The sequence below is a fragment of the Drosophila rhopaloa genome, unplaced genomic scaffold (assembly GCF_018152115.1).
Source record: "Drosophila rhopaloa isolate 14029-0021.01 unplaced genomic scaffold, ASM1815211v1 contig_3, whole genome shotgun sequence".
NCBI lineage: Eukaryota > Metazoa > Arthropoda > Insecta > Diptera > Drosophilidae > Drosophila > Drosophila rhopaloa.
Genome location: NW_025335123.1, coordinates 4,713,031 through 4,829,647, shown reverse-complemented (window position 1 = coordinate 4,829,647; position 116,617 = coordinate 4,713,031). Strand labels below are relative to the sequence as shown.

Below are 116,617 nucleotides of genomic sequence, written 5' to 3'. Positions count from 1 at the left end.
TCATCAGTGATGTTGTCGAATCGGAGCTTTTTTTGAGGTCATAGGCAGAAGGATCTAACTGGGGGAAATGTACAAATTTGCAATAGCAAACTTTATCTAAGACATTCTAAATTGGCTTACACACAAATTTTATTCAACACTTTTAAAAAAGTTTTTGAAAAAGTGCAGATAGTCGGCCCGTGAAATCCATGAAACCCATCAACCCATGTAAGCCCTAAGGAACATTATAGAATTATTTAAAATTCAAGAGCGTTTCCTTGTTGAGAGTGCAAAGTGAGTGGCTGGCAGGAGGTCGACAGATGAGGAATTGGCAGGATGTATGGAGATAAAATTCGCACCAGCACCCAAAGATCTTTCGGCAGAACTTGAACTATTGGATGAATCTCGAGTGGGTGAGTGGGAGTTAGGGCCTAAGTGGTCGACAGCTTGGGCGACGAAAACTATGCAAAAATTATGTGAGCGAAAAACTCGAAAAAGGGTGAAACTCTTTAATACAGTCGTAAATTTGGCGCCTGCCAAAAGTGGCTAACTGGTGGGCTTGCGGGGGTCTGCGGGGGGGGTGGTGCTGGACCTGAAGCTGAGTTGCCGAAACTTCTGGCTGCAACTATTTAAAAGCCATAAAAGCCGAGAGCTGTTGCCAAACGGATGTGCCAGCCGGATGCAGATGATAGGCATGAGTTACACACACCAAAAGCCAGCGTCAGGACACTACAGGATATACCGGGCAGGATCACACCACCGCACACACATGCAAAAGCTCGTGCCACCAAACAATACACTGAAAAATTAACATTCGGGAAATGCCAATTATTAATTTACATAAGCGTGTATTTAAAATGCTTAAGCAATTAATTAAAAAAATTCCTAAATTATTATATACTTTAAGTCCTGACATTGAGTTAATTTTCTGTTTCGCATTTATTTTCTTTATATTATGTTAGAGTTTATCTGGCTGAAAGTGTGTTTCCGCACTACTTCAAACTAGAACATTAACATGATATTGAGAAATCGTCCTTAATTCATATGGTAAAACGGAATTCTATGGAAGTGTTTGTTATACATATTCAGGACTAGCATTATCAGCCTTATCAATTTTCTTTATCCAGATCTCAGGAACTTTAATAGATACAGCAAATGCTATTTGGTTTTGAGCTTAAAAATATGCATTACTTGTGATCACAGTTAAAGGATGAAATGTAATAGTTTTCTTCTCGCATTTTCTCCCTGTGTACTCCCAGGGGCCAGGCACTTTCCGACACATTTGGGCAGTATAAAAGGCACGCCGCAAACAATGGTGCATTGGGGGCGAAGAAGGGGCCAAGGGTTTCGATTGGGTTAAGGGCGATCGGAGGGGAGATCGCTGCAGCAGCAGCAGCAGCAGGTCCGCCCAAAAAGTGTTTCCAAAGCTACAAGGGATTTGGCTGCGGAGCGCACTAATTGCAACTCTTGTAAATCGACAAGGACAACCCACTCACACACAGGCACTCGCTCATTGGGGACACGCACACAAAGTCGTAATGACACAACGGCAAGGACAAGCTGCAAACGATGCCGACAAACGACAAACGACCAAACGACAACTAAAAACAGGAATTAGTTGAGAACGCTTTCCCAGACGGCTATTAAATGCCCTTCCATATGATTAAATATGCTAAAGTGCTCTTTTTACAATGTTGAATTCAAAATATATTTATCTGACATAAATTTCATTTTTACTTAACTTCTTGTTTCCACTTTCCAAATCTGAAGAATTGAAAAATCATTAGCCACGTCAAAAACCTTAAATATTTAAATTGGTTTTATATCTTTATTTGTAAATAAAACAGTTTTATTGGTTTGACCAACTATAACCCATATATGTATATACAAATAATACCAATTAAAATCCATATATGTATATACAAATAATAAGAAAGATATAGTAGTTTATCAATTTAGTAACTGTCAAAAAAATCTTCTATCGAAAAAAGTCACTTTGAATATTTCTAGTATCGTATAAAAAAGATTTCCTCACCATTTGTATTGGGTTTAATTAACACTTTGCATTTTCTTATCTCCCACTAATTTATAAATAATTATTAATAAATTACCTTTACCTGTTACTCAAGCAATATATTTTTGAAAAGTATATATTGTTATTGATAATTAACCGCTGTTGTAAATCGGTTTAAATAGTTGTAATACCCTTTTTCCGCCACCTCCTAAGCACGCTTCCCCCCACCAACCCCTCCCCCATTTGCACCGCCCCTTTTGTTGGTGGAAGTCACTGTGGCAGGATGCTAGGACAACGAGGGCGAATACATGCATATATCCTGTGTAAAACTTCAAGTAGTGCTTAATAGTTAGTTAAGTCGAGTTGAATGCGTTTTTCGACAAGGGGAGGGGCAGCTTGGGGGCGGTGACATAGATGGCAATGCATTCTCCGCCTGCTTTTGAATATTGAGTGAAATATTGCCAAGCAGCCAGGGGATGCGAGGGGATAGGAGGGGAGGGGGTGGAGCTGAAAGTACTTTGCTGGCGCTGCAAGTGTCGCCTGTAATTTATTTACATTGCAATTAGTTCTCAGCTCCGTAAAAGATTATAAACTTACGCCATCTCTTTTTCTCCCCCCCGCCCCCATCTAGCTGTCTCTTTCGGTGTGGAAAATGGAAAAGCTCGAGAGAAACAAAGGACATGAAACTGAAACTTATGAGCTTAACAAATTGACAAATGCATAAAGTCCTCAGTTGAAAGTTTTTCCCATCTTAAGTGCATCAGGAAGATGGCAAAGGGCTGGGAAATCGGGGAAAAGACAGGTCAGGAAATTACCAATTGATGTCATTTACAGATAGACGGCCCAATGGCAACTACTGATAAGCGTCGGCATGATTGATCGATTGCAGCCCACAAAAACTGATTTTCCATTACGAATTGCACAAGTATTTTGATGCTTGAGGCTGGAAAAGCTAAGATTTATTGACTTTCATTTGAGCCTTTGGACTCAGTGCGGATTATGAAGGATACCACAAGTTTTTCAGTGGAAAATAACCTATAAAATCATTTCCTGAAATTATCGACCCAAAAAATACATACCTAAAATACAAAAAATACATACATAATTACAAATATTTTAACGCAGGTTTTTCAGAAATCCGAATGCAAATTAATAGCATTCGGATTTCTGCAAAAAACATTTTAGCCTTAGAAAGTTCAGTTTCACCGATACTTAGAGAATTAACCCACAATCATTTTGAAGTATCCCACTCTAAAACCCGATGTATGAAATCGGATGTCTGTAAGAAATGTTATGGGCTAAGAAGTCCAGTTTTTTGGCACTTTTTGCAAGCCCAATTTTTCCAAAATTTGGAAATCATTAAAATGACGAAAAATCGACCAAAAAATAAAAACTAAAGTAAAAACACAGATTTTTACAGAATTTAACCACAATCATTTTAAAGTATGTCACTTTGAAATCGGATGTCTGTAAGAAAAGTTATGGGCTTAGAAGTCCAGTTTTTTGGCACTTTTCTGCAATCTCATTTTTCGAAAATTTTAAGAAAGGTTGCATCATAAAATGTTTGATCGTTCCTAAAGCAGCTATATTAATGCTTAAAAGTAAGTAAAACTTAATTGTTTTAAAGCTGTCCGTCTTCCTTTTGATGGTTCTCGATTTCTTTGGCTCTTAGTGGCCGCGATGAATTTGATAATCTCTTGCAAGTTGCTGGCTAAGTCTCGAAATCGGTTTTCACCATCCGCCATCGAATGCCACGCCCAATCGAATAACGAACGGTTTTGCTGTGAGAAAAAGTGAGATTTTTTCTGTTTTTTTTTTGCAGGCACTTGCAACTTGCACAATGGGAATGGAATATAAATAAATAAATAGAAACCACTTTTCGCGCCCAGCTCGGAAATGGCAAACAAAAGGGGCCAGGGGTGAAATGGTGGTGGTGGGGGAGGGGGTATGGGTTTGTGAAAGACACTGGAGAAAGCGAAATCAAAGAGGAGAAACACTTAAAAAAAAGCATACCAAAAAAGGGAGAAAAAGGGTAATGGCGCTGTTGTCAGTTTGGTGCAATGTTCATTTTTCTTTTCCACACCCCCCCTCATGCACTACTTTTACCGCCCTTTATTTCCGCTTCTTCTTCTCCTTCTTTCACCTCCTCTTCTCCAGCTTCTTCATCTTCTTCTTTGTGCAGCGGACTTGAAGCGGAAACGGAAGTGCCACGTCTTGAAATGGCGTTTTCTTCTGGTCCGCAACTCACTGGCTGAACTGCCTGAATGACTGACTGAATGACTGACTGACTGAATGACTGACTGACTGACTGGCCGCCTGGCTGATTGAGTGATTGACTGGTCTACCCTGCAGTTGCCAACTGGCTGACGAAGTTCATCTTCGCTTTTCTGAAAACTTAAATTCCACCTTCGCAGTATCCAACATCCCCCCACTTTCCGTTTTTTGGCGCCGCGAATTGGCCATCACTTAATGAAGTCGTTAAGCGGTTTGGCTTTGGCCCGAAGGAGGCGTGGCCGGGAGGCGCCTTTTGGGCTTTTAATAGCTTTTGGCTCAACTTTTTATACCTCGTCGCTTTCTTCTTCCCCCACTCTCTTTTTTTATCGGACTTTCTGTCCAAACCGAAGACTTATTACTTAATGATGATGCGGCTGCCATCGAAGTTAAAACCAGCTGCACTTGGGAAAACTTTAAAAAAGTACTTACTAATTAAATTATTTAATATAATTTACTTTTTAATTTGAACCTTTGGTTTAATGTGTCTATGGCAACATGAAAACTCTGGTGTATTTCGATTATTGAATATTATAGGAAAAATATATACATTAAAATAACGCAAGATATTGATCATTTTTATTAATAATTGTAATACAACGAAAATTAAAGCAAGTCAAAAAATTGTTATTCCGTTATTTGTTAATAATAAAAGCAAATAAAACATGTAAGCAATTAACAATTCGTTGTGTTTCGTTTATTTTTAATAATAAATGGAATATAAATGCACTGAAGCATAATGTTTTCTTAATTTCTGTAATATACAATATCATCCAATTTGTTACCATATTTTTTCCGTGTGCACACCATTTGTTGCCGCTTCATTAGACGCGCCCCTTCGAAGACAAAAGAGTGATTCGTGAGGGGGCGTCAAGGCTCATTGTAAATGACTTTTAATTATGGGGCGATAAAATGTTTTATTTTTCAGTATATAGTATAATCTCGGATGAAAATTTCTCGCCAGCCAAGCGAAGCCAGACGGATCGAAATTACCGAAGATTATTGAAAATTTTTAAACCGTAACGCATCAGAAATAAGCCACTTTGTAAGCATCCGCTCATAAGTAAATGCTTTAATGAAATCATTCAGATTCGCAGAGCAAACGTTAAATGATTTGTGAAAATTAAAATTTACTTATCATTAAAAAAAATAAGATAACTTTGAAATTCGAAAATTAAGTTATACCAATACACACAGATTGTCCCTTTAAATGCTAAATTGTAAAGGCCACGTTTGGAGAAAGCCACTCATGCCGCCTTAAAATTGGGATCTCAATAGCAAATTTATGTTCTCTGAAAACTTCAAATAAACTCAAATATATTTCCAACGTAGGTACATATATAGTTTTTTATGGCACGTATGTACATAATACGTATGTGGGGCTAAAACATATAGGTATTACTCGAAAAGACTCAATATTGCCTCCGGTTAATGGCACATTTGTGTTGTTTCAAATTCCTAAAAGTCGTTTGGGTTATCAATTACGATTTTGTTTTTTTTGTCGATGCCATCCAAGGCGCCAGGGCAAACAGAGTAACTGCAGAGGATGACGGCATAAGGTTTGCATAATCTCCATCAACGTCAATTACCCAAACCATCGCCAAGGAGGAAACCTGGAAATCGGGAAATCGGGCAAGAGAAGAGTTACCCAACACGCAGAATTGTCATTTACAGGCTTATGCTCCGCCCACTCGGGGGGCGTGGCATGGGCAGGGGGAAGGGAGAAGGGAGAGGGGTAAGCGGCTTAGTTTTGCCACAGCGCAAAAATCAAAATGTAAATGAAAATATAGGCAAAAAAATGGTGAAAAGCCATCAACAGCAATTGAATCATGGGGCTACAAGGCAAGGATACACAACATTGAAACTCTTTGTAAAAACCGATCCGTAAATAAAAAAAAGACTTTTTATTTTGTTTCTTGCTTTTTAATATTTTAAACATCGGCATTGTTTGCAGAAAGTCTTTTTTTTTTAATATATACACAATAAACATGTCTTTTTCTGATGGTATTACTTCATTAATTTAATACTCAACTGTTATTAATCAACAGGTTTAATAGCGCTTTAAATTTGTATTTAAATTTATTTTCTTTTTTTCATGAATTGTATTTTATAAATACATGTTTTTCTTCCTATTAATTGTAAATTAATCATTTTACATTTATAAAAACATTGCTTTTCTTTCCTATTATTAATTGTAAATGAATCATTATTTGCCTGTTTTCATTCAGTTGTACTTAAAGCGCCCACTAAGGGTTAAAAGAGGTGTGTGTGGATGGGTGTGTAAGTCCCTAACGAATTGAGCAATCGGCGCCTAGACAGTTTAGAGACAAAGGCCAGCTGCCGGACGTCATCCACATCCACATCCACCTCCACCTCCACATCCACGTCCACGTCCACATCCTACATCATCTGTTTCATCGTCATCATAATCATCTTCATCGTGGGGCAGCTGGACTGCCATCGCAACAATTTAAATTGTGAAACACGTCTAATCCTTTGAGAGCTGTCACAGTAAACGTGAATGCTCCCCTTTTCCCCTTTCCCCTTTCCCATGGCCCTTTTCCCTTTTCTATTTTCCATTTCCATGGCCAGTGGTCAGACATTTATGAAAAATGATTATAAATGCACAAAGCATGCGGACCAGACAAGAAATGGCAGAGGTAGACTCACCAGGAAAGCCCACTGGAAGTCCTGTCCGGCAATTTCAATGGAGGTTGCAAAAAAGTATACCTCAAAACTCAAAACGGCAAATAATTAAAAATTCAATGTCAGCGGACAGGATTTGAAAGGTAAAACTTAATGAAGTGCAATCAAAATCAGGGTAATAAATAAAAACAGTTTTCGTAATCAAAAAAAAAGAACGTTAAAATGGTACAATAAAAATACAATAAAATCTTAATAATTACATTATTTAGACTATTATTGCCGTTTTAGAACATTTAACCTTACTTTTCGAAAGGCAAAGAATTCCAAATTTATTTTAAATCTGGTTACTAGCATACAAAATATTCAGTGTATGTTCACCGCTTTGAAGAAAATCGTTTATGAATTTTCCATTGGAAGTCTCTTAAAAGTGCTGCGCTTTTTTCAGCCACGAAAATCCGACTGGACCAAGTAACCGGATTCACCAAGGACATGGCTCCCAAAAGGTGACCAGGCGTGAGGTGGGAAATCCTTTCAAAGGGAAAGCAAATGGAATGGCGAGTGGCAAGAGCTGAGTGGCAAAGTTCCGACATCGGCCGCAGACCGCAAGCTGCAAGCGCTGCTAATGACTGGACGGCAGAGCTGGGATGCAGGTGGACCATCGCAGGTTGACCCCTGCCGCCCCCCCTTCCCCCCTCCCCCTTTCCCGGTGACCTTGCAACACTAATTGAAACAATGCCGGACACCTTAGCCACACAGCCAAAAGCCAACAAAAGCAGACGCAAAGTGGCCATCGGTAGTCGGGAGTCGTCATTTGATGAGCTCCCGACGTGGCCAACACCCCGCTCCCCGGGCCCCTTCCCCTCCACTCCCCTCCTCCCATCCAGTTGCCATTCAAATGAAGGCGGCAGCTGGTGGCAAGTGTTTGCCAAAGCAGTGAAATGGCCAACAGACAGCAGAAGATGGCAGCTCACAAAGAGAACAAGATAAAGGGCACACTCAAAAGAAATCCATCGTAAATGCAATCTCTATCATTAACACCTCAGAAGTTTATAACACGTTGAAGAGAAATTCCAGAAATTTATTTTTAATAAAAAGACTTTTCTTAACAGATAATTTTTACAATTTGGTAACATGATTTTTAAAAGGCTTTCCAAATTATATAGCGATATGTTCATCAGAATTATATAAAGAAGAATATTACACTCTTCTAACTTATTATTATTTTGAAAAGAATACACTGTAGTTATATATATAGCAGAAAAAAAATAACTAAACCATTTATTTATTTAATAGCTGCTGATTTTGGCAAAATATTTTAATTTTTATCAAATTATATAAGCTATATATGTTTAATCAGTTAAGAAACTATTAAGATACAACTTTATTAGTCTTTTTTTTGTAAATATTCATTTTTAAAGAAGTTCCCAAGATAATTGTTTTTATTACAATGATAATTTCTAACTCTTGAACACACTTTCTACACCCAGAAATGTTTGTTAAAACAAATTACTTGTGAACTTTCGTGGCACTTTTATTTCCAGTGCATGTGCAGGGCAAGGCAAATGACTTTAAGTGCATCAGCAGAAGGAGCTGCTGATTAAGCTCAAGGATTATGTCTTTGCTCCGTGGCGGTAGTAAATGGACATGCAATTGGAGGAAGGGAGGAGGGGAGGAGGGGAGGATGGGGGGATGGAAGGCACGCCGAAGGACGCCGAATAACAGGTGCCACTGAGCGAGGAGGAAATCTTAAATCAATTAGCTGATGGTTTGTCCTTAGATGGAGCTTAATTTTCTGGGGGTTGCATAACCCTATAATGCGATGAAAGCGGATCTTCTGACTTGAAACTAGAATCAAAATTAAATAGTTGAATTTGGAGGGGATATAACGTATCTGTTCGTTCAAGTTAGGTGTACATTTGATCCCACTCAATGTTCCTTTATTTTATTCCGCAATTGCAAACGAAATTCGAATGTCACCTTTCCGATTTCCATTTTCATTCGATGCGATTCCATCGAAGCCCCTTCCCCCGCATTTTCCGCACCGGTTTAGCTTGTATAATCTGTTTATCCAAGCAACGACTCGAATTCACTGTGATTCCCCATTGATTCCCTTTGATTCCATTACCCAGCTGAAGTTTGCTCCCCCAGTGCATTCCTGTGGATTTACAGAGAACGCAAAAGAAAAGCCGGAAAAGCGGAGTCTGGGAAAAAGTTTGAAATGAAGAACTCATATTGAATGGCAGCGGAATGATTTGTGAATGAATGATTCGTGCTGGCTGAGCGGTTCGGGGGATTAGCCTGTTGACAAGTTATTTCGAGCTGCCTTTCGGCCTTTGCGAGTTGGCCAAATTCAGATTTTAATTTGCGCTTAGCCAGATTACGTGGTCGGTGCGGTTGGCGCTTGTTTCCGCCGCTTTTCGCCTTAACATAAATAATTTATCATGCACAAATTAGCGTTGAGGATTTCGGCTTTATGTCCCTGCCACAAACACGCTCGTCCCCACACGATGAGTGATGGCTGACACATTAGTTCGGTCCGTCCTTGCCCCATCACCCCATCACCCCCCCCTCCTGCTTGGCCCACGACGTTGACAAAGTTTCCTGTTTACTTTCCTTGCCGCCTCTATGCTTTTTTTTTTGCGACAAAAAAAAATAATTTTGGTCAACCGCAACAATTTTTCGGCAGGAACGTGACAGCAAAAAAGGACCAACACGGCCAACAGCAATGGCAAAACAGCAAAAAGGGATAAATTATGAACCGGTAGCCGGAGTCGCAGAGGAGTCGCAAACACGACTTGGCTCAATACTTATCCACGGAAAGAAAATTCGTGCACCACCAGTTCGAAACAAGACCAGAATGTACGTGTATTTAGCAATAAGAATATATACAAGGAGTTCTGTTTTACATATAACCCCGTTTTTAAAAATAATTATAAGCTTTTTTGAATATTTTAACAAGCTGTAGTAAACATATTGATACATTATGGGTGTATTTAAATAGATGCCACAATTGCAAGATGTTGCATTTCAACTGAAATTAATATTAAGTAATATAAGTGTTTTTGAGAAATATTCATAAAATTACTTTGAAAGTTTTATTAACGAACAAGTTAAGTCCCAAAAATACTCCAAGTAATTGTAAAATATCTAATGAGCATGAAAGTATAACTTTTTGTGCTTTGACTTAAGATGCAATTTATAAATAAGTAAGTACAATTTTTAGTTCTTTGTTTTAGCTGCATCCCCTTAAAAAAATTGCATTTTTGACTACTTAGAAATGGAATGATGAAATTAGTAAAGTGTTCTGCAGGTAATTAACTAATTTATTGGCTCTTTGATTTTAGCTTAATTTTGCCTCTTAATTTGTGATAAGAAGAATCAGAGTTTTTTTTCTCAGTGGAGCCGCAACTGTCCAGGGCATGGCAACAACAGCAGCCACGACAGCGATGTCGTGGTGAAACGCTTGAAATGTCCTGGCCAGAGCTCTGCGTCCTCCTTATCCTGCAGCTCCTGGTCCTCGTCCTCGTCCTCGTCCTCATCCTCATCCTGCTCGTCCTGCTCGTGCTGGTGCTCCTGTTTGTCCTGCACTTCTAATGTAATCAACATCTTGTAGTTTTAATTGCATTTAGCGTTGCGAGCGGCGCCTAATTCGATTGTAACGGTCAGCTAACAGCCCGTTCCGTCCCGTTTTAGCCCTTTCGCCAGTCCTGCCATCCTGCCGCCCTGCCATCCTGCTATCCTGCCATACTTTGGACCAGCCAGGACCTTTCCATGAATCCAGCCAACACCACCCATCCCCATCGCTTGTAGTACTTAATGAGTCTTGAAGGTAATTGGCTGGTTTTAATGGCCACGAGTTGACTTCGACATTCAATTCTTTGCCAGCTTCCGATGCTTCCTTCCTTCCGGCTGGCCACGCCCATCGGTTGGCCCACCACTTCCACTTCCCGCCGCCCACTTTTGGCCAAAGCTAATTATAAAGTCAATGTAAGTAGGTAGGTGCATGTAGGCAGATATCGAAAACAGCCGTCTATTTCCCAGGAGAGTCGACAGGAAATATACCATACCGCTTTTACCCCAAAAGTTTAACTTAAATCGGAGATAATTATTTAGCTATGGTCATGTAGAAAGTAATTTCACTAGCAAATATGTACATTCTACGTACGTATCTAACACATCTGAAATATTTTGTTTGAAGATATTAATCATATTATTATTCACATTTTAATAAGTTTAAGACACAAAAGTTTATGGGGCGAAGCATTTTAAAAATAATTTGTTTTTTGTATTATATTTAAATGTTTTGTTAGAATAGTTTAATATTCTTGTTTAGCTAATATAATATATACATATTATATTTAAAATAATTTGTTATTTCATAGTAGATTTCTTCATTAAATAAACTCAGGTAACAATATTAATGTTTGTCTTTTAAGTTTGTCACTAATCAGGTAGTAATTTTAATAAAGACGAGGACGGAAGCTAACTTCGGCAAGCCGAAGTTTTAATACCCTTGCAGACTTTGCCGAAATTGCTAAAACTGAAAAAGTAGCGAAAGGAATAAGGTATACATAAATAAACTAGATTTGCGTCGTTTGATGTCAATTGCTTTTATACTGCAAAAATGTCATATAAAAATGGAAAAAAGGGATACTTTCGCAGCCTTTAACTATTTTTCCTACGGAAGCTATAAGAAATAGACGTCCGATCGGCAAGCGCTTTTACCCTAATCAAGATATGCGTAAATAAATAAGACTTGGAAAAATGTATGTCAGTAGCTTACACACTACGCGAAAAATTCAGAAAACCAACAAATTTGGACCGATTTCACCCTGTTGTTCCTATGGGAGCTGTAGGATATAGACGTCCGATCGTCACGTGCTTTTACCCTAATCAAGGTATGCATAAAAAAATACGATTTGGAAAGATTCATGTCAATTGCTTATATACTGTGCGAAATATCCTAAAAATCATTAAATTTTAACCGATTTCACCGTATTGTTCCTATGGGAGCTATAGGATATAGACGTCCGATCGCCAAGCGCTTTAACCCTGATCAAGTTATGCATAAAAAAATAAGATTTGGAAAGATTTATGTTAATAGCTTTTACACTGCGCGAAATATCTTCCATTCTTGAAAGTTATATCCGATTGTTCCTATGGGAGCTATAGGATATAGACGTCCGATCAGCTCGCGCTTTTACCTTGATGAAGGAATGCATAAAAAAATACGATTTGAAAAAATTTATAGCAATAGCTTTTACACAGCGCGAAATATTCTGAAAAACATAAAATTTGGACCGATTTTACCCTATTGTTCCAATGGGAGCTATAGGATATAGACGTCCGATCGCCACGCGCTTTTACCCTGATCAAGGTATGCATAAAAAAATACGATTTGGAAAGATTCATGTCAATAGCTTTTACACTGCGCGAAATATTATCAATTCTTGCAAGATAAATCCGATTGTTCCTATGGGAGCCATAGGATATAGACGTCCGATCGGGGCGATTTTCAAACTTGATCTGCGTACACATGTTTTAGGACGAGTGTGAAAGTTTCAGATCGCTAGCTTTTAAACTGAGCTCGCAAACGGTATTGAAACAGACGGACAGACGGACAGACGGACATGGCTATATCGACTCCCCTATTGATCCTGATCAAGAATATATATACTTTATAGGGTCGGAAACGTCTCCTTCACTGCGTTACAAACTTCTGACCAAAATTATAATACCCTCTGCAAGGGTATAAAAAGTCTCCCCAAAATTAACAGTCTAAATTCTTATTGAATATTTTGCATTATTACCAATCAATTAACCGTAATTGAAGTTTTATTGACCAGTGTACTTTAATTAGCGACTGTTGTCATTGGGTAATGATTTAAAGGTAACTTTGGACGCCTATTTAGGTTAAATTATCACCAATTATCGGCCGGTTGAGTTTTTCAATCCATCTTTTGGTTGTAGTGGGAGTTTGCGGAAAAGTGAGTGGGAAAATAGGAGGGGGAGGGGTTCGTAGCCAAGACACGACGCATATTGCAATAGACAAAAGACAAAGCGCGCAAACAAGCAGACAGCCAACAGACAGGCCACCCACACTGAAAAACACAAGAAAAAATGCCAGACCAAGGGTCTGCGGAGAAGGGGGATTTTCCAGGAGGGCAGACGAGAAGACACAGCTATAGATACTCGAAAAAAAACTTTTTCAATATGAGCCAAGCGAAAGGACAGCGGCTAAAGAAGAGTTTTCCCTTTTTGGGCGGATTCAGGGGATACAGTGGGATGGCCACACAATCAATCGAAGATCGATGGTTGAGAGGTGCGAAAAAACAAAATTCGATCATCTCCAGATGGTAAAATTAGAATAAACATTGATTGTAGGTAAAAATTTAAATGTACAATATTAACACACTTATTTTAAGAAAACTTTAAGATAAACGAGGAAAAAAGTAGAGTTTCCTTGGAATAATTGTCCTTTGACATAATATATTATCCATTCTTGATACAATTTAAGGTTTTCAATTTTGTCTTACTTTTTAAAACGCCAAATGAGGGCTTAAAACGAGAAACTGAAATTATAAAGTAAACTCTTAATTCTAAAAGATACAAATATTTAAGTTTTTGATAAGCTATTCTTGTTTGCCTTGATCGGAAAAAGCAATGTATAATTGGTATTCATTTGAATATTTAATAATTTTTAATTTTTTTATACTTATGTTTTTTTGTCATTATCAATTTTTTTATTTTTTAATATAATTTGTATTTGGCCACGACTAGATTCTGTCTTTTCGAGCAAAAGTAATACTACAGCAAATAAATTGGCAAATGCTGAAAATGAAGAGCTTAATTTTTATCCAGAAATCGCTCAGTGTGGGCCCACTGTCATCCCATCCTGCATTTTAAGCCCCCTGTTTTCTTGGCCCTGGGTTGTCTGTGACAACAAGGAGACACATATTTATTTTCTTGTCCCATTTAAAAACTTTATTTATTGACGCTGATAGGAATCTAGTCAGCTATCTGTGCGTTTTAGCTGCACCCCCTCCCTCCCGTTTCCCCATGACCACGCCCCCTCCGCCCCCAATTGGGGGCAGGCCTTATACCTGATTCTAAATTTTGTACTTATATTTTTTTTGTTTTGCTTTGTTTTGTTGCTCGTTTCTTTTGCATGTTTGCAGCTCGAGCAATAAAATCAAAGACCAACTACAGAGCCAAACACTTTGTAAAAGACAATCAAAAGCCCAAAGATAAACACTGGCCGAAAAAGTGACCACAAAGCCCGAGATCGGAGGATGAACTGGATGGAGGAAAATGGGATGCAGGCGTGTGAATCTACAAATCCTCGATGAGTGAGTGGCATCGGCAAAGGAGCTCACATTCATTGATGTCACCAATAAAGTGAAAGAGTGTCCGAACACAAATAAATACGAGTACAGCAAACAAAGGACACTGCAAGAAAAACTTTGCGAATGAAAGCTAACAAAGGTAGCTGAAATTGTGGCTACAGAATTTGGAACTGACTAGAATGGAGACTTACTATATTAATCTAAGTTAATTATCAATAGTACTAAAATACATTTTATCCATTATCTGATAAATCTACACATTCAATTCCAAATCTTGGTTGCATATACATTTTTAAATCTTATAATGTTATAATGGTTTTGTTCACAAAAAATTGTTTTTAATCAAAATCGAATGTTTCGAAACTGTTTTTGCCTAAATTCTAATGTCTACTTATTATTAATGTTTTTATTAAAATTTACGTTTTTTAAATGGGGGATACATATATGTATTACAATCTATTTTACCTGCCATTTTAAAGAACTCCATCAATTCTAAATTGACTTACCTGTTTCGCATGGTGCATGACCTGGGGAATAGTAGATCTGGATATTGCCCAGCTGGTGGGGATTGTAGAGCCGTCATAATCTAAAAATCTTGCCGCCGGCCGGCCTGGCAAACAAACAAACAAACCCGCAAACGGACCAACGAAAAGCCGTTTGGACTTTGCGCCCCATTCGAGAGCACAAATGACAAAAGGCCGGACGGTCCTGGACCGCAGCTCCACCCCCTCACCCCCTCCCCGTCGACCGCCCACCCTCTGAAAACTCGGGGAAAATGACAATGCAATTTTCATTACGCACTTGCCAATATTAAGCCAAAGTTTAGCACTGTCTGGCCGCCCACCCATACAAACAAACCGAGCGGGACAAAAACACAAAGGAACACTAAAAAAAGAATTGATTGCTATTTTTTATATGTTAGAAAATAACCTTTTTTGAAAAAAATAATAGACAACGTTTATAAAGGTTTAAGACACAACAAAAATAAATTAAAAACAATGGTTTTATTTTAGTATTTAGTACAGCAATTCTAGAAATAACCTAAAACAAAATGTCAACATGACTTAAAACTTAGAAAATATGAGCTACAAATTAAGCCAAACCCATAAATTTCAAATATAACATAAGAATTGAGTCTAGCTAACTTTATAACTTTATAATTTATAGGTTTTTTTCATTTTTATTTTGAGGGTAGTGGGAATTTTTCCAAATTCCAAATTCGCGCAGTGTATCCACACACACATCAACGTCATGTTGTGGTCGTGGGCTTTGTGGTTGTTGCTGCCACGCCTACTGCCAAGGTAATAAAGCAAAAGTTCTGATCCAGCTCCAGTCCCCCATTTTCCCCTTTGGCTCCTCCGATTCGGATTCTCACCAAGGAGCCGATAAGCCGCCGTCCAGAAGCAGTTTTGGGTGGATGTGGATGTGGATGTGAAGGAAGATGTGGATGTGGATGTGGATGCAGACGTGGAAATGGAAGTGGATCCGCATCAACAAAGGAAGCGGAAATGAGCCGGCCAGATGTCTTTACTTGCACGTGTGAGGGCGTAGGCGTTCCGTTTGTATAGTCACTCTGGGGACTCAAAAGTAAGCACACTTCTAATCACTGGTTGTTACTTAATAGATTGGCATAAAATAAACTCTATGTTAAGATAGATTTTAAGTAAAATGGACTGTGGATCTTGCTTAATGTAGGTACTTCAGTCATCTAGTACCCTTTTATCCTTAACAGGCTTAGATTTTATAGTTAGTTATAAGAACCTTTTTGTAAGATATAGTTAAAAGTATTTAGTTTCAGGATAAATTGGATTTTTAAATAAAAAACTTTCGATCCTACAATATTATTAATTTGTTCAGATTTATGATGGTTTCAATATTAATTTGTAAGTAATTTCAAAGAATACTTCCAACGTAAGTTAGTGTTATCTTTTGAAGATCGGTATTAGTTTTTGAAAAATAGTTTGTTTTTTGTTTTTGTACAATCCTAAAACAACTAATTACTTTTTTTAACCCCCAAAAAACTTAAAACAAATGCAATGAATTTTGATAAAAGTCTTAAAGCGATTAAAAATGTATGTGCTTTACTTTATTCCAAACCGATTAAGCCAAAGCCCATAATGCAGCGCACTCGTGGGAAATCGGATAATTAAGGCATATTCCGATACGGTTTCGACCGCTGCCACGCCCATACGCCCACCCGACCACACATGCCCCATCCAAGCTAATTATACGCGCCTCCAAATAAAAACAAACAAAAGCGCGTGGTCGCTTATAATGATTATTAAGCCAAGGGAGCTGGAAGTGAAATGCTTATCAGAAAGGTGCAGGCAAAATGCAGAAAATATTGGAGTAGGCGCCGATTTGAGGGGGGATATAGAGGGGATATCGGGGATATCGGTGAATATATAGGGGGCGGAGGAGCCATAATGAAGCCATCGTCATCGGCATGACCAGCCGCTCGTAATTACGCGGCCCTCTTCGAAAACTGATGATTTTCATTAACGACAAGTTAATAACTTAGCCAACGCGAGAACGAGAGTTGGAGCTTGAGATTCGAGGCGTCTTTATTATCGATAGCCATCGAAAGGTAAACACAAGGCGAAAACACTTGGCAGCGGAAGATGGGGCAGAAAGAAATATATGTCTCCTCTTTGGCCTTAGCCGAAGTTCATCTCAAGCTCAAATATATTATTTCGCATCTGTGTTACTCGATACCTATATATTTTTAAGCAGAGTTTTTCTTTTTAATTTTGCTATGATTTTTGTAACTATTTTTATCAATCAACTCCGAAAGAAACTTTATTAATCAACTCCAAAAGAAACTATATCAACTTACAAAACAAGTTTTTCTGTAATGATTGTCCAAGACTACTAAATTTTTTAAAATCATTTAACCATTGAACTATTAAAATAAAAAACGAAGAACATACATAATACAAGTTTAATTCTATAAATTCATGGGCAAGATTTTACAAAATGAAAAAAAGTAAGAAGCAAATCAGATAGATTGTTTGTGGTTTTAGAAATTTTATATTTATAGAGTAATGCTTTTGAGATAGAAGGAAAAATTACTTATAATTATTTTGTTGGACATTTGAGAAAAGATTGTTTATTGATTTTATTAAATTTAATTTTTAAATTTGTATGGTTTTAAGGCAGCAAGTAACATTATTTAATTAAGGCATAAAATGTGAAAAGAGAAGAGCGTTTTTCATATTGAAAAATTAAGTTTTTGTGACATAATGTTTTTGGATTAAGTTTTTCAAGTTTAATGTTTTTGGATGGAATTTAAAATAATCTTACTGTTGCCTTAAAAGAACTGATCTGTGCGGAAAGAGGACAAAATGTTTTGATTTGCAGTGTGGCCCCGTTTGTGCGGCCAAAGTCAACAAGTCGACAACAAACAACAACAAACGGCAGCAAACAGTGGCTATTTAGCAACAAAATGTTTCGCCGAGTGGCAATAAAAATACAAAAAAAAAAGTGCAGCGCCAGCAAAGCAACAAATGTTGCAGCAACTGCGCAACTCGCAAAAGGGAGAGAGAGAGAGGAGTTTTAACAGCGACTGATTTTAACAGAAAGAGAGAGACATTCTAAGTAACATATTAACATTGCCCGCTCTTCCAACAGCATCCGGCGGCATTTGTGGCCCAGCAACACAACACAATAGCAACACAGCAACATGTTGCGCGGGCGGCGATCGAAGCCGACCAGTGCAGCCCCTTTAGCAATTTACCTGCCAGATCTGGCAGAATTATCGTGATGCCGGGCTGCAAGATGAGGACTTCAAGCAATAGATTCATAAGGATGGTACGTTCTGCAAATCCGCTATAGACATACAGCTTTTTGGCATACACATACTACACATACATAAAAAAAAGTTTCCATAACTATGCTCTACCTTATGAGTTCATGAATTACTGGCAATAACGAATAATAAAGCGTTATAAGTAATCGTTAATTAATAAAATTGTTAAAGGTATTACATAATGTATATGTATATTTAATGTATTTTCAATTTAATAACAAATTGTAATAACAAATACTTGTTCAAGCTAGATAATTCATGTTCCTTTTAAAATTTAACATTTTTCTTAAAAATACAAACATTTGGTTAATTGTTTAAGCTACATAATTTACGTTCCTTTTTTATGTAAGTATTTTATATTCTTTCTATTCAAATATTATTTTAAATTAAAACTTTAAGGGCTTTATTTATTATTTTTGGGCAGTTTAAAACGTTTCCAACGTTTTTTCTTTATTTAGCAATTCTTGGTCCGGAGATGCTGGCAGCACTGCAGCGCACAAACAAAAACAAGCGCACACACACAGCACACACGCACGTGCGGAAAAACGAGCGGCGAACGAAGACGAATCGCAGCGACCGAAAACAGTCGACTGTGGACAAGCAGCCCGACTTGACGTAACGCAAACGAACCGAACGCCGCCGAGCGACGCGATTTCCACGCAGCGATTTGGGACGCGCTTCAAAACGCCTGCGCAAACGGCTGCAAAAGCGGCGAATTTCGAATTTTTTAAAAGTGTTTTGAGTAATTTCTAAAACTATTTTTTTGAGTGACTCTTGAAAATTGATTTATTTTTGAAACTATTAAAAAACCCTGGAGTTTTTCAATAATTTGTGTTAAAAAGTGAAGTTTTGAAAACTATTGAACGTCCTTTAAATTGCGAACTTTCGTGTAAAAGTCTCTTTTGATTTCTGAAACTACAAAACAGTTTTGAATTTGCATTTTGGATTTCTAAGACTACAAAACACTTTTCAACATTGATTTCTGCAAATCGATTTTTTTTGAGTGAATAAAAAGTTACAAATAATTTTTGAAGCTCCTATTGAACTTGGAACTTTAACAAGTGGATTTATTGGATTTTTGAAACACCTCTGAAATAAGTGATTTCCAAAAACGAAGGATTTCGAATTTGTGTGAGTTTGGACCTGCTTCTGCAATCTCTTTCGATTGGTGAAACCCCAGAGCCAAAGCGGTGAAGATGCCTCCCCTGGCCACGATCCTCGGAGGCCTGTTGCTCCTGGGCCTCCTCGGAATCCCGCGAATGGAGGCGATCCCCAACGACGTGTACTTCAAGATGTTCCCGCAGCAGGCGCCACCGGAGGATCCGTGCTACAACAAGGCGCACGAGCCGCGCATGTGCATCCCGGACTTTGTGAACGCCGCCTACGATGCGCCGGTGGTGGCCAGCTCCACGTGCGGCACGGCGGGCGCCCAGCGCTACTGCGAGTTCCAGGAGCGGGAGCGGGACATGGCATGCCACACCTGCGACATGTCCGATCCGCTGCGCAGTTTCCCGTCCCGTTCGCTGACCGACCTGAACAACTCCAACAACGTGACCTGCTGGCGGAGTGAGCCGGTGACGGGGAGCGGGGACAACGTGACCCTGACTTTGTCGCTGGGCAAGCGGTTCGAGCTGACCTACGTCATCCTGCAGCTCTGCCCCCACGCCCCGCGCCCCGACTCCGTGGTGATCTACAAGAGCTCCGACCACGGGCTCAGCTGGCAGCCCTTCCAGTTCTTCAGCTCCCAGTGCCGGCGGCTCTATGGACGTCCCGCCCGCCAGTCGACGGGGCGCCACAACGAACACGAGGCCCGCTGCAGTGACGTCACCCGACCGCTGGCCTCCAGGATCGCCTTCAGCACGCTGGAGGGACGGCCATCGGCCCGCGACCTCGACTCCTCGCCGGTGCTGCAGGATTGGGTCACGGCCACGGACATCCGGGTGGTGTTCCACCGCCTGCAGCGACCCGATCCCCAGGCCCTGCTCTCGCTGGAGGCGGGCGCGGCAGCGGACTTGGCTGGCGGCAAGTACAGTGTACCGCTCGCCAACAGTCCCGCTGGCAATAACATCGAGGCGAATACCGGGGCGGAGACGAGCGCTGCCGGCGGACTACACTACGCCATCTCCGACTTCTCGGTGGGCGGGCGGTGCAAGTGCAACGGCCACGCCTCCAAGTGCTCCACGGACGCCAGTGGGCAGCTGAACTGCGAGTGCCGCCACAATACCGCCGGGCGGGACTGCGAGCGCTGCAAGCCCTTCCACTTCGACCGCCCCTGGGCCAGAGCCTCAGCCCGGGAGACCAACGAGTGCAAAGGTGAGTCACACAACTTTATTTACTTAATATTACTAATATTATTATTATTCATAACCTATATTAATTATATGCCCCTTGGGGATACGGAATAGGATGGGAAGTACGGGCAAATAGAGGGTTATCAAATTCAAGAATGTACCTTTTTACAAATTCGATGGAGTATTCAGGTTTAAATACCTATTTAGTTGGACGTTCATATCATTTTAGCACAAATATATTTTTGAATAAAAATCCCTTGAAAGTAGGGATAAATAATATAAACTTGTTCAGGTTATGCGACATATGTATATTCCAGAACTTTGAAAGTTAATTAAGAATTTTAAAGAGTTTAATTCATGTAATTCTGATTTTGATGAGAGGTGTAAATGTTTAAATTTACTAAGTTATAGTAAAACGAAACAAAGCGACACGCGATTTTTTTATTTCAACCAACAAAGTGTATATAAACACTGTTTAAAGTTAAAAAGAACTCTGCCAATTATCAAGGGCACATTAGTAGCTGAAAATAAATAATTCAGCTCTAGGAAAAGACTATAAATAGAAAATGATTCCATTTCAATCATTTTGCTCTGTTTATTTATTGGTAATGGAGGCAAAGGCACTAAATAAACATTATTCTGGTACAGCTTGTATTTCTTTAAATTTAATCAGCTCCGAAAGATGTTTATAATAATAGGTCATTATTTTGTTTTCTGTTTTTTACGGTGCATAGCAAAATATTAGTCCTATTTGAAAATCCTAAGGTGGGATTGTATTGCTTACGATATAGGAAATTGCACAGTTGAGAAATTCTTGTCGAAACCTAGCCCATTTTCTATTTCACATCTTGAATCCAGCAATTATATTCCCAACACACCTTGGGTAAAATAGAGGATTACCTTCTGTTTTATTGGCCAATATTATTGGGAGGGCTTATGAAAACACTCGAGGGATCTCTTACCTGAGCCACGGCGACTGTTTTACCTAAACTTCTGTTGTGCGGAATATCCCGGTCGGGAGATTTTCCCCGCACACTTCCTACCTAGACCGGAGTCAACATAACTCCCCCAAAAAACATTCCCGAAAAAAGGGAAATTTCGATGCGAAATATTGGCTTCGGGGCGAGTAACCCCCAAGGACTCTTGCGTGGCCATCCAGCTCAATCTGTTGGGCAAACATATCGGAGCACAGAGTTAAGGTACTGGAAACCGGTGGAGAGCAGGGTTGCAAGTGGCAATCCGGAGATATGGAACGGGGGCAGGCGACAACTCCATTAGAATTCAATTTTCGAGCCAGTCGCGTGTGTTTAGTTTTCATCTTAACTTGGGATCGGATCGGGTGGGGGTTGCTCTTTTCCTTGCAGGATAAGAATTCTGGAATAGGAATCCGAAGGAAGACCTGAAGGCATCACTGTTTGTGCTGTGGATTTGGCTTAGCCATAATTGAACAACTCGATGGACACGTGTGGAGGTTTAGGGAGGGGGGTTGCAAGTGTGCGTAGGTGAGTGAGACCAACTCTTGGGCCAACCCTCGTGAAATCGAGACTTTACCTTTGGCCAGGCTAAACAAGCAAACAACAACAACGGCCCAAACATTCACATTCAATCAACACACAATAGATCCCGTGGGCCAGACGGAGAGGGCGATATCCCGAGTCCGGAGTCCGGAATCTGGAATCCGGGATAAACCCTCGCAATTAACCCTCTAAAAACTCGCTGAGCTCGAACAATAAGCGCGAATTTAAGCGAAATTAATTTGATAAGCATTTTCAACAAGAGCGAGCACACAATTCGACAATCGAACATGAAAATGAGAACAGGGAAGTTTTTAGGTTTCCAATTTTGCCGATTCTGATGTTGGTATTTTTACATTAATCGTTAGAACTGACAAAATTATAAGGGTTCTCTATGTCACGATAAAAATGTATGGCAAGAGTGGGAGATTTCCTTTGTTGTTTTCTTTGAAAGGGTATCGAAATTTTTACTCGCATTTTTTTAATAAAAATATGATGTGGTTCACATTATCCAATATGGTATAATGGTTCAATATTTTCGAATTAGTTTTTTTTTCCATTAAATGCTGAACTTGTTCTGTTACCAAGTGAATTGCTTATTTATATATTATTATAAGCGTTTGATATTTAAATGCAGATATCATGACTTGTTATGGTAACTATATAAAATCGATATAAAAGTGCGGGGCTTATATAAAAAATGAACCGAACAAAGCTTTTATTATAGTGACAAATCATTCGCATCATTATTGAATCCAAACTGTTACCTATTTTTCATTAGAGCACTCCACACCATTTCCCGCAAAACACTTGTTCCTCAAAGTTCAGGCATCATTCACAACTTGCAATGTGTGTTCCAGGCACTTGATGAAAGTGTCCTTCGTGGTCATCACGTGCCATAACATTGCAATTTTTTGTGATCCATTTTCGAGGGGGAAAAGAAGAGGGAGGGGGGGTCTGATGGGGAGATGGACATGCAGCCGGGACCTTTTGCTATTGTTTAGTGCATAAATCACAGTCACACCAGGGCGGAATATGTATGGCGGGCAGGCAGACGGTCTTATCAGAGGACGGCACGTGTGCCAGACTCTCCGCCCCGACCCCGACACGCCCTCCCCGCCCTCCACGCCCACCGCCGCCTTTCGGTTTATTAGGGTTGCAAAATGCAACCCCTCACCCCCTTGGAATCCAGCTCAAAGGACCCGCGCATCCACACATACATATGTTGCATGTTTATGGACAAACGAAATTAACGTTGCCATCGCCGCTTTTGACGTTCAATGTGACCTCAAACAACGGCTACAAAAACAACCAACAGGCAGCAATTACAGACCAACAACAACAACAACAATGGAAGGGAAACGGAAAATGTCCAGGCCGGAAAATATTTCCGTTGGGCGGTGTGAAAAGAAAAAACCACAGAAAATTGGGAAAAATGAACATATGCGAGCAGATTGCATTCGAATCGAATCAAACGAAATGGGTATGGAAATCGAATCGAATCGAATGGAATGGAATGGAATGGAAGGGCACTAGATTATATCTCCTAACTAACTGCGAAACGATTTAGCAGGGGTTTTAATGAGGAGGCGGTAACAGCGGGCAATTTGCATGGAATCACCAAATTAGGAGTTTCCCAAGTTCATACAACACATGGAATGATTTACAAAAGGAGACACATGGAATCGGATATTCCCATAAAAATATTAGCATTACAAAACGGCAAAGAAGTCAAATGCCTATATGTATCCATATAAATATATGTACACACGGCTATTCATTTCCTCTTCCTTAAAAATTTCCTATGAATATCAAACAAATCATTTACAATCCATACACAATTATTACACACTTTCGATTATTTGATTATCATTTAATTACATTCTTATTTAATAAGTATAGAACTCATTGGGAAAATTCTCTCTTTTGAAATGCATCATCATTTTGAGCAATAAACAATTTGAAATACATATGTTTCTGATCAAGCATTATGAGATGGTAAACTTTAGAGCGGAAATTGATGTTCTATCTAGCTTTTTTTTGTGGAAATTTTTTATTACACCCCCGGGGTATATTCCCATTCTGCTGACCAAATTTATGGAAATTAAATGGATCAACAAATAATAAAGAAATCTTTCGGCTAAAGAATATCCCATAAATGTGCTGATATTTTAGAGAGCGCATTACGAAAGAATCTTCAGAAATTCGTGATTAATGCACAGATGCAATCCCATTATTTCCCTTCTGCGCCGGAAACCATCCATTCTCAACATTCTTTTACCATAAATTGCCAAACTCCCAACTCGGAGCATAAATTGCGTTAGATTTATAGGTGTCGGGAACAAAGGCGAGCTGCGCACATACATATATTTTTAATGAGTTGAGACGGCAGCCAACTTTGACCCGCACTTAACCCCTCAATCATAAGGCGAATGCAGTTTATCACACCTCCGTCGACACCTCCGACGGACCCAAGATCCGGATTCTGGATTCCGGATTCCGTATTCCGTATTCCGGATTACGGATCGAAATAGTTGGCTTCGGCTGCAATATACGAGCTTGTGCATATATGCACAAGCACATGGGAGTAATAAAGAACAGAAAATAAAGACTCCGACGACGTGAATTTGAACAAAAACAAACAGATCCAAAATGTGGCTAAAATTAACGTCGGCGTTGTTGAGATGGCGTGCAATAAATAAATTTAAATCCGTTAAAACGTTTGGCAAATCAAGACATTACTCATACGCCGTGTTGTTGCCGCACCAGAAATAGTTTCCCCATCCCCCCAATTTTACCCACCATCGCTCTGATGGACGTGTCTAAAATGCTTCGTCGGAGTGGTGATAAATGTGCCGGGGCTTAGGAAAATGCCGCGAAAATTAGCCAAACAATTTGTCCAACCAAAATCGAATGGAATGACTATAGTGGCCAGGGGTGCCCAATGATGATTATGTGTCATCTAGAATTAGTCAAGTGTATCGCAAGGTCACCAGAACGAACTAACTAAATGGCTGCCTATACGAAACCTTCAATTGCTCTGGTTTAAGACTAGGTATTTAAAAGCCAGTTTAGAGGTCAATTTATCGATGTCACGTTTGTGGTTCTAGTTTTTAATCTGCGAAAGAAAGTTAACATGAAGTCAAATGGTTCGGGAACACTAATTCGCTTTCCCAATGTGATGTTTGTTTTTTACAACATATCTTTAATCTTTAAACTCTAACAAGATATAACAGCAAATAACAGCAACTTACGCAATGTCAAATCTTAACACGGCATTGAGAAATCGGCCTTTAAATAGTTAAATTGCTGGTTGAAAGTTAATTATTTGAATATTCTGGTAAATCTCGGTTGGCAGTATTTTTTAAAAATATTAATGAAAAGTTTAATATAATAAAATCAGTCGAACTTTAATGTCCCTAAATACAATTACGTATAAAATTCAAATTTAACTGATTTCAGCAGTTTATTTATTTTCAAAAAAGTATATTTCTTATATTTAAAAGACCACCCATAAAGCTATTTATTAAAGGGAGTTAATAATCTAAATTGGGTTCCCTTTGCTGCTCACCAAATGAAAAAGGCTGTTTGCAGATCTGTCTTGAATGTATTTCATCTCTTTGGCCTCGTCACCTTGCCTTGTGGGTGCATTTTCCCATCAGTCAGATTTATTTGGTTTTACCAGATTTTTTCTTGTCGTTTCCCGAGCTTGTCTCTTTTTTTGGCTCTCCTGGACATTGATTCGAAATTGCATTGGCATGTCCTCAAGTTATTTGAGGGGGAGAGCGGAGAGGGGAGAGGAGAGGGGCTGGGTATTGTTTGGCTGGGATTCCGCTGCTTTGTGTGTGAATGTCCTGTGGCTATAATTTCGCACAGCAATCCCTGCCCGTCGCCTTATGTCAGTTTTCATCAGTTACAATTCATGAATTTTTTGCTATTGCATTTTTTCCTTCACTGTGAAAAGCCGTGGATGCTGAAGGATGGTTTTGGGGAGGGGTTTGGGGCCAATGAGTAGAAAGCGAAACGTGCAAAAATCCTTTCGCCTTGCCATCTCCTTCGCTGTCATTTTAATTGTTGTTTACCGGGCTTGTCAAATGCGCACTTCAGTGTCAAAAAAAATGAAAAAGAAAACAAGAAAATTGCTTTAGAATCACGGTTACCGACTATGCGATACCCAGTAATTTGTTGAAGCCTTATATTTGGTATACAGGTAAAAAAAATAATATAGAATTGCAATTTCGTCATTATCATTTGATTATGGGAGGTATGCTTAATCTTACATATTTTTAAAAACTTAGGGATTTTTTTTTGGAAAATATAGCTTAAATCAAGTAATGTTATCCACGATCAATGCAAAGTTCTTTAATATCAGCTGCTGATGATATGATTTTCCCTGAACTACAACTTAATTTCCAGAATATAGAACGTGAACCTAAAATGCAAATTACCAGGTATAAAAAAAGGACGACATCGGCGCAAAGTGGAAGCCCCCAGGTGGTGAGCGAGTCCTTTGGGTCGGTGGGTCTGGGATTCGGAGGTCGAATGGGGCCGGGGACACCTAGACCATTCGTTATGATGGCCGGCTGTCTATGACGAGGCTGTCATCGCCATACGCTCTGATTTACTGGCCGGCACACACTCGCACTGACACATCCTCGCCCATATATCCTGGCCCCTCCTTCGGTTCTTCGGGCCACCTGCTTTAATTTTTTCGGCTTTAACATTTGTGATTTTCCAAACACGGCTTTTCATCGCCTCGGATACGCTTCAACGAATTCATTTGGCAATACTTTTTAAAAAGCCCCCGAAAAGTGAAAATCACTTGGGCACTGCCTGATTCTGTTGCCTAATTTATGTTTTATTTTCTGTGTGCCGTGCGGAGTACGCAAAACGCTCGCAGCCAAAAAGGACCCTCGTTCTCGTCCTGCTGCCTGTTCCGGCTTTGGCTTTGGCTTTCGGTTTGAGTTTGTTTTGGTCCTGGCATGGCTTTCAAGTGATTATGATTATTTTTTATGCACATAACGCCGCACACATGTATGCAACCCCACAGCGAAAGACCGTCGCAGGCTCATCAGCAAACGAGCGTCAAAAGCAAAGGGCAGGACATCAGCAGCCAGGACGCAGGGAGCTCAAAAGCCAAACAAAACAAGACAAAACGAAACGTTAAGTCAGCAGCTTTGAGGCGGATCAGCAGGTCCATGACCAACGACCTGCAGATACCCTTTAATGGATGTCTTGCTGAAAAAGTGTGTACAGTACTTACAATAAATATTAGAAATAACGCGTCAGTCAATGAACATGTTATACAAATTACACAAAGTTATACCGACGATAAAAAAAGAATTATAATAATAATAATTTCTCTATCGGAAAGGATATAGGAAAATATATGGTAACAAAATAAAAATAAAAAAGTTTTTGCAATCGCATTAACGATCCCATATAAAGCAATATTTTAGTTTCTTTGGTCTTTTTGCTTATACTGACCAAAATAATAGAAAAACAAGAGAGAACGCTATAGTCGGGTGCCCCGACTATCAGATACCCGTTACTCAGGTGAAGGGAGTGCGAGGGAGATGGAGATAGAAACTTTGATCACGCATAACTTTTTAACGAATGGTCCGATTTGAAAAATTTCTTCTACATTTCGATAGGTATTGATAAACACAATAAAACTGCATTTTTACTTTTCCGAAATATTTAAATTTTTAAAATCGTATATAAGCGATTGTGGGCGTTAAAGGGGGCGTGGCACCTTTTTGAAACAAACTTGCGCTGCGTAGGAACTCCTAAAATCTACATGTAAAATGCCAATCTTCTAGCTTTTATAGTTTCCGAGATCTCAGCGTTCATACGGACAGACAGACGGACAGACGGACAGACGGACAGACGGACAGACAGACGGACAGACGGACATGGCTAGATCGACTCGGCTAGTGATCCTGATCAAGAATATATATACTTTATAGGGTCGGAAACGCTTCCTTCTAGCTGTTACATACTTTTGCACGAATACAATATACCCTTTTACTCTACGAGTAACGGGTATAACAATTATGTGGAAATAAAAATGAAAAAGTTATTTTATCATTTCAAATTAGTATACCATTTTCATTGTTTTCAAGGCCCCAATAGAATGTTATGCTATTAAAAAGGTATCCTTTAAAAATGCTGACAATATTGCCCAGTAAATAATGTAATAGAAAATTGTTTCCTATATATACATACAAGTACACATTCAAGAGTTTAATATTCAATGTCATCGGTTGGAAAGCCAAACCACTCCACAAAGTGCAAGGACTGCTCCCGGCTTTTCCTCTGCCACAGCTTCAAAAGGTAGAAAAAGGATCTAAGCCTTTTGCCACCCCTTCCCCCCTCCTTTTGGCCATCCCCCCCTCTGTGTGTGTCTGCAAGGATATGGCCAAAGGCCAGCAAGGATGTCAGTACGAATGCCGTGCGTTGATTTTAACTGTTATTACTTGTTGGCCACGCAGGGTGGCTGGGGGGATGGGGGGTGGGATCAGGTGAGAGGGGATTCACATTTATACATATGTCTCTGGACATTGGGTAAGGACTCGACCGTCTCTATTTGTCTGGCCATTTGAGTTTTGTGTAAGCAGTTAATTGGATCAGGGCCCGGTCCTTCCGCCGAGTCCTTCAGATATTCCCGTCTCCACATCGTCGTCCTCAGTCCCCAGGATTCCAGTTCGTGGGGCAAGGAAACGGCATAAGAGATTGTTGCATACTTCATGGAGCTGTCAGATACATTTTTAATAGGCTGTGAATGCCAGGCCAGTTGGCAAATGTCAACACAAACGGCAACGGCAACAGCAACTCGAGGAATGCCACCGGCTTAAGTCAGTGGAATGAGGTGGGGTGGGGGGTGTCGAGGGTTTGGGGCACTGTCTGTTCGTGGAATCTATTAAATCATTTTTGTTGCTAATATATTTGTACATAAATAGCAGCAACAAGCATATGTGCCACTCCCCTTTGCTGTCGCCATGTAGCTGGTCTTTGGTGTTGCTCTTGGGAATTCCTTTGAATTTGAATTTGAATTGCGAATATTCCCTTCGAGTCGGGCTGCCAATATGCGAAATGCGACTTGGGGCAGCTGCCCATGCGCAACAACAACATCAATATAAACTGTCTGCAACAATAGACAAGGAAGACAGCAAAAAGGAAGCTGTCGGGGTGGCTGAAGAAGTTTTGTGGGGAACACTTCTTTTCTAACATTTAAAAATCACTATTTGACTATCTGAAATAAGTATTTCTGCATACGGAAAAAAGTTAAGTAGTTTAATTTAACTCGAATATTTTAATACGAATTTTTTAGGACTGTTGTTCAATTAGGTGTCTTAAAAATTGTTTTATTTTATTTTATTCTTATTCTTACAAAGTAAAATAACATTAAAAACAATAGGATAAAAGGAAATGAATGTGGGAAATATGAAATTCCAGACTTTCTGATATTAAATACCTATCATTCGAACAATGTAAATATCTGAGAGTAATCTTTTTTAATATAATGGCAAAAAAAATACCCATCACAAACCTAAGACCCAAATCTTTTCGATCAACCCACTGGGCGCAGCCTAATGATATGTATGGCATATCGGACACGAAAAAAAAAGAAAGAAGCCAACTGCAAAAGGCAACAGTTTCAGCAGCCGACATAAATCAAAATGTGCGCTGCAGTGGCAACTCCGACTTCTTGCCACCTTCAGTTTTCGGGGGAAACGAAGCCGCCAAGTGCCACTAAACGTAATGTAAATAAGCATTTAACAGCAACATCGAGCATCTAGCATCCAGTATCCAGTATCCAGCATAGAGCATATAGCATACAGCATACAGCAATAAATGGCATTACAAACAACGGGCAAATAAATCGCAGTGAAGCGCAAATGCTCAGATGAAAAACGTCGACGCCGCCAAAGTTGCTGCCGCGCTTAACATTTACAACATGCAACAGCAGAATTATGCAGGCAGCAGGCAGCAGCAACATTGCAGATTGCACATTGCACATGGCACATGGTGTTGCCGCCGACATGTTGACTTATGCCGCAGCAACACTGCCGGCAACAACTTCTCAGCTTCCCGAAACTTGCACGCTTCAAAACACTTGGACATGCGATTCGAGATTTGAGCAGCAGAAACACTGGCCACAACTGGCAGCAACTTGCAACGGCGGCATCATCCCGCTTTTTATTGTTGCCGCTGCACCTTGCCTTCTTCCCATGGCCAAATGAAATACTGAAAAAACTGAAAACTAAAAACTGAAATCTGAAAAAGCAAAAAGCAAAAGGCAGCGGAGGAGCCAGAAGTTGCTGTTGTGGGCGCCATAAAATGACCAGAAATGAAACATAGCCAAACGGGAAGGGAACTTGTTGGTTATGGGAAGATTTACGGATGGCTAAATTTGTACTCAAAAACGGCACTTTTGTGTTGAAAGAAAGGAATATACACTGGCATTGGGATATTCTATATATTTTTATTGAAAAGGTCCTTTGGAATATTAAGATAAAATCCTAGAGAAAAGGTTATGTAACACAATATGTAAAGAATAATTTAATAATCCAAGGTAGTTTTCTAGTAATGCTGAAAAAGTGTAGTAAAAGAAACAATAGACATTATTTAAGAAGAAACTTATGTATTTCCATTTAAATACAACATAGTACTAATTATTAAAACAACAGTTTTAATATGACCAACTCTTTATAAAATGTTCAGCTCATCTATTATTCTAAATATACTTGAATGACAAGACAAACCATAAGTATTTCAAATCACATTCCATCTACAGTCCAACTTAATGAATTTTCGATTTATTAAAGTGATTTATTTATTTCTGCATAAGTCTTTTTAGCTTGTTCCATAAATCACGCCTTACTGAAAAAAAATCTATTTAATTTTCTCGGAAAAATTACGACTATTTTTATTATTATTTCGGTTATATGTATTTTATGCATCTAGCTAACTCATTTTGATGCTGTATTTAGTCAGCCCATTTGATTGATATGTTCTTGGATTTGTTTTATAGATAAACAAACACCAGTTCGCATTTAGGTTTCTCACTTTTTATACGCCATGAGCTTTTTTTGGGATTTAGCTCTCATCTCCTGCGAGCATGCCATAAAATCTGCTCCAAATACACCTAATTATCGAGTAGAGTACAGAACATTTTCACCGCCAACCGCCCCTTCACAGTTTTCCGCCTGTCAGCGGGAAAATTTATCCAAAAAGGAAAGAAAAAAAACTGGTAAAATACCGAAATGAGGCGAAGAAGTTGCGCAAAGTGGCCAAAAAACGAAAACGATGTGGATGACGCCTCTCGGTCGGCATCAGGTGCATAGGTGTTAAGTGCAATCAAAATGTACACTCGGAAAACTTAAATACCTTTGAAACTATAAAAATGCCCATTGACTTCGGCGTAACCTGTTAGACAGTTCTTTATTTTCATTTATTTTTGATTAGAGAATTCCTTAACAATGGCCCAAACTTTTTAACGTAAAGGTTACATTAACTCAAAGGCAGTTTTCCAAAAAATTTTAAAAAATTAATTTTCTGTGTGTAGCTAGATAGTAAAAATGCAAAAGTTTATAAATTAACAACTGACATTTTTTTGGCAATTTTAACTAAATTACATGGGGAAGGCTCATCTTTTATACCATTCTAAGTTTTAGTTCATTTAAGCATACAATTTGTGGAACTCCACCGATCTGTCAGAAGTTATACCTGTATATATTCTGTTCTTTTAATAGTAAAAAAAAGTGTTAATTTCCCATCACAGTCAAATCCTCTGCTTCAACTGCCCCTTCAGCACTTTACATATTCTCCGCCTGAGTTTTTTTAGACAAACAAAAAGCTCATTAGGCGAGTTGACCAAATTGCAACATGTTTCTTAATTTCGTTGTTTTGTTTTTTGGAAGGGGCGACTGCCACGCCTGCGGAAAAAAGCCAATTCAAATATTAACCCTCCAGTCCCCCCCTGCCCCCCCGTTCCCTCGACAAACAAAAGATAAACAAACAAGCAACGAGAAAAATAAAATGAGATAAAATAAATGAAAAGCAAATTTCAAGTTGGAAAAGCAAAGCTCCAAAATCAAGCGGGAGACGTTAAAATCCATTAAAATTGAAACTGTCGAATGATGCCCATCATGATGAGTTTGGGGGCGGGGTGATGGGGGCGTGGCCGTAGGGCGGTGGATGGGGGGAGGGTGTTCAAAAGCAGGTGTGTGCGACTCGCCCAGGGTCAGGCAAATAATTAACTCTGAGCCGATTTAAGCTGCGAAAGTTACTCTGGCCTATCGGGCAGATCCATCAGTTTGGACTGGAGCATGTGTTCGTGGGCCTAAAATTAATTTCCACACAGACACGGGGATTTTTCGGGAGAGAGCTTTCTTCTGGGAAACGATTACCAACTTGATGATCCGAGTCAAGTTGATTTTTCGGGTTTCTAGTGGGAACCACCTTTGGGGTGGCACTTTAAGCTTTGTTATAAATTATTGAAGAGAAATCTACCTTAAGTTTCCCGAAAAGAAAATGATTTTGTAAATTCTATTAACTGTCTTGTGTGAACTCATGCAAATTAGGTTAGTTTGAGCTATCAATTAAAAATTAGGTTTTTAAATTTCTACGCATCAACCACAAGTGAGCAAAATCATTTAAATAAAGTACTTTCACGTGAGACATTTTAATTGATTTAAGCTTTTCCAGCTTTTCAGGATTTGTTTTTACGTCATTAGTTGATTTTGTGTGTTTTCCGGGTGTTAAACCAAAAATAAAACAACTTAAAAATAGCACGACTTTGAATTAAATTCAAAGTCATTTTCAAGAACATAGAAAAAAGGCTTTTAAATACCCAAAATCAATCTCAATATTCCTTGAATTTCTCTCCGTTTGGCTTACAATTATATAAATTCATTTTGTTACTTTCTATTAGGAAAAATGTGCAGGATATGAACAAAATGCCCGCAGCTCCCTTGGTAAACCTCACTTTTTTGGCCCACCAACGTAGTTTCCATTTAGTTTGTTATTGCTTTGCGCATTCATCCAAGCATCAAGGCATCCATCGATGTTATTTTGGGTATTTTTCCTTTAATTAAATTTTACACAAATATTTTGTGCGAAAGTATTTCCCAAATTGAAGTTCTATGCCGACGTAGCCACCCCGAATCGCCTCAATGGGGATGTTCATCGCGGATGAGCATGGGTGCGGGAATGGGAATGGGAATGGGATTGGAGATGGAGATGGGAATAGGATTGGGAATGGGAATAGGACTGGGAATGGGGATGAAGAAGGGATCGGGGTCTGACAAATGGTCACCTGTTCGAAAGGTAAGCCCGAAAAGGGTTTCCGGGCATGGGATGGGACTATCTTGTCGAGATTTCTCGACTCTCCTCGGAACCTGACAGGCGCCAAAAGACGATGAGATTAAGTCATCGAAGCGGCAAGTCGGCAACTCGGAAAAAGGGAAAGCCAACAACAATAATAATCTAGCTTTCATTGGCGGTGGTGGTGGTGGGTGGGTGTTTTGGGTACTCATCGTTTTCCCTTTTTGAAAAATATTTTCATTTGACAAATTTTAGATTTCCTTTTCATTTTTTGTGCTTGGTGGTTGGTTCGCGTCGCTGTCTTCTTTCTCTTTTTTGGTTTTGGAGTGGCATTTACTTGCCGAAGGCACAAACCCAGGCTCACTTTAATTTGGTTTTTATTTTTTTTTTGTTTGCTGCTCAAGCACGTAATTATCCTTTTTTGAACGCTTACCCCTCAACTCCCCAACTTCTGCCATCTTTTTCTGGCCTTTTGCATTCGGCAAGTTGTTTATTTATTTACTTTCGGCTTTCATTCTGCCAGCCGTGTCGTTCCGTTCCATTTTATGACATCTTGTTATTTTTATTGTTATTGAGTTGGCCTTTTGTCGTGTTGGGTCCCTACACAAGTCGTAGATTTTCCCATTGTTAATGCCATATTATTAATTTTTGAGGTCTGTAAACGATCCTATTAGGCCGTCCCCAAAGAACATTGACAACTCCATCAGAGCGGGGGAAATATCTCGGCAGAAACAACACAACTTTTGGGATTGAAGGGGGCGAGAAAAGCGGATCAAGTATCGTAAGACCCGTGTCAAAAGAAACTGTGACGCGACTCCTCCTAATCTTCGTTCTACAAGATCCAACAACTCTGATTAGAAATCAAAGCCTTTTGCCGGAACCACAATTTTCGCAGCCAACAACAGTCCGTAATCAAATGCAAATTATCGACACACACTCACAACAACAACGAAAGAAAGGAAAAAAAAAATGTTCGGGGCGTGTTCCCAAAACAAAAACACCAACAACCACATCTATTTCTACAAAAGAAAAAGTTTCGATTTGGTTTTTATTTTATTTTTTCATTTTATTTTCCCTCCCGAATTTTTTTGTTTTCTCTATCCCTCTTGACCACAAAATTTATGTAGATTTACTGTGGGCAGTTGTATCTGTTGGACTTCGTTTTTCTGCCTTTTTTTTTGGTTTTTTGTTTTTGATTGAGACATTTCCAAGTGCGACTTCTTGGCCATGGTCAATTAAAATGTAGCGGAGGCCGAAAATAGAGAAGATGATATTTGTGGTGAAGAGGATAGTCGGGATGGGGAATACCCTTAACTAAGAATAAGAACCTTAATGGATAAATTAACGCGGTTTGAAACCGATGTTCTGGTTTCATGGCAGTTTCATTATAATTAACTTAAGTCCCAGCCTTTGAACTATACAAAATTTAAAACACAAAAATATGTCTAACATTGATCTTGGGTCTTTAATGCATTTTAAGTTTTAAAGTAATATCCAAACAGTCTGAAATATAGATGGTCTTTAGCTCTGATGTAAATAAAATATTTATAAGTACTGTATTCTTCGAAATGAGATAGTACAATACTCATGATACCTTTATGCTTACTATGAAACTTAATCAGAGCTTCATCTTAAGTATGAGATACTCTTCTTAGATAGGGTATCTAATGCAAAGCCGCTGGCCAAGATCCACCGGGCAACGCCTATCAATTTCGATAGGTCTGCCGGCTGATTTTGGTTAAATCCAGCAACCCAACACGCCAAAGCGCAATCAAAAGCGTTTTTAATAATGCGCTAAGTGATTGTTAAGCGCTGTTGGAGAGCTGAGCTCGACGGCTTGGCTTTCCCAATCCCACAGATTCCGAAGTCGGGCTCAAGTCGTTAATGAGTCTGGCGGTTCGACAACGGCGACAGCCAACGCGACCTTCGGTGACACCCGCATCATGCACTCGAAAAAAATGTGCTTTCATCATTAAGATACTGCTCGAGAAAACCTCATTTATATTACAATTATTTCTAGTTGATTACTACCAATCCAAAAGGATCTTATTTTTATTGAAAATAAGACTATGTTTTAACTTAACTAAGGCTTCGGTAGGATTTTCTATTATTCCAATTATCCATTAGTTTGCTGACTTTAAGATAGGTATCAGTTGGTGTTACAAAGTAGGGCTTAAAATTCTCCATGATTTCAAAGTTGTTAATATAACTTCCAAAAGTAAATCTTGTGGCACTTTTACTGGTAATTTCTGTGCTACACTTTTAATTGCATTTAATGGCAACTTTTTCCCAGTGTGGGAGTTGCCCTTAGAGGCGAGGAATGAAGGGCTGGGCCTCTCCGCCAGCTTATTAAAGCTCAATTACATTTAATTAATCAACCAGACGAAGATAGGAGCTCCGACACCTCGCCGCAATGACGTTGCACAATCGAAAGGCGCCGTTGCACGAACCTGAAGGGGAAACCCGGGAAAATGGGTCTCAATCTCAATCTCAATCTGACTTTGACTGTAAATCTGAAGAACTGGCGAATCGACATTGGCTTCATTAGCGATGAGACCAAACACCAAATTATCGGCTCAAACAAATTGAAGTTGCTCATCTGCATGCGTAAACAAATCGGTCAAGTTCCCCTGATTGGAGGCGACAAATATTTCGAAACCGATTCCAGTCTGTGGAATGCCGCAGTCCATCGAGGAAGTGAAAGGTGGAAAAGTGTGGAGATGACGATGCCGATGACGATGACGGCGATGGGAAAACGATGAGTCTCCTCCACTGGCCAACTGATGAATGGTCGAGGCCTGCATGAATGAATGTGAATGGATCGGTGGCCATTGAAGGGGTTTTTGCCAGATGTCAGGGGAGAGTTGGAGGAGCTCAAGTGAAGACATCAGCGCCGTGATTTCTTATTTTTCAAGAGTCCATTGAAGGGGGTGAAGGTTACCCATATAACAGGATGGGATTGACTCTGGCCTGTAAAAGCTTAAGCATCAATTTCAAAGACTTCATGGTGATTTAATTAGTACAAAACATACTCATACAAGCAGAACTTCTAGTTATATCACATTATTGCAGTATTTAATCACTTTAATGTAAACCCTTATTGGACTTCACATTCCTAACATTTATCCTCAAATCATTCAAATTTTGATATGGCAAACCCAAAGTGACTACGATTACAGACTCCACTACCCATTTTATTTGTATATAAATAAGTCAAGTCACCTTCCCAAGACACATTTATGAACAAAATATTGTTCTCTTTGTTTTCCCAGCTTAGCCACTAACTGCAAGCAATTACCCATGTTTTTTCCCTTACGGGAACTTTGTCCCCATTTCAAAGTTTTCTTATCACACTCAACTATTTAAGAAGCTGAGGAAACAAAACGCTCCCAAAAAATAAATATAACCAAAAGCTGTAAGAAAGAAACAATACAAAATGCAAACAAACAAGAGGGAATGCTTTCGTCGAGTGTCTCGACAATGCAATACCCAGTACTCCATTTGAGTGCATTTCTAGATCTTTATTCTATAAGAAGCCATTATGGGCACTAAAGAAACACGTTAAGAACTATTTGTTCCAACTGTTACTAGCCTTGCAACAAATCGAGTATACTTCACTACCTTTCGAGTACCCTGGCACAAAAAACTGAGAGAAGCCGAGATTAAAAATGACAAACAATGCAGCGAAAGTCGCCAAACGACGCCTGCCCCTTAATAATATTTGTACACCTCCCCCAAGTAGGTCTTCCCCTGCCCCCCTCACCGCTCCCATTTGGGGCAACATTGGGGAACCGGAGGAAAAATTACTTCATTAAAAGTTCGAAATGAAGAAGAAGTGTCCGAAAAAAGGCTGTTGGATGGGAAGTCAGGGGGGGCTGAGGTGTCCAGCTGCTGTCCCGATAAGAAACTCATAATTGGTGTCATTAAAAAAGCCATTTCGGAAGTTGTTAATCTTCCGCCGCGTCGCATCGCGTGGGGCCAACAATTATGCCAACTAGCGGGGGACTCCGTGGAAAAAGTCAAGTGAAGATACATAAATATGTAATTTATTAAAAGACGAACCGACCGGCAGCAGATGAACCCAGAATCCAGAACCCAGAACCCAGAACAAGAGGCAGGCAGCTGAGAAACCGTTTACAACAATGCCTTGACTTTTGTTTATTGTTATCATTATTTAGCCAACTGATAAGGCAGAGCGTCCAGGGACTTGGGAATAGCTACAGAACGGGGTATTACCGGCTCAAGCCCCCCTCCCCATCCCTATCCCCCTCACCAAAATCCCCTTTTCAGCCATGGTAAGAAAAAAAGCTGCTCGTTTTTCATATATTTCTGCGCTGAGCTGTGGTCTCTTCTCTGTGTTCATCTTTTAATTATAAAGTGCGATAAATGTGACACAAAAAAGTTGAGGGAGATAGCCAAGAACAAAAAATAGCAAGGGACAGTAAAAAAATGATAAAAGGGAAATACTACCAGGTCGAAAAACAGAATACTCTTCAAAACGTTACTTCACTTTCATATCAGTTTTATTTACCTTTATCTTTGGGTTACTGGTTGGATAATGTTATTGAACTATAAATAACTAATATCTTTTTCATTTGTTTGTAAGACTTCATTTGAGTTTATTAAAACTATACATTTTGAAACTCAAAACTATATTGCAAAAATGTTAGATGAACTTAAAACAATATCTTGCATTCCTTTTCACCAGAATTAGTTGTAGTTGAACGACATATTTTTTATCAAATTCAGAGAAACCATTACCCTGCCAAACATCTAGTGCAATAAAGCGATCACATCGAATGTTCTCCGATGAGTTCACTTCAAAAGGTAGGGTATTAACAAAAGAACGGCAATCAAAGTCGAGATTTTGCTTGTGGCCGTTGTTTGTTTGTTTTTTAGGCCGCCTGCTGCCTGCTTCTGTGAATAGCATTTAATAAACACACACCCAGGACACCCAGGATGTCGTAGGAGCAAGGACAACATCCTAAGCCATCCCATTCCACTCCACTCCATTCCATTCCATCCCATGCCATCTAGGCTTGCTTTATGAAATAGCAAAATGTCCCATAAAGTAAAATGGCATAAGATAGTGCGAAGGATGCAGGTTGGGGCAGAGCGAGTGACCACAAAACGAGCTGTAAAGGGAGGAAGATGCTCCTACATGGCCATCTTGTGTTGCGGCTTTGTCTTGCCCATAAATATTATCTGCACTTGTTGGCCTATAACTTTGCACTGGCTTCTGTTTCGTTCTCTTCCTTTTTTTTACGACTTCCACCCGATATTTACCCGGATATTGGGGACTGAAGTTGTGGCTAAAGTTGGCTTCGTCGCCCTTAGTCAAGTGTTAATTTCTTCCCCCAGCAATTAACTTTTGCCTCGCTCCTCGAAACGAAGCGAACCCCATCATCGGAATAGATAGGCAGTAAATGCAGAAGATACATTTGGAGCTCTGGAGATGTATAGTAGATACCATTGTCTTAATATGCAAATTGCATTGTCTTCGGCTGCAGTCGTTGTCCTAAGGTTCAATTGGAGCGCGGATCAGCTTCCGTTTATCTCTTTGACCTCGAGCGTTTCTGGAAAACAGAAAAGCAGATAAATATATGTACAAATATTAATAAAAATTCGGCTGGTCTGGTTGGCTGGAATCATGACCACACAGGGAAAAAAGGTATTCATTTATCCGTGATGATTTCTCAATGTCAAGTTAAGTTTTACATTTTTTACCGACTCATGTGATCACAGACCATGTAATGATTTAGTGGTCGAGTATTTTAGTTAAGATTGACAATTTAATTTCATGTTAACTTTCCCTGACAAATTACAAGCTAGAACCTCAACAAGACATTGAGAAATTGCCCATAAAAGGTTTAATATAAGATCGTTATCCACGAGATTCGGGTTTCGTACTCACACAAGGCAGAAAAGAAAAGTTCCTTAATAAAAAATCTGAAATAAAATATTGTTAAATATTTATACTGATATCGCTCTGCATTATTTTCAGTGCAGATCGCAACTGTCGCGGGAAAAGTCTTGCACATTTTACTTATTATCATTGTTTTGGCCCATTGTGATTTGCTTTTGGCTGGCCCCGTTCATGTTACTTTCACGACTTGTCCTCTCCCTGTATCTGCATTTGTATCTCCATCTCCAACCGTTTCGGTATCTGTATCTGTATCTGTATCTGAGGCTCTGGCCCGTCCATTGACAATATACTTTATGCCGTACTCAGGTGAATGGCACTGCCAAATGGTAGCTATCGGGTAACCGTTTTGTCAAAGTACGGGTACATAGCTCGACTTGACTTGGCCCGACTTGGCCTGGAAGTAGGGGCATCCAGATAGTGATCTCAGCCAGATTTCAATGGGAAGCGGCACAGGATCGGGATCAACTATCGTGTGAGAAACTAATAATCCATTAGCCGGCATTTCTCATCCGATTCAGTCTAAATTGCAGTCCAAAAGACTCAATTCGCCAGGGAATACACACGAATATTCCCCAGTCAAGCCAATCACTGCCTCAGTTTAATGGCCTATATGCTGTTGTTGGGTCTGATTTAGCCTGCCCGACAACACTATTTTTATTATGGCCTGGACTTGAGATGGGACTAAAGATATCCCTTCCGAGATGCGATGTGGGAGCTGTGACAACAGGTTCATTAGAATCGGGAAGGTATTAGTGAAAGAAATGTTATGTTGATGAGACAGCTGCAGGAAATTAATGTGAGCCATAACTAAAGATGGTCTTCATTAATTTATGTAGAATAAACATCGTTTTCTCAGTGTTAGTTAGTTCTATGATCGACTTTATTGCAGTTTTAGGTATCCTAACAATTAGATGGTAATATGATCTTAGGATTGCTATAATAAATTTATTTGTATGAAATCTATTACTGGTAGGTAATTTAATAAATGCAAGCGGTTTTTTTAATGTCTGTTTTTATTTAGATCCTAAAATTTTCAAATTAAGAATATCGTAATTGTAAGTTTGGGGATTTTTATTTTCCCTTGATCAACCAAAGTTTCTGTGTTTTTGGTGGTCAACTTATTCTTGGTTTCTCGACAAATCCTTCAGCATCTGGCGCATTTCCAGGTGCATCCAGGCCAGCACTTCCTGTTCCTGATGTCGCTTTCCACTTTTATGGCTTAATAGCTCTCAATGGAAATCGATTTATGTTGTCACTAATTGATTAGCAGCAGCTTTATCGCTGCCCAGTCGGCATTGCCGTCGTCGTGTCCCCTACCCCGAGTTAATAATAAAACATTTCCATTTCGGCCACCGTTTGCACACCTGTTAGGTCGGTCCCTTTTGGTCGGCGATTTCCGAAAACCCAGAAGAAAAGGCTTGCCAACCCCCCTCCCCTCGATACCCGGTGAATGAATGAATGTCAATGCGAATGTGAATGCGAATTTGAATGCATCGCAACCGTCTGCCTCTCTGTCTGTCCAACCCAATGTCCATGTGCACGGAACCAATGTAAATAAATGCAAAGGCTGCACGAGGGACGTGGCTCTTCATACATAGTTTTGCATGCATTTTCCTTCCACCACACTCAGAAAAAATATACAGGAAGTAGCCGACAGTAAATCAAAACAAAAGTTGGCTTTGGGTATTTGAACTGGTTGAAACAACATTTCTAACATTTTCTTATAATCTTGAACACTCAACTTTTTCCATTATACATCAACTAAAATATTTATAGCTTTACTTTTAGCCCAATTTTATACTACCAACTAGTGGCACCACTCACAAAATAAAATAAAAGGCTTGTAAAGACAAGAAAACGATCCCAAATATTTCTCTCATTACATTTTGTTTAATTTAAACTCCACAAAAAACCAAATTCAGAGAGCAAAATCATGTCTATAGACATTTAGACTATATAGACAAATTTCTAAAAACAAGTACCATTTTTACTAAAATATAGAAATTCTTTCTTGGATTTAGGGCGAGTTTAGTATATCGCAACAGTTTCTACATTTGAGAAACACTTTCTTGATTCAAGAAAAGTTTTATCGTTTTGAGAAACAAATTCCTTGAAAATAGAAATCTTTTCTTGGATTTAGAAATAATAAAGTTTTATTGCGAATTTCTAAATGATGTTCACATTATCTAATAATTATTATAATACGTGTCGATTGGATTCCCCTTTAAAACTCCATTGCCATATTTACTGACAGAAATTTAAACTTTCAGGTATCCATTTGCTATGTCACTTTTTCTGAAAAATTAAGAGTATTGCCAATTTTTATTTCGAGTGCAGAAGTAGGGCCTAGGAGACGGACCAAAAATGTGCAACATGGCAAGAGCAGAGCAGAGCAGAGCAGCTGCTGCTCGGAAAACTCATTGAACAATTGACCAGATCGAAGCCTCAAACTCGGCACAGACAATAAATGCACAATACACATGGTAAACGGCACTCCCCTCCATGGATCCTGGTGCTGAAATTTAGCAAAAACCTAGGGGAAAAAGATTAAAAGAGCCATGAAAACGAAACTGAGGCGGCCGACACGCCCCTTTTGGCAGTTTATCTCATGATGGCCAGCCGCACATGTACATGTACATATACCGCTTCCCATTCCCGGCTCATTGTCATATCCAAAATCCAGTGGCATTGTGCGACTCGGGCCTCTGGTGGCATCTCTTATTAATTTGCTTAAGTGCCATAAATGGCAAACAGAACGAACATCCCAGCAGCCCATGGACACAAAAGGATTTAAGTTTCTGAGCCCGGGCCGCCCAGCTGGAGATTTTACACGTACTCTCCGATATCCCAGGTCCTGACCATGACGAATTGCCAAAAACTACAATAAAAAGGAGAAACTACTTAAAAAGTGAATTGCGGGTTTCTGGGGAAACCCGAATGCCCTTACAACAGTTGCAGAATAACTTGCAATCGGAGAGCCCCAGGAAATTATCGGTGACCTTTTCACTTGAACAATAAGTAAATCTATGGATTCAGAAGTGCGAAGTCATGAAATTGTGAGATTGCTTGGATTTTGCCGTTTAAAAATGTGAGGAGTATGAGAACATTACTTATAAAATGAAATTTACCAGGTGTATTTTCGACCTTTTTCATTTTTATTGAGCCTCTTTTTTTAATTGTCGTACACATAAGCAATATATTTCTTTCCATGATCTTATAAGATTTGCAATTTATTACCTTTAAATATGAAGTAAAATATTATTAATTAAAAAAAATATATTTATAAAAGTCAGTACAATTGAAAACACAATATTCATTACTAATTAAATCCCCTAGTCGAATGAACCCCAAACAGATAGGCAAGCAAAGCTCCCTTGAACACTTCTCAAATGGCAACAAGTGGCAAGAAGGGGGCAATCGGAGAATAAAAGAAAATGACTGAGAAATCTGCAAATAATTGCATGTGACATTGAAAATTCCGCCAGAGTTCGACCCGAACTCGTGCCCCCCTCCTCCGCAATGCGCTTTGGATGGATGGGGAAGTTGATTTATGTTTCGTCGGTGGCAGCAGCATCTTTGACCTTTCGGACGCATCGCATTTCATGGAAGGTTTCTCGGGAATTTGTTCGGCCATCGGAGATAGACCATCTTCGAGATACGAGATACGAGATACGAGATACACTGGCCGGGCGGCAATGTCAGAATGGGAGATACGATTTTTAATTGACATTCACACAACGAAAAGGGTGGCCCGAATGGGAGTGATAAAGTGACGGAGTGACGGAGTTTTCTGCTTAATTAAATGCAATCTACAACTCTATTGAGAATCAGTAGCCGGCCGTTTTTGCGCATTTAAAAATCATTTATACGAATTAGCCCCCGGCCAATGGTAATTAAGGCGTGGCCCATGGGCACAGAGTCCACGATTTCCCACACACACCGACCCTCCACACACACGTGCAGCTCCAAAAGATAAACAAACAAAATGCAAATGAAACAAATGCAACTGCAAGGCCCCCGAAAAAAGGCGAGAAAAATGTTAAACAAAACATATTGCCGCAATTGGAGGCCATGTGCGGCAAGTGCTGGCTGACATTTCAACACCACGAAAACGAGCACCACCAGTTCCCAACTCTAAACCCAACCAGCACCACTTTGATCCACAGAACAGACACTGCACGTGGAAAAAACCACTGGCTAACGTTTAAAACAAATTGGAAACTTTGGAAACGATATCAGAAACGATATACCCAAAGGTATTTTTAACACAAAACAAAAGGTTAGTTTTCTTCCTAAATGATAGCTGCATAAATATCATAAAAGGCTATTTTGTTTTACTGTTTAGGTCATCGTTTCAAATAATATTTGATTGTTAATTCCATAAAGGTCATTATCAAATTGTATCCTACTTGTGAAATTATGAAATGCTATCAATTTTTAATGTTCCAACTAAAATAAAATCATTTTAACTCAGGATGAAATATAGGATATTGATCCAAAAAGAAGAGTTGACGTTCATTTAAAAGAAAATTGTGAAAGTTTGCTAATGTACGTTTAAGAGTAACTAGTGGTGTTAAATCATCCTTAATATTTTTTGAGAGAACTCTTAGTTAACGTTATTTTATAAGTAAATATCATATATTAAAACATAATAGATTCTTTCTCTCTGTGTAAAAATCCCAATCGCCCGATCCGCACACGAGTCTGAATCCGAAATCCCAATTCCAATCAAAACAAAGATCAAAACCCAGCAGCAACAACAATGCCGCACTTGAGCGGTACGGGCGGGATGAGCGGGATGAGCGGTACGACTACGAGCGGTACGGGCGATCAGCGGGCGGGCAACGGCAGCGCAGACCTTTCACCTCCTCACCTGCAAGTGCTGTTGATCTAGCTGCTGTTTTGTTTATCTGGCAGATACACACGCACACCCACACACACACACCCTATACTTGGTGTTGTTTTCAACACCAACAACAACACCGAGCGGTAGCACTCAATTGAGTTTGCTTTGTCTACGATCTCAAGTTGTCCAAACTAATTAATGAGGATTGCAGAGTGGAGAAATATCTCCAAGGATTTCTGTTTCTCTAATATGTGATTTCATTTTTATGTTTTTGTAAATATCAATAATGCTGAATAATATTTGTTTGTTATTTCGAGTGACCATTGACTGTAGTTTGCGTTTTTACACAATAAACCTAAACATCTCAAAGCATAATTAACTGCAAGTGAAATTATTTAAGACCTTAAAATAGTTTTAGGCGCAAAAGCTGGTAATTTAAGACGCTTCATACAAATTTTGTTTAATCTTTACTTTCTAAGGTTGCTTAATTTTTAAGGAGTATTTTCTTATAATATTTTGGTATGTTAAATAGTACTTATACGTTCAGATATATGCGTTCAATTTATTGACAGACAGACTACATTTAAAATGAATCAAGTGAAAAGTTTATAAAGGCATTGGCAATATTATACATCACAATACATTGTGGATAGTGCCGTGGTGGCTTTTATTTAGAACCTCCGTTCACTTAACTTATTTTGTTTTTATTTCGGGCCCACTTTCCAACCAAATGAGTGTGCGTGTTTTGGCTGGGCGACTTAATTAGGAAACTGGTGCGTTTTATTTATGTGTCTTAACGAGTCGTTTATTTAACCCACCCTATTGCCAGCTCCTTTTCTCCCTCGAATCGAAGCTGAGCACACAAGCATTTTGAAAATTTGTTTATTGTTTTTCCTCGGCGTCCTCCGCACTAATTTGGGAAACGTTGAAAATGCACCACAAGAACTGAAAATTGAAAACTGAAAACCGAAATCAGAATTGGAGTTGGAATTCGAATATTTAAAAGGAAGAGGGCACAGAGAATTGAAATAATTTGGGGCCTTGATTTAAATAAAAAAAACAAACAGAGAAACATTTTCCGAACTGAGCGTTCGACGAAAAACCAAACATAAATTCCTATCAAATCCCCTCCTCCCCTCCATCCCCTTTCCCACCGCCTGTGTGGGCCGAAGTGAAGCCATGAACATTGTTTTTTATTAGCGGCAGGATACCGTCGATGCTCGAAACCCCCCTCTTCCCCCCACCCCTGCCCTAACATATATTTATATGTTAATTCGCCGGCGTTAATTAGAGAACAAAACTGTGGATGCGACTGAAAACAAGTTGGTTTCTCCGGCGTTCCTATACTCGAGTGCTGAACTAAAAATGTATTTATAAGCATGCATTTTTTGCCGCTTTTTTATTGTATTTATTTATTTGGCCGCAGGCAGCAAACAATTTGTAATCGTTGTTGTTGTTGTTCTTGTTGTTGCTGCCACTGTCGTTGACAAGGAAAATGTTGCAGCTGCGGCACGCAGAACGACACCGAAAACAAAAGCTGCAGTCGCCTTAATTGCAGTTTTTCAGTTTATTTTTTTTTTTGTAATTTTTTGCCTTCCCCAAGGAAGCGCCAAAAGAAAAATGTTTTTAAGTTTTCCGAAAAGACCCGCGGGGGCAGAAGGAATGGAGTGGATTAGATGGAAACGGGCGTGGGCCGCCGAACATGGCCAACTTTAATCCATTACTCTTGTTCTATTGTCTGAATCTGAATGAAAACGGACGTGGGTTGGTTAAACAGTTGTAAACTATTTATGGATAATTTGTCATCATAATAGAGTCATTCTAACTGAACAGAGTGGCAATAGTTAGTTTTATATTAAATGTGGCTTACTTTCAACATTAAAATAAAAGTGTCTTGTAACAAAATTGGGATATCTCAACTATTCAATACTACAGAATACAATTTTTTCTGTTTGAATTTAAGGCTACATATCTCACAAAACACGTCTGCACTAACTCTTTATTGTTTTGGAAATCCTTATAATTTTTTGTTAAACGACAATGATTTTGCGACTACCAAAGCACCAAAAAACAAAAGAGTAGAGATTTGCTGAAATTTTTACTTTTACTACCGTTTCACTTGAGTTTTCAAAAGACAAATGGTGGTCACCATTTTTAAATGATCTTCAGTGGAAACACAATTATTCACCGCTTAGAAGTATCTTAATTTCAAAAGGAAAAGATTCTTTTGAAGACCGCAGTGACTTTCTGGTCGTTAGCGAAATGAAGTTCTACATTCGAGTGGGCGACAGACGAAATATGTATGTTCGCGGGCAGGTGCTGAAAAAGCTCTACAAGTTAATTACTCGCGCCGATAAGGCCCATTATAATGCAGTTAGTAGGGGAACGGAGAGGGGAGGGGGTGGCACTTGGCCCGGGGTCCATCATTGTTTGGATGTTTTGGGCCATGTGGATGAGGATGGACGATTTTCTTGGTATCGCAAACGCTTCCAGGGAAGTCAGTGCGAACAATTTATGAAAGTGGCTCTGGCTGTTTACGACTGTTTTGGGGCGTTTACGATGAAAATGTTTATAAATACTCGCCCTGTACTACGAGTAGTTCAAAGAACTACTGGGAACTGGGTTAACCAGAATACTCGGACAGACGGCTAAGGCGAAAGATGAGATGACATAATTGCCAGTTTCTTCTGAATCCACCGAACAATCATTTCACTTTGTTCGGATCGCAAAAATTCGAAATTATTAATTACCAAAGTATGCGCGTAAACAAGACGCTTTTTTTGTTTAATCGTTCACTTTTGATAAATCACAGAGACACACACACACACACACACACACACACACAGAACAACACGGCCACAGACACCAAAACAATTTTGCGATGAAATTGTCAAATTGCAGTGCAAAAACGCAAGAGCAGCAACCGCAACCGCAATCGCACCAAAAGCAGCAACAACAGCAATTGAATGCCCCTCATCCGGGGCATCTCCACTTTCCCCCTCCCCCTCCCCCTGCACCATCACCCCTCCCACCACGAATTCAATTCACAATTTTCGGTTACCGAAAATCACTGCGAGGCGAACGCAATCAATCATAAAACGATGAAATGTCGACAACGACCAGCTCACGAGGGGTCGGCAGAGGCAAATTGAAAACTCTCAGCCAGGACATGGACAAGGAAAAGCCCCGGCCCAAACAACCCCAAGCCCCAAAAGTGGGGGCATAAGCCCCATCAACAGTTACTGCGTTTATGCCACATCCCTTCTGCAAAATCATTTCGTGATTGAAAGTTATAGGTTCGAGTTTCAACATCACGAAAATAATGCCAATTCCGTTTAAAAGCTAAACTTGCATGTAAAATAACCATGAATACTGAATAATTTATAATTTATATAAAATATAAAATTATGTTGTTTTAGGTAAATTAACCAAATATTGCCTTTAAACAAAGTAATGCAAAATTTTGGAAAATAAGTTTTTCGAACAATAAATCAAACATGCTGACAATTATTAATAATTTCTTTTGTGAGCTTCTTGAATTAAATTAAAATCATTTTCGAATTAAAGAAAAGCGCTGCAAAGCGTTCTTTTTAAATTAAAACTTAAATTAAAGTATGACTGACACAAAGGTTAGATCAAAATTACAAATATTATTAACGGTTTTTAGTTCGAAAAATTGCTGATGTCATAATTTGCACCGCATAAACTTGGTACTCTAGAGCAAGTCAAAAGCGTAACGTTGGATTGGCTTTTGGTTGGTTTGCGTTTGCGTTTGCGTTGGTCTGCTCGGTTCGGAATGTTTTGGTTTGTTTGGTCACTGGCCAAAAGCGAACGCTTTCCGACAATTTATCAACGGCTTTCGATGCAGCAGCTTTGGCCAATTCGGAGCTCCTAAGCTGGACCAAATCTGCTCTTGGCCAGAACCCAAGCCCCGGCCAGAAGTCCCCGAAGCAGCGAACAAAAAAATATTCGACTCCGTCTCTGCGGCAGTTAATTAGAGATGCCCAACCGTCGAATCCGACTGTGGATTGTGAACTGTGGACTGGGGAGATATCAAAGGGCTTCCATTCATAACTCGCAAGCATTGCACTGTGTCAACATGGGCCGAGTACCGGAAACAGTTGCCATTCAAAGTGCGATTGCTGGGATTGACCAACAAAAAAATTAAACCAAACTCCGTCGACTAGGAAAGCTCAGGTCTTTTTCAAAAACATGGATTGTACGGGAATAGAGTCGTTCTTTAACTCTGATTTTCTGTTCGCGAAAAAAGGGGTTTTGAAATCACTTTTAAAGGTGTCTAAAAGTATGCAACGATATATTTTGATTTCAGAAGTCCGAGGGATTAATTATCAAAGACTATGTCTAAGTATGTTAGCTTAAGTTTTATAAACTATTCTATTATTTTTAATAAATCCATTGGCTTTTGAATAGCTATAAAGTATCAATATACTTTGTATTACCATTACCAATAATAAATTGTATTTAATTTATTTGTATATCCTTGTTTTGCCATCGAGAGGTGCATTTCTTTATCGACCTACCAGCTTTCCCTGTCAAAAGCAATGTTTTTTCTTAGCCGTGTGACTAATTCGAGTCGAAAGTTAAGCGGCCTAAAAATGTTTTTATTGGAAACTCTCCCAGGCTGTTAATTTCGAGGCTGCGACAAAGATGCAGATACAGATACCGATACCGATACGGATACTGACGATTTCATTGTCTCCCCGGCCATCCATATCCATCCATCCGTTTCGGGGAGTGTGAGAGTGTTTGAGGGCCACTTATCAAATTTGAACTTAATTACTGGACTCACCTTTCTCGGATAACACCGCAGCTTGGGGTCCGGCTAATGAGCGGTTTTATGCATCGCTTTAAGTCGCATTTGATTGAGCTGGATGGGCATTTTGTAATCGTCGAACTCAAATTTACATGGCCCCCCAAAAAAAAAAAAAAAAAAACAGTCGATCCAAAAAAAAAAAAAACGAAAATCTCTTGCCCGGCCCATAAATCAAGTGGCATTCGCCGGCAGTCGCAAGTCGCAGGTCGTAAGTGTGTCATTAAAATTAATTATCTAGCATTTTTAACACCGAGCCGAACCCTTTTCGGGGCGGAAATGGGGAGTTTGGCCCATGGAAGCCTAGTAGATTGGTAGCTTGGCAGCTTGGTAGCTTGGCAGCTTGGTAGCTTGTCAATTAGCCACACGCCGTGCTTTGAGCTCTGCGTTTTCTAAATATTTGCTTAGCTTTTGTTGACGATTCTACAACGGTCTCCGAATGCTCCTCCGCGTACACTGCAGAAAATATTCATTTAATTATCAAAAAGTAACTTATTTTATTTAAATTCTAATACAGTATGGGCCTCCCTTAAAGCTACACATTTTTTTTAAATATATTGTACTCACTTCAATCAAAAACCTTACGAAATAAAAATTCTTATACAAAAAACTAGGTTATGAAATTTATTATATTGAAATTTAAGTATTGCAATTATTATTTATTATAAATTTCATATAAATTGAAAACTTTGTTCTGAGAACAATTCAATAACCAATTATGGTGTATTGTTTTAACCGCCAGAAGAATTTAACATTGAAAAATGTTTATTGAATTATCTCTTGTAACATCATAATATTGTTTCTTGTTTTTTATGTTTGTTTTTATTTTTATAATACAAATGATGCCAATAACTGTATAATTTATGGTTTATAAAACTTCAACCAATATTGTTTAATTTTATTAACTTATAATTCAAAACATAAGTATATTTTCTCGGATCACTCTATTTATTTAAATGTATTATTGCATATTCGTTATTTATTCCGAGTGTATGAATGCGAAAGTCCCTGACTGCGTTCAAATATTTGCGCTGACATAAGTTTGTCTGCGGCTGGCATGAGGACGGAATGAAGATTGGGGAGTGGAGAACGGAGATTGTGGCATGAGGCATGGGGCATGGGGCACAGGGCAGGGAGACCCAGTGGCACCAGTGAGAGTGGAGTGAAAGTGGAGTCGAATTTCGTCGTGTCTGCCTGCGGACGATAATTATAACATGTGTGCCCAGAACAGAACCGAACTGAGCTGCGGATTCGGAATGAAGCCGGGCTGACACAACTGTCGATTGCACGGCATCGCAGACAGTGGGCCCTCGACCATGGACAATGGTGCGGTGCTTCAAGTTTTTGTCTAGCCGCAAGCTGCAACAGCAGAAAGATTCGTGGCCTTTGCCACTGACAGGTCAGCTGTCCATTTCCGACTGCGCTTCCTTTGGCGTCCAAACCTCGGGGCAAGAAGATGCCAACTCAGCACCAGCAACTGCACACAGCTCAAATTCGCAGGTGGTTTTTATGGCCATGTACAAAGTTAGATATAAAGAGCAAAATAATATAACATAATTATTAATATTTTTTCTAAATTTTTGTATATAGCTTTAAAATAATATTCAAAGGGTTTAGCTGAAATTAATTTGTTAATTTAATAAGCTTTGCTCAAACAAGTGATATGAACACTACACAAAATCATTGCTCACCAATAGTTTTTACTATTTGAGAAAAAGGCCCTATTTCTCTCAGTGTACCAATGGCAGGCAGCAAGAACCGCAGCAGTCGCCATCGAATGTCAATAGCAAAACTGTTTGCCAAAAGCATAACAAGCAGCAGGCGACAGGGAATAAGCAAAGGAACCTCCGGTCTTCAATGATCGAATAGGACGGCCAGTTACCTTCCCTTTAAAACATTAAAGAGATTTGCTGATGGTAATTCCACTTTTATGGAGTTCCTTGGATTTATTTTTAACTCCTCAAGAAATCATCTTGAAATTTTATTAAATATCTTTTGCTTACAATATTAATATTATATAATATATATACGCAAACGTATTTTTAAAATTTACAAAACCCAAAAAAATGCTTAGTTACTAATACAGTTTTTATTAAAAATTAAGGACAATAATATCTGTTATTAAAATACAGAAATTTATTTTTTGTCTTAAACATCCCGTTTACTGCTCATACGCCCCGTTGTCGATTGGTAAGGTCTTGAGTAAGTAATTCAAAACAAATCGCCGCATAAATTATCCAACCTAAGCCAATGTCCCGCTAGACAAATAGCGCTCCCATCCACCAGATCCACTGGCAATCGCAGACCCATTTCCCCCTCCCACCTCATTCCATTCTGGCCAATCTCGAGCCATTCCCTGGACAAACCATTTTGCGTGCCATTTTTCCCATTTATCGCATTGGGCAATCGCCAAATCGAGGGCGATAATAAAGCTGTTAAAAAGCGGACAGTTAGAACTTAACAAATGCCAGATGTATCTTTTCTCATCCGAACTTTTCCTCTCCTTTCGTCTTTCAGAGTGCAACTGCAACAAGCACGCCCGCCAGTGCCGCTTCAACATGGAGATCTTCCGGCTTTCGCAAGGCGTCTCCGGCGGAGTCTGCCAGAACTGCCGCCACTCGACCACGGGCCGCAACTGCCACCAGTGCAAGGAGGGATTCTACCGCGACCCCACCAAGCCCCTCACCCACCGCAAGGTGTGCAAAGGTACGTACAACATCATTATTAAACAATTTCCGATAAACTAACCAGCATTTTTCGGTTTTTTTTTATCAAATCCCTGGGAAATAATACTCGCAAGTTGGAATGCTATACCTCGTTGAATTCGTTATAAAATTTTCAATCAAGTGGCATTCGCAGCTAAAAAATTTTATTTTTGGAAAAAAATCATGAGGCTACCCCTTATAAAAATTATTTTGGCCAAAATCCGTAAGAAATCATTGGTTTTTCGGTTTTTTGATCAAAACCCGTGAAAATAATAGTCGCAAGTTGGAATGATATACCTCGTTGAATTTGTTATAATATTTCCAATCAATTGGCATTTACAGCAAAAATTTTTTTATTTTTTTTTAATTATAAGGGCCCCCTTATGAAAATTATTTTGGCCGAAATCCGGAAAACAAGATCGATTTTTCGATTTTTTTTTTATAAATATCCTGGGAATTAAGGGTCGCATGTTGGATTGTAATACCTCGTTGAATTCGTTAAAAAATGTCTAATAAAGTTGCATTCACAGCAAAATTTTTTTTTATAAAAATCATGAGTTATAAGTTGCATTTATAGCCTAAAAATTTCATTAATGACCAATTTTTGCAATTAATAATGATGTACCCCTTTGTGAAAAATATTTTAGGTCACCTTTCTGCAACCCAATTTAAGCTGTTTATTTTGTTAAATCATGCAAAAGCCATTTAAATATTAAATAAAATACATATATTTGAAAAATAATTTAAGTTACACTTATATATGGCAACCCTTAAATAATTTATGCAATCAAAGCCATTAATACGTTTACTTATATTTAATGGCAAGAAAAAACCACGGGAAACCAATCATTCGAATTAAACGAAGAGATCTTAAACGTATTGTGAAATCGGAAATTCTTCCCCCTGAGATTAGTGCACAATTTACAATAATTAGCTCCCTGTGAATTTCAACTGGGCCAACCTCCCCCCTGCCTCCCCCCTCCCCTTTCGGCACCCAACCCCCTGTGGCAACCCTTTGGCCATCCCCAGGCGACCTTCGAGTGTGTTGTTTGTAATGTTATTTATGACCGCCATAAATTCACGCGCTCCAATCGAAACAATAAAAATAAAACGAAGCCAGCGGATAAGAAAAAGACTCCAGAAGAAAACAAGAAAGGAAAGCTAACTTCGGACGGAGCCGAAGTTGATATACCCTTGCAGAATATTCTGTAAATTATATTCTTCAAAATTATTCATATATTCATATATTCTTAATATTCATAAAAAGTCCTAACTTCCTAACTTTAAAAACACCAAAGTTATGGCATTTCCAATCGTTCAGTTATATGGCAGCTATAGGATATAGTCGGCCGATCCTTATGAAATTTGGTAGGTCGGATTGATTGGCCAAAAATAAAACCCATAGAAAATCCCAACTTGATAACTTTACAAACACCAAAGTTATGGCATTTCCGATCAATCAATTATATGGCGGCTATAGGATATAGTCGTCCGATCCTTTTGAAATTCGGTAGGTCGGATTAATTGGCCAAAAATAAAACTCATAGAAAATCCCAACTTCCTAACTTTAAAAACACCAAAGTTATGGCATTTCCGATCGTTCAGTTATATGGCAGCTATATGATATAGTGGCCCGATCCGGCTCGTTCCGACTTATATACTACCTGCAATAGAAAGACAACTTTTGGGAAAGTTTCAAGCAGATAGCTTTAAAACTGAGGGACTAGTTTGCGTAGAAACGGACGGACGGACAGACGGACAGACGGACGGACAGACGGACAGACGGAAAGACGGACGGACAGACGGACATGGCTAGATCGACTCTCCTGGTGATGCTGATCAAGAATATATATACTTTATAGGGTCGGAAATGTCTCCTTCACTGCGTTGCAAACTTTTGACTGAAATTATAATACCCTCTGCAAGGGTATAAAAATAGCACAGGACAGAAGATCTCGATCATTAGATACCCTGGCTACCGCAAAAAATATGCTGAGTATTAAGCAAATACTTTTAAATGTAAAAAATCGAAACTTTCAATATTTAAATAACACAACAAATAAGAAAATTAAATCGGATCATAGGCCTAGAAATTAAACTGCTAAGTAAAAGCTTTATATTGTTTAGTCTTGAATTCATATTCCTTTGTTCTTAGAATAACGCTTTTGAATTCATTATTTGTTTGGTGATTTTGTATTGAGTACTGCAGGTACCAAAATGGGTTCAAGCTTTGGATAATTTTACTCATTCCACTATTACATTTTATAATATTAAGTATTCAAAATCAGGTATTTAGTTTAGAGAAGATCGCGGATGTGCTGTATGACGTCGAATAGGTGAAAGAGGAAACGCGCACATACGGGAACCCAAATTTATGGCCTGCAATCATTTTCATTGGCAAACAATCAAATCAGGTGGACCACATGGCTAAAATCTGAGCCGCTCGCCTATTTATAGTTGCGCCGCCCACATATATATATAAATATATATATGGCATATACATGATATGCATCCCGCTGAGAATTCACATTCAAAAAATTTATACCTAATTGCGAATCGAGTATCGTAAACAAAAACAAAAGGCCCCGTTGGGGACGGTGGGTGGTGTTAGGGGGTGCCGCCTGTCGTTTGTCATTGGGATGTCAGAAATTTTGTCGAAACCGCTTTGGCTTTCAGCTTTCGGCTTTCGGTTTTCGGCTTTCTGTTTTCGGTTTTCGGCTGACTAAGCATCATAATTCTCGCACCCGCTCAGCCAGAGCCGTTAAATCCAAATCAAATTCTTATCGATTTTTAATTAATTATCCGGCTAAGTCGGAGCAGAGAACAGAGCGGAGCCGCATCGTAAATAAGCACCGCCGAATGTTGGATTCCCCGCAAAATCCAGACACCACCACCCACTTGCGATTTCGAGCGGAGACAAAAGGCGGCGCCGCGGCGACAATTTTGAAATTATATCGCCTTCGTCAGCGGCGACTTTGTGCGTCCATAAAAAATTTATTCGTTTTAATTTTGACACGCGTGCAATTTGTTAAGAAACATTTTTACATTCCCGCCACCTTACAGTGGCTGCCATTGTTTCTCTGGTATTGTATTTCTGGCTTGTTGGCAAAATGTTTTACGTCATGTTTGCCATTTGCCAAATGTTGCGGCTTCTACCCTGACCCCCTTCTCCTGACCCCCCCCCAAACTTTCAATTAGTCAACCGAAATTGTTGGGAAAATCTTTGTGGCCCAGGAATGGGGAATGCTTTCCAGCTGATGCAGACTGTCGGAGGACATCCAGTGATTTATTCGTTTCATCTCGAGCTGGCTCGTTATTCATACCCCCGAAACGTTCGAAATAAATTTTAAATAATTTCACATTACTAATGGCATTTGCTCAAGAGACAAGCAGCAGCCACAAAGGATGTACACCCACATGCTTTCAATTTTAATATTCAAGATCAGCAAGTGAAATTGAATTCAAGGGGAAATTAGACTTTGGCACGGACCAAGGTTCTTAATTGGAAACACACGTCTTTTATATAAATCAAACAAACAATTGAAGTAAAATATTACCCAATTTTACACAGCCTTTTTCAATTGATAATATTCTATATATTTTTATTTTCAATGCGTTATAAGCCAACTTATAATCACTTTCTGGAAAGCCTAAATAATTAACCTTCTGGCTTTTAATTGAAAATATACATAAGTGTAAGCTTAAGATGCACTCATACAACAACCGCAATTAAACGATTAATACAATGAAAGGCAAACAAAATCATTGTTATTATGGAATAGCAGTATTAAGTTCCTATTAAATCAATCATTTGGTTAAAGTTGTGAATTTCAAGCACACTTCCCCCTCCCCCGCACTTCGAATCAAGGCCCATAACTTTTGCCAATTTAAATTATATTGCACACACACGCAATCCCCCCCACCTTCCATTAACCCATTATAATTAACGCCTTCAAGTCATTTCGATTGCCGGCTAAAATGAAAAAGATAAGGCCGAAGAAGAAGCAACCCAACATCCGCAAACTATATTTGCCTGAGCACACACACTCGTGCAACGGCAGTTGAATTTGAAGTTGATTTAATTTAAATATTCAAATGATTTACTTGAGGATGGCAAAGTCAAGTGTAATGGAGCAAATGCCATCCAAAGCCATAATTCATCGTCCAGACAGAGAGTTTAGTTGGGATATAAAACCGGGATAGGAATTGGAGGTTTGAAATTGGAATCGGTTTGCAATTAGAATTACACACAGATGCAGATACAGATTCACATTCAGATTCAGATTCAGATTTAGATAGAAATTCAGATGCGGACACGTGTCATTTGGGCAAACGGCTCAGTCAATTTCCTTATTTGTGCAAATGTTTCAATGACCGGAAAATTACATATTATTATTTGTCCAACGAGAGGATCCCGGCATCCTGGCCGTAAACGAATCGTTATTCATACACTTGTCTGCATGTGTTGCTCTGGCTGCTGCTCTTTTGATAATTAAAATCCGAATCCCTCCCTCTTCCCCCGAAAAGTATACTCTACTTTTTGCCTTGTTGCCTTCGTTGACATCATTAAATTTGCATGCCACACATAGGGGCAATAAAAACAAGACGAGCGAATCGCAAATCGAATTCTGTGTGCCCTGTAAATATTGTATGCGAATGGGGTATGCTATTAATTGCTTGCTTATTTATTTTCTTGTTAATTAGAAAATGTTTTTGCTTTACATATAAAATATTAAAAGTCATTATTTAGATAGAAAGTTCACTTTCACATTTCGACATGCTGTTATAAAACATGCACTTATAAATAATTAGATTTATATTTGTCGATTGTCATACACATAATATGTTTAAGATATAACCAAATGTTTTTGGCTTTCCTTGCAACATCCTTTTTTTAAGGTCAAGATAAAGAAACTTTTAGGTCAAACTAACCAATTACTCTGATAACATTGCAAGTGATATTTCAAAGTGAATTCTTAATGAAAATACATACCATTAGAGTGTTGAACTCACGATTCCTGCAGCTGATCCCAGTCGAATGAGGCCTTCCTTTGTGTTGACAAGGACATCCCATCCTTCCACTATCCATTATCATATCTGCCATCGCCGTTTATCGTCGCCCAGTAATTAGGGTGTACAATTGAATGCCTGCCAATTGTTTTCCACTGCCCGACTGAACAGTGAACCGAACTTCTAGGCGTATCAACTGTGACAAAGGACTCCTGAAATCGCATGTGTCAATGGGGGCATGCCACATTTATGGGGCGTGTCAGGGGCGGTGGGCGTGGCGTGGAATACAATTAACATTATCCGTAGCTAAATACGTGAAATTAAAAGCCATAAAATCAGTAAGTCACGTGCGAAATGTTACAGCAATAACATGGATGGAAAGCAGGAGGAATTACATGGGGTCACAGCAGGAGCGGCAATTAAAATAATGCCACACACACGTAGTCGGGAAAAGTTTCTTTATTGCCCGGAAAGTTCATGAAATGCATTGGTGGTGGGAAGGGGGGGAAGGACATCTGTGGGGGAGGAATCAGTCAAACATCATTAGAATTTCATAAAACGCGTCTTTGCAACTGTGCCGAATCGCATAAAGGTTAAAGGTTAAAGGTTAAACCACCCCAGCGAGGGTCGCTCGGCGACTTAATTGAAATTTGGGAATGCCAACGCGAAATGCATTTATCATACTGCCGTATGCTAAGGCGGTTTCAAAAACTAAGCCGGAAAAATCTATTACAGTCGCCCCAGAAAGAATGTGCGTGGGTGGTGGGTGGTGTTTCCAACCAAAACTAAGCCCTGTGACAAATTTTGTGCTGGCAAAGCCATAAAAGTTCATGCCAAGAGCACAATTTTCCAACATTTTTGACAAAGCTAAACAACCCAAAATAAGTAAGAAAAAATTGATAGAAAAAGATGAGTTGTGTGAGGGGAAAAGAACACACCATAACGAATCTGATATGCCCTCGCAATTTTCAGAAACGTATGTGAATAAGATTCGATTTTATGGATTTACTTAACTTTCCCTAACTTTGACTTTGGATTTTAGAGTATTTAAAGTTTTATTTACAATAAAAAGTTGGGTATAACAATACACTTAAATGTTTATTATTCCTATCCAAAATCGGATTTTTATAATCAATCCAAACAAATTAATTTCTTCAACACTAGCTTTTTTAAAATATGTGTAAGATTACACAATATAAAAAAGCAATCACAACAATCCTTATACAAAAAACAAAACAATTTTATATAAAATATAGAAATATCAGAAGGTATTTTTGTAAATATTATTTTAATTACCACAATAGTGTAATCTTAGTAAGTAAACGATGAAGCACCTTAAAGATTTCTATTTAATGATCGATAACGATCAATAAATAAAATAAATTCCGTCAAAGCATTCATTTTAATTTTTGATATTTAATGATCATTATAAAGTATTTTTTAAAGAGCTTAGTTTTCAAGTGGGACTGTTGGGGCCTTCGATTTTGTTCAGTGTATACATGTGCTCACTGCACCGCTTAACCCACAACGACACAGGCATTTTGGACAGTGGTTTGCCTTAGGGCGACCGTCCAATTTGAATTATGACATTTTGCATGCGAGGTGACATTTAAAGCTGTGCAAATTGTTCGAGCGTCAAATTGGCGCTGCCACTTCTCCCCCACCCACCCACTTTACCCCCTCCCACTCCCACTCCCATTTCCAGTTGGAAAATCATTTTCCGAAACGGTGCACTTCAGCCAGAAGTAGCTGGAGTTTGGCAACAATTCGGCATTGCCTACTTTACTGCGCGTCGTTTGATTTTCAATAGGCCCATTCAGATCTGTTTACCCCGCCTTCCATTTTCCATTTTCCATTTCCCGAGGCGCCTCAATCTTTAACGCACAATTTGAAAAGCGCGAAAAGTTTTTTTCCATCCGTCTGTTGGTCTGAGATGGTTTTCCCAGACCCGCCCCCTCTCTCCACTCACCCCCCTCACCTGGTTGGAAAAACTTTGTACATGCAACAGAAAATTGTAGCAAGTCGGAGAAGAGGCCTCCACCATTTTGCTCATTTCGCGCCGGGCGAAAGTTGAGCGAACTTTGCGCCAGTTGCAACCGCGATAAACTTTTTCCCGCTCCCCGGGAAACGAAGGAAAAGTCTGGAAGGAAAAGGGATTGGGGGGGGGAGAAGGGGGGAGTACTTTTCCTAGAGTGTCGCGCAAAGCCTCTGATTTATTAATAAGACCCAAGGAAAGTTCCGCCCGGCGGCTCAAGTGTGAAGTGCGAGCAAAGGTGAATCGCCTTTTGGACCGGTTCGAGGCTTTCGGGCCAAATCGAATGGCTCATTTGAATTCATGAGCAATTGGTAGATCATTCGAGTGAATCATTTTCGCCAGACGCGAGATGTGCGCATTTAATTGAATGTGTAATCAAAGTCTCAAAGGAGCATCGCCTACGTAACCGCCTTGAGTTCCGGTTTAAGGATTCGCAAGGATATGCAGGATGTTGGGTTACACGATAATGAGTTTCAATAATCCAGGTACACTATTGGGGTATTTGGCTTGCAAACTATTACACCATTTTTGAAATATTTATAAGGGAAGAAATTATTGCAAATTATATTTAAAACATAATCGAGCTAATCAACTTTAGGTGTCCCTTTATTCTATTCCATTTATCTTATTAACAAACCCTTAAAAAATACAAATAATTATATTATTTGTTATTTTTAACTATTTACATAAGCCACATAAAACTGATTATTTATTAATTACTCTACAATATCGTTCTTTCTGGACTTTGTTTTTTATAATACAAAAAGGCAATAAAATAAAAAAAATAGTGCATTTAAAATTATAACAATCATGTTATTTCTAAAGTACCGATAGGCAAACGAAATGCATAAGTTATTTGTTGGAAAAAACATCCACATTAAGGATGGTAAAACTATACAAATACCTTCATAAAACCTATATACAAGTAATATTATATAGTAAATTGAACTAACAGATTAAGGATGACAGAACTATACAAATACCTTAATAAAACCTATATACAAGTAATATTTTATAGTAAATTGAACTAACAGATTAAGGATGACAGAACTATACAAATACCTTAATGAACCCTATATACAAATAATATTATATAGTAAATTGAATTAACACATTTTCCGAATTAAATCTCTGGCAGTTCGATTCGAGAGGGTCACAATGTTTGTTTGTTCAGGTACCTACTTGCACAAATGGATTTCCTTTGAATGCCCAACTACTCGCCATTATCCATATATATTCCCGATCTGGTCTGGTTAGTGTTCCTGGCTGGATCCGAAGATCCCCACCCGCCACTTGGTCAGGTGTAATCTCTCACTGCAAATCATCCGATGGCGCTGCAGACTTCGTCTGGGAAATCTTCTTCATAATTCTTCTTCTTGGGCTGCGGATGCGAAGGAGTCTGTTTGGTTTTCTTTGGAAAATTGCACGATTCTTTGGGCTTTTGTTTTTGCTAATAATAACAAATAGCAGCATCAACAAGAGCCCCCTGACTAGTGGCAGCTGTGCTCTTTTCATTTTCATTTTCATCCTCGTTTTATTTTTCTCTTTTTTGGTTTCGTCGCTGTTGGACTAGAAAATTTCGGGTAATATTTTATGGCAATTGATGGTCGAGGAAGAGACTTTTCGGTGAATTTATGTAACGCACTTTCCTCCAGTGGTCAGTGCTGTTGTTTTTTTTTCTTAATAGAGGTTGTGGGGGGGGGGGGGGTTCACTTGCGCAAAGTTGAAATAAACAATAACAAATTGCGCTTGATTTGCTTTATGATGTTTACATGAGGCCCAGTGGCTTGTTGTGTGCCAGTACTTTGGTTTGAGTGAATGCGAGTGGGTGGTGCTTAATTAATTTCTAGTTTGCCGAGCAAAGGAGCGTTTTAAGACTACCTGGAATTGCACACAAAGAAAAATCCATTTGAAACTGTTAATGGTTAAATAAAACTTAAATAATAATAGATTCTTGGCAGCGTTTGCAGGTAAACTAGCAATAGGAAGTGCAGACATTATTAATAATAATATTAGGAATATTTGCAACAGGAAGTGCAAAGTTTCTTTCGATCCAATCGATCAACACTCCAACTTTTTATTTCTTTCTGTGTGGTAATGAAAAATGGCAGGTAAAACCAAATCGAAAGCCAGAAAAAATGTGCGAATTAAATGCAAAAGGGTCGGAGGTTGGAGGTTGGAGGTCAATGGGGGTGATGCTGAGGAGAACAAACACACACTCCACGCATTTCGTCTACAAATAAAAGCCAAACCATACTGCGAATGATTGATTTAAAAATACCCGTGCCTGGCAGATGCCATAAAACATACCTGCAAATGTGAATAAACATGGATATATATTCAGCACATACGCACACGAGAACATATACATTTATTTATGTGTACTCAACTGTTTAATAGGTCGTTCAATGAGGTAACTTCGAATCCGTGTGCAGCCCGCAATTCGTGTTAAATCAATGATCTAATGATTGGATAATAACCTTAAATCACCAGTTTCACTGTAGAGTAAATATCGCAGGAAAATATGAACCAATAATTATTGGAATAATAATTGATGTTAACGATGCCAGGAGGCAATGAATTTACTCCTGCTGCATAATAAAAATAAACGTTTCCTCTGTAAATCTCAATTCCATGGGAAGCTATTAAAAGAATCAAGTTAAAATACGAGAATATCCACAATAAAAGGCTTCATAACAATATGCTAACTAAATGTAATTTCATTTCGGCAGCCAGATTTCAATAATTAATCCAAAATAATTGGTTTGCATGTAAACTTGACTCACTTTCACTGGAATCGCAGTCCCCTGCTGGCACACTATATACATCAGGTAGCCAGTCGTTCGTCGAGTGATTCATTTGCGGACCACTCTCATTAGGAGCCCATTTATTTCGGGAAACCCTGACCTGAATCGCTCTGGATAAGCCAGTAGTAGTGACGCTCTGCATGAGCTCTTTGTTCACCCTGGCCAACTGATTCGGGTCACCACTTGAAGATGGTTAAATCAAAAGGAGATAGGGTGAATCATCGGGCCACTGTGCTCTCAATAATTAAATGGAAATGGAAATGCAAATGGCTCTGGGGAAATCCTTACCCGACCATTCGAAAATGAAGCCACTCGAATTTATCCCTCTGCCGCCGCGTCATAATGAAAATTCATAATCTTTAGCTCGGCCAGTGGACCGCAGGAACGGGATGAAAAACCAGAGGAAAACGAATTCGCACAAATGGAAAATGAGAAGAAAATCCGGCCGGAGCATATGGAATGCACTGGGGGATGCGGATGGGATCCGGATACGGGGATATGGGGATACACGCCAATGCCAATGCCAATGCCGTGCACTGATATGGGATGTGTAATGAACTCGCCGCCTCGCATTCCACCTCGCGCCACCCCGCTTTTTTCTGACTTGCTCATTTTAACAATATCCAAAAGCCGAAAGTCCCAAGTCCCACATCCCATATCCCACATCCCATATCCTATATCCCATATGCCCCAGGTCCATGGACCATCCAACTGGCCCACACTCTGTTGTTCGCTGATAGCGCGGCACAACTCGCATATTGTTGTCATATTGTTGGCCTCAAACCCACCGAATGTCGCACTGTGAAACCAAGTTTATTAAAAAATCTTTTCAGTTAGTTATTGAGGGAAGCACAATTACAGAAATCAATTATCGATTTTATATACAACTGCCATGATCCCCTCATTTTTATAAACATATTTTATTCAATATATTAGCTGAGGTTGTAAAAATGTATATTTTCATGTTATTTAAATATCACTTCCGAAAAACAAAACATATTTTTTTCTTGGAATATTTTTGGCATATTGTAGTGAGTGCTGGGGAGTATATAGATTTTTAAATACAATTAAGCAGTACTTCTTACCTTACCTAGATACAGAAATAAAAATTCATCCTCTTACCCTTGTAGGTACTGATTTTTGTTAAATATAAATAAATATTGTAGAAAGTGCAATTGATATGATATGATTCTATATGAATTGATGTTCTATATTCTGACATTTTCGAATATTTCGTTCCCATATTTATTTTATTAAAATAAGAAAAATGCCAAGACATTAGTTCAAAGATACTTTTGGGTATCAATAATATGGTTTGATTCAAAAAAACATTTTTTATAAAATATCTATTAAAATGTATCTTTCGGTGGATTATAGCCATCTTTTGTTTCTGTTGCAGAAAAATAGAGAAAACTTCCATTTCTGAATTTTAAAAAAATAATATAAATGGAATTGTGAAAGGTACAATCTGCCTTTAGACTTTAGATTTTTCCATGTTTTCGACCCACTGTGCCATTCGCCGACTATGAAACGCCCGGCGGGCAACAATGGACACACGGAATGGTTCCTCTTGTTGCTGTTGTTGCAAGTTATTATTGTCTGTTGTCGTTATTGTTGTTGCTATCATCCGGATGTGTCACTGTGTGCATATAAATCGCATTTAATTTATTGTAAATCGGATTAAATTACCAAATGTTGCACGAACGCACGAAACGAACACGGGATATGGGGCATGGAAGTGGGAGCGAGAGGTTCGGAGAGTGGGAGCAGGACAGGAGGATAAACTGCAGGCCTAGTTTAACCCATTAAGTTTCAGGGGTAGAAATTGGACAGGTTACTTCGGAACTTTTGAATTCATCTAAAAATAAAAATAAGCTTTGTGATTTTGGGTATCGATCGTTTTATTTTTTAATTCCTTACATAAATATAAAGTAATAATATAATTTTTGAAAAAATTAAAGTATATTGTGTTCACAGTCATGGCAAAATAATCTCTCTCTTTGCATTTGTGAACTTCACTAATGGGTTAAACATTATGTGTGTGTATTCAGAACTTGACATGCACCTTCGTCTACTCTTTCAGCCCCTTCCCCTTTACACTCTCCTTCCAATTCCATACACAAGTTAAATCTTTAAATATGCAACAGCTTTTGGCCAAGACCCATTAAATGCGGCCAAAAGCGGCTTATTAACTAAACAACCCACAGGGAGAAGGCCCAGCTGAAGGAACAGAAACGAACCTTAGAGTCCTTCATAATAGTCTCAAACCGACACATATGACACAAATAATCCCCCGAAATAAGGACAAGAATCGTGAAATAAAGGATAAAGAGCTCGCTTTCTCTGTTTCTGTTCTTCTTTTTGACAGAAGTGGCCGGTCCTTTACCGCCAAAAATATATAAAATGTTTACTTTATATAAGTTCTGAATTAAGGTGCAGAGAGAACAAAAGAGAGAGAGTCCCAAAAATAATCAGGATTTAAAATCTGTCTATAAATGTAAAAATGGGTGGAAAAAATAAACGTATGATTCGTGATTATATTTTTTGTTTTGGATTTTGCAGTATCTATATATTGTTATGATCGTATAGTGAAAGTCTACCATTAATATTGTAAAATCTTATTAAAATAAGATTTAATTTTAATAATCAGGCGATAGAGAGCGATAGTGCTTCAGAATATACAAATGATCCACGCCAGATTGCCAAAAGTGTATGAGTAATTTCAGTTCCACCTCGAATGAATTACATTTTTTTGCAATGCGGAGTAATCGGACCACTTGCATTGTTCCATTGCCCAGTGATTCAGTGAGGCAAAGGGAAGGATGGCCTTCAACCATAATGCCGGGCGGGCCCATTTGCACTCTCATTTGCAATTAACCGTGTGCGGACGGACAAGAAACGGACAGCGAACGGACAGCCGTTAACTGGTGCACTCCATTCGCCGGGAAATGCGGATATACTCGTACGTGCACGAATACTCGCACCGTAATCGTATCTGTTAATGTACATTTCCACGGCTCATAAACGAATCTTTTGCTGCTGCAAGGACGGTAGCTTGGGGGCGAAAATCACCGGTAGTGGTAGTGGGCAATGGTGCAGAAATCAGAACTTGAAAGACTTTAAGTAAAACTCAAGTGGACCAGATTGGCGATTCCAGCGGCGATTGCCGATTGGCGATTGCCATTTGGCTTTGAAGTGCCGTACCGCGTCCATTAAGCTCTCAGCACGCTCCGAAATAATTTCATCAGCATCTGCATCTTGTTTCCTCCGTCCGATATTTGTGATACAGCCAAGCTAATTGCCCGTTTGCAAATCTCTTTCCGTTGCAGCCTGCGACTGCCATCCGATCGGGTCATCTGGCAAGGTCTGCAACAGCACCAGCGGTCAATGTCCCTGCAAGGACGGGGTCACCGGACTGACCTGCGACCGCTGCGCCCGCGGCTACCAACAGAGCCGCTCCCACATCGCCCCCTGCATAAGTGAGTATATCTATCTATATCTTTATTCTATCTACATCTTAAGGACTGCGACTTCAACTACTCATATAACTATAAAGGTGCCTAAAAATATGCAAATATATATAACTCGGGATTCCAATAGATACTTGGCGAAATGTAACGTTATTTTTTACTGCATACTTTTAGGCACCTTTTTAAGTGATTTGAAACCCCAAGCGATTTCTGTGACACCCCGAATAATTATTTCCATGCCTTTGATTTTTAAAAGTCTTAAGTAAAATCTACAAATTTTTAAGAACTTATTATAGATTATTTTAAATAATTTTATAGGATATGTTCATTTAAGGCTACTATGTATCCATAAAACTCTTTCTCGTTAATTACGCTAGGTTAAGTTCAGAAGGCACTAAGCAGATTCCAGTGAATAAAAAAAAAAAAATGATATGTTCAACCTGTTCCATTTTTAATATTTTTACTATTACTTATTATTGAACATAGTGCTGCAAGATAATAATACAAAATATGTTTAAAGATATTGAACCATGTATACATGGTACTATAGTACTAACTTTTTTTTAATCTCCAAGATTTGGTTCTAAATTTGTAATAGTAAGTAATTTTTTTAGTTAAAGAAGTTCTTTTAGAATGCATTTAAACATCATGTGACAAACACTTTCCCTCCCCGCAGAGCAACCCCCTCGAATGATCAACATGCTGGACACCCAGAACACCGCTCCCGAGCCGGATGAGCCCCAATCCTCGCCAGGATCCGGCGGCGATCGCGGTGGCGCCTCCGGAACGGCCGCCCAAACCCAGTATTATCGCACCGAGGGCGGCAGGGGTAAGTAAGTGCCTCCTCTCATATCCATATCTTTCTGTTGTGTTTTGTGTGCTAACCGACTAGCCGGATCCCAACTTATCCCAACACTTCCCCCTTCCCCACTTCCACCATCCCCACCTTGACACCCTGTTGCGAGTGCTTATACTAACTGGTGGTATTGTTTATCTGCGGTTACAGTGCAGTCTCGGTAAGGAGGACCCCGAAATTGGGTAGTAAGAAATCAAGAAATCAGTCTTACGTTTTAGCATAACGAGGATTAGCTTCAAGTTTCATATTATGTATTTATGTATTTATATTTATAGTCTCTTCTGAAAACAAATTCCATAAGAATTTTTTTCGATTTCCGGTTGGCATATATTTCTTTAGCGTCTTAAATGACCAAATGGACTTGTTTTAAACAAATCTGTATTGCAAACTTAGATAACGTAATAGTTACTTTCTCAAGTTTGAATAACTGTGATTCTAAGGAATAAAGATAATATATTATAAAGAATTTTCTTATAAACCTATGTAAATTGGCATAGGTTTCTAAAAAAAATTCCCTATAATATATTATCTTTATTCCTTAGAAATCGACTACTGATGCTAAATAGATGCCTCTACTTTTAGAGATCAATAAAACAAAAACTACTAGTGTCGGTTTCCAACAGTTTCCAGCACAGCTCTAAGCTAATTAAATGGAAACGCAATTAATGCTCAGATAACGCCATTATCGGGGGCCCACTGTCCAAGGCCCGCGGCAAAGGAGGCGCTTAGTTTGCCGTGGCGCTTGGCCCGCCTTTGTAATCCTTTCAAATGGGTGAGAAAACACAAGTCCGCTAAAGTGCAGTCGGTTGTCGGTCAGGAAAAGTGGAAGCGGAAAAACAAGGAGCGGCATAAGGAGCAGGCGAGGGGGAAAGAGACGGGGCGAGGGTAAGGGAAAGAGATGGAGACAGCGGCACTTAACAGACAACGCAAATGTTTGCACGCAACTTTTAGTTACAGTGGCGAAGAAAGTACAGTGTGGCCCCAGAGAGAAGAAGAAGATGGGAGGGGAGGGGAAGAGGGGAGGGAAGTGCAACAAGCATACAAAATGCGCCACGCAGCATAAATCATACTAAGCCCAGTTCTACCCCTCTCCATCCCCCCCGCCCTCTTGAAGCAAAACAAACTTCACAATAAAATTCCAAGAAAAAAAAAAAGACAGTTTCGATTTACGGGTGCCGACTTTAAGTTATCCCAAGCTAGGATTTTATATTGATTTGGAATTTCTTTAAAGTAAACAAAGAAGAAAGCGATTTTAATATAATATATAATATACTCTAATATAATTACATAATGTAATTACATAATGTAATGTTGTAATGTAATGTGTTCAAAACAAGTCTTTAAAAAGTGGAGAAGTATCAAAAACAAACCTGATTTTATATATATTTTATATTTATATTTAAGATGGTTGGTAAGATATAATTTCAAAAAATATTTAAACATTATCTGGGTTCCCAAATCTTATATTTCCAAATATTAATGTTACAATGGAGATATTTGAATAGGCTATAAAGTCACAACCGGATGCAGTATTACATTAAATTTGAAAGTCAATGTAGCTATCATTAAGAATTGCTTATTCTTATCCCGAATTAGGCATACCCTTTATAAATACGAGTACAGGGTATTAAAACAGCGGCATCAACAGTGGCAACAATAACAAAGAAGAACCCTAAGAAACATCACAAAAAGATACAGAACCAGAAAAAAAGGATGGGCGATGTGGAAAATGTAGAATGACAGAGAGCAGGCGAAACTTGGCAGAGCAAATGTATTAAAAAAGTTTTTTATTTAATTTCCCATGAATAAGCTGCAGCAGCAGCAAGAGCAGTCGCCCACTTTTCGGTCCCACTGTGTCCAGTTTCAGTTTCAGTTTCAGTTCCAGTACCATTTCTTCTGCCTCCGCCGCTAATTGCTCCCAACTATTTGCTGAAGGCATTAGGCAAAGTCAGCGCAGGATAACCGAAGGGGGGTGGGGGGATGGGTGTTTTGCAAGGACGACAGGATGAGCCGTTTATGCAGCTGCAAGTGGAAACAATGACAAATTGACTGAGCAACTTAAGCAGCCACGGGAAATATAAGCGCCGACTTAATCATAATAGCGTCACATTGTCATTGTCAAATGACCAAATGAAAACGCACCAAGAAAGTGAGGAATTAACATACTACGAGCTTCACTTTTATGAAAACTCCTAGAAATTTCAAATTATTTTTATTAGCTTTAGACAAATCTGTTTTGAAGAAATTTTACCCAAATTTCCTAAAAAGAAGTCAAAGTCTGCAATGAATGAAACATTTTCTTAAAATGAGTCAAGCCTTTTTTTTAATTTTTGATTTAAAAGACCATCATGAAAGCTATGAAAGTGTTTTCTTAAATTCCTGAAAAAGTTTCTCTAGGAAATATTTATTGAGGGACATCAAAAACGTTTTTGAAAACTCAGCTTACATGTTCTTGACGAGTTGTATATTTAATTTATAAACATTTTTTAAAATGTAAATTATAAATGGACATTTTCAAAAAAATGTTATAGGACTAGAGTCTTAGAGTCCGATTGCGTTAGCTTCTGTGATTTTCTGTGTTATAGGAATATTCAGCAATGAGGGGTATACAAATAAACTTAATATGATATGTGTTTGCCATTATTTTCTAAACCAACTGAAGCACCCACGAAAATTCCCTATCGCACTGTTTTAATTTGGCAACCATAAATCAGTGGCAACTTGGTTCGCACATTTCATTGAATATCCAAAAAGTTCCATTAGGAGCATTTTATTACTGGCGAACAAGTGGCTGGAGAAATAAGTTTACAAAATCCACAAAATCCATTAAAATTGCAACAAGATATGAATGGCTGCCAGACGCTGTGCCCCCAAACCCAAGTCCAAAATTCAGACCTAAACCCAAGCCGACTAGGATCAATTCCTGGCTGCAATTGTTGCATATCAAGTTGCCTCCGGCTGAAGGAGCAGCCACTCCACTTCGCTCCACTTTCCTCCACTCCATCTCCATACGAATCACTATCCATCTTGCCAAAAATGCAAATCTAGGTACAGACGAACTGAGAACTGAGAACTGGGGACTGCGTTTAAAGAGGCTGCCCCGCTTAAATTTATTTGTCAACGGCAAAGAAAAGCGCAAGTTGGAAAAGTTGTCGGTGGAAAGTTATCCGTTCCTTGTAACCAAGAACTGAGTTAGGCAAATGGACTCACAGACACGGGCTCGACGAAAAAGTTCGTCCTTTGCTATTCATTGGCACAACATGAGGGGGCGTGGCTGCCGCCCATATACCCCCCATCCCCCACCCCCCACCACTCAACACGAACATGAATGTTAATTATGAATTCATAATTTGATAATCTTATTAAATTAATTTAAAATTCTGTCCAAGTTTGAGTTAATTTAAAGTTAGTTGCCCCGCAGTGCGCTACTGGGGGTCGTGGGTCAATATTAATGGCATGTTAATTTGATGACTGGCGCATTTTCGGAAGATTTATGTTTGCTCAAAATTTGCACAAATGGATGCTAAAGTGCGGCGGTCGATTCCGATTTCCGTTTTTTAAAGCGCTACAATAAATTTAATAGCTTTTAAATTTAATCAAATAATCCAGCAGTATTTCGCTTTAAAATATACTGGTACGTTCGTTATCCGCATTTTTTAGTTGCTGGCAAAAGCAAATCTATTTTTTATGCTTTGTTAGCATATAAAAAAAATACAGCAAAATGTTTTCCTGGCTTTTTGAACTAAGTTACAATATAAATGCACGTACTTTTGCATAAAACATTGCTCTAATTTTAATGAAACAATAAGAGAATTTTCACATATTTTCCTAATCTTTACATATTCATAACATAATTAAGCAACACTGCGAGTTTCCTACATATTTTCTCACAATGCCTGAGAAATGCTGACCCACTTAAACACCTATAAAGTACGTATAGCATGGCCACCATTGCCAAAAGAGGGATTCCCGAGTGATGACTCAGAAATCTCTGATCTCCCAGCTTTATTTTCGGATACTTTAGTTCGCATTCGGGGCGTGGCAAATGATCTTTAAATGACGGCGATAAATATCGTTTGTTTGCTATGTGCATCGGAAAAATGCACTTTAATCGGTTGAGAGTGATGCTCCATAAATAGCCAAGGGAAAGTGCCATTTTCACTTTCGATTTCGATTTCGGATTCGTTTTAATTTCGACCTCGGCGATCGATTTATAAGTCGTCCGACTCATTTATTATAAATGTTTATGCCACAAACCGATCGAGAGTTGCCGCAATTGTGTCACGTTTGCTTTGACATTGCGATCGAGAAAGAAAGAGCAGCCATGCAAATTGCAATTCCCAGCCGAAGGAAAAACAAAGCAAAAACTTATTGGCTAATTTTAGTCGGCACAAAAGACGGCCCAAGGCACGAAGTCAAAACACACATAGAGAAATAGGATTCATTTGTATTAGATCTAAGTCCATAAGGAAATTGTTATAATTACTCTGATTTCAATATTAAAATATTGATGAAATATTGGGCATTATTAAGCTGATGTTGGTACAATATTTCGAGGAAAGAGTTTAGATTTTAATTGCAAATAAGATTGATCTCATTTAGATTTTGATTTAAGGAAAAGATCGTTTAGATCTAGTAAAATGAAGGATCACGTTGAATTATGTTACTTTCCTATTTTAATATGAGATAGTACGAAATGAAACCGCGAATTCTTGAGCTTATGCTAGTGCAATATTTCAAGTGGAATATTTCGAAATCGATGGATGGAGAAAAGCACCATTATTTGTTTCAGTGCAGGGAAATGGGCTGGCTGGCGGGGTAGTCTTAATGCAAAATTGATCGAGCATTACTGCTGTTGTTTCTGCCACTGTTTCTGCTAATTGGCATTGGCCATAAAGACATAAATTTTGCAATTAAATTGTAAACACCAAAGTGGAATGCCCCGTTCGAAGGACGCCTGCGAAAAGGGACGGCAATTGGTCATGTTTGAGGAATAGTAGGGATAGCACGCCCCATCAAATCCCACCCCTAATTAACTCCTAACACAATATCACTGCCATCCATTTGCCCGTTTGTTCAGCTTCATGTCATCTGTGAAATGTCGAAGAGATTGCTCGTCTTGTGTGGCACATTCCTCATCCCAGAGGACCTCGCATCGCGAACAACATTTGATTTGACTAGCTAATTGTAAACCCCACGTTTTCGTCCTTTCAGAATGCGGCAAATGCAGAGTCAGCACCAAAAGGTTAAACCTAAACAAGTTCTGCAAAAGAGACTACGGTGAGTTTCAATAAGTGGAAAACCTCTATAATTTATCTCACAAAATAAATCTGTTTCTATATATTCTTTGTGAATCTACCATAAGTTATATGTAATTAGGTGTGAATTTTGTATTATTTATGTTTAAATGCTAAAGTGGATAGTGTCTTAAACTTCACATGCTAATGAAAAATATATATTTAAATTAAACACATTTTTTTTATTAATTTATTACGGTATTAGAATTGTTTATGTTAATAGGAACATATAGCATTTGCTGCCAAAGCATATAGATTATGCTAAATTTACTTACATAAATCTTGGTTTAATCTTAGTAGTAAACAAACTGTTTTTTGAATTGGTTTTTATTAAGAATTTTCTTTTTATTGAATTGTTTCTTTTGTATTTCTTTTTAATTTCTTGTTAATTGTCAACTTAATCTTTTGCCTTAAAATCTTGTAAAATTTATAGTTGGTCCGGTTTACTTATTCTTTTGTTAAAAATGGTTTGTTTTGATTTTTTTTGTTTGGAAAAGTGATACTATATAATGTTATATTACAGTATATATGGATATTATAATAAAAATCGTATGTAACCCTGACTGACTTGCGAACTTCTGTCAGGTGCTAGTTGAAATGTGTAGTAATTCTCCAACTCCCCTTTATTTTCACCCCCACAGCAATAATGGCCAAGGTAATTGGTCGCGACACGAGCAGCGAGGCGGCCAGCAGGGAGTCTCCTCGGCGCGCAATGGATCCCGACGCGGCGGACTACGACATGGAGGTGGACCATCGGAGTACGCCGGAGTACGAGTCGCAGGCGGGGGCGGGGGCGGGGCCGGAGGCGGAGGCGGAGGACTATCCCAGCGCCAGCGAGGCGGTGCACTTCGATCTGCAGATCCAGGCCGTGTTCAAGCGCAGCAGGGGAGGCGGAAGCAGCGGCGCGGGGAACGTGTACGGAATGCCGAGTACAACGCTGAAACGCGGTCCTATGACCTGGATCATACCGACTAAGGACCTCGAGTGCCGCTGCCCCAAGATCAGAGTAAACAGGTGTGTATACCTTGAAAATTGACATCCGATAAGGTATATTTTACCTCAGAAAAAGATGGACAGACTAACATATAACATATAACATATAACAGTCTTCCTTTGAGATATAGTCGTAATTATATCATAAAACTGAAGATATCCCACTTTTATCTTAAAAAACATTTTAGTAAAACCTTATATGTTCGGTAATTTAATGAAAAAGAAGAAACTATGCCTCTTTGACAAAAATGTAGTATTCTATAAAACAAATAGTTAAACACTGGATTGTCGATTTTTCGATACAAATATTCTTTCGTTCCCACACACAAAAGTTAACTGCAACTTTAATATTGCTTATATAAGGTTCAGTTTTTATAAATATATGGACAATATATGAACAATATGTGGACAATATATGAACAATATATGGACAAAATATGGACAATATATGAACAATATATGGACAATATATGGACAATATATGAACAATATATGAAAAATATATGGACAATATAGGGACAATATAGGGACCATATGTCATTTTGATAATTTTTCAGGTCATTTTGTTTTATGAGTGAGAGTGTACATGGTTCTGATTTAGAAAGGTGAAATAAAACCGCAAAATTAGGTAGGGTTCGAAATACACCCTTCTCCACAAAAGTGATATGATAGCAGCATTTGTTTTTGCCAACACTTATCATTCATGTTCCATTCTTTCCAGATCCTATTTGATCTTGGGTCGGGATTCGGAGGCACCTCCCGGATACCTGGGCATCGGGCCGCACTCGATCGTCATCGAATGGAAGGAGGACTGGTACCGCCGCATGAAGCGCTTCCAACGGAGGGCACGATCCTGCGCGTAATCCCCCCCGCCGGGAAACCCCCCCCGCTCCCCATGTGTGTAGTCTCAAGATTCTAGACCTAAGAAACGATTAGAAACACGGAGAAATCAATGAAATCAATCAAATCGTGTCGCAATGGCGGTGTCTCTTAAACATTTTTTTGTTTTTTTTTTGTCGTCAAATTAACCGATTTTGTAGCAGTTAAAAATCAAACTAGCGGTATTTAATTTATTTAATTAACTTCAATTGTTACAATACCAATCGAACACACGAAAGTATCTATACATGTAATCTATGTAATCTATATATACGACTTGTATTATTCGCTAAGTTAAGATTCCTGTCAGCCCAGTTTAAGCATTTGTGAACAATTTACGTACTAGGGCAGTCTCAGCAGCAAATGGAGCGCCAGTAAGCAATAATTTATCTGTAAGGAACACTTTGATGCATGCATAACTCGCAGAAAATCGTAATTAATAAATATTGTACAGAGCAAAATGATGAAATGTTCTTTTTGGTTTTCGTTGGAATTTCAAACTTTTGGCGGGCAATTGGAAGCGTTGCCACTCTCGGTGGTAGTTGTCCTTGCCACCTGCAGCCTGTCGTTGCCACCTGCAACATGTCGTTGCCACCTGTAAGCCATCGTCGTTTCTTTCCGGATAACTAATTGGCGGTTTCCCATCCTGAGCTTTAAGAAAATTTCATCTGAAATGAATTTACTTGGTTTATTCATAAGCTGTTTACTTTTTCCATTGCGCACTGAAGTGAACATTTTTATAACTCGTAGAAAATCGTAATTAATAAATATTGTACAGAGCAAAATGATGAAATGTTCTTTTCGGTTTTCATTAGAATTTCAAACTTTTGGCGAGCAACTGGAAGCGTTGCCACTCTTGCTTGTAATTGGCCTTGCCACCTGCAACCTGTCGCTGCCACCTGCAACATGTCGTTGCCACCTGTAAGCCATCGTCGTTTCTTTCTGGATAACTAATTGGCGGTTTCCCATCCTGATCTTTTCGAAATTTTCATCTGAAATGAATTCACTTGGTTGATTCATAAGCTGTTTACAATTTCCAACGCGCGCTAAAGTGAGCATATTTGAATCAAATTTTAAATCTTTGACGCTTGGCGGGCAATTGCCGAGGTGGCAGCTCCTGACCGCGGAACTTATAGCGTTGCCAGCCGCTTAACTATCGCTTGTGCTTATCGATTGCTGACCAGATGTTCTGGGTTTTGTTTACATTTTTTATATTGTTTTACTTTCTTAACATGAAAGAAACTTTCGAATAATAGGACGATTGGAAAACATAGCACATTGCGCAGGATTGTCGCTGCTACAGGATAAAAAGGGTACAAAGTTCATGATGGCGCCATTTCTGCTGGATTTATTTTCGGAATGCCCCTCGGATTTATGTGGATTCAAAGATGGGGGATTCTTTGGGAAAGTGTCCTATAAGGTATTTACCCCTCACCCGATTTAAGAAAAGTATTTTTTTTTAATTTTAAACCAAAAATAGAAATATTTCTACAAGATTGTTTTAAGTAAATAAATTTTGTAAATATTATTTGTATTCCATACATTTTTATTTCATTTGCAATGTCTTTTTCATCAGAAAGTGCCTCTGTAATGTTGTATATTGGAATTATAAATATAATTAAAATACAATTAAATGCCTATTGAGTAATTAAGTTTAAAATTAAGTCCTAGTATTTAAGCTAACAAAAACTTTCCTAAGCCAAAAATCTGAATGCAAACATTTTTGCTTGCCCATTGAAATTTTTAGTCAAATTTTGATTAGCTGAAACCCAGAAATGTTTATATAGCCTTTGAATAAATATTTTAAATTATAATGATATACGAAAAGGTCACTTTGAACTAAATAGGGCACTATCAATTGTAACGTGATTAAGTAAACTGTACAAATATTATACAAATTTATTAAGATTTGAAAAAATTATATATTATTAAATAGTAATTTTAAATAAATTGTTTTAGATATGAGCGGTTTGGAAAAAGTGCAATATTTTTCAATTGCAAACATATCGTTCCTGATTTTAAAATCGAATAATCAGAAGTGAGGAAACCATTTATGATAAGGTATGTACTGATTGTTCATAATTCTGTATATTAAAACTAACGTCTTTCTTTTTGCAGGTAAAAGCCTATTTCCCGATTAACTGATTGAAAAGTATTACATACAAATCTACTAGATTTATATTAACTAAAACAAAAAAGTAAAGCTTAAACAAAAGTTACGAAAGAAAACAATATATGAACCAAAAAAGTCTAAACGAAATGATGAGGAATGTAATATATTCAGCATTCAGTTGGAATTTGTGCTTTGATTTGTTCGGTTTTCACAGTGTAACATAAAATAGACACATATTTTTTTTTTTTTTTTTTTTCGCGCGGAGTCCCACGGCCCACTTACCCGCCCAACCGACCGAGGGGCGCAGCCGTGTATCGTACGGCACGATTCGCGATAGGATAGACGCGAGATAGGAAAATAAAGGTAAAGGTCCGGGGAAAAAAAGTAATAGTTAGATCAATCTTGTGCCAATGAAGCAAGTATTAATCGTTTTAGGAGCGGCAGAGAGTCAAGATTTGATATTACAGGAAAAAGTCTATTATAGTCAGAACATAATACTCTGAAAGGCTCATGCAAGGCATAGTTAGATCTACAATGATTTAAAATTAGGGGTATATAATTTCTAGTTAATCTACTTGGCACAGAAAAGTTTAGCCGACTTAACAAGTCGGGGCAGTCAATATCACCATGTATAAGGTTATAAATGAAGATAGTACCAAGCATCGTTCTACGGTTGGCTAGGGATGGTAAATTAATCAAAAGAAGTCTACTAGAATAAGAAGGTAAGATAAGATTTGCATCCCAGTTTAGGCGCCGTAAAGCAAAAAGAAGGAAGTTTTTTTGTACAGATTCAATACGACCAATATGTATTCCGTATTGTGGACTCCAGACGGGAGACCCATACTCCAGAATCGGACGGACTAGCGAAATAAATAAAGTTTTAGTCAAATAAGGATCATCGAATTCTTTTGACCACCTTTTAATAAATCCAAGCACTCCTCTGGCTTTATTAACCATGGACGAAATGTGATTAGAAAATTTTAGTTTAGGGTCCAAGAGAACGCCAAGATCGTTTGCAAGAGTTATTCTATCCAAAGAGCTGCCACTTAACGTGTAAGTCGCGTATATCGGATTGGCCCGATAAAAAGTCATCAGCTTGCACTTGGAGCCGTTTAAATTTAGTAAATTATCTCGGCACCAGTTTTGAAAATTATCTAGATCGGATTGCAAGTCTAAATGGCAGGAAATGTCTTTATACTGCAGGCACAACTTAACATCATCTGCGTACATAAGTACGCGAGAATGACTTATAATTGAGGGAAGATCGTTAATAAATAATGTAAAAAGTAACGGACCCAGATGGCTCCCTTGTGGGACACCGGAGGTAACACGGAGAATTTCAGAAATTGAATTTTTAAAAAGGACCCTTTGTGACCTGCCATTTAGATAACTTGAAATCCATTTAAGCAGATCAACTGGAAAACCTAAAAGGTCAAGTTTATGAATAAGAAGTAAGTGATTTACAGAGTCAAATGCTTTACTAAAGTCAGTGTAAATGACATCTGTTTGAAAACTACTATTAAAGCCTTTTATCACAAATGTAGTGAGCTCTAGAAGGTTTGTAATTGTGGATCTACGTTTAATAAATCCGTGTTGACACGGAGAAATAATTGATCTGCAAAAGTGCTGCAAATGAGGAGTAATAATTTTTTCAAAAAGCTTAGGAATAGCTGACAACTTAGAAATACCTCTGTAGTTACTGGCTTCTAACTTGTTACCTTTTTTGAAAAGAGGAATAACAAATGATTCCTTCCAAATATTTGGGAATTGGGAGGTTTTCTAGAGATAAGGTAAACAACTTGTGAAGAGGTTTGCACAGGGCCTTAGCGCAATACCTAAGCACGCACCCAGGAATACCATCGGGCCCTGGCGAATAAACAGGCTTAATACGAAGAAGATCCAAAAGAAGAGAGCTTTCTGTTAAAGTGGGACAGAATATGAGGTTTGACTTGGGCATGGTGTAAGAATAAGGCTGAGATGAATATTCTAAAGTAGAGTAAGTCGTTTGAAAAAATTGGGCAAATATATCGGCTATTGCCTGATCTGTGGTTCCCGTCATGTTTTCGAACGACAGCGAGGAAGGAGAAGAATTAGATTTACGCTTGGTGTTAACAAAATTATAAAACTGTTTCGGGTCCTGAGAGAACTGGACCTTACAACGGTTTAAGTAACTATTATAACACTGAGCATTAAGCACGGTAAATCTTGACCGAGCACTTAGATATCTAGTAAAAACAGATTGAGAACCGGTATTTTTATATTTCCTAAAAAGTCTGGACTTTACATTTCTTAAGTGTATCCTTGAACATAATTTAAATCAGCCAATACACTCAAAGCCGTTCCATTTCAATTTTTAAGTGGTCTATCAAAACTATTTTTTCATAACTTAAATCTAAACAAATGGATCTGGAAACAAATTTAACGCTAAATATTTCATATATTTCTGGAAACAAAATGAAAGCCAGCGTTGATTTTAACTAAAATTTAAAATATTATTAAATAACTTCTGGCATAAGTTGGAATACACTCTATCCAGTAATATATTTTGCTCACGTTTTACGTTACATTTAGAACAAAAGCACAACTTCCCTTCTGTCAACCATAAATAGTTGGCTTTATTTAACAAGCTATAAAATAAAACTGACAATTTAATTTGACATTCTTAAGGCAAAAACATTCCCGGAATATTCCCGATCTCATTTAAGCTAACAAGAAAATTATTCATAAGTAAATTTAACATTTTGCTTCGTTTTTGTTTAAATATATTGTTATGCAAATGCCATCTTGAATGCCTTAGAATAAAATTAACTTGACTCGCGCTTTTAAATGTAGAATCTATATTTTCCTCTATTAAAAGAATTCGGAATATTATTTCTTAATTTAAAAAAACCACAAAAAAACTCTTTAACTGATCCCTTCTTTATTTTTCTTAAACTTTAATAAAGTCTTCATGACTTTATGTTTAGCTTAAGTTGACATATAACAAGTGAAACAAGTGGCCATCATTTTATGTATATTCTAATCAATCAATGATCTGAAGAGAAGATTTCGAGTGCTACGTTTTTTTAAGTGCAAGGATGCAAAAGCAGAAAATCTGAGACGGCTCGAATTCGTCGAAATCGGAGTTAGCATTGGCGTCGGGGTTTCGAATGGAGGAAAATATTGCTCACATACATTTTGCGACTCGTTGTCGCCAAAAGTCATTTGCAAATGTAGATGAGTCCAAAGGAACCGCAAATATATACATATATGCAATGCAGACGATTAAAAAACTTCCTTCAATATAATTGTACTAGGTATATAATTAATATAATTATTTAACAGATTTCTTGACTACCATATTATATTGGTTACTTAAAATCGAAAAAATCAGAAAACCTTAATTCGTTGTTGATTCTGGTATGCCTTTAATGTGCTAGCATAAGCTTTTAACATGAACCAAACTAAGATGTATGTACATTAGGGTGGCCCAAAAAACAGAACCTTACTTCAATGTAGAAATGTAGGAAAATCATTTTGTGCAATAACGTAACGTCAGTTAGAATACATATTTTTAATAGGACAACTGTGCGTATGTGTGATAAAGTTAAATCCAATGTGGAGTCCCTAAAACGTGTTTTTTCGTAAAATTATTAGGACCTTACAACACACAAATTTATACCGCCTTTATGAATATATATATAAGTTTATATTTAAAGTAAGTAAATATAAACATTTATTACTCATGCGCACTGTTGCCGTTGATCAAATGTTTTCTTTTCATTGAGGTGACGTAGCCATAAAGAAACATTTCTTTCGAGTGTATTCTATACACACTAAAATCCGCCGTATTTAAGAGAGTAACCTATTAAACAACTATATGATGTTAGATATTATTATAGATTATTTTGTGATCTTAAGATCTTACACCAAAATAGTGATATATTGATTTTTCTGTGGTGGATTTAGACAATTAATATTGATGAAATATTTAAAAAACAAGGAAGTTAGTTTTTCCTATTGTTTAGTGTTCTATTTACTTATGGCAGCTTTATAAATTAGATACTTATAATTTTATTATTTAATTTAATTAAATTAATTTATTTATTTTTTTTAATTTTATATCGTTGCAAACTTTTGACTCCCTTCAGCAAACCAAAAACAATATTTGGGGTTGTTTTTAAAATTTCGAGCAGAAAGTTCTATCGTTTTGCCCGCCACTGTGGGCACTTTTAATACGAACAGGTGATTCTCAGCTGAATCTATTAGAGCAATGCATATTTTAATTGAAGTAAGGAAAATCATTGGCTTGCTCGGTGTTATCAGCAGTGGATATCGACACAAAAGAAAATGTGTTCCTTAGGCCTCGCAAAACAGAGCCACGAAACCCGCGGTCATTTACAAAACAAATGGTTTAGTGGGTCGCCAGTTCCTAGACTCTTAACAAGTGCATTCCGGGCCGTCGACCAAATTCAGTTCCGCCCATCGCCCATCGCCCGCCGCTTGACTACGTCATCGAATCGCCCCTCTCCGTCTTTCTCCCTCTCTCTTTTTCCTTCTCCGTCTCTTTTTCCGGGCTCCTGCAAGCCGCACACCCACGCAAGCTCTCTCTCTCTCTCTCTCTCTCTACACACCAAAAAATTATAATAAAGATATATTTTCATTATACCATTGAATATATTAAAACAAATGTTTTTGAAGACGAAACTTTCATTTTAAGTTTTAGACGTTGCACAATTGTCTCAAAATTTCCATACAAACTTAGCATCTGGAGCTGGAATTATAAAACAGCACGTATGAGTGATAAACTTTAAAGCCGATTGGGTATTCGTAAAATGAAAACTATCAATAAAACGGTTAAGGAGTACCACCTTAACTCTATGCTACCAATTCGGTATTATAACCAATTCGGTATTATTAAGCTTCTCATTTGTTAATATGTTCAATTCCATTAAAAATATTTTTTGAAGAACATTAGGGTCATAAATTAGAAGCATTCCATTTAAATTAAAGTTAATTAGTTTCAAATTGTTATTTAACATTCATAATAATATCCCAATATTTAAGTGGTGCGTCTCAGTGAGACTTTGCCTAATACCGATTCGGTTATTAATTCATACCCATTGAAAAAACATGGGGTAACTAACTTTTTGTTTTAGTTAAATGAAGCCTTGATTGACCACCACTTATAGAGTCATTATTTTCTTCTGTGTAGCCGGCTGTGCGGCTGAAAGCTCTACTTTCCGCTCGAAAAGGAGCAGCGCCGCAGAGAAATACTGGGAAATCGCCGGCTGCGGCTGCGGCGTCGACGTCGGCAGAGAGCGGAGAGAAGCCCAGAGATTCCGATACCGATTCCGATTCCCAGTCCGATGCCGATTCGATTCCCGGCGCCTTATAAATACGCAGAGCCGCAGGGCGACGCTTTCATTCTCTCGCAGTGTTTAAAGTGACATGAAAGTGACGACATTGGCGCACTGTAGCAAGTCATGTATCAGCATGTCCAACCAAACAACACAAATCATATTCACGCCAATGGTGAGTTATCGTTATCGTTCGCCCATAGTTAACCATTTTTTTTTTGTCCGTTTTTGCAAATTAGTGGTGATTATCCGCATATTATTTCCATTCCATCGTGGGTTTCTGCGGTGCTAAGTGAGCGGGCAAACAATAATTGCTCGAGTTGCAGCATGTGATGCCAGGTGTGCGTGCTTTTTTCGCGATTCTGCTCCGCTTTTTAACAGCTTTTTTTTCGTGTGAATTTTTGTGTGTGACGTGCATGCGCATGAGCAAACCAAAAAAACGGTAAATTAGGGGCCGGCTAACGGTTTCCCGTGTGTGTGTGTGCGGAGGTGTAAGTGAGTGGGTGCTAGTGTGCGTGTGTGTGTGTGTGTGCATGGGACTGCATCAGAACAGCTGTTCTAATCAGCCAAAACCGAAAGCCAAGTTCATAAAAGTTGCAAAATAAACACCGAAACAATGTGACACACCTACATACATATGTATGTACATACACCGAAAGTATTTCCCATGGTAGAATCCCAAAATCCCCAATAATTCGCCATAATTACGATCGAAGAACTTATCAAAGTGGACACCACTATATAAAGACTTTAAGCTCCAAAACGGACAGTTCTTTTGATAAAAAATAAACAGAAACTTAAAACAGCGGCTCTTGTTGACAAATAATTTGAGTGGCATTAGTTATTATTGAATAAACTACTTTTTTTTTTACCAAAATCCCCTTAAAGTCAACAATTATGAAATAATGTGAGATCTAAACAGACGATTGACAAGTGAATTCATTGATTTATTAAGTGCACCATAAGCGGGTTTCGATAAGATAGTCAGTTTTGGCAGACGTGAAATAGACACTATAAAAATTTATATTTCTGGATGTGATAAGCTCTGCAATTTTCGGTATTAAATATTTACTAGTCTTTTATCAAAAAAAAAAAAACAGCAAGACATGGTTTTGAAATTATTAAATTCCTGAGCTAATATAAACATAGTTTCTTAAGAAAAATATGATCTTGTAATGCCTCCAGCCTTTAGAGCCTACATATAGTATTTTCAAATTAGTAAGGATACATGTTTAAATACACAAATTCGTTCCAAACTATCTCTTCCAAAATCTTTTGCTGTTTACATTGACTCACATTTAGGTGAGGAAACTTTATGGATATTGGCAATTACCGATTATACGGCTCTGCTTGCTGTTGGCCCCCTCGTTCAAATTCACTTTCATTTGAGCTTGTTTACGTTTTTGTCCCTAAAAGCAATTTTTACGACGGCCGAGTTGGCCACCATTGCCCCATGCCCTTCGCCTTGTCAGTTACGTAATCGTTAAAAGCTGCCGGGGGTTGCTTATCAGCGGGTGCCTACTGTACCAGATATATCTAATTTCCCAGATACATAGATTCCCATTTGAATGCTCGCATTCGCATTCGGAGGTCTTCCCGATTAGATGGAATATCGTGGTGTGAGGAAAGTGGTGCCTATTTTTAGGCGCTGCCATAGAATTACTGGCTGGAAAAGGATTAATTATAGCCCTGAGCCGGCTTTTCCGGATTGGGGGCCAATTCGCAGCCAGCCGAGATTCTTTGGCAGCCGGAAGCCGTCAAAGCCAAAAGTTGCACTCAAGCGAGTCAAGGACAAAGTCAAGGCAACGCAAAAAGGGGTGGAATTCTTTTGTGCGTGGGTGGGCTGCCATGGGTGGGGAGTTTTTGGGTGGTGGGTAGCTCGACGGCTTGACTGCAATTTGCACTTGACATAATTTGGCCACAAAATGCTGTGCACTGGAAAAATAATCAGGTTTTTTTAGTTTAAATAAATGTCAGAGGGAAATGATCCATGGTTTTATTTTTCGACGCAAAATGCTAATAATTCTTTGCACAAATTTGAGAAAGTTTTTCATACATTTTTAGCTTCTAATATACATTTAAACTTGAACTTTACAAATGATTCAATGAAAATGAAGCATTTTTATACTAATTATTATTATTATTATGCTATTTTTTAAAAGACTCATTACAATAGCTGAAATTAGAAAGTTATACTTGTTTTTTATTGGCAAGGGTAAACAGTTGAACAGTTTTTGCCAGCAATCTTGAGTTTTGTATAAAATTTGTTCAACGAAAATACTATTTTCTTATTGTTTTTGCGTGTTAGTGAAAATAAAATGCTACCGATCTTGTAACAGTGCAGTGAGTAGAGAAGATCTTAAAGTCAAATCACTCGATTATTGTTTTAAGTACCAATTTGGGCTTAAGTATTTAGCTTTCAAATGAACAGAATACTCTATTTAATCAATAGCAATAGTATATAATAAATAATAATTTTGTTATATACATTTTTTAGCTGACAATGCCATGTGGAATCTTGACCACATGCTTGTCGCATTTATTATTCCGCCCGCAAGGCAATTGCGGCACTTGCCAGTTCATTGTGCACAGGCAAAAATAGTTTGCGCCTGGTGATCTGATGCATTTAGCTAATAATTTAGAACTGGCGTCATTAATCACACTTAGAGAGAGAGATGTCGCCCAGTGGTTTCCCCCCAGCGGTTGCCTGAGATCTGGCAATTGCAGTTTTGCTGTTTGCTCTGCTTGTGCAACCCACTGAGTGTGGGGGCATTCCCGGCCACACCCAGCCCCGCCCACTCCGCCCAGCCTCCTTTAATAAGCAGATAAATTCAGCCCTTTATATAGCCTCGTGTTTTGTAGGACGTAGAATGCATATTAACACATAAAAATAATCTCAAAATCACAAAAGTCAGTTCTGTGACAATAACAATTTCAGCTAGAAAGAACTCTGATGTCGCGTTCCCCGTTCGTTCGTACATAAATTTCAAATTTTGATTGTTTTTGAGCAGTATCTATCTCACTGTTTCCTGCAGATTTAACATTTGTCTAAATTTATTCCATTTTAACAATAAAATTGTCTTTAAAACACAAGTGTGCCTTGCTGAAGGTAATTTTAAGTTGAGAATTTATGAAATATATAATTTATATTGTGAATTAGAAACGCTGAAAAAAAATTGTTCTAGGTACGAAACTATTGTTACATGAACTACAGAGTTCGTGTCAATAAAAATAAAAAAGCAATTTAATAAGATGTGTATAAACTTTCAAAAGAATAAAAATAAAACCTTCAATATTAAAAAAAAGGAAAAGCTTTTGGCTTAAAACATTAAACTACGAAGGAAAGGCTTTATATTATTTAGTATTATTTTAAAACGGCTCTTTTTTAATATATATATTTATGGTGAGCTTTTTCATTTAATTTTAAATTCTGTTTAAAGTTCCAATTAAAAATGTAATGTTTAAGACATATTTGCTAATTGCCACTTCCTAGCGTTTTTTCTTAAAGCCAATTTTTATACTCATAATCGAATATTCATTTGTCTTAAATTATCATGCACTTTTTCCCTCAGTGATCTAATGTAGTCACGAGTTAAGCAACGTCGCAGTTAGCTGATTTCATTAAGTCTTGGGAAAAAGGCATCATTCTCATTGTGGAATTTGGGGGCCAGGGCTAAGAAGTTCGCCATTGTGCTCACGCAGTGTCCTTGGCTTTGTCATTCGCCAGGCGAGTGGGCGGTGGGTGGTGGGTGGTTGGTTGGTGGTTAGGTCCTTTGAACGGGACCCTTTAACAGCCCCGCAAAGTGCGCTACGTGTTTTGGGGGCGCAATTCCCTAGCTGCCACGAAACTTTCACATCACTGAAGCGGCGCTCAGCAATCGCAGTTAGTTGCCGGGGGTGGCAGTGAAAGTTCGCGGCGATAACGCAGCCTGCGAGTCCTTATCAGCGGCGGCGAGATGTCCTGGCAAGGACATGGCCCACAGCGCACGCGCCGACCGCCAGAGCTTTCCCGCAGAATACCGGTTTCCGTTTCCCTACTTTATCTATTTTTGGCCCAGAGTCAAGTTGGTCACATACATACATACTACATACCCGTCAAATCGGCACATACACACGAGTATACATGGATGAGCAGCTGGCAACGTCACCAGGAGCCGGCTTCCATTGCGTAAGTGCTTGGGGGCGGGGGTGAGGGGGGATGGAGGGCTGTGCCATAAAAACAGGTGGCCCCTCGTACCGGCCCCCCTTGCACCAGGGCAAAGGGGCGTGCCCCACAGATACACACCCACACAAGAGCGACACGTGGGCCGCCTTCGTTGTCAGCGGCAGCCGTCGACATCGGCCGCCTATAAAAATTTCATATATTTGATGAGAAACCCAGCAGAAGTTTGCACAAAATGACAAAATCATAAATTCCCTGAAACGGGGAGGATAACCACTTTTAAATTAAATTTTTATTTATATCGCAAAAGATATTTTCTGCAAGTAAAAAGGGTTATACTCTATGCTTTGTGGGTAAAAAAGAATTTCACTGCAATTTATAAGCAATCTAATATAAAATATTTAAAAGTATACCCTAAAACAAAGAATTCTTGGAAATAGAATATATTTATTATCATCTTTTGGGTTATATCTTAATAGCTGGCCACAAATCTTACAAATTGCCCGCTAATAATAGTTATGCTCTGGCTATATGGCCTTGTTATGATATATAAGGGTTTATTTATAGTATTTTCTAGCCAGGGCAAAAATGAAACATCAGTCAAAGGACCCTATGAAATTTTAGGGAATTCCATTGAAGAAGGGAACAGGGAAAAAAGCAAGGAAAAACGACGAGCCTCTAAAATTCACAGACCGCCCACAAACAAAAAGTTCCGTGATGTGTGTTTGTGTTTGTGTGCGAGGGCATACTTATTTATGTGTGCGTGTCCTTGCTAAGCTTACAAATAATTGAATGGCGCCCGAGCAGGAGAAATGAGTTCAATGCCTCGAAGTGCTCCTTTTTCGTCCCTCCCACTTTCGCCCGCTTTCGCCCCACTTTCTCCGCCTTTCTCCATCTGTCTGCTGTTGTGTTTCCCCCCCCTCCCCTCCTCAGCCCCCTCCGCCTGGCAACAGCTTGAGAAGCCAATTTCTGTATTTCACCAGAAGCATTAAGCTTGCATGAAGGGGGAAAACTTTTTCGGCTTTTCTTCAGCTGCCGCAGCTATTTCAGTTTTTCAATTCTCATGGACATGTGCCCAGGTTTCCACCATGCATAAGAGATAACGAGATCGGGAATCGAGAATCGAGAATGAAAAGAAACGGAACGGAAGCAGGACCGTGTTTTCAACTGCAGCTGTTTGATGTTATTTTAAGAAGCGTTTTCCAATCAATTTGCATATGTTCATTGCCTACACTGAACGCATACATTTATAAGGCTTCAAAAAGATTAATATCTGGATTCCTATACAGATCAAGAATATGCATATGAGTTTAGGTATATAGTTTGTCAGCAAGTTCCGGGTATAAAAACAAAACCTCTGCCTCTTTTCTCGGTGTAATTTCGTTTTGCAATCGCCTTGCACAAACGAAATTTCTTTAATATTCTCAGCTGCCCTGTCGTCCAAATGAATTTATGGCTCTGTAATTATTACGGCCGATCATTAGCGTCATCGGCGAAGATGACCGAGACTGAGCACTCACCACAACGCTCGGAGTCAATTAAAAATCAATTGGGTTGAATTGATATGCCGGCAGAAAAAACTACGTTGGCACTGTAACCGATGGGCGTAACAAATGGAAGCGAAAGGCAAAAGTCCGCAAAACCGATTAACACAAGATCATCCGTCGACTTAAGAGGGATTTAAGTAATAGATCGAAAGGAGACACCGAAATTAGACAGCGATCTTCGATTTGAACGACAATTTGATCGAGAAATGCGTTGCAATAACAATCCATGCCTTGCCACAAAAGTAATTTCCTGCTCGAACAACATCTAATTAACTGAGTTTTTATTTCTTTTTAAAAACTTTATGCCTTTCAAGAGAAGTAATTTTCTGCTCTAACGACATTTAATTAATTTAGTTTATATTCAATTTTAAAAGCATTAAGTGATTGAAATTAATTTGGAAACACGAAATTTCCTAACTTACAGAATAGTTTTTTGAATATATATTTGTATATCGATCTTATTTTCGCAACTTAAGATCTTATTCAGCAAAAACTTATTCGGTTCGTGTCCATACTATGAAGATAAAAAGCTCCTCCGAAAACTCTTATCAAGAAGGAAGTTTCGATTTTAAAGTTAAGCTACATCAATTTGAACTATAAACATAACTTCAATAAGAATTTATTTAGCCCGTTTTGTCTATAGAACCAATTATGATAAATTTCTGCAATTTTATTGCAGTTATCGAGATTTTCTTTGATTAAGGAATGGTTTAAGTCCCGACGATGTGACTGATAATTTGTTGTATCTATAAAACTCCACATATCAAAGTTAATTATGTTTTGCTTTTAATAATTGCACTAGGCTTTTTTCTGGTGACAATTTTAAAAATTTCAAAAATTAACACCCCAATGATTTTCTGTATACATGTATCACAATTATTGTGGCTAACGATGGCAGCGAACATTAATTAAAATGATAAGTTGGCTTTAAAAAGCTGTACACTGAGCAACTACTAATTTTTCTTTTTGCCACCATCTCACCAAATTTCATATCGATTGGCAAAGTATTTAGGGCTATTTTTAGATGGCTTCTTAAATATTGGCAACAGTTGGTCGCCAGAAAGTATGCAATTAATGGGATGAGAATTTTCAAAATATGTTTTTACATTTCATATATATTTTCTTCTGTGTATTATTTTAGTGTTGTAGTATGTTGGGTTATGCTGAGTTCTACATTTGGTACTCATGCCACCCACCCACTTGCTTTAAGTGCACGGCTCGCCTTGACATTGACTTTGTCATTCTTCCGCCCAGACGACCCCCCTCCCCCCACACACCCCCCTAGAGTCTCTGAATCTCAATTAACAAAAATCGAAAGCAGGCGAGTAGAAGCAACCAACGTTAAACGACAAACGATACATTTCAATTAAGACTAGGGCGAGCAATATTTCGACAGCATCCAATAAAACAAAAGGGGAAAAGGGGGAGAGGGGAGAAAATGGTGGGGGGATGGGGGCACAACAGGAGGTGGCAGAGGTGGGCATGCCTGACGCAAATGGAGCACAACACATATTGAAATAATAGCATTTCATAAACGAATTCGTATGTTCATGCGGAGATAAATATCGAGAACAGCGACCTAGTAAGTTTTCAAAAAAAAAATTTGTAAAAAACTTAAATTAAAAAAAATTAATAAATCAACTACATATTTTTTTATAATATGAAATATTTTGTTCTGAAAATTGTTATATTTTTCTTTTAATCCATTTTTAACAAAACATGAATAGCCATAATAACGCCAAAGCTTAAAAATGTATATATTACCTTAAATAATGGGCACTAAACATTTCCAAACTGAGAAAAATATACTCGTGGGCGGCTTATAACCGGTTTGAAAATGACAGAGACAATAAAATTGAACACGGCGCAGATTAAGTTTCAATTAGATTGCAACTGGTTCACACCTGATTTATCAGCAAAACTTTCACGGTGTGAGATAAAAAACTGAAGGTGTTAAGAATGAAACAAAAAGTGAACAAAACGAAAGTGAATGATAACATGGCTATCAAGTTTCCGCTTACAGTTCCTGTTCGTGGGTTGTGGTCCCGTGTAAACAGCCCTAAGCGGGTTATCTGGTTATGAAAAGTGTCCAACAGAGTTGAAAATTTGGACATGGACTTGGGACTGGGAGAGGGCCATTGACACTTCTGCCCAGACTTGGGACTCGGAACCCGGGACGTCCATCGATACAGAACAAATCAATTAAGCGAACGCAGAGTGGTTTATTTCGGGCGCATTTGTGGCTCGCGTGTCAGTCGAGGGTTAAGCAAACACTTGTAACCGAGTTCTTTGATTGATTCGGTGGGGGGAGGGAGCCGGGGGGTAGACCTGGTTGGTCGACAACGAGTGTCAAAGGTGCGGACAATCGATCCATCACTTGATCAATCAATCCCTCAGTGGGCCATCCATCCAAACATTTTTGTCTAATCGGCACAAACGAATTTGCGACACAAGCAGATGGAACCTTTCATGCTTCGTTCAATTAACAGATCTAACGCTTATTTAGTAAACAAATAATTTGAATTGAATTTCAACAACCGTGGCATACGAATAAATTTTCATTGAAATTGAAATGGCGGCTCCGGAAAAACGACGTCGCCAATAAAAGATGATCGGAAAAAGAGAAATAAAGAAAACAGAAAGCTGTTGCATGATCTATTATTACACTACAAAAATGGATATTGCATGACGAGTCACTTGAATTGATTCATCATGGCAGCTCTGCATAAACAGGTGTAAATTTTAAGTACAGGTATTCAAGAATACACGAAATCGGTGGCATAAACTTAGTATGTGTGTCAGTGTACTCTCTCATTCTGCGTCATTGCGCCTATTTCAATATCGATATCAGTCGTGAGTCGTAAAATACTCTTCCGCTCCTTAAAAATTTCTTGTCTTGAATAATCGGAAAATCCATTCCTAATGGCTAATAATAAAAGATTCTTAATGATGAAGATTTAAATATTAATAAATATAAAATATGTTTTTTTGTTAAAATACTGGCTTGATTATGAAAAGACCAGCTTTACAAAGCATTCCTAAATACTATTCCGTTGTGATACAGGCAAAATTTTAGGTTTTGATTAGGCCTTGTTCCTCCCTGTCCGATAATTTCGATTCAAGAATTTCTGACGCGACGCCCGCAACAAAATTAACTGAAAATATTTACCAACAGCGGCGGCAGCAGAGGAAAATCGTTTTTATTTGGCCGCCAGCCAATTAAGATGCATGACCCCTCCCCCACCGAACTTTGCATATTTGAAATTTTCATTTCAACGTAGCAGCTTTTCTTCGGCCCAAAATTTTAGCTGAGTAGCGCGTGATTATTACTCATTTAGTGGCGCTGACGCCGACATTTCGACTTCCTTTTTTCACATTAAAAAAAGTTTTAATAATAATAATAAAGTTTTATTAGAGTAAAAATACCATTCGTTAATTCTAATTAAAGAAACTTAAATACAGATTAAAGGCCAGTTTATCATATAATTGTTATGTTATTATTATAGACGATCGAGAGGGTAAACACTTCTTATTTGAACAATCGGTGAAGGAAACACGAATATGTTTACTTTAACTACGGGATAGATTAAACAATTTTCAGGCTTATTCGTTTGCCTTTAACTCAAAAATTCCTTATTTGGTGACTATGATTTTTTGTATGAATTCATAAGTCAATGGGTTTTTTTTATGGCACTTTTAAACTCTGATAAAACTGATTGTATAATCTGTTTGTTCTTTATTGATTTGAGCGAATGCTTTTCAGTGCATTTCCAGAAGTGATTAATTATACGTAGTGACGTTGAGAAAATTAAATTGATTGTTTGCCAATCACACAGTAAAAATGCCGGGCGATAATGACATTTGTTGTGTGCCCCCGCACAACTCGACAATTTGTGAAATCCCCTAGCACGTCGGCCGCTGCTGTTATCTAGCCGAATATCTAGCAGTATGTTTTTTTGCGTTTTTTTTGCGTTTTTTTGCGAGTGTCTAAATAATTAGCAAACGAAAGTCAGCCGACAAACCCAAACAATTTGCGATCCGCAGAGTCTACGTGCATCGCTTCGCGTAGGTTCTATTCGCTCTAAACTCAGGCACCGAAGTGCTTATCGAATTTAAATTTGACCCGAACAATATCGGGTGTATTGACAATGGTAGTACTAACAAACTTTAACCATGTTTATGTTGTACTCCGTTCTCCTCAAATAATAATATAAATAATCTGTATGCAATTCAGCTTTATCGAAACAATGCTCCGATTTCAAATCAAAATAGTTTAAAATAAAGTTAATTAAATTTAAATGTCTAACAAGGCGTTTAATAAAACTACTTTTTTGAAACCGGTTGGATGTTTTCTTTGGTCTTTAATATTGTTTATTTGTATCTACTTTATTTTGAATTGGTTTATCTAAAAGTTCAAAATCGGTTGAAAAATTGGTTTTTTTTTTGGGAACTCTGGCAGTATTTGTAAATTCTTCAATTGAAACGAGCTTTAGTTTCAAGTCAATTTACAGAAATAACATGCAGAACTTCAGCTGGTTTCATTATGCGAGCGATCACTGTAAAAATCCAATTGCAGGCATAAAATTGATGTGGCGCTTGATGTCTGGGGCGTCAAATGGCTGACAAGACGAATCGAAATGACATTTAATAAAACTGCGCAAGAAACCGACCGTTTAACGTATTTGGGGACTTCAATTAGAGGGGTGGTGGAGGATTTCGAGTCTGGCTCGTGTTCCATTTCAATTAACCAATATTTTGTGACGTCACCTGCTGGTTGTCAAGTGGCTGAATTCACAAATGAGGTTCATGAAAATTAAAACGTATGGTAAAGACCATTTAAAAGATAGAGAACCCATAAAATTTTAACTCATGACTGCACTTAATTTTATGAATAGGAATTTAAAGTTTGCTTTAAAGCCAAGTTCATTTAGTAATCGTTATTCAACAAAACTCAACAAATAATACCCATTAACTTATTCAAGTCATTATTTTCTTTTAAGAAATTTATTGGCAATAATTATCATTGTTAACTTGAGATATAAAGATTATTTTGAGAACTAAATACTGCGGGCCATTAAACAAATATTTATATTATAAAGTAACTGAGAGTACGACGTGCTCAGATGCATGAATAAACTTAAGTGATTGATTTACTGAACGATTCAATCATTTGTTTACTGTTCCCCGCCCCTCACAAATGTGCAATGGGCATTCGATCACTTGTTGACTTGGAAAGATCTTCAAGTAATGTATCCTACCCGCCCATTCTCCGCCTGCCACGCCCCCTTCGCCGAGCGATCAACAACACAGAATAAAAACGGAATGCTCGCAGGCCGCGTGACTTTTATGACAGAAAATACATTGAGAAAAAAAAACTGTGCTAGAAGAAGCTAACGAAGCTGCAGAACGACAGAGAGCTTAGCGTAGGAATCGTTTATTTATGTTTTAGCGCCTACATATATGCAGAGTTTGTGTATAGACGTATGTTGTTTATTTTTATACAAACACTTGCAGTCAAAAGAATAGTTCTTAAATATAGGTGTTAATTAAAATCGTTTTAAATAAATATTGATTTTGTAAGAATTTGTATCTCAAATGGGTTTCAATCAATTTCAATTCTAAAAGTTACGTATACTTAACGTATATTACGTATACGCCCTGTTACAAACCTTTTTATCTTTGAAGATTTTGGCAATGTTTTTGTTTTCTCTAAAAAGTTGTTATTCAAGATAAATCGGTGCTAAATGATTGACTCGGCTGGTGCGACTGCCTGCATACGTAGGCGCGGTGGCGTGTGTATCCAAATCTTTGAATACATATCATTTTTATGCTCGTGCAGATATCTATTTGTTCCACACTATCCTGATACATATACGATTTTTGGGGGCAAATCCAGTCGCAAAATCGAGCTAGAGAACTAGTGGCAGAACTTTGGAACGATGAATGTACATAGAGTGTTATGTACATGCGGTCAGTCGATGGGCTGATGAAATTTGGATGCCTCGTGGGCGAAAAAACACCAGCGATCCAGTGACGTAGCCAGACGACTTTCGATGGGAGTGTGGCGAAGGGAGTAGCGGCACATGACCAGGGGCAGGGGCAGGGGCAGGGGCAGGGGCTCGATTAATAAGCGGCCAATTGAGGCAAATGAAATGCGCAACCAACAATTAATTGAGAGGAGCCGATGAATGGAGGCGACGCGAGCGGAATCGAGTCATCATAGATGCCACTACTACTGCAGATTTGGCTGAGCGGCGAGAACCTTCTGACGTCGCCAGGGAATTAGCCGACTAATTCAATTTCAAATTTTTATTCAAAGTTAAAAATAGCCAAGAAGATCGAGAGAGAGAGTGAGAAAAGAGGATGCCTTCACCTTGACAATTCTATAATCAAAATATAGAACCATACGAAAGTCTACGCGAATTGCATAAATCAGTCAGAAGGAGGAGGACTTCTATACACACGCAGTGTGTCACGTAGACAACGGGGAAAGTTCCGAGCAACGCCGAGGAAATATAGATCGGGGTATATAACTAGGTGGTTTCTCTACCTTTCTTTTTCCTAGGCACAAAAAATTGATATTGGCATTTCCTTTGAATTTAGACCGATGCCTTTTATTGATACAATTGATTTTACTACCGTTTATAAAACTTAACGCTTAATCCATATAGACTAATCTTTTTTTTGGCGGAAAGAGAATGCAATTGAGATTAAAAACCACTTCTAAATGTACGCAGCTTAAGTGGGAGTTCAAAGAAAAAATAGAAAGCAAAGACAATTCAATGCACAGTTAAAAACCGCAAGAGATTAACATTGCACATTATTTATGTCAGTTGATAAGTTTGTATAACAAATATTTTGCTGGGTAATACATTTTACTCCGGTGAGCCCTACTGATTTCTGTTTTAGTTTCACACATCATACATTTCATATCCAATCTTAAAACTCAGTTAATAAATAGCTTGTTATTTTCCTTAAAAAATTCTTACCAATATTGATAAATCTTTTAATCCATATTCATTTTTATTTAAAAATTGTAATACTTAAAAAGAATTTATGTTTTTCAATCCTTGAAAACCATTTATGAAAGATGGCTGTACTTTTAACATTAGATATTATTATTATTTTTCACGTGCAATCTTGTATTAATGAGAGCTTTTTTAAACCAGTTACTGAAACTTTATTTTAATATTATGTTCGATAAATGTTATATTAATTGTAATTTTTGAAACCCGTTACTGAAAAGTGACTGTACCCTTGAGCTTATAGATTCTCATTTCTCTCGAATAATGTTCTATTAATGATAATTTTTGTATCGTATCTTTGTAATCAGTAAATAGTGGCTAAACTCTTAGCCTGGGATATCTTTATTTTCCTCGATAAACATTTCATTTAGTGGGCATTTTTCCATCATATTTTGGCAACCAGTTACTGAAAGATAACTGTTCCCTTGACCCAACATCTCGATTGGAGAAAGTGGCTATTCTCACATCGCTTTGGCGGCTGTCGGTTTTCTGGCGGTCGCTCGTCGGCAGTCGGCGGTCGGCGGTCGGCGGTCGGCGGTCGGCGGTCGGCTGATTTTCCGGCGCTCGGCTGCCGCTCGGACCGCTCGGAAAGTGGAGAGCTTTCGCCGGGCGGACTATTTGACGCCGCCGCCTTTTGGGATGCGAACAGTTGCCTGCGAATCGCCGCCCACTGCGCTACACTTTTTTTGGCCCGCTCTTGGTTGAAGCACATATATACATATACATATATTTGTATTCGTATTCGCTGGGAGCTGAAATTCGCGGCGAAATAATTTTAGCAACTTGTTATCCGTCCATGCCATGCGCGATAAAATATCACAACTATTTTGCTTGCAAAAGAACGCATGCAAAAATAATTCAACAGATAATAACAGAGGTGTGTGTGTGTGTGTGTGTGTGGTGTGTGCGTGGTGTGTGTGTCCATTCATAAACTCTGTCTACACAGAAAAGAAAATCGTCGAATGAAAGTCATCCGTTTCGGTGGTTTCAGTTAATGTGAACTGGCGAAGCGATCGAAATTGTTTTCTGTGTACACCTTGGTTATGTTCTTTTTTTTCTGGTGCCTATGCTAATCCATGTGTTCTGCTCTCTCTTTTCCCGATCCGTCTGATCCTTCGCGCATCCTCCCAGGACATAATGTGCCAACAAAAGCAACGACCAACGGGACCATGTGCGCCAATGGGTCTCTTGGGACAGAAGGGCCCGAAGCGCCAGAGACCGACTCATCAGGGACCGGGCGGATGCGGAAGCCGCTGGAGAGGAATGGCTCAACGCAGAACCACGCTGTTCACCTCGAGAGAAGGTAACGATCGCCTCTAACCATCGGTTTTACTTTAGTATGCTTTGAAAGTGCATTAAACTTTATAACGGGGTGAAGACCAGAAGCATCTTTCAACCAAAGTCAGTTGCAATTTGTATCTCTGTACAGATTCCAACCGAGTTCGGTTAAAAGAAATGTCATACTCCGGATAGAGAATACAGATCTTTAATCAGATGTATATAACGTAGAAAAGAAGACAACTAAATCAATATATATATTCCTTTAACAGAGATTCAGGAAGATTTCTTAAGCTTCCTCAAAAGTCAATGCATATTGACTTCGAAATTTTTTTTAAGGACAGTTTATTTCCACGATAAAAAAAAATATATTTTATTTATTCACATTCACATATAGATTGTTACTTTTAAAATGTTTGTTATATTAATAATAATTTATACATGTTCCATTTGAAATCAATTTTAAAAAGGTTTCCTTTAAATAAATTCAAGTAGCTTAGATTAAAAGACTACAAAACCTATCTCGAATTTTTTTTTTTTGACTTTTTATTCCCTTTCTACGCAAAATACATAATTTTAAACTTATTTAATAATTTGGCAGTCTGTTTGATAACAAAATATGTTTTATATTTAAAATGACTATAATTAAATTACCCTTGCAGTTATAAAAAAATATATAAATGTTTCCGGTGTAGACGTAAATATTTTCTATTTACTTTGTTAAAAACGCGCTATTCACTTGATTTAATTTTAACACCTTGCTGTCAGTTAAACGATCAACTCAACTCACTCAAAATTAACAAGTTTACGGATCTATTTTTGACATCTATCTACCAATATTTACCGACTTTTGAATCTACTAAAAAATAAACAATTGCATGATGAAATCATGTGTTTGCTTTAAGTAAGTCTTCTTTTTAAATATTGTGATCTCAATGGGATTATTATTTATTTAACAAGCTAAAGGAAATACTTGAGTCGTTTAATTTAAAAAATATTTTTCTGACATTTTTCAAAATTTGGAGATTTAAACTTTTTGATCTAAACCTTGACATAAATATTTTATTTATTTTTCAGGCTGGGCCTCTTCAGTGGGGTGGCTTTAATTGTTGGAACTATGATAGGTAAGTGTAAAGGCCATTCGGAGATGCTTTCCCCCAATCAGAATTGTGAAAACAAATGCATAAAACATTAGCCAGGAATGTGGGCACCTACAAGAAACACGAACACGCAATTTTCCTTGAATTGTGTCAACGGATTTCACTGCTGTTGACTTGGCTGTTCGTCGTTCCTGCTTTTTAATACATCTTTCTCTCAGGGAGTCAGTCGGTGAAAAATATTGAGGCACATTTTTTCATTCGGTTTATTTTTTGGTTAAGATTGGAGGCGCGCATGGCCAAAAATACGTACGCATAAATTTAGCTATATGTACGGCAGAGTACATATACACAGCTTTGGCTTCAGCAATATGTACTGTCTGTCTGTGGGTGTCGAACTGTATGTATATATATATATATATATATATAGATACGCAATCGGCGTGAGAATGAAAGTGGCAACGTGGATTGAGGGCATTTTCCAGGCATTTTTGGGGGGAGAAAAAGGCCAGCTTAATAAATATGGGGGCAAGGTGTGGTTACGGTAATACAGTTGTGGTCAAATGAAGAGCTCATTCGGTAAATCAAAATAATGTCACTAAATTTATTTGAATTTTATGTTTAAGTTTATTAAATTAATGGATTTTAAACGGCGACAAGAAATGACTCAATTTTATGTTACTTTATTCATTAAATCCATTATTAGTGCCTCCTTTATATCTTAGATAAATAAATATAGTTGTTTTTAAAGGTGTTTTTTTTTTATTAATATTTAGTCCATTTAATTGCAATTCGATCTTAAGGAATGTTGTGAAATGTAGAGAACTATTATTTATATTTTGGCTTAGAAGAAGTACTTAATTTGTACTATTTAATAACAATACTCACCGACTTGACCGCAGCTGTATATTATCCAAATGGAGGTTAGGAACGTAGAATTATATATTTATGACACGAATAGCTGCTGCACTTTGACCTTAAGCAATGGCACGCAATTGTGCTACGTTACCAAATTGTTGCACGCCTCCGGCTCGGATGTCCGCCCACCCGATATCCCGTTATCCCGTTCCCGGAGAGTTCTCTGCAAAAAACAAACCGCTATTTACCAGTATTGCGCATTCGCCGCGTGGTCGGAGCTTTCGCCGAAGCTCCCGCCCACTGATGACGTCTGCACCGCCCTCAATCGGCTGGCTATATACCAGCATACCTCATTAGCATAAGCGAATCAATGGGGAAAGTAGGGAAAACAATGTGCTCCCTGATCAGCTGTTTTCCGAACTGCAGCTGGTTAACTTATATCCACATATATCTTTATCCTCTCTGACTCTCTCTCTCTTTTTTTCGTTCGCAGGGTCTGGAATTTTTGTGTCACCCTCCGGTTTACTGGTTCGCACTGGTTCCGTTGGAGTTAGCTTTATAATCTGGCTTGCCTGTGGTGTGCTCTCTCTGCTGGGTAAGTAAACACCCCCCGAATGTAGAAGTCCCCCCAAGAAGGGGAATCACCCCGCAGTGTGCACCACGTGCAACTGACCCACTTACCGCCGCCAAGTGGCCACATCCCAAATCCGAAATCCCAAATCCGACCCTGCACTCATCACAACTTGTTGCACGGCTGGCAGGAGGCCAAACTTTCGCGGAATCTCACACCTCCGCAATGTTGTGCACTATGCATGAACTCAGGGAACTAGTTCGCAAGACAGTGAATAGGATAATATGACTACTGGCATTTTTTTTAATGATATAATTATTAATATAATATTTTCTTGTTAAGAATAAAACGAATATGCAGGCTTATAGAATATCATTATTGTGGCCTAAAATATATATATCATTTATCTTAAAATTAAATTTAAAAAAAATTAAAATTAACATCACATTGAGAAAGCCAGTCCAGGTACCTGTAGTAGTTGATTGCTCTATTTTTATTATATTATATTTATCCTTCGCGTCTAATATCATACCCTAGATTGACTACTTTTGGGCTGTATTTAGTTGGGAGTACAACTTTAACTTTATATTAGCTTTCTCTGACAAATTGCACATTAGAACCATAATATGACATTGAGCAATATGATGTTTAGTTCATTCTAAACAATATGAAAAGTTCCCAATAAATTGATCATCTACATTTTAATAAATAAAAAATGGAATAGCAAGGAAAAGTAATTAACCCTTTCTGTTTTAAAAGTGTGAGCATAAAATCATAGATCCCAAATCAAAATATAATTGGGCTGAATTCCATCCTCGAAGACCATGATTAGTAAACCACAATTAACACCACCACTTATCCTACTAATTTCCCTTGCCGACTTTCAGGCGCTCTGGCATACGCTGAACTTGGCACGATGAACACGTCGTCGGGGGCGGAGTGGGCCTACTTTATGGATGCCTATGGACCGGCGCCGGCGTTTCTGTTCTCATGGGTATCGACTTTGGTGTTGAAGCCATCTCAAATGGCTATAATATGCTTATCATTTGCACAGTACGCCGTTGAGGCCTTTGTGACGGAATGCGATCCGCCCAGGGGCGTGGTCAAGATGGTCGCCCTGGTGGCAATTGGTGAGCATGACTCCACATTTCGTTATCGGGATTAATACCGAAGATGCTGAATAATATTTGGTACAATTCAGTTCCGTTTCTGTCAGAAATTTGTATTTTATAAAAGTTAGATAATCAAATTTACACATCTTAAATATCTTAAACAGTAACTTTATTTAGTTATTCAAGGCAATTGTTGATAAGAAACCAAAATCTATTTTTGTAAGCACCAAAAAATTATATTCAGTCTTGTATGTATGAGATTTTCACTTCAGTATTGAATTTTAATAATATTGATAATGGTCTTGACTTAATATTTTAAAAACTAATCAGAATTATTGGAAAATTAAACCTCACTCATAAGCATATATTTTCTATTGCCAATACTGAATTGGGAAATAAAATATAAGCTTAAGATTTAATTGAACATTAAACAATATTTTAAATAGATAATTGAATACAATCCAAAGATTATATAATGCGACGGAACGGATCTGTATATTCGATATTTCCTTCGGTATTGATCCCTGCGAATACATTTCGAAACGATGATAACTAATGAGTTCGTCTCTTCCGTACAGTGATGATTCTGTTCGTGAACTGCTACAGCGTGAACCTGGGCATGGCCGTGCAGAACGTGTTCACCGCCGCCAAACTGGTGGCCGTGGTGGTCGTGATCTGCGGCGGAGCCTACAAACTGATGCAGGGCAACACGCAGCACCTGTCCAATGCATTTAGCGGCCCCATGCCGAACGTGGGCTCCATCGCGACGGCCTTCTACACGGGATTGTGGGCCTACGACGGCTGGAACAACCTGAACTACGTTACCGAGGAGATCAAGAATCCCAGCAAGAATCTGCCGCGCTCGATCATCATCGGCATTCCGCTGGTGACGCTCTGCTACGCCCTGATCAACATCTCCTACCTGGCGGCCATGTCGCCCGAGGAGATGATCGTCTCGGAGGCGGTGGCCGTCACCTTCGGCAATCGCGTCCTGGGAGCCCTCGCCTGGCTGATGCCCCTCAGCGTCACCATCAGCACCTTCGGCAGCGCCAACGGCACGCTCTTCGCAGCTGGCCGGTAATTATCCCTCTGAATGTGTTGATTAATATGAGAGTGTAAAATTGTAGATCTTAAAAATCATCCCGAGCTTTAGAAACATTCGATAATTGTAGACCTTAAATTAGAAAAACTTGAGAACAAAACTAGAACTACAGAACAGTAAAACGAGCAATATACTCAAAGTTAGGTAGTAGGTCTTTCGTGTGATTATACCTTTTATTGCCATTAAAAGTTGAAGTTCAAGTTATGAGATTTTGACTGTATCATCAATTAATTTTATGTTCATGAAAATGTTTACAAGCTAAAACACAGGAGATTTCCGGAGTACATTCGATTGAAAAGACAAACATTTAAGAGAACTTTTACATAGGCATAAAATAAGATTTTTAAGAAATAGACCTCTATTTTTTAAAAACTTGTTTTATATCTTAAAAATAATACCAAAAACCATTTTAATGGTGGCTATAGCTCCTTACATCTGGATTTTCCATAATCAATACAGAGTAATATAATAAAAAATATAATAATAAAAAAGTCTATAAACATTATTATAATCCATATATGAGTAGATATTAGGGATGTTGCAGAGATTTTTGGAAAGGCACTTTCTTTGATTGGTTTTAAAAGACTATAGTTAGATTTATACTTAGAAGTTATTGTTTTTTTTGTGCCCGGGACAACAGATCACTAATGGTTTTTGCTATTCCCATTGCAGTCTCTGCTTTGCGGCCAGTCGAGAGGGTCACCTGCTGGACATCCTCTCCTACGTCCATGTGCGCCGTCTGACTCCCGCTCCGGGGCTGATATTCCACGTAAGTGTATACGAATACCCCTAGGAATTATCCTCTGTGTAGATAGTTGCATTCCCCATTGCTTCACACACCACATTAACAGACCCGAATCTGCCTAGCCTATTTATAACTAACTGAAAACCTGGTAGTACTCCGTTTTTTGTTCCTCCCTCTAATGCATTTGTATATCATTGTGTGAATGCCCACGTTGGATCCGATCCTCGTTCTAAACTCCCCTTTCTCTCTCTGTATCTTTCTCTGTGCGTACTTTTCCCCGTCTCCAGTCGCTGATTGCCTCGGCAATGGTGCTGCACGGCACGATTGAATCGCTGATTGATTTCTTTAGCTTCACCGCCTGGATATTCTACGGCGGCGCGATGCTGGCCCTGATCGTGATGCGCTACACCAAGCCCAACTATCCGCGGCCCTACAAAGTGCCGATCATCATTCCCGTTGTGGTCTTGGTCATCTCCGTGTATCTCGTGGCGGCGCCCATCTTCGAGACCCCGCGCGTCGAGTATCTCTACGCCCTGCTCTTCATCTTCGCGGGCCTGATCTTCTACGTGCCGTTCGTCAAGCTCGGGATGACGCCGAGGTTCATGAGTAAGTGGCTGTGACATTCCGTGGGGGAAACCGCACTTGAAGAATAATGATATATATATATATAATATATATGATATATAGCAGATTCATCAAGGCAAAACTTAAAGCCAAGAACACATAATTTAATGTTTTAATGTTGTCAAGTAAATACATAAAGCATGACTATAGAAATTCTTAGACATGAGAGACATAACATCATTTATAAAGGTATCTTAAGCAATATCATGATATATTTTAAAAAAATTATATATGTATAGCGACAGATAAAGTTTCATATTTCTCATAACATTTTGGTTTACCTTTTTAAGAGGTTTTAAATCTAGACAGATATCTGAGGAAATAAAGATTTGAATATACATTTACTGGATGTGCCACCATGGTTTTGAAATCACTTTATAAGTGTCTCGAGTGTCTTTGTCTATTTTAAGCCCAAACTCCTTTTTTCTTCCTTTGTTTTACTGCATATTTTTAGACACTTTACAAGTGAATTGAAAACCCTAGTTATTTCAGTGTTCGAAAAACGAAACTTAGACCAAAGTTCGTATCCACATGTGGTTTCCCTTGCTATCCCAATCGAGTACCTATAGACTCTAATTCTCATTCCTATCCTTGCAGACAAGGTGACGCTGTTCTTCCAGCTGCTGTTGGAAGTGGTGCCCACCTCATCGATGGCCATGTTCGAGTGAAGCTGCCCCAAGAAGTGCTCAAGATTGGTTGACTGGGGTCACCAGGCTCGGAACGAGAGAAGCAAATACATTCACTTAATTACTATACAAACGAGGATATATTAGGAGTGAAGCATAGACAGGATACAAGGGGTTGATTTGGAATGGCGATGGAGGAGTGTTAAGAGCAACCTATATTGATATACTGACGTTGTCGTTGACAAAGTAGTGCTAGAGAAACAGAAACTATTTGAAATAGTCTTTTTATGCTATGAGCTGGTTATATTCAAAGGTTATATATGAATATACAGATATTTAGTGTGTATCTTTATCGATTGTGTGTAGCGCGCATAGGCCAAGTTGCATAGTTGATACGTACGTACGTTTATACAAACAAACAAATCTATATATACATATATTTTTGTGTTCTATTAATTAAAGATCAAGACAAATGACAGAAACAACTGAAAACAACACACACTGAAACAGTCGAAACAATCTTTGCCAAGCGGTTGGAAGTGCAGGCCCCAAAAAGAAAGACCTTCTGAAATTGCAATGGGCTGAGGTTTGAGTACAGTGAAGCCAGGAAACAAAGACACCACCAATCCGTACAGTACCCACCTAAATCAACACTCGCCGCAGAGCTTTCGGGTTTATCCTTGTTTGATTTCACTTGACTTTTCCGTTGGCGCTATATACCCACATTATATACGAGTTTAGCGATCTAGGGATCGGCTGGAATAGCAATATTTATATATATGTATATGTGTGTGATGGATCGATAATGATGATAATAATACAGAAAAAAGAAGAAGGAAAAAACCCCAACAAGGAAACACAAAAAGGACAAAGGCAAATTACAAAATACAAAGAACCCAACTGAATGTTTCTAACTTTGTGCGACAATGACGCGTGTGAAATTCGTAGGACTGCAAATAGGCATTAATGATTTGTAATTGATACCAAAGTAAGGTAAAGAAAACAAACACTGAGAAAAAAATTCAAACAAAAAAATAGAAAAAGCCAATTGAAAAAGAAAAGCAAACATAAATACTACTATGGATACTTGTTAAATACATTTTTTTGCGACTTCTGTCTGCTTTGACAAATCGTTGCAACCAAAGCTAGAACTAGATTTAGAAAACGGTTATACTTCTATGGTTATAATTATTATACAATTTTTTTTTTGTTTTCGGTTTTTCGCTTTTCGCGGAGGACTCGTCGTACACGAGTTAGAAAAAGACAGCAGATGTGGATGCCATCTCGCTCGCAAACAATACAAGAATTTACATTTTTTTTCAAACTACATTTTTTTTTTAATGTTTCGCTATGCTTATCAATTGTCTGAACCGATATACAAAACATTTATATCTTTACCTATATATAGGGATACTACAGAACTTACACACACATAAATATATATTTATATAATTTGTTAAGTTTAAAAATTTTATAATTTTATTACCAACTATTTACAATGAGCTAAACGGTAACCAGAACAAATCGAAAATCTCTATCTATACATGTACCTACCACCTAATAAGAAAAGAATTGTATTATGTAAACCAGAAATTGACGAAATAAAGTTTTTGAAACACATCCTTCTTAGAAATTTAAATGAAGCAACAACAGTTCGCCAAAATGGCTGATGAATTAATAAAGTTTGTTACATCAAGAATAACAAATATCAAAAGCAGTACTCAATGCCCTATTTTAGATGTCATAATTACTTTTGAAGCGAACATTAAAGTGACTTTAAAAGTAGATTTTTATTCCTTTTTATTTTAACAGTAAACATGTAGTATTAATCTAACAGCTTTGGGGAACTTTGCTTATAATTATTCAACAATAAATATTTATTTGCCAACTGCAAAAATTCTTTAGATCTAAAATGCTTTTAAAGAATAAAGTTAAGCCATAAAACAAAAATGAACAAGTAGACTCTTGAGGAATTTCTTTTATAAAACTTATGGGCATTTTTGAAAAGTACTCTGAATCATTCAAATTAAATTGCGGCCATGAACGATATGCTTATAATAGAAATGCAGTTGAGTTTTTGACTAGTCTAAAGATCGTATTATCCCCGGCTACGTCTCTTTTTTCTCCTGGCGGTTGGCCACAGTGGCGTCGAACTCTGGAAACAGGATGCCAATCTCGCGGAGGGCAGATGCTTCGCTATCCGATCCGTGGCAGGCATTACGGGTATCGGATAGCCCGTACAACGCTCGGATGCAGTTGGGATCGCTGTATACGGCACGGAACACCTTGGTGGGACCTAGCAGACCACGCCACTTTTGGATGCAGGCCTCCGACTGCAGGATCAGCGCATAACAGGGTCCGCTGGGGAGACATATAGTTATTTTTATTGGTTTCAGTAAATTTATATTTAGTAATAGTAATCGGTTAAGACAATATTTTTAGATCGCGTTAATGACATGTTCGTCCATGTTTGAGGATTATTTAAAAGTCCTTTTTAATATTTTAATGACCATGGATCAGTCAGAAATAATGTCTTTATATTTTTAAGTAAAATAGTATCGGCAACAAAAAGAGAATTTTATGTGATCTTATTTTTAATTTTAAACTAGGTCAGAAGACACATTTTGGATTATAGATTACCAGCAGATGAATTGTATCCACTCCATCTGCTGGAAAATTAGAATATCAAACATGAAGAAAGGGTATGCAATCTATAGAAAATTCAAAGCAATATTTCCGAACAGACGTTCGTGCTCTTTATTCACTGTTCCCTTTTATGATTAAAAGGCTAAAAAATCGAACGACTCTAAGGGATATTTATTTTAAAATTGATTTGCAGAATAACGGCTGTTAGACAGTCAAGGAAACCGACTATAGCGTATCCTCTTGAGTTTTATGTGGTTCACCTATTGTTCTGGAACACCTTCCGATTATGGGAGTTATGCCTACCTGTTCATGAAGCTAGTGAGTCGGTTGTAGAAGAATTTGCCCTGGTGCTCCGCGTAGAATCGCTCCGACAGTTCTTTCGTAATGCAAACCTCCTTTTGGTCCAAAACGGTGAAATTCTGGGAGATCAGGGCCCGGAGCTGCTGCATCGCATAGGTGTTGCGCAGCACATGGGGCTTTATCAGAGCCAGGGTTATTTCCATTTATTTATTTTCCCAAATTCCTCTAAAAAAAAGTAAACAAATTAGCTAACCAAAAGTCGCCGGTTGCAGTTTTGATACATCGATAGGCGACGTATCGATATACGAAACTTAAACTTAACAGCTTGGCTCCACTGTAATATAAATTGTATTTACCAAGAAGAATTAAAATGTACAGCTATAGAGTATTCTTTGCCATGGACATTTTTGGGCGTTGTTGTTAAAATGGCTAAACACTTATTTAGAACATTTATGTATTCCACAAGCTTAAAAATTGCATTTGCTAGGACTTCAAAAGTAGTGTGATCTTGCGATAGTACATTTCCACCACATACCAATAGCTGTGTGCTGCGTGGGGTCACACTGGCCGCGACAATCAGCTGTTCGCATTACACAAGCAACCGCTTTTATAAGATTTACCTTCGTTTCACCGGATTTATTTGAATTAAAACAACATCATGCCTTTCATGAAGGGCCGCGAGCCCATCCGGCGCACCCTGAACTATCTGAATGCGGGAAAGCTGGTGCTCAAGGACAAGGTGCGCATCTTCAGCGTCAACTACAACACATACGGCGATCATCACGCGGGAGCAAGGTAAGTTTTGATCTGGCGAATACATGGAATCTACGATGATAACTCCGCTCCCCACAGGGACTTCGTGTTCTGGAACATCCCGCAGATCCAGTTCAAGAACCCCGAGGTGCAGGTGCTCACCCTGAAGAACATGACGCCCTCGCCCTTCGTAAGGTGCTATTTCGACGACGGACGGGACATGCTCATCGACGTGGACGGCCGGAATCGGGACGATATCATCGAGCACCTGGTTCAGGTGGTGGGCAAGACCCGGTAAGCACTTAAGATCCCGTCCTTATTTTCTTGAGAAAGTATACAACACTCTGCTAGTTTATCAAAAACTTATATTGGCCGGGATAAAATCTAGAGATATTTTCAAATTACCAAAATAAACTAAGGTTTTTATTGTCTAAAGAATAGGTAAGACGGAATCTTTCACTAGAATTAGCTAGAAACTATCATTTCTTCCCTAAAAAAGCGAAGAGTTGATAGATTTTGCGAACACATGGGTTTTAGTCCCATACTTTCGAATTGTGTTATTTTCTTAAATAGCTTCGAGTAGCATAGAAAGTTTTCCCAGTTTTTAAATAACTTTTATTAGACAGGATAAAATGTAAAGGTAATTTGAATGTGTAAGACAAATGTTTTACTAATATTTGCTTTTTTTTGTGGGTTTCAGTCTTAAAAATTCGATTTAAGTTATTTCTTAAACTAATTTCTGAATCCTCTTTTAAGAACTTTTGCAATATTAACCAGCACATGGACTAACACTTCAAAGGCTTAATATATTTTTAATTTTTATTTTTATTCTCATAAAAAACGATGTGTTTCGACAAATTATGTCATTTGAATCTGAGTATTTTATGGTTTGGGCGTGAATAATTAGCTGAGGTTACTATGGCAGTTTAAAGATTTATTAAATGTGTTTCAATTTTTTTACACGGAAATCTATTGTATGTAATTGAATAATGTCCTATTATTGTCTATTGAATTTTCTCTGATTCAAGCAAGACTATAGCTCTATTGATTAGTTTGCTTAGTTATAAGAGGCTCCTTTTGTCCTTCATTCCTTTTGTCCATAAATGTATGTGTATTACAATAATTTTGCATTCCTATCTTCTAGGGAGCAACTGGATGCGGAGGCGCGTCTAAGGGAGAGCAAGGACAACCCGGCCAACTTCGGCTACGGATGCGGCAGGCACTGCATCTGCGAGATCCCCGGCCAGGTTCCGTGTCCCGGAACGGTTAAGCTGCCCGATCACATGCGCGGCAAGGTCATATTCGCACCCAAGTAGAATTTCCGCCTTATATGTTTCTTTTTTAATAAATTAATTGTAAATTACACCTGCAAGGCTCGTCTGCTGAGGTAGCTGCCTAAGTACTAAAGTTTTTACAGACTACGGGGTGAGACGGTGGCTCAGTCAGAGACCTTAGCGCCGCTTGGGACGCTGCTGTCGATGATATGGTGCCGAGGACTTGCCGTAGCGCTGCGATCCGTCCCGGTCCTTGTTGAACTGATAGCGCTGTATGAAAGGCACGTTGGCCTCCCCTCTGCCCGCTGTGTTTAGCTCGAGATTGTCGTCCGTCTGCCGCTCCAAGACTTTCAGCTTGGCCTCGATGGCGCGAATGGCCTCAGTTTTGCTGATCTTCTCCTCGCGCTTGCCGGTTCCCAAGGCGGGTATCTCCAGCCGCGGCTTCGGTTTCTGCAGGTCGTCCTGCAAGTGGAGATGGAATTAGCATAATCAGTATTTAAAGAAGAGTTAATTTAAGCCTAATTTATTCATTTGACTAATTTGTAAGTGAATTGTGTCGGTAAGTGGTTTATGCGAAACATACGGACGGATGAATTAGTAGAAAGGCGTTTTCTATACATTAATTGTATCCTTATAATTTTTTACATAATTTCTTCAGATGGTTTAATTCTGAAGTAACGAGCAGTTCTTTGGGCTTTTAATAGTTAAATTCTCAGTCTATGATGGAGTCCATTAAATTTTGCAAAGTTTTCTAGTGACATTTTTAATACAAAGAAAATTATCAATCAAATATGTTAGAAAGTTTTTCTATTGGCTATTGAAAATAAACAAACGAATAAAAATCCTTTGAGTTGCTTACATATTTGATGTTTTTGGCCAGACGCACAGCTATTGAGCGATTTCCCACGCTGGTTCCGTCCAGTTTTAGCAGCGCATTGGTGGCTCCTTCGTTCTAAAAAGGATTGCATTTGGTTAACATATTAAACTTCGGACTTAAGATGGTTGAAAACGGCTAAGCTCCTGACATATTAATGAACTCTTGAAAACGTACAGCTAAATTTGCAAAAAACCATCCATCAAGCAAATTAGTCTCAAACGTTTTTCATCAGGTAATTTACAAATGTTTGGAGAATTTGGTCTTTGAGCAATTGTTCTTCTATTTTGTGTATAACAGCGAGTTGCTAAGCTAAAGCTGGTCTAAATATGTTGTAGAATATGTTACTTATTATACTTAGTTACTTGCGAAGTAATACAAAAATAGTATTTTAGGTAAATGCCCCTTTCACGAACTAAGTACTCTTGAGTTTAAGATAGGAATAAATCTAGCTACAAATATGTGTAAGAAATTATTTTCTATCGAGTAGAGAAAACAGATGATAACTAGCACTAGTAACCATAAGTAACCCAAAATTTGAATCTAGAAATATACAGAAATTAGTCTTCATAAACTAATCCTTGAAGAAAGAGAGTACCAATAAGTACAGAAAACTGAGATGAGAATTAGTGCTAAGAGGTCTTGTTTAGGAAAATTTGGTATTAAGGTTGGTACATCAAAGAAAATAACTGGGTATCATTATACAATCTAGGACTATGCAAAACCAGTTCTCAATTAATACTCTTTTAAGGAATAGAGTAGAAATGAGTACAGAAAACTGAAATGGAAACTCGTGTCGAAAAGCCTTATATACCCAAAAATGTTACTTGGGGAGGTACTTAAGCTAAATTGTTGGGAACACGTGGAAATGATTCCGCACTGCTCTTGATCCTGCAGCCGCCGCATGGTTTTCAACCAGCCAAAGTGCACCGTACTCACCTGCGCGAAGGTGACGAAGGCATAGCCCCGGGATTGGCCAACCATGGGGCCGCCCTTGTGGAAGAGCATGTCGAACTTCTCGATGGCACCGCATTTTTGCATCAGTTTGAGGAGTTGAAACCGATTGGGGAAATGCAAGGGGAACTATTAGCACGACCGATTTGCACGGCATTTTTCTATCCACAACTTACTCGGTGATGCGCGAGTCCAGGTTGCCCACCCAAATGCGCCGCGTCTCCTCGGAGTTCCCGCTGCCGCCGCCTGAACCACTGGATCCGGCCTGCAAGGACATTACACACTATAGAGGATCTGGAGCAAGGTATTACGCGGATTTACGCACAGCATTTGCCATTTTGTTTGCCAAAATAAACACAAAACCACAGTGTGTTGGATTCGGGTCAGCCGAGGTGAACTGCGGCCAGCTGTTCGGCAACCCACCACGAACAGTGCTGACACTGCAGCTCAGAGAGTGGTGAGAATATCGGCAAAATATTTAAAAATTATCAAATATTTAATGAAGGGATATAGTTAAATACAAAATTAAGACAAACCAAGTAGTTTTGATAAAAAAGCATTTGAGCTGATTTTTCCGGATTTTTGCCAAAATAATTTTCATACGGCATATCATCATAATTTTTTTCAAAAAATAAAATTTTTTAGCTGTGAATGCCACATTATTGGAAATTTTATAACAAATTTAATGAGGTATGACTTTCCATTATGCGACCATTCTTTTCCGTGGTTTTTATCAAAAAACCGAAAAATCGATCTGATTTTTCCGGATTTTGGGCAAAATAAATTTCATAAGGACTATCATAATGATTTTTCAAAAAAAAACAAAAATATTTTAGTTGTGAATGCCACTTTATTGGAAATTTTATTCAACGAGGTATGCCTTTCCATTATGAGACCAATATTTTTCGTGGTTTTTATCAAAAAAACGAGAAATTTCTTAAGGATTTTGGCCAAAAAAATTTTCATAAGGTTTAACCGCATGTTTCTTTTTTTTGAAATCAAATTTTTTAGCTGTGAATTTTGTAACGAATTCATCTAGGTATGACATTCCAACATAAGACCATTATTCCCAGGATTTTGATAAAAAAAAAAACCGAAAAAAATCAAGCTAATTTGTTAACAATTTTCATGTTTTAATTTTCAAGCTGTCAATGCCACTATATATTTATGTTGCTTTTGTCGATTTAGGGCTTGTTATCCCTATAAATTTTTAAATCCAATGCTCACTTCTTAAAGGATGCCATTCACAGAGGACAAGCATGGCAAAAGGTTTCCAAGCGTCCTAAACCGGAATGACAAGTCCACAAAACCCCTTGAAATATTCACCAGCCGGGTCAGGATGCAAATAACTTGATGGGGACCCATGTAGACACTGCTAATGCGCATTGTATGCGATAAGTTCCAGAGCTGCCCCTCCTCCCCAAGTCCTTTTAGCCGTCTTCTTCCACTGCCCCAAGGACAACTTCCGAGGACTTCATTTCTGGACACTGCCTCGTTGCGACTGCACAAACGCAAGCTATTTTTATGCTAAGTTTGGTATGAAATGTGCAAGAATCTGGTCCACATATGGCTTGAGTAGTCATGCATTTAAAAATCTTTAAAACGAAAATATGTTTTTAAAAACATGTAATAAAACAAACAAAAGTAACTACAAAGAATAATTGCTTATTTGTAGTTACAATTAAAAAAAAGTTTTAAGCTAGTCTACTAAACAAAAAGTATTTTAAAGGGTCCTGTTCAATCCATACCATGTTTCGAAAATATATGTTTTTAAAACCATTTATTTGGTATCTTTATAACACGTTTTAAATATTTTAAAGGGTCTTCACCATAATTAGGTGAAAGGTGGCGGTCAAGTATACATTGTACATATATTATTATATTACTGCTAAAATGTTTTTGAAGACTTTAAGTCTATCTTTAAAAGTATTCTTAACCATGGTTTCATACATGTTAGTTTTTGGACGGGTCCCATCACTGTGTTGCTGTTTTCCCTTCAGCACAAAGTGCCATCCTCCAGCTGAAGCCAATAAACAAGGATCCCGAGATGGGAGAGAAGAAGGGGTCCTGGCGACGAGGTCCTGGAAATACAGATGCAAAGTTCTTCCAGTGTCCTTTTGAGTTAGGTAGCCATGATGAAAAACTGGCGCTTGATCTTTGTCCTGCATCGCTGCTGCTTCTCCGCCATTTGTTTAAATAATTCACCGAGACGCCGGGCTCCACCATGCATATCGAGTTTGTCCAGCTCGGACGCACTCGCATGCATATGAAAGGAGTTTGGAGCTGTAGGCAGACACTGACCAAAAAACTATACAGTCCCGTAACTTGCATTGCTCTATAAATCTTTGAACTCCCAAAAGTAAAAAAAAAATCAAAAAAAAACAATTTTGGATCCTTTTAAGACTGCACATAAAAATTATTAAAATGTAGGAAATATATAGGTAATTCATTGGTCTTCTTTAATATTCGTGAAACGAGAATACGTTGTCTGAAATGGCAATAAAAAAATTATTATTATAAAAACTAACTAAAGGTCAAACAATTGAAACGAAAGTTTTAGGCTAATTTTCTGTGACTGCTAGCATCTTTTCTTGTTTAAACTACTTCCAAACATTTTGTGCAGATTTTTCACGAATTATTTTCAGAGTAAAAATGCAATTCCCAGCTTGGTAGGGATTAATCGAGCTTGAAGACCACAGTGTATCTCAGAAATGCATTTTAGTATGCATGCTGCAATTTCCATAAGGCATCCTGCTCCTGCCACAATTTCTGCGCTTATTCGTATGCCAATTTTTTATGGCGGAGAACTCGGAGCAACATGTTGGTCATTTTCTGCATACGTAATTCATCCAGCAAATCGCTTGATGGCGCCAAAATGGCAATTTAGTGGGTGCAGGTCATACGAATTACCCTGGCGAATTTGAAGCTTTAAGTCGCCAACTTAAGCCACAAATCTGAAAGTTTTAGAATGCAGTCAAATTGCAAGCAAAAACTTTGGTTCGAGACTTTAAGTTAAAATAATGAGCGTTTATATCCAGTCACAGAATACTACTATATTTATTTGCCCGAGAATACTACAATATTTATTTTTCTAACATTTTTGTTTATTTTTCTTGATGATATATAGTGGTAAAAATATGTCTATAGATGCCAATATGTTTGAAGTTAGCTTGAATGATACATAAAAGAGTTTCTATGAATTAGTGGGATCGCTGCTCAAATGACTATCATACTTTTTATTCATCTTCCAAAAATTTCAAATTCATTTGCTTGTACATTTTTTTTGTATGTGTTTGTTTTATTTTATTTATTTCATAAGCCTTTTTCAGCCACGAAGTGAAAGTGGTAGGGCAAAAAAAAAAGTGGTTCCAATTATGGATTTCATAATTTCCTTCCAGGGAAATTCTCTACGAAATGAATTTCCGTTGAGGGCAGACTTTGCCGGCTCCTGCTGCTTTATTTTGTTTTCGTTGCTACTCCATACATATGTCCCCACTTATCCACTGCCACGCCCTCCCCCGTTTCAGCCCCTTTCCGCCCCTTTTCAAGCCACTCCCCCACTGTCCTTTAACCATTTTGCCTTGCGTTCACCGCGCCGGCGGCAAATTGCAAAATGGACACCATTTTTTGGTTCTCCTTTTTTTAACATAGTTTTCTCTTTTTAGTTCATAAATATAACTACTTTTATAAATGCATTCACACAAGAATACACTGAACAAATTCAAATAAAATAATGATTAACAAATTTTATATATTGTTTTTAATTGTTCATATTACATTTATAGATTAAAAAGTTTACTGTAACTAAAACTATAAAATGCGCGACTTTATTTTATTATCTTTAGTATTTCATGTAAAATTGAAAGAGTTCATATAAGAAACCAATACAAAACATAGTGAATAAGAAGTTAACAGACCAAAAACTATATATTTAATAGTATTTCTTTCCGTGTTTATAGTTTAGATATGCTGATATGGAGGGGCCGCCAAAGAGGGGGCGTGGCAGGGGGCGTTGAGTGGGGGTGACACGCATGCAAAACTTTGTATAGGAAGCAAACCAGTTCAAGTGCTTGGAAAAGTAAAGTCGTCTGGTGACTTAAGTTGTTATAAAAATGCAAATTTTTTACAGCTTTTGCCATTTCCTAGAGCAACGTCACGAAGAAAAGGTGCGGGGAGGAGTGGGCGGGGAAGGTCGGGCAGGATATGTGTATGCCAGCATGAATATGGGACGATAACTACACGAAATGGTTGTAATGATTTTGTCATGAGTTCTGTTGTATGGCATAAACTAGGCTGGACATCCCGAGCAGGAAGGGGGCGGGGGAGGTGGAGGAGGAGGAGGAAGCGGAGGAGGAGCCCAGGAATGTCCAGCTTATTCCTGGTGCCAGTGGCCAGGAGCAGGACTGCGGCTGACATTCGAATCCTGAAGGCTGTGCTGGCAAAGGTACTATTTCACTGGGGTTAATCAAGGGTACAAGCCACAGACAAAAGGTGCTCAGATCCCAGAACACAGAAGAAAATGCCATGCTGATTATTCCTGCAACATATAAAATTAAGTATTTATATAAAAAACACATTGTAGACATGTACCAAAGTATGATAGAAATAAAAAAAATAATAAACTAGTGATACTAAATTTAAAAGTGACTGTGATAAAAATCTCATTCAAACAAATTCCAACTTATTATTACTCTGCAAAGGAATATAGAATTATAACACCAAATATGATGGTATAAAAGTCTTAGTTACTGTTTAATTTTTTGGTTTTCTATTGTTTTTCCATAGATATAGTTTTTTATATATTTGTTATTGCATTACAAAAATAAGTCTCAGAATTATTTAAATACTATAAATACTATTTACCTTGAGCGGTTTTTCATTGTTTTTCCATAGTTATAGTTTTTTATATATTTGTTATTGTACCACAAAAATAAGTCTTAGAATTATTTAAATATAATAAATATTATTTACCGATAAATACGCTACATAAAATGTGAATTGTTATTACCATAAAAACATTTTAAACATTACTCCCACACTATAAACAAATAAGTAATTATTAGTAATCCCGACAAGTTTGATGTTTTGTACCAAATTTTGGAAGATCTGGCAATACGGAGTCTGAAAAAAAAGAGCCTAAAACAGTAAGAAGCTTTAAAAATACAAATAAATAAATTAAAGAAAAAACAGATTGTTAAAAGGTACCTAATTGGATTTCTTCCATCACTGTCCACCGGCTTCTTGACCACCCAAAGAAGACAGAGATTCTCAGGGAGACCTCAAAATTATGGTCACGTCTTTGGCCGAAGTCTGCTCCTGGCATTCAGCACTCGATGGTCCCGAATATATTATAATATATTTGTATTTGCACACAGAAGACTTCCTGCGGAGACACCATGAATATGCTCATTGATTTGGCGTGTGGCTACTTAATGCAGTTTCTTGTAATATTTGGCTAACCGCAGTTTTTATAACGTTTGCTGCAAATTACAAGTGTCAACCGCAATGCAATTAATTGTATTAAGCAAGGTGCAATTGTCTAACTCACTGGATCTTTGCGGGAACCTGACAAAATACATTATACTTAGAAAATAAAGAACATAGTTTTTATTTTAAATATAAATATATGCTTAAATGAACAATTGAAACTGTAGAAGGTACTTTTAACAAGAAAATGGGCAAAGTTAATTAATATTAGACAATAGAACTATAAACTTTTAGAGGTATGACCAAATTTATGGGCTCTTGAAGTACATTTTTGGGCCGAAATTGTTATGTTCCATAAGAGAAACTAGAGCTTACTACCACGAGCATACTATTTGTGTGCCTCCGAAGGAATAAGAAGAATGGGTGGGCGAACGGGCAAGGTCCTGCGAGTGTCCTGGCCAGGCTGATGTACGAGAGCATTATGCGATAAATGTGCATTTTTGTGAGTTTTTCAAATTATGTATGCGCATCGGTGTGTATCTATCTTGCCCTGCTCCTCCATCCTCCTTCGTCCTTCGTCCTGTGTACGGTTCATTTGTGCAGGGCTTGTGCAATTTATGACAGCGTCTAGGATCAGGACATGGAAATATGAAGGCAATAAAATGCCTCAGTTGAAAACTTTAAAGCGTGAATGGTTACAAGGGCTGCAGGACGAAGGAAGTGCCCTATCCTCATCGTTAGCATCCTGGAGAGGTGTTGTAATGTCCATCGAGAATGCCAAGGTGCTGGCTTTCTAAAGATGTCCTGGAAATTGGTTAACAGCAATTAAATGAGAAAACGAAGGACACGAGTTACAGACGACCATTTGAGAAACGTTAGAATAATAATATTGTTTAACGATTATTTATGCAATTTAAATATCAACTACTAGCTGCTAGAAAGAGATAAATATTCATTTTAATGATCATGGATAACTCACATTTATTTCTGTTTTACATTTTTGGTTGCGCCTTTTTTAATTAAATATGTCAACAGATATTAGCATGTAGCATACATTTTTTATTTAATAATGATTGTCATGTCTATCCGTCAATTGGATTTTAATTCATTTTATAAATATTATCATTAATTTAAGAATAAAACTTGTTTTGTCATTACTCTACTATTCATATTTTAAATTAATATCAATTGAATCACAATGAATGATTTTAAGGGAAAATAATCAATGCCATTTTTTTATTTAAAAAACACGTGCCTAGGCTTTAATTAGAAGTTCATCTTGTGGTGCTGTGTTGTAAAATAAATTAAATTAATTAAAAAACTTAAAATCCTTTACTAACTTTATGAATTTCCAGAAAAGGAAAGCAAATTAAAGTAGCTGATTCCATCTGAAGCACACCAAAATCGTTTCCAGAAATCTGGCCTTCCAATGTTAGCAATCAAATATTTGTTACAAACTTTAAGCATTGCAATAATTGTGTAATTAGTTTCAAACAAGCATATAAATTTGGTTGAATGTCTGGCGAGGACAATAGAATGATGATGCGTGGGTCGGGGAAGTGGACTTCTTGTCCTTATCGCAAGCATCCTGGATAGGTGTTATAATGCCGGGCGGGAATGCCAAGGTGCCAACTGTCTCCAGATGTCATGCAAATTAGTTAAGCCGAGATGCCGACAGATTTTGATTTTAATTAAAACTTATTCGAGGAATGCCATCAGCAAGTGCAACAGGGATCTTTAACAATAATAAGGCATGACGAGTGCTGCATAAATTTGTTCCGCACATAATGCACTGCCTTCTGTGTGTGTGTGTGTGTGTGTGTGTATCTGTGTAACTGTGAGTATCTGTGTGAGTCTGTGTATCTGCATCTGTGTGGTGGACTGGGGATTTATGCCATAGGTATACACGAAAACTAACGGTTACAAAACCATATAACAAATTACATTCTGCCGACGTTGGCTTCGCCGTCGAAATAAGTGCGAGGAAGACGGGCTGATGGGGTGCGAGTGAGAGGGGAGAGCGTGCGAGCGAGAGGGCCGCTTTGATTATGTGAACCCTGGCGAAATGACTTCTGCCCGCTCATCTCAAGTCGCTTTTCTTTGACGTCGACGTCTTCAGTTTACGGGGCGGCAATAAAATGCACAACATAAATGCAAGAGCCACCAATTCGAGTGCTCCAGCCTCGTGTTGATCGACCCAGAGATACCCTACACTGCATCATTTATCTACCTCTAAGAGCCATTTTAAGACCATCAATTTAAGTTTCTGTTCTTTGAGTTTATTGATGTTTTGTCATTGCCAAAAAAAGTTTACGAAGTTTTCTTTTCACTGTAAATATTTTACAAAAATATAACTTTGTACTACTTCAAAGATTTGTGCAAAATGTAAATGTCCTTTTGCATGGTTATAAAAAATGCAAAATACAATGACGATCAAAACTGTTACACGAAGCTAAAACTTGAAGTTTTAAAGCTCGAAACTTTTCTTAAACTTTGTGTGTGCTAAGAATATTTATTTTTTTGTGGATCTCTTATATTCTTATATTCCTAAAAACAAAATTGTATGCTCGAACCGGAATAAAACAAGTGCAAGTATTTCTGTAAACACTTTTTATTCTTTTACCTTATCCTCTTAGTTTACCTTTGAAGACTATCAGTCGAATAATTCTAGTAAGATAGTAATATTTTCAAATTACCCAACTGTTTAATTTGGATATTTAAGAAATAACATTATTGTAAAAAGTTGTATTGATTAATAATTTGGTCACTTTGGTTTTTCCCGTGATCCCGCGATCCTAAAATGCTCCGCAAAATGAAAAGTAGACCAAGGAAAAGTGCAAGAATTGGGATGAGCAACAAAAACCCACAACAACAGCCATATAATAATGTTTTGTAAATTGTGGCAAGTTGTGGCTCCGCATGCCGCACGGCATCCTTTCTGGGTTATCATCAAGATATTGAAGATGAGAATATGCGAAGATTTTTCCATTTTACAGCAGCAAAAAACTTTTTAATTATCTGTGGGTGTGGGTGTGTGTGTGTGTGCGGGTATGTGGGTATGTGTGTGTGTGTTTGTTGGCAATTAAAGCCATATTAAAAGGCTTCCCCCACCCACATCAACCCCACCAGGCTGCTCTGTCATCCCCAATCAACTTCATCCTCATCTCAAGCTTAAATTAAAATTACTTTGGCTTGTGTTTCCGCTTTTGTAGCGCCGAGTGGGTGAAATTTAATGGGTCACAGGGTCAGCTTTAAGTGACACACACACAGAGACACACTGGCAAATACCCACAGCCACAGCCACAGCCACACACCCACACACCCACACACCCACA

General features: G+C 38.3%; 5 protein-coding genes across 9 annotated transcripts; 3 read left to right on the top strand and 2 right to left on the bottom strand.

The window, feature by feature from the left end:
* The first annotated feature begins 18,663 nt into the window (after nt 1–18,663).
* On the top strand, nt 18,664–73,316 carry LOC108048359 (netrin-A). Of its 2 annotated transcripts, none has more exons than XM_044461249.1 (7): nt 18,664–20,377; nt 51,321–51,509; nt 64,690–64,839; nt 65,507–65,659; nt 70,901–70,966; nt 71,625–71,997; nt 72,698–73,316. In XM_044461249.1, the coding sequence occupies exons 1-7, from the start codon at nt 19,261–19,263 to the stop codon at nt 72,837–72,839; spliced, it is 2,190 nt and encodes a 729-aa protein (XP_044317184.1). In that variant the 5' UTR covers nt 18,664–19,260; the 3' UTR covers nt 72,840–73,316. The 2 variants fall into 2 exon arrangements, with proteins under 2 accessions (XP_044317184.1, XP_044317185.1); XM_044461250.1 differs by having other exon boundaries at nt 65,507–65,663; nt 72,698–72,804.
* A 7,059-nt stretch (nt 73,317–80,375) lies between these two features.
* Nucleotides 80,376–102,674, top strand: LOC108048360 (b(0,+)-type amino acid transporter 1). Of its 3 annotated transcripts, XM_044461102.1 has the most exons (10): nt 93,676–93,918; nt 94,173–94,344; nt 95,397–95,443; nt 96,768–96,869; nt 97,733–97,839; nt 97,900–97,975; nt 98,536–99,034; nt 99,732–99,828; nt 100,092–100,410; nt 101,026–102,674. In XM_044461102.1, the coding sequence occupies exons 1-10, from the start codon at nt 93,843–93,845 to the stop codon at nt 101,094–101,096; spliced, it is 1,566 nt and encodes a 521-aa protein (XP_044317037.1). In that variant the 5' UTR covers nt 93,676–93,842; the 3' UTR covers nt 101,097–102,674. The 3 variants fall into 3 exon arrangements, with proteins under 3 accessions (XP_044317036.1, XP_044317037.1, XP_044317035.1); XM_044461101.1 differs by lacking the exon at nt 93,676–93,918 and adding an exon at nt 80,376–80,482 and having other exon boundaries at nt 97,733–97,975; XM_044461100.1 differs by having other exon boundaries at nt 97,733–97,975.
* A 145-nt stretch (nt 102,675–102,819) lies between these two features.
* Nucleotides 102,820–104,270, bottom strand: LOC108048361 (nucleoside diphosphate kinase 6). The gene is made up of 2 exons (XM_044461208.1): nt 104,004–104,270; nt 102,820–103,415 (listed from the first exon to the last, which is right to left on the bottom strand). Exons 1-2 carry the CDS (start codon nt 104,201–104,203, stop codon nt 103,163–103,165), a joined length of 453 nt encoding a protein of 150 aa, XP_044317143.1. The 5' UTR covers nt 104,204–104,270; the 3' UTR covers nt 102,820–103,162.
* Nucleotides 104,271–104,559: 289 nt separating this feature from the next.
* Nucleotides 104,560–106,118, top strand: LOC108048364 (probable 28S ribosomal protein S25, mitochondrial). Its single transcript, XM_017128947.2, has 3 exons — nt 104,560–104,795; nt 104,853–105,047; nt 105,898–106,118. Exons 1-3 carry the CDS (start codon nt 104,659–104,661, stop codon nt 106,067–106,069), a joined length of 504 nt encoding a protein of 167 aa, XP_016984436.1. The 5' UTR covers nt 104,560–104,658; the 3' UTR covers nt 106,070–106,118.
* Nucleotides 106,080–108,265, bottom strand: LOC108048363 (probable RNA-binding protein 18). Of its 2 annotated transcripts, XM_017128945.1 has the most exons (5): nt 108,181–108,265; nt 108,032–108,120; nt 107,841–107,961; nt 106,887–106,979; nt 106,080–106,489 (listed from the first exon to the last, which is right to left on the bottom strand). In XM_017128945.1, exons 1-5 carry the CDS (start codon nt 108,190–108,192, stop codon nt 106,205–106,207), a joined length of 600 nt encoding a protein of 199 aa, XP_016984434.1. In that variant the 5' UTR covers nt 108,193–108,265; the 3' UTR covers nt 106,080–106,204. The 2 variants fall into 2 exon arrangements, with proteins under 2 accessions (XP_016984434.1, XP_016984435.1); XM_017128946.1 differs by lacking the exon at nt 108,181–108,265 and having other exon boundaries at nt 107,841–107,915.
* Nucleotides 108,266–116,617: the final 8,352 nt, after the last annotated feature.

Coding starts and splice junctions, on each gene's coding strand:
- LOC108048359 (XM_044461249.1), top strand. CDS start 19,261: ATGCCTCCCCTGGCCACGATCCTCGGAGGCCTGTTGCTCCTGGGCCTC. Junction 20,378..51,320: donor GGAGACCAACGAGTGCAAAG/GTGAGTCACACA, acceptor TTCGTCTTTCAG/AGTGCAACTGCAACAAGCAC. Junction 65,660..70,900: donor TCGCACCGAGGGCGGCAGGG/GTAAGTAAGTGC, acceptor TCGTCCTTTCAG/AATGCGGCAAATGCAGAGTC.
- LOC108048360 (XM_044461100.1), top strand. CDS start 93,843: ATGCGCGATAAAATATCACAACTATTTTGCTTGCAAAAGAACGCATGC. Junction 94,345..95,396: donor GCTGTTCACCTCGAGAGAAG/GTAACGATCGCC, acceptor TTTATTTTTCAG/GCTGGGCCTCTTCAGTGGGG. Junction 99,829..100,091: donor CTCCGGGGCTGATATTCCAC/GTAAGTGTATAC, acceptor CCCCGTCTCCAG/TCGCTGATTGCCTCGGCAAT.
- LOC108048361 (XM_044461208.1), bottom strand. CDS start 104,203: ATGGAAATAACCCTGGCTCTGATAAAGCCCCATGTGCTGCGCAACACC. Junction 103,416..104,003: donor CTCACTAGCTTCATGAACAG/GTAGGCATAACT, acceptor ATGTCTCCCCAG/CGGACCCTGTTATGCGCTGA.
- LOC108048364 (XM_017128947.2), top strand. CDS start 104,659: ATGCCTTTCATGAAGGGCCGCGAGCCCATCCGGCGCACCCTGAACTAT. Junction 104,796..104,852: donor GATCATCACGCGGGAGCAAG/GTAAGTTTTGAT, acceptor CGCTCCCCACAG/GGACTTCGTGTTCTGGAACA. Junction 105,048..105,897: donor CAGGTGGTGGGCAAGACCCG/GTAAGCACTTAA, acceptor CCTATCTTCTAG/GGAGCAACTGGATGCGGAGG.
- LOC108048363 (XM_017128945.1), bottom strand. Junction 106,980..107,840: donor CCTTCGTCACCTTCGCGCAG/GTGAGTACGGTG, acceptor AATCCTTTTTAG/AACGAAGGAGCCACCAATGC. Junction 106,490..106,886: donor TGGCCAAAAACATCAAATAT/GTAAGCAACTCA, acceptor CTCCACTTGCAG/GACGACCTGCAGAAACCGAA.